The sequence below is a fragment of the Phocoena phocoena genome, chromosome 6 (genome assembly GCF_963924675.1).
Source record: "Phocoena phocoena chromosome 6, mPhoPho1.1, whole genome shotgun sequence".
Lineage (NCBI taxonomy): Eukaryota > Metazoa > Chordata > Mammalia > Artiodactyla > Phocoenidae > Phocoena > Phocoena phocoena.
Genome location: NC_089224.1, coordinates 82,605,830 through 82,748,947, shown reverse-complemented (window position 1 = coordinate 82,748,947; position 143,118 = coordinate 82,605,830). Strand labels below are relative to the sequence as shown.

The window sequence follows — 143,118 nt, the reverse complement described above, 5'->3', positions numbered from 1 at the left end:
CCTGCACCATCAATACCCGACACATTCACCCAGATCCTTAGTACCTTCAGGCAGGCTTCAACTTCCACTCCCCAGATCCTCGCCTCAACTTTCAACGCCCCCGCCCCAAGATCCTACCTCAGTGCCTTTCAGACACGAACCAGTCTCCTGTTTCCTCCCACTGTCAGCGTCCACCCCCAAACCTAGATACCCCCCCAAAAAAATTCTGAAGCAAGTCTCCAAATCCTGGCCTCAGACCTCAAATCCCGAGCTCAGACACGCCCCCGAACTGCCTCCCGCCCCTCTCCGGAACTCAGCAGAGCCAGACTGGACTCCAAACCACAATCCTTTCCCTTGCCCCTTCCTGATTCAGGTGGGAAAGGGAAGGTTCCCACCCTCATCCCCCAAGAAGAGGCATTCCCCCTTCTTAGCACGCAGCATCCCGAGAGCGGAGGAGGAGCAGTCATTACTTTGAGCCGCCTTTGACACGCCTGCACAATAATTCTGAGGTGTCACTAGAAACCCAAATAAACTCGGCTACGTTTTCATTCTGAATTCCTAATTTACTGTGAGACGCTCCACCCACCTTTCCTCCGGGACGCCAAAACAAGCTCCAGATTTATCACTCTTCCTGTCAGACTAGTCCTCTCTTCAGACACAAACACAGATGAGGAGGCTGTTACATAGAACAGAGAACATTTTCCACAGAACCTTTTAGGGAGAAAATTTTATTTTCTGTGCGATTTGAACTTGGAGTTAAAAAAAACCTTAGTAACAGGAATCAGAACCAGCCTCTAGTATCGCTTTGTAAATTACTTTAGCACTACTTGGTGAGCATTTTACAACCCTGTGAAGACCTCCCTCCTGAGCATTAAAGGGGCAAGGTGAAGGTGTTGGAGCTGAGGTCTGAGACGGGCACTATTCCCCTTCTGGCTTGAACATTTACTTGAGAAAGTCAGTTAACCTTTCTGCGCCTCCATTTCTTCATCTATAAAATGGAAATAATATCTATCTCCCAAGGTTAGTGAGAGGATATGTTCAGATTTGGGGGCTCCCCTTCTTCCCTTTCAAATTCTACTTCTAGGCTCTCTCTCATCGGACCCCTCACCTGCTCCTCTCCTCTGGGCAAGTAAGGGTCTGGTATACATACACTGAACCACCTAACCAGGGATGCAGCTACTGCTGGAACCAAGGTTACCACCTGCTCTCTAGGGCTGCCTGAGACCACCAGCAGGAAGCTTTCTTCTTGCTCCCTGCAGCAGGCAGTCCAAGCCCAGGGAGCCTGTTTCTGCCAGGCTTCAGCCCCAATCTGCTTTCTCAGTTCTGGTTTCTTCAGTGGAGACCTGGTGGGTAGGTCAGGGCCTTGTGACACCTGAGGTCTCTAGACTGCTTTTTTTTGCTGCTCTGGTCTCAATATCTTGCTTAAGATAAGCCCTCAAGAGATACTGTGTGAATGAGTTAATGAATGAATGATTCATCTCAGACAAGTGATTGTTCTTCTCTCATCATTAAGTTTTTCATCTCTAAAATGGAAATATAATAGTACCTGCCCCATTTATAAATAAAAGGGATCGAATCACATGTCTTAGACCCCTTAAATGACATAATGTGTCTGAACAGTGTCTGGAACATAGTAAATATTTAGTAACGTCATTTCCTTTGCCCATCCCCTTCCAGCTTTGTGTGATTCTAATCAGCGTTCACATTCACAGTAATCCATGCCTTTGCCTTACAGAGCCTCAACTAATCAGATATCTTCTATGACATACTTCCAGGTTCTTCACATTTCCATGGAATTGAGCATATTCATTAGGAAACTAAGGAACAGGAAGGAGAAACAGACTATTTTTAAATTTTATTTTCCTGATATTTGGAGGAAATTTCCATGAGCCACTGATCTATAAATAAACTACATTAGAATGGAGCAATACATTATACGTTTATAATCATGGTTCTCCAATTTAAAATGTCTCCAAATTACTAGGGGAGCTTTTAATTTTTTAATTTTTAAATTTTTATTCATTTATTTACTTTTTGGCTGCACTGGTTCTTCATTGCTGCATGCGGGCTTCCTCTAGCTGCGGGAGCGGGGGCTACTCTTTGTTGTGGTGCGTGGGCTTCTCATTGCTGTGCCTTCTCTTGTTGTGGAGCACAGGCTCTAGACACGCGGGCTTCAGTAGCTGTGGCGAATAGGCTCAGTAGTTGTGGCGCACGGGCTTAGTTGCTCTGCGGCATGTGGGATCTTCCCGGACCAAGGCTCTAACCCGTGTCCCCTGCATTGGCAGGCGGATTCTTAACCACTGCGCCATGCCACCGGGGAGGTCTCTAGGGGAGCTTTTTAAAACGCAGATTCCTGGTGTCAGCCCTAGAGAGTCTGCTCCAGTTCATCTGAAGGAGGTCCAGGAGTCTGCGTATGTAATAAACACCCCCAGGGGAAGTGTCACCAGGTCATGCTTTAAAAGACACTTCGTTTAGGAAGTGTGACCTTAAAACTCAGTAAATAAAAATGCATGTGCTTATTTCACCTTTTGGAAACGAATGAGCAATCGAAGGAAGCCTCTGGCTTTGGAAGTCTGCAGGCCCTAGTTGGAATTCTGGCTCTGCCATTTACTAGATGTGGGATCTGTGCACCCTACTTGATCTCTCTGAGATTTCACATCCCCGGTGTAAACTGGGATAATGACACTCATATATTTGTTGTAAGGTCTAAATGTGCTCTTGCACGTGAAGAATCTATCATAAATGTTAATTCCCTTCACAGTCTCTATAGGCCCTCAAAAATGTATAGTTTGTTTACTCCAACGTCGTGATTTAAAGGGGAAGAAAATGAGGTACCGTCCCCCAGCAAGTCAGCTTCTGAGCCAGGTCTAGGAGACTCTCACTCTAGTGCCCTGTCCCCTGCACAATGCTACTTCTCCACCTCTATGCTAAGTACATTGTTTGCTTTGCTTTTCATTTTGCATTATTCCCTCAAGGAAGATGTTTTCTCTTAAGTAGAGAGCAGAGACTGCTAGTTGCCTAATCTACATCCACTGCTACATTCACTTTATAACAGAATCCTCATTTTCTTTGGCAAAGCAGTTCACTTAACTAAAAATTTCCCAGGCTTCTGGCACCTCGATATCGCCATGTGGCAGATTTCTGGCCAATGAAATATAATCAGAGGTCTACCAGGTAGAGCTTCTGGGAAAGATATTGTTTTCCTCATAAAGAAGAGACAGACGTATCACATTCTCACCCTCTTTCTGCCTGGAACACAGCTGCAATGACTGGAGGTGCAGCAGCCATCTTGTGAACATAAGGATGATGGCCATAGCTAATAATAACAGAGAGAAAAATGGAGACAGTCTGGGTCCTTGATAAATTCCTTAAGCAACTGAACCAGCTCTGAAATGCTTATCCCTGGAGTTCTTATTATATGAGAAAAATAAACATCTTTTCTTTTTACCCTAGAACACTTCAACTCTAGTCATATGCTATCTATCTATTGCTGTATATTTTGTTTCTATCTTATTTTTTAACCCACAAGACATTATCAATTTATACCATTATTATCTGTTGCTAACTCTTGGTGCTCCTAACTGAATAACAAATCACCTCAAAACTTAGTGGCTTAGAATAGTAACCATGTATTATTTCTCACAAGACTGTGGGTAGGCTGGGCAGTTTTTCTGGTCTAGGCAAATTTAAGCTGATCTCAGCTGAGCTCCCATATGAATCTGCTGTCGGGTGGCAGATCAGCTTGATGCTGAACAGACCTATAATAGTCTCGGTCAGCTTTTCTACATGGTTTTTAATCCTAGCAAGCTAGTCTGAACTTGTTAACATGACAGTTCAGGGGTCCAAAATAGTGAATGGAAGTTTACAACTGGCACAACATAACTTCTGCCACATCCCATTGGTTTGGCATGAATTGAGCTGAGCCCAGATTCAAAGGGTGGGGAAATAGACTCCCTCTCTTGATAAAAGGATCTGCAAAATCACATTGCAAAAGGGAGTGGAGACCAAGAGGGGAATAAGTGTGGCCATTTTTGAAAACACTTTTTACCACTTTTTCTGATCTTCATTCTTTTTACCTCTAGACTTTCCATCTCAAATCACCTTCATTCTGCCTGAAGTATATCCTTTTGAATTCCTTTTAGTGAGAGTTAACTAGTGGCAAACAATTTTAGTTTTGTTTGACTGAAATGTCTATATTTAATCCTTATTATGGGACAGTGTTTTCACTGGATATAGAACTGTAGGGTGACAATTGTTTTCTCTCAACAATTGAAGACATCATCCCACTGTCTCTGGCTTCCACTGTTGTTTTTATGAAATCAGATATTAGTTGATTTCTCCTTTGTAGGTAATCTGTCTTTTCTCTCTGCTTTTTCAATAGACTTTATATTTTATAAATAAAGTATAAATAATAAATAAGAATACCTATTTTCTAGGTTCACAGCAAAACTGAACAAAAATTACATAGAGTTCCCATGTATTTCCTGTCCTCTCCGTGCATAACCTCCTCCACTATCAATATCCCCCATCAGAGTGGTACATTAATTACAATCAGTGAACCTACAATGACACATCATTCTCACCCAGAGTCCATAGTTTACATTAGAATTCACTCTTGGTATTGAACATTTTATAAGTTTTGACAAATGTATAATGACATGTATCCACCATTATAGTATCATACAGAGTATTGAAATAGTATCAATCCTCTGTGCTTGGCCTACTCCTCCCTCTCTCCCCCATCACTTGGCAACTACTGAGTTTTTACTGTTTCCATAGCTTTGCCTTTTCCAGAATGTCATATAGTCAGAATCATACAATATGTAGTCTTTTAAGGTCTGCTTCCTCCACTTAGTAATACGCATTTAACTTTCCCCCATATCTTTTCATAGCTTGATAGTTAATTTCTTTCTGGCACTGAATAATATTCCACTCTATAGGCTTACTACAGTTTATTTATGCATTCACCTACTGAAGGATGTCTTGGTTACTTCCAAGCTTTGGCAACTATGGATAAAACTGCTATAAACATCTGTGTGCAGGTTTTTGTGTGGACATAAGTTTTCAACTCATTTGGGTAAATACCAAAGAGCATGATTGTTAGATCATATGATGAAAGTATGTTTAGTTTTGTAAGCAATTGCCAAACTATCTTCCAAAGTGGCTGTACCATTCTGCATCTCTACCAGCAATGAATGAGTCCTGTCGCTCCATATCTGGATGCTTTATTTTGTTGAATTTTTCATCTCTAGACGCTTCATTTGGTTCTTTAAAAAATCTTCTATTTCTCCTCTCATTACATCCACATATTTCTTTACATCCCTAAGCATATGAAGCATAGCTATACTAGCCGTTTTAATGTATGTACTTGTCAGATAACTCCATCATCTCTGTTGTTTCTGGGTCTGTTTCTGTTTACTGATATTTCGGGCTCACATTTTCCTACTGCTTCGTATTTCTAGTGACTTTTTTTTATTGGATGCCAGACATTGCAAATTTTAGGGTGTGACATGCTTGATTTTCTTGTATTCCTTTAAAGAATCTTGAAATTTTTCTGACAGTGAGCTAGGTTACTTGCAGATTAATTTGATTCTTTTGAGGCTTATTTTAAAACTCCTTTAGGACAAGTCCGAAGTAGTCATTAATCTAAGACTAATTTTTCCTCACTTGTAAGGTACGGCCTTTCTGGGATCTCTGTTAAATGCTCTATATATTCAACAAAGTGTCTCTACTCTGGCTGGAGAGAGCTCAAATGATTCCTGACCTGGTCTGAGCTCAGAATTACCTGAGAACATTATAGCATCTCAGTAATTTTTCTTTCCTCTAAAGTTGTTATTGCTGGCTTTGTGGGGTTTCCTTCCCTGTGTGCGTAGATGAATATTCAACCACAGACTCAAACAGACCCCCTATGCAGCTTTCTAAACATCCTACATAGCTCCTTTCTCTCCTGAACTCTTGCCTTGCAAATTCTAGCAGCTGCAGGCTCGCTGAGCGCTGCTCTCTGCTGAGCATCTGTGTTTGTTACTCATTTGCGTATCATCTTTTATGATGTGTCTGTCCAAGTCTTTCACCCAAGTCTTTTATTAATAATTTATAGGCGTTATCTATATAATCCGGATATGAGTCCTTTGTCAGATGTGTGTATGGTAAATAGTTTCACTCTGACTGTTATTTTATTGTTATCCTCAAAGAGCAGTAATTTTAAACTTTTTCTTTTATAGTTAGTTCTTTTTGTGTTCTGTCCAGAAAATATTTGCCTACGTTCAATCACAAAGATATTCTCCTATACGTTCTTCTAGATGCTTTATAGTTTTAGCTTTTACATTTAAGTCTTTGAGCCATCTTGAATTAACTCTTGTGTAAGAGGTGAGGTATGAATCAAGGTTCAATATTTTCCATACTGACATTCGGTCGATTCATGACTTGAAAAAAATGTTCTTTTCTCATAAAACTACACTGGTACCTTCGTCAAAAATCATTTGGTTGTGGGTTTGTTTCTGGATCCTCTTTTCTTTTACATTGGTTTATTTGTCTGTCTTAATGCCAATATCACTGTTTTGATTACTACACTTTATGGTAAGTCTTAAAATCATGTAGAGTTAGCCCCCCAACTTTGTTCTTCTTCAATGTCGTTTTGCCCATTCTAAGACCTTTACAGTTCCAGGTAAATTTTAATGATAGTTTGTCAATATCTACAAAAAAGCCTGCTAGAATTTTTATTGGCATTGCATTGAATCTATAACTCAATTTTGGGAGAATGTACATCTTTATAATATTGATTATTCTAATTTGTGAGCATGGTATATTTCTCCATCTATTCAAGTCTTTAATTCCTCTCAACAATGTTTTGTAGTTTTTATTGGTACAAGCCTTTTGTAACATTTGTTAAATTTATTTCTAGGTAAGTTTGTACATTATTGTAAGTGGAATTAATTAATTAATTTTTGGGGGGCTGGGGGGCCATACCACACAGCTTGTGGGATCTTATTTCCCGGACCAGGGATTGAACCCCGGCCTTAGGCAATGAAAGCACAGAGCTCTAAACACCGGACCACTAGGGAATTCCTTGTAATTAATTTTTAAATTTCATTTTCTAATCGTTTGTCATTTCCATTAAGTTTTCACTTTAATTATTTGATTTTTCATTTGTAAAAGTCATATTTGGACCTTTTCCAAATCTGCTTGATCTTTCCTTATCTCTCCTTGTTTTTCAATTTGTTCTTTTTAAAAAAACAATATAGCAATCATAGTTATTTCCTACTTTTGTTTGTGTATGATATTTCCAGTATTTGAATTCTTGTGGGTCTATTTCTTCTGTCTGTTGTCTCATTTACAGTGCCTCTGTGTAAGGATGGTTCCTTTTTATTGAAAGCTGTGCATTTCCTTGAGATTTTATTTGTGGAAATTCTTTAAGGTCTGAGATAAAGGTAGGTTCCTCTATCAAGGATTTGCACTAGTTCTTGCCACCTGTACCACTACCAGTCTCAGATTAACCTAACAAATTATTGGCTTGAGTTTGGGGGGCGTGGCTTGTTTGTTGTTTACTGTTTAGAACACACAGGTAATATGAACTTGGGCCTCAGACTACATGAGGGCAGACTGTGGTCCCACAGGCTCCGTAATGACATTAATTTCCCTTTTTTGGCTTAGCACCTAGGGTCTTGCAACCCCCTGGTGGTTGACGGGGTTAGTAGCTATTTCCGGTTTACACAAACTGGGAGTGTAGACATTTGGGGGTCTCACCTTTACGGACGAGGTGTCTAGGGGCCTTGGATGGCCCTGGCCTCTGTACTTCATGATTCTCTGTCCTCTGTGAGGCCCGACAACAGAAGCTCAAGTCCACCTGGTTCAATCAATGCCCTCAGAGCCACAGCCAGCGCAGTCCTTCTTTCACGTAGTACTCACTTAGGATTTTTGCCTGAGACTCTCTTACTTTCTTGCCAGCTCATAAATGCATTTAGGAAGATATATCGCCTTTGCATTTAAAATTTTTTCCTTGGAAGGGTCAATCCACCAGTTATCAGGAATGGAACTCCTACTACCTAACATCCTGCAGACATCTTGAAAATCGCTATCCAGTTTTCTGTTAGAGCAGAATGCAGTTGTAACTTTTATAGGTCTCACAGGGGTTCAAACAAAAGCTGTTTTGCAATAAGTATGTGAAAAACCCTGCTTCTGGCAGTGTCTCTACCCCTTCTCAAACATTAAAAACATACTCACAGTCTGTCTCTCCCCACTCGCCTCTCAAGCTGGTTTCCCCAAATGCTTGGGTTACTTTTAAGAAAATGTTTTTGTTTTTGTTTTTTATTGTTTTGTTTTCACTTGGACTTTTGTTATGAAAGTCTAATTTTAAACACACTACCGACAAAGGATTGCTCTGTGGAAAGTTTCTCTGCTTTGAAGAACTTATTTATTTATTTATATTAATTCAGTAAACGTCCCACAGATACTGGAAAACAGAAGTGGACTCTTTCTGCTCACGTGAATTTGTGAGTGTGTGTGTGTGTGTGTATATCTAATCCTGGTAGTTTACCTTTGCTCATTTTGACTGCTTGATCTGCAAAGACAGATACAGGTACATTAAGCTCTCCTTCCTGCTTTCCTCTTTCCCCAGAGACACATCTTCTGGGCCTGACCACCCTCCTTACCCCATAAGAGAGCCAAAAAGTAATGCCAATCTCCTGGCCCCTGTGAGTTAGGGCTGGGGGCTAGCAGGCTGGAGCCGTCTTCTCTCTGGCCCCGAGAAACAGTCCCAAGCTGCAGACTGTGGCTCTGTTTGCACCAGTCCTGCCCTCAGACAGCTGGACGTGAATCAGTCCCGGCCTCCCTCTCCGGGACTCGGCCTCCAGTGGGCTGATAACTAGGTTCTGCCTTGTTCTCAAGTCTAGGCTGCTGCACTGGTCACCTGTGTTGCCTACATCCTCCATCTGGCCCAGACTCCTTTTTATCACCCCCTTTTCAAGACTGGAATCTCTGGCCAAAACCGAGCTCAGTGGATGAGTGTTTGCTCCATGCAGACGGACCTCCTAATGTGGTTGCCTCCGCTTTTCAAGTACCCATTGCTGCTCTCTCTTCGTCTGCGGAAGCGTCTTGCTCCTTGTTAGAATCTCCAGAGTGGACTGTCTGCACGTGGTCATGTGTCACTCTTCCCTCAGTTGCCGCCTGCCCTGACTAGACTCGGTGCCTCACTAAGGTCGCTTACCCTTCCTCTGGGTTGGTCTGCCCTACCCAGTTACATTGTCTCAGAGAGAGCCCAGCTTTTCCCCCTGGTCAGCCAGGAAGATTCCGTGTGGGCAAGACAAATTGAGGGTTTTCAATAGGTTGCCCCTACCCCTTCCCCTTGGATCAAATTTCCCTTTAACCACACGTTCTTAAAAAGTATAGGCACACAGTATAGGCACAAAAGTAGAGGCACATAACCACGTGGCCTCTTTGTAGGAGATCTGCACAAGTTTAATTTTACACACACACATGCACACAGACACACACACATCCAAATTCACTTGCACATTTAGAACTATACATCCCAAAAACAGCACCCACATTTCATGAGAGAATTCAACAGAAACACAGCAGCACTGGGGAGAGCTTAATACAACTCTAAGTGGCAGATCAAGCAGTCAAAAAACAATCAAGGATAAATACCAAGGCTGAGTAAGCGCTCACACTCCCCCCCCACCCCACCCTCACCAACACACACAAGGTCACTTGTGCAAAATGCAGAGTACTTCTGTTTTTCAGTATCGATGGGATATTTACAAAACTGAATCATACATGAAGAAACCTCAACAAATTCCTCCAAAGCAGCAACAGTAGAGGATAAATCCCTGTCTCTGGTGTGTTTAAAGTTGGGCATTTGTAACAAAAGTTCAAGTGAAAACAAATTCAAAAACCACTTACAAAAATTTCCTAAAGTAACCCAAGCATTTGGAGACATCAGCTTGAAAGAGGGAGGAGGAACGACAGCCTGTGAGCGTGTTCTCGCAGTTGGAGAAGGGGAGATAACACCAGAAGCTGAATTTCTCTTGTACTGTATTGCCAATAGCTTTTGTTTGAATTCCCTTCGATACCAATAGCAATGAAGACTATTTTAGTGCCAGAAAAAACAGACGGTGACTTTTAAGTTTGTGCAATGGGTGGGGAGGCGGGGAGTGGGAAGGTAGGGGGCAGAGTGGAGAGTGGATATTCCAACGGATCAGATCTCCCAACAGGTCGGGATGGAAGTTTGCACTTACAGGCAAGCAGGTGGCCCACAGCCCCCAGGGCAGCCTCCACCCAAGTCAGCAAGCACCAGCCCTACAACTCCTTCCAACCTACAGGGCAAGGGCAAAGGATCCCATTCATCTAATTATAGTATCTTGGCCACAAGCAACCTCTAAAAATTCTCTGGGCCCAAGAGGGATGCCGACTCTCTCCTGAAGGTCTTTTGCAAAGGAAATGGCAGAACCTACAGACCTGTTAAGTTACCTGAACTGGAAAAACTAGGATGAAGGAGGGTGAGCCTTAGTGGGCTTGAAATTCCCTGCCCTTTAGTTTGGGTGCCCCGTGTTTCCAGTTCCATCTGAATATGCCACTTTTTAAGCCAGACCAACAGGATCCAAGCAGCCATGCTGGCCCCAACCAGGTTGAAATTTCCTGGTGAACCTCCCCTTGGTGTCTCTCAGCATTCCCCTGGATGCCAAATGGCACGTTAAAGACATAATCGCACCCCCAACTCAATAGCCGGAGCTTAGATTTGATCTCATTAAATAAGAGTAGGCTGTTCTGTTCTTTTCCGAGCTCTGAGGCAGAAGACTTGATGTATTGCTTTTTGACCCTTCTCTGGATCTGTTTCCTTATCTGTGGAAAGTATGGAGGGATGCTTGGGAAGACTAGAGAGAGAGTTAAAGCTGCTTTCTAAAATCTGGATCCCCTACACCTGTGGCCAGGGAGGAGCAACATTGCCTCCTAAAGCCTCTTCTAGTGGAGATTCTTTGGTTTACAAGAGAAAGCCAACTCAAAAGCATTAAGCAAAAAACAAAAGAAGAAAAACTTGCCTGAAATACCAGAAAAGAACAAGGGCAGATGATGTCATTAGCTCTCAAGCTCTCTTTTTCTCCATCTCTCATCTCAGCCTTTTCTCTGCCTGGTCCTCATTCTCTCCTCCAGACATACTCTTGCAAGTATTGGGGTAGAGGGGATGAGCACCACCTTCTCCTGCCAGACGTTCTGAAACAAAATCCCAGGGATAGGGGCTTCCCTGGTGGCAAAGTGGTTGAGAGTCCGCCTGCCGATGCAGGGGACGCAGGTTCGTGCCCCAGTCCAGGAAGATCCCACATGCCGCGGAGCGGCTGGGTCCTTGAGCCACGGCCGCTGAGCCTGCGTGTCCAGAGACTGTGCTCCGCAACGGGAGAGGCCACAACAGTGAGAGGCCTGTGTACCGCCAAAAAAAAAAAAAAAAATCCCAGGGATAGACTCTGAATGGCCCAGCTGGGGTCAGGTGCCCATCATTTGGGTCAGGGTTTCTCAACAGAGAGGCTACTAGCCTTTCGATAGGACAATTCTTTGTTATGGAGCACTGTCCCGGGAGTTGCTAATGTTTAGGACCCCTAGTCACTAGATGCCAAAGTGCTCCCCAGTCATTGTGACAACAACCACCAAACTGCACACCCCTCCCTTTCCAAGGCCAGGGCTGTGGGGTGCAATCCTGCCTTATGTGGAGAACCACTGCTTTGTGCCAGACAGTGAAGCCAGGGTCTCGGGGCACGGTGATTGGTGCCCTTGCCACTTGCCCTTTCCTGTGGTGGAGATCAGGATGGATGGGCCGTTGGGTTTGGCAACCCTGCCAGACACATAAGGCACCGGTGGTTGGGCAGGAGTCATTTCCCAAAGGAATTCTCACCAGGTTCCTATTAGCAGAAGGGATGCTGTGCAGACAAAGCCCCACGACTGTTGGTTGCAGGCCTCTGCCCCCATCTTTCAGGGGAAACGTGAGTGCTCCCAAGGTGAAGCATTACCATCCGCCTTCCACCAACCCGTCCCCAGGCTTCAGTCACTCCACATCCTAAATCTCAGGACTCCAGCTCAAAACGGATCCCCCTTCACCTGGCATGGAGGCCCTCCTGGTCCCTTGTGTTTTTGACTCCTCTACATGCTCCCTGGACTTTGTCCCCAAGAGGCTGAGGGTCCCTACATCCCCAGTCAGCACCAACAGTCAGCTGGACCGAACTTGCTGGACCAAACAAGAGCCACGAGGGAGGATCTGCAGACTAATCACACCAGGGCAAGTGCTGTTTCTCTTGTGTGAGCCCATCAGAACCAGGCCGCGTGGCATTCCCAGGGCCCTGGCCACCTTCAGAGTTCTGAGAAAAAGGGAAGGAGGGGCTGTTTCTTGAGGAGCCCCAGTGTCTTCATGGCTCCACAGCTGAGCTGAGGGATGAAGCACATGGCTGCAGGAGCCAGGTTCTGGGAAGCATCTCGTGTGAGTCAAAAGCAAAAGCTAGGACATATTTTTCGAAGAGATTTTGGAGAGCTGAGTGTTGGATGAGCGCTGCTCAGGTGGGGACAGAGCATGCTAGCATGGCTAACTCCACCCCCGGGGTCTCACACCCAGTGTCCCAGAGGACAGTTCTTGACTCCTCCTTCAGACTCCAGACTGTAACACAGACTCCTTCCTCATTTCCGTTAAGATAGTTGAGACAGCGTGGTACTTTCCAAAGGAATTTAACTGTGACGCTAAAGGAAATGAAAGAAGAAAATGCTGTAAATCCACCAAGCTTATAGGATCTGTGTCTCAGCTTCTGGAAGGTTCTATTCCACACTCTATTTGAGAGTTCCTTTTATGCATGACTCCATAGTATTTCTGAGGTGGGTTTCTTCCTCCCAATTCCAACCAAAAGCCAGTAGGGGGTTAGGTCTCCTGGACGCACTGCTTTCTCTCTCCTAGTCCTTATGGGTAGAGTTGAGTGGGGGAAGGGCGGGTATCCCTGGAGGGGCGAGACTTCAGCATAAGATCTTTCCACTCAACTGTTCTTTCCTTCTCAAACATAGGTAGGTCACCTCCTTTTAGCCTAGCTCTTTTTTCCTTCTAGGAGCTCATAGTATAGGGAGGGAGATGGCTACACATGATTAATACCTATTGTAGTGTCATAACTCCAGTAGAGCTGGACCACCTCCTAGCCCCCTTTATCATAATGTTTCATCAAAAGAAACAATGGTCTGACTTCCCCACACACGCAAAAAAGTCATATAAGTTTTTACTGAAAAGAAAAACTGTTAATGGCACCAGAAGGATTACACTGAAATCTCACAGTGTATCCTGTGCCACCCCAGGCCCTTCCTTCTTTCCGGGAGGCCCTCTATCCATTCTAACGTATATCCAGTAGCCTCCTCCTTCCACTTCTCCCGCTACCCAGTTCTCTATCCCAAAAGCCTTGGGAATCTGACAGGCAAATGGGGACCAGGTCTTGGCAGGCTGCCAGAGATGGCAGGAGGGACAATTTGCTCCTGTTTGTGTCACCACGATGCAACAGTACAAGTGTGGTGGTGGCGGCCTTCTCTCTTACCGCTCTTCTCTCTGTCCATCCCCAAGCATTATTGCTCTCCCTGGGGTCTGTCCCACATCTTCTCACTTGGACTCAACTTAACAGTTCTTCCTGGACAACCTCAAATGCTCCCCTGCCTGCCACCCACCCCTGGCATGGGCATGCAGCTGATTCCCAAACCCCTGTTTCCCTAGGAATTCAGCCTCCTAAGTATCCAGTATATAATATATTTTTATATATTTAATTCCAGAATGTAAAGTACTCCTTAGGGTTACCTGGAGCTTGAGACGGACCTGTGGCTGCCTACAAAGCTCTCTTTAGGGCAGCAAAACCATGACTTTTATAAGTAGGTTACTGATGATGTAACTTGGAAATTACCCTGTGTCTTATTTGTTTGCTCTTGGTCTCTCCTCCCTCCCCAGCAAATTTTGACCTGGGATGGAGGTGGGGTGAACAGTGAATAGCCCTTTTGTGTTTCAGACCAGATTGGCATCTCCAAAGTATTTATCTGTGAAATTTCCAGGCCCGTCAAAGGATTTGGTTGGATTCCCTAAGAGACAGATCCTTGGATTAATTGGGACGTGTGTCCCCCCCACTGTGGCCAGGAAGTGACACATCCTAACTGGCTGAGGCCGAGGATTACTGTCCATCCCTGAACCAACCATATGGCAACTGGCTGGGATTACGGTAATTGTTAAGGTCAGTCATGGACGCTCAAACACCTAGAGCCCATCCAAACCACAAGGTGATCCCTCTGCGAACTTTTACAAGATAATATTTACCGCTTGCTACCGGGAACGCATGCTGATATTTTGTAATCCTAGCTTCTTGACCAGGTAATGCTCAATTTTATGTCAATTTTTAAAAATCCTGGTCTGAGCCCAGTAGACTGACTTCACAACTCACTAATGGTTCATGGCCCACAGTTTGAAAAGTTCCACTCTTAAGGTTTGCAGAAACTGCTTCCATTGTTTAAATGGTTGTTAAAATGTGTCATAAATTCTCCAGGAATTTAAGAGGGAAATGTGTAAGGAAGTGGAAGTTGGGTTAATAGAGGGTACAAGGTCATTAAGGGGTGGTACTTGCCACTTGTGACTCAGAAAAAGCCTTGAGAGAAGACACTTTTGAGCTCCAAAGTGGGACTCCAGCTTCAAGTAATGAGACAGTCCACTGGGACTATCCCCCTGAATAGATCAGATTTGGGACTAAAAGGGACTCCCCTGGAGTGGCAGTATGGGCATGTGACACAGCTGGATGCCCTGGGATGTTTTGTTCTACGGTTTTTCTTAGCCAGAACCCAACTCCAATCTCTGAGCAGACTTCTTCAATTCTTTGGAGAGCATGGTGAACAGACAGAGGCTTTCTTGGTCACGCTAGGGCCAGGCTAGTCCAAGCACCTACTGTGAGCAGGGCAGTGTCTGTGTATGTGGAGGATGTGCAGGAGGAGTGAGGATAAACAGGCCATGTACCCATTTATATAAAGTTAAATGACATACATAAGTAAATCAGAATAGTGGTTGAGATTGAGAGAGAAAGATACAGGGAAGGGACACAGAGGGTCGTTCAACAGTTATGGCAACGTTTCATTTTCTAATCTGGTAGATACATGGCTGGTTGTTTTCTTATTTATTAAACATTAACAATGCAATGTAGACACATTGTGTATACACATATACACACACCTATTAGGTATGTATGACAAAAAATATAATAAGTCATGAACCCTATGCTTAATGAGCTCACAGACTTAAGTGGAAGACAGCCATAATCACAATGAATATATTACACAATGAGATCATAAGAAATATAAAGAAGCAATTCATTCTGGCTAGACTTATGACTTTGGGTAAGTTATTTTATTTCTTGAAGCCTCAAGCTTTTCAGATACATTTTACAGATAGATAGATGTTAGATAGATAGATAGATAGTAGACAGATGATAGATAGATAGTAGACAGATGATAGATATATACATATACACATATATAATAGGTTTATTATGAGAATCAATTGATACGTGATGCTTGAGAAAATCTTTGACAAACGGAAACACTTTAAAAATGTGAGGTAATATTATCACTTTGGGCATATTTTCAACTGTGCATTTCTTCTGTGAAAGCGCTACCCCACACAGTTTTGGGCTCAAGTGGCAGTCTAAAAGAAACAGGTTGTAAGTAACTGTGAATTATTCTCAGTCTAACAAATTTTGTGTCTAGCACGATAAAGATGCAAATAAAGACGACATTGGCTACCACTGAATAGCTTGTGATTGTCAGATCAGGGACTTGGAGCTTAAGGGCTCCATTGGGACCCAGGACTTGGACTAGCATGCTACTGGGGGTTGGGGGAGGGTGTCAGAGCTGAGAGGAGAGTGCTGTGCTTCACCTTCCCTGGGGGCTCTTTCGGTCAAGTCAGCAGACCCCTGCCACCGTGATCACACTGGGCCCTGGCAGGTGCTGCGTCTCCCCAGTGCCCTGGCCTGAACGTGGACACAAATGCCTCCCCCCAGCTCTTCTCAGCCTCTGAAAGCACAGGAACACTCTGGCTTCTGATGCTGCCAGAGTAGGCTCTCTTTCAGGATCGCTGGACCCTGTCCTCTATTATATGACACACCTAACATCGGCCAGATGCCCAGCCCAGCTCTGCAGGTCCTGATGTCTGGCTCCTTGCCATCTCCTTTCCACCTTCAGGTGTCGGAGGCTTGTTCTCCAGAATAAGGTTAGAATTTGTTGTTAAGACCTAAGAGTTCAGGCTCAAGGACCCTACAGACAAACTGACGCCTAAACTGCGGCTCCGAAGATTCTCTCTCCCGGGATAGAATATGTCCCAGAGCTTGGGGGAGACTGAGACCCCAGGTTGGAATCAGGTAGTTTATCAGTCAGAGTCCCAGCTGGACAGGTGGCACACTCAAATGGGGTCATTGGAGGGGAGTTTAATAAAAGGATTATTTTCAAAGGGATGGCCAGGTATGGAGAAACCACAAGGGAGAATGCAAAACGCCAAGGGCTCATGGAGGCACTGGTAACAGAAGGTGCTCTTACCAGCACAGGCCTGAAAAGGGGAAGAAGAGCTACTGGTGCCTGGAGAGAGAGTCCTGTGCAGGGAGCTGCTTGATGGGAGCTGAGCTTTTCAATGGGGGAATGCAGCCAGACCTAGAGATCCCAAAGACAGGGAACCCTGCAAATAAGTACCCTAAGTTCACTCTTCTCCCTCCGTCCTATCTCCAGCCAACTGGCCTAACCTAACTGGACACCACAGGGCAAGAGAACCCACCGCTGTATTCCAGATGGATCAGGTTGCAGGGCACAGAACAAGGTGGGTCTGGAGGAGCAACTGGCTCACACAGCCTCGCTGTGAAAGTGGGGGCAGCTCGACAGGCCTGCAGAGCCCAACAGTCAAGATGGGGAACCCAGAGGGTACCAGGTAACAAAAACACAGCCAAACAGTAGATTTGGGAAGACTACCTTCAGACCACAGGAATTCAGAGACAAAAAGGCCATTGGGAGGTGAGGGCACATCCTTGATGGCTGAATTCAAGTGTCCCGTATTTAAACCAGGACGAAGTTACATCTTTGCAGAGATATTTTTGGCATGCAAAAATCGAATTCATTTAGCAATTTCACTTGAAGCAGCAGGCTGAAATTTCCCATCAACTGCTTTCAAGGACATTTACAAGCAAATTTGTAGCAGACACTCCCTTATAAGCATCCTTGAGTGACTTAATAGAAAGATCTTCGTGCAACAATTCAGAAGACCTCAGTGATAGACTTCACTCTGCCTCTAACTCACTGGGTCCTTTAAATCACCCCCCTTCCCCTCTCTGAGCCTCAGTTTCCTTCTCTGTAATGTGAGAGGGTTGGCTATGATCTCTAAGATCCCTTCTGATTCTGGCATGCTAAGATTTTAATAGAAACTATATGATCAGGACAAGTCTTGACACATTGGTCTTGGCAGTAATTTTTTTTTGGATAGGAAACCAAAAGCTCAAGTAACAAGAACAAAAATAAACAAGTGGGCAACATCAAACTATCAATAAAAAGCTTCTGCACAGCAAAGGAAACAATCAACAAATGAAAAGGCAACCTATGTAATAGAAGAAAATATTTGCAAACTATGTATCTGGTAAGGGGTTAATATCCACAATTTATAAGGCACTCATACAACTCAATAGCAAAAAAAAAAAAAAAATACAAACCACAATTTTAAAAATGGTCAAAGGACCTGAATAGAAATTTTTCCAAAGAAGATATACAAATGGCCAACAAGTACATGAAAAGATGCTCAACATCACTAATCATCAGGGAAATGCAAATCAAAACCACAGTGAGCTACCACCTCACACCTGTTAGAATGGCTATTATCAAAAAGACAAGAGATAACTAGTATCAGAGAGGATGCAAAGAAAATGGAATCCTTGTATACCATTGGTAGGAATGTAAATCAGTGCAGTTGTTATGGAAAACAGTATGGAGATTCCTCAGAAAATTAAAAATAGAACTACCATATGATTTAGCGATCCCTCTTATGGGTATATATCCAAAGGAAATGAAATCAGTACCTTGAAGAGGTGTCCGCACTTCCATGTTCATTGCAGCATTATTCACAATAGCCAAGATATGGAAACAACCTTAGCATCTTCCAACAAATGAATGGATAAAGAAATTTTATATATAATTCAGTCTTTAAAAAGTAGATCTGCCATGTACAACAACATAGATGGACTTGGATGACATTATGCTAAGTGAAATAAGCCAGACACAGAAAGACAAATGCTGTATGATCTCACTCATATGTGGAATCCAAAAATGTCAAATTCATAGAGGCAGAAAGTAGCATGTGGTTACCAGGGGTGGGAAGGTGGGGGAATGTGGGTCAAGGGGTACAAAGTTGCAGTTATATATAGTGAGTATGTTCTAGAAATCTAATGTACAGCATGATGACTATAGTTAATAATACTGTATTGTATTGTATACTGGAAACTTGCTAACAGAATAGATCTCGGGTTCTCTCATCTTACACACACACACACACACACACGAATGGTAACGATATGGAGAGATGGATATATTAACTAGCCTGACTATAGTAATCATTTCACTATGTATATGTACATCAAAACATGTACTTTTTTTTTTTTCTGGCCGCACCACTTGGCTTGCGGGATCTTAGTTGCCCGACCAGGGATTGAACCCAGGCCACGGCAGTGAAAGTGCTGAGTCCTAACCACTGGACCACCAGGGAACTCCCAAAACATGTACATTTTAAATACATACAATTTTTATTTTTTATAGAAAGGAGAACCAGTCATGATGATGTATCAGCACAGCCAACTTGGCAGTTACTATGTGATTCCATTTTGCAAGTTACAAAATTGTTTCTTTGAATTTGTTTCTTTCAATTTCTTTAAAATTGCTCAATTTCTCTAACACAGCAAAGAGGCAAGAGAAAATAATTGCTTTCCAGTGGACTCATGCCCATGAAAACAAACCCGAGGGTACTGCTGCTAAAAAGAATCCAGTCTGCCACAGTTCCTATTTATTTGGCTTTGGAGCATTGGACAGAGCAGAACTGAGGGAGGCGTGATACACTGCACTGAGTCATCACCTGAAATGGCTTCCACCTCCAAGAGCCTCCCGCAGGCCGGCCTGCAGGGTAGGCCTCCTCTCACAACTTCCCCCTTAGTGCTATTTCTCCACAGAAGAAGACCCCTGAGCTCACTTCCTCATTACAATTCCTGCCCACAAAGTTCACTTCTCTCGTCTCACCTAGAAAACAAAACCAGCGTCTGAATGTGTACTCTTTCTCTGGTTCCTGGCATTAAATCTGACTTCCTATGAGAGGGATTTGTTGTGTTTCCCTGTCCACCTCCTCCTTTCTTAAGGGAGAGCACACTCACCTTCTTCCTTTAGAGATCTGCTCCTCCCCTGCTTCAGCCAGGCCGTAGATTTTACTGAGGCTGCCAATCACTGATTCTTGACCCCTGCCCACACAGATGATGATGCAACCTGAGCCTGACCAATCACTGAACCCCATCCCCCGGCCTCCAGGACTGAATGAGGAGACTGATAAAAGCTGGGGCGATCAGCTGGGACTTACAGCCAGTAAAGCAGGGGGAGGAAAGAGACACCTTCTCATTGCCTAGGCATAACTGAGCTAAATAATATAAGCCAGGAGCTTCCGGTGGTCGTGCATTCTGTGCCCTGTCCTTGCCAGGATAAAGCCAACTCAAGTAAGAGAAAATGAGGCCCGAGCACAGAGAAAAGTCAAGGTGAGTGATGGAGGCAAAAGGATGGGAGCCGGAGGGAGAGGACTTGACGATATTATTTGTTTACTGGACACAGTGATCTCAGTGCCAGGCCCGCCTTTTTTTTTTTTTCGGTACGCGGGCCTCTCACCGCCGCGGCCCCTCCCGCCGCGGAGCACAGGCTCCAGACGCGCAGGCCCAGCGGCCATGGCTCACAGGCCCAGCCGCTCCGCGGCATGCGGGATCCTCCCGGACCGGGGCACAAACCTGTGTGCCCTGCATCGGCAGGCAGACTCTCAACCACTGCGCCACCAGGGAAGCCCCAGGCCCACCTTTTACAGGAGCCAATAACTCTTCTTTTTAAAAATTAAGCTAGGTATAGCTTGATTTCTGTCCCATAACCAAAGAAGTCTGAATAATACAGAAATTGATACCTGAAAAGGGGGACCTGTAAGTAATAATAGACTCTAAAACGTGGAACTGGCCGAGGCAAGGGGGTGAGGAGCCAGGAGGATGGGGAGAGGCTGGCCTTCGAGGCCACGGGCTGGTAAGCAGCCTGGCAATATTTGCCAGCTGTCAGGAAAGGTCTGGGTCAAAAGATGACAGGTTGTCAGAGTGGGTTGGTTCTGCGCTACCCAAAAGGATGCTTCCGTCAAAGCCGGGCTGTTTGAAAGCAGTAGGGAACAGCAGGGAGATAAAAGGGAGGTCCTTCTCCTTGCAGCAAGATTTCCAGGGTGCAGAGATTTTGATGATTCTTCCTTAAAGTAATTCAACAGCAGAAATCTGTCGTTGGGAAGAGGGGTACCCTGGGGAGCTGGAGTAAGAGGGAGAATCTCATCCTGAAGCCCCACTGAGTGGAACACAGCCCAAGGCCTGTGGGGACCTTCATCACCTTGCGGAGCTTCAAGTCAGCTCAGGCCTGGAGGAAGAGTCCCCAGAAAATGGACCCTGTGGTGAAGAGCAGAGATCCCTCCACTCTGGGGTCCAGATTGCCACTGCTCAATGGAATTCTCCCAAGTCCCCCAACAGGAAGGACCAATAGGAGGACAGAAGGAATTTGCTCCTCTGCCAGAGAAATGAGTTTTTGCTGTCCCTGTGCAGAAGAATGGGATGTAGCTACTCGGCAAATGACAACTAACTGGAATTGTTTCCCCTTCCCCCTTTTAAATAGAATTTCACAAATATATATGGAGTGGTTCAATGTACCATTTAATCACAGGTGGCAAGAACGTGAGTATGGCCAATTGGCCTCTCAACTAGAACCTGATCAAACAATTGCTTTTTCAATTATTCAACACATAGTTACTGAGCACCTACTCAGATACTCGTCTAGACCCTGGAGATATGATAATAAAGAAAAACAACCAACCGAAACCAAATCTTGCCCTTCTCTTCCTCCCCATGCCAAGAATAGTACCACCATCCAGGCAATGGGCCAGGCTCAAATCCCAGGAATCATTCTCTCATAACAGACTTTTCAGCAAGACTCCTCCTAAATTCATCCCAAATCTGCCCGCTTCTCACCAACTCTACTGCTTCAGCCGTAGCCCAGGACATCATCACCACTCAGCTAAATCATGGCAACAGTTTATTAACTGGTCCATTTGTCTCCACAGTCCACTCAGCACACATAGGTCACAGTGGTCTTTTCAAACAAAAATCAGTTCACATAGTTTTAAACCTAATAGGTCTGGTGAAATCAAAAATCTAGATAGTTGTATCTATCTCAATAATACAATGAGTGCCAGCTTCAGGAGGTGTGTGTTTGTGAGACTCTCTTCGTGTACTTAAGGGGCCCATATGCTGGTTTTGTATTTTCTGATGGTGGATAATGTCATGATGATACTACTGCCTCAAAAACTGAAAATAAAACCAGTTCATGTCCCCCTCTCGCTTAAAATCCTCCAGTAGCTTCTCAGAGCAACCAGACATAAAGTCCAAACCGTTTACCTTAGTCTACAATAGCCTAGGTGATCTGCAGCTGCCTACCTAGACTCCCTTGTCTTGCTCTGTCTTCTCTCCCATTTACTCTCCCTCCAGCTCCTTCCAGCTTCTTTCTGTCCCTTAGACACACCAAGTGAGCTTGCATCTCAAGACCTTTACAAAATTTGCTGTTCTTCCTTCCCGGGACACTATTCCCCCAGGTCTCTGCCTCCCTTCCATTGTTCAAAGGTAACAGGATGGGGACTTCCCTGGTGGCGCAATGGTTGGGAGTCCGCCTGCCAATGCAGGGGATGCGGGTTCAGTCCCTGGTCTGGGAAGATCCCACGTGCCACGGAGCAACTGAGCCTGCGCACCACAGCTGCTGAGCCTGCGCTCTAGAGCCCGTGAGCCACAACTGCTGAGCCCACGTGCCAGGACTGCTGAAGCCCGCGTGCATGGAGCCCAGGCTCTGCAATGGGAGAGGCCACCGCAGTGAAAGGCCTGCGTGCAGCAACGAGGACCCAACGCAGCCAAAAATAAAAATAAATAAATTTATGAAAAACAAAACAAAGGTAACAGGATGTTCACTGGGACTTTTCCTGTCATCCGGGAATTCCAGCTAAAGCCCAGATGTGAGAACTGGAGAATGGCCCTTTCTCAAGACAGCGGCCCACGATGACACCAGGTTCCTTTCCCAGAGCTCATGGAAAGGTGTCAGACAGTCCCTACCACCCATCCCTCCTTTCTAATCTTCATGAGATGACGGGGAAGGAGAGAAGGAGGGGAGTTAGAGTAAGAATCATCTGCCTTGTGGGGAGTGCAGTGTTTGCGATGAGAGGTGACCTCCCCCTAAGCCAAATATTGGGGAGGCTCCAAAGAATCAGCAATAGAGAGGGGTCCCTGAGAGAAAGGGAAATTGGCATGCTGTCCCCAACTCAGTTATCCTTTTCTAATTTGCCCTTGGACTTAGCTGAGTAAGGTAGAGGAAGATCGACTTTGTTTCAAGATGGGAATTGGGGCAAAATGGGAGCTACCTATACTCTACTGTTGCCCTGGTGATATTCCCAGTTGGGCTAAGTGGACATTACAGAAGGTAGTTGGTCCCACCTCCTATAGGAAGGTCCTCCAGAGGATTCACCAGCATTTGAGTGCCTGCCACAGAGAGGGTGTCAGTGGCCACTGTAAGCTAGCGAAATAGGAACAGCCAACCTGGAAAGGATGACAGCCCTGGCCAGGTAAGTAAAGAAACCCTTGTCCTGTTTCCTCTCCTCCCTCCCACCACAAACACTCCTGAAGGGCTGAGCCTTGAAGAAGGAAGGGAAGAATATACCTCAGAACTTGATGAGACTCCTTCCCCATCTTCATTCCTAGAGGTCAGGATCTCAGCTCAAGAATGCTCTGCGTGAGGGCAGGGGAAAGGGAAAAGAGATTGAAATAGAGTTTGTGACTGAAGGCTTTTTTTTTTAAATATATTTTTCTATTTATTTCTTTATTTTTGGCTGTGTTGGGTCTTCGTTGCTGTGCGTGGGCTTTCTCTAGTTGCGGCGAGCAAGGGCTACTCTTCGTTGTGGTGCACGGGCTTCTCATGGCGGTGGCTTCTCTTGCTGTGGAGCACGGGCTCTAGGCGCGCGGGCTCAGTAGTTGTGGCTCGCGGGCTTAGTTGCTCCACAGCATGTGGGATCTTCCCGGACCAGGACTCGAACCCGTGTTCCCTGCATTGGCAGGTGGATTCTTAACCACTGCGCCACCAGGGAAGTCCCGTGACTGAAGTCTTAAAGTAGACTTTTAATACCCAAGAAGTCACGGACTCTTCCTGTGTCTGTCCCAGGCCTGTTTGCCCTCAAGGTGCATTTCTCACTCTTTCCCAATTCTGCCCTGTGTTGGGGGTGGGAGCCTGATCCCTGCAGGCCATGCTGCCCAAGCTACTGGCTCAGATGACTTCAGACTACCTTTGGTAGGTGAGGGATTGGAAAGCAGGAGGAAGGAATGAATCAAGGCATTTTTCTTCCACCCTATCTGCCTCTAGTGCAGTTTCTGGCTGTGGGCTCTTCTTCCTTTATGACTCCAGGCTCAGCCCATTCCAACTTCTGCTGCCTGATGCTCGTTTCTAAGCTCTGGTAACACACTCTCCTCCCTTTGTCCCTCTTTTGATAATATCTGGTTAGTCTTACTGTGTCCTATTCTGTTCCTCAGCTTTCCCAACACTCATGTAACTAATTGTCTGCATCAGATTCCCTCTGTTTCAAATACTGAGAGTGCTTTTTGGCTTTTGGATGGACCTTAACTCACATACTTCCCCAGAGGTTCTATACTACAAAGGACTGTGCCCCAAATATAGCATGGCCAGGGATAGCATGTAGGAAGTCAAACAGTTCTATGTTTATACCTTAATCAAGACATCTCAATACACCAGTTGCTAACATCTCAACTCAAATGTCGTCTCTTCAGAAAGTTATCTCAGCATCCCCCTCCCCAAATCACACATTATTTTGTCTTCTTTTAGATATTTTCAGTACCTGATTTCATCTTACCTATTTATTTGTTTGCATGCTTATATTTCCCCTCCCATTGGAATATAAGATCTTCAAGGGCAATTACTCTTCTTCTATACCCCAATCTGCTCAATAAATAATAATTTAATGACCAGCATCAGGACCTGGTGGAATGGCATGTACATCAGCCAGAGACCCTCAATTTGCAGCAGCTAGATGTGATAGCTGAATGTCACTTTGGTTGTCAAATCTTAAGGAGGGGGTGAGTGCATTTTTATTGTACGTGAGTTAATTGTATTGTACATATGGGAAAGAGAGAGAGAGACAGACAGACAGAGAGAGAGAGAGAGAGAGAAACCCAAGAGGGCGAATGTAATAGGCATCTTTCATTTTCATTTGCCAATTTAATTTTTCTTTCGTCTGTAGCATCATCCTTTCTTTGAGGGATTGCTCCTATCCCAGCCATAAAACTATCTAAGAATGCAGAATTTGGGGAGATGAGATTTTTTTATAATCTTTTACATTTCATTTGTGGTTAGAATATTAAGATTTTCTATGTATTTTTGCATCAGTTTTGATCATTACATTTTCATAGCACATCATTGATTATGATACATCCATAGATGGACTTTTCCCCCTTCTCTGTCTCACTCTCCCCATTCCCTCTCTTTTGCTTCCTGGGATCACCTGCATCAAGTCTTGTCTTAGGCTGTGCATTTGGGGACACCAAAACACTCATCATCACAGTCTGGGAAATGTTTGATGTGGTCACAGAGTAGGATTAATGGTGGAACTTCTAAGTCAGCCTCCCTCCTGCTTGTGGGGATGCCTTGAAGAAGATTGCACTATGGATGAACACAAAATGCCGTACTATTTAAGAGCTGTGACACTGGGGACACCTTAAATATGAGAACATTGTGACAAGAAGCATCCTTGCCTGAGTTCTGAGAAAGCACCATGGCATGGATTGGCAGAGATCTTTATCGGTGGCAGTGGACGGGGGAGGTGGTCTAGGTGTCAAGACACCAGAACAGGGTGGTCATGTCAGAGCCCATCTCTTCAAGACCAGCATGACTTCAGCACAGTTCTCAGCATCATAAGCTCCCTGCTAACTGCCAGTGGAGCACTGACACCAGGGAAGTGAGTCTGGCACAAGGGACATCTCTGAGTTCCCCTCTCCCAGCAGGTACCCACAGGTAGAAAATGAGTAGACCTGATTCCTGGGGAAAATATAAGCAAACCTGGACTATTTGAAGGTAGAATTATTGAAGAATATTTGGGGAAGAAAAGGACTTTGTGTTAATTTCCCACCTAGGAGATCAGACTTATAATTTGGGTTTTAAAGGAAACATGAACCTATTTTATCATCATCACAAGTTGGTAAAGTCTGGAACATATTTTACAACCACACTATCAACAATTATTTAGTCCAGCCTTTCCCCAAACTCACTCATTTGCCTACTATCTTAACAATATACCGTTTGTACTGCTAGTTACCTAACATTTTTCTTTAAACCAACATATTTTTAAAAACTTAAATACCCGCTTAAGCTTCATATTGAATAAAAACAACCATGAAATTATTGATTTGGTGCTCCCTATATATTTCTAACACATATGAAAATAAGTATATAACCATTAAAGGAAAAATCACCTCAATCTAGATGTGGTACACATATTACAAATTGGGAAACACTGATTAGACACAACTATAAATTACCCTGACTTTCTTTTTTTTTTTTTTTACCCTGACTTTCTTATTAGATTTCTAGTGTATTACAATGCCCTCTACTTTGTGAGCGCCTAATTCTCTGTTCATTTATATTGGGTTATAATTGTTCCACTAAGTTTGTTTCTCACAGAGGGTACTTGGGTGTTATAATTTCGAGTCTTGACATTTCTGGAAGTCTCTCTCCTTTGTTCTGAGTTTGGCTGCAAAATTTTAATGTCATAATTCTTAATCTACAGGATTATTTACACATTGCTCCATTGTATTCTAATTTTTAATATTGCAAACGAGAACTCCAACGCCAGTCTGAATTTCTTTCTGTAATGAAAATTTATAGGATTTTTACACTATACTTGAAATTCAGAAATTTTACCAGATGTGCCCTTGGGTGAATTTTTTTGCAACACTTCTGCCCAGGACTAGTGAATCACTTTAATCCATAGCTAAAACTCTTTCAGCTCAGGAAATCTCCTTTCATTATTTTGTTAATTGATATTTCACTTCTTTTCCATTCTTCTCTCTTATGCTATGACTCCTCCTGCTATATGAATATTGGGACATTATATCTATCACTCTCTTATTTTTTTAAATTAATTTATTTTTGGCTGCATTGGGTCTTCATTGCTGTGTGCAGGCTTTCTCTAGTTGCAGCAAGTGGGGGCTACTCTTTGTTGCGGTGCGTGGGCTTCTCATTGCGGTGGCTTCTCTTGTTGCGGAGCACAGGCTCTAGGCACATGGGCTTCAGTAGTTGTGGCACGTGGGCTCATTAGTTGTGGCTCGTGGGCTCTAGAGCGCAGGCTCAGCAGCTGTGGCGCACAGGCTTAGCTGCTCCATGGCATGTGGGATCTTCCCGGACCAGGGCTTGAACCCGTGTCCCCTGCATTGGCAGGCAGATTTTTAACCACTGTGCCACCAGGGAAGCCCTCTCTCTTTTTTTTTTAATCTCATGAATTTATCTTTTTGTCTGTGTTCTGAGAGGATTGTATTAACTCTTATGAGTTTACTGATAATTCACTAAATCAGTTTTCAATAGTATATATGCTGCAGTCCTATTTTATTTGGGGGCTCATACAATCATGTATTCTATTTTCAAGTAGTGTTCCTTGTTCTCCTAGTATCCCATCTAATGCTTCTTTTGCCCTCTGACATTTCACCGAAACACAAATTTGAATTTTTCAAGTTGGCTCCTGTTTTCTGTAATAATTCTTTTTGATAAAAGCCATTGGCTCTGATTGATCTGCTGGTTCCCTTTTTGAGACTGCTTAATCTCATCAGATGACTGAGGAGATTCATCCAATCAAATACACGTTGCTATTTATAAATACGAAAGCCTGTATCGAACAGGATTGATAGCTCTTCTGAGTGCTGGCAGCAATCGCCACAGGTCCCCATAAGCTTTCCCTCACGGGTCCCAGAGTATCTTTGCCTCCAGCCCTGGCTGGCATAGTGCTGTGGGCGCCAGCATCTGGACAGACTCACAAGCAGGCCCTGCCTTCGTAAGATATCCAATCACACTAGGTTCGTTCTTCCAGAAATTCTCAAGACTTCTGCCTGGTTGATGTTGTTCTTCCTTTATAACAGTGGTGTTTCAGAGCTCTTTCCTCCTCTTATTTTTATTATTTTCATCATTTCAATGAGATTTCGGGAAGTTACTGTAAGCTCAAATTATTATCTTGAAATAAAACCTGCGTGGCTTCCCATTAGACTGAGCCTGATGTAACCGGCTCTGTGGTGCCGGCCCGAAGACCTCCAGCTTCCGATGGCCAGCGTTTACATCTCTTTGCCTGAGACCTTTCTCTGGCAGCCCGAGCCCACTGCGACTGAGCATGGCAGGTCAGAGGTACTGGAATGTAATGCCCCTCTGCCTTTCAATGACTGGTGGATGTTGGTGTATAAATATCACAGTTCCTTGTCCCTTAGGTGGGAAACTCTGAGGTGCCTGTTCTACACTGGATCCCAGAGTTCCTAAAAGGAGAGGATGATCTGGTCACCCGCAGTGGTGACTAGATGCCCCCTTTAAAGCCTGCCTTCTTCCCTTCCCTATCTCACTTCCCCATTCCCCTACTGGTGTATCCTGGGATCACCTCCCACATAAACTACTGGCAAATGAATCCTCATCTAAGGAGGACCCCAAATCAAAACACTGACAGTGTGGCAAGTTTTTTTTAGAAAGTTCTCTCTCCTGGTGTAGAGAACGAACTGGAAGGGAGAAGCTGTGGGCCAGGAGATCAGCATGGAGATGTGAGACGCAGTCCTACAGAGGTAAGACAGGAGCCCGCTCTTCATCTCAAAGGAGCACCAACACGTGCAACAAAGCAAGAGTGCCCCGAGATATTTTAAAAAACACTTTGGGGGCTTCCCTGGTGGCGCAGTGGTTGAGAGTCCGCCTGCCGATGCAGCGGACACGGGTTCGTGCCCTGGTCCGAGAGGATCCCACATGCCGCGGAGCGGCTGGGCCCGTGAGCCGTGGCCGCTGAGCCTGCGTGTCCGGAGCCTGTGCTCTGCAACGGGAGAGGCCACAACAGTGAGAGGCCCGCATACCGCAAAAAACAAACAAACAAAAAAAACCACTTTGACATTTGGAAGAACAGAAGTAACTACTATGGAAATATCCAGACTTTGCTGAACTTCCTCGCACCTACTTTACATCTCATTATTACTGTTGCTGTTATTGCTAAGAAAGGACTCAGAAAATAATTGTTGAATGAGTAAGTAAATGACTCCTAGGCTACTGGTTGGCTGGTGGCACCATTCCCCGAGAGAAGGATCAGAGGCGAAGGAGAAAGTCTGGAGGAAGAGGTGGGGCCGGCAATCTCCTATGAACATATCAGATAACAGGGCATTCTGGGTCCTGCTTGGAACTCAGGGTGCTGGGCAGGCTTAGGCAGGGGAATAATCAGATTATTTCACTGTCATTGTGGCACATGTTCCTGTCAATCAGAAGGAATATAGCCCCAGTGCCAGAGCGGAATCATGGAGCCCGTACTGGGCCAGATGATAACATTTTAGTTGTAGGGTTATGCGGAGGTTGAGCAGAGGGGCTGGGGAGCCAGGACACCCAGGGGCTTGGGACAGTGGATATTCACCAACAGGTACAGCTGCACTAGTGTGTACAGGTTGAGCCAGAGCTCTGGGCTTGAAGGCAGACAGAGAAGCCAGGCAGACTGGAGGACGCCATCCAGCAAGTCTAGAGAAGGGGCCCCCAGCTCATCTTGAGCGACATCTAGGGCAGGCCAAGGACAGTGAGTACTTACTCAGGGTCACAACCCCACTCCCAGAGCTTCTAACAACTTAACTCAGTGGAGAGTAGTTTCCTTTACTACCTCTATTTTACAGATGAAGAAACTGAGCTGCAGGGAAGCGTTGAGTGTAGGGTATGATTTTCAGTAACTTGCAGATGACTACACGGCTAGTGGGTGGCAGAGTCCAAATTCAAACCCAGACAAAAGGCCTGTCTACACTCGACTGCCCTGTAAGTTGGAGTACAAGATGGAAGACAAAGGGGAGATCAGCCAGTGGTGATCAAAGAACTTTGAGGATGCTCAGCCGTATCTTGGTGACTCAGGAGCTCAAGGAATAACCAGAGAGGTACTCCCCCAGCGCTGGGTTAGGCAGGGATTGCACACATACACTTGCCCCAACTGGTGAGGTCTTTGAGGAGTTGGAGGAAGAGGAGGTACACATGGGATTTGAAACAATCCGTGGCAGGAGAATAGGCTTGGTGGATTTGAAAAGTGGGAGCACCATTTCTCCAAATTCAAACATGGTGCTGGCTACAAAAGCATTATTGAAGAAGTATCTCTGAATGGATGAATGAATAAACAAAAGACCGGCTTGATCTTTCTCTTGATCACAGAACTGATCCCCATCCCATATCTCAGCTTCTTAAAATCTTCCCAACCTGCTCCACCAGCAGCAGGATGAAGTCCACATACCTTATCCTAGAATTCAGGGCCAGCATCTACCATCACATCCCCTACACTCAGCCCTTCCCTGCTGCTGGGTGCTGGAATCTCTTTCTCTCTCTTTGGTCTTTTTCTCAACCTCTTGAGCCCTATTTTCTGGGCATTGCAAACCTCCTCACATTATGGGTGGAGGAATTATTTCTTTTGCAAAACTCATCTTGGATGGAGCTGCCACCCATAGTCATAGACACACAACACTAGTGGGACCAACCAGAATCCTTTTCAGGAATTAATATAATCCCAGAGGGGAGAGGGAGTCTTCTCTTTCCTCTGAGGCCACCCTCTGGGGTCTGGAGTAACGTAAGCCTGGAGCTATGAACGACCCCTGGCACACGAAGGAATCTTGTTCTCGCTGAAGGGAAAGAAGACACATACAGAGAAAAGCAGAAGCAAGACAGACAGACACACACACACAGAAAAAGAGAAACAGACTAAGTGACGATGTTGCTTGAATCTCTTGGATTCCCTGTCCTTCTTCCTGGTTTCATGAGCTAATACATTCCTTTTTGTTGTTGGTTGTTTTTTGGCTTATGAATTTGCCTTGTGTTTCCCTCACTGATCGCTATTCAGCTGGACTGCTGCCACTCCCTGAGGTCCATGCGGTCTCCTACTTGCACTCCCTACAGGTTCAAGCAACATGGTCCAAGCCATCTAAATGCAGAGGGGGCAGGAAATTTGAGACTGGCTCTTGTGATCCATTCTCCTCGTTCCCTCGCTTCTTCTGAGGCACCACCAGGCAGCCACGTTGACTTTGGCAGAGAGCTTGCCCTGGACTTCCCCCTTCATTCTGTGTCTCCCCCAACTCCCCTTCCTTCCCAACTTCTCGGCTCCTTCGTGCCTTCCAGAGGCTGCCTCCCCCATGGAACCTGGCCCCTGATGTGAGTGGATATGGGACAGCCACTTCTGTCTTTCTGCTTCTGGACAGGGGACCTTGGATGAGAGTCCACAATATGGACTCAGAGCAAGTATCCCAAGACCTCTTGCACTGTAAAGACTACTGTGGCCTCTCTTCCCTCCCCTATTATGCCTGAGAGCGCTAGCCTGCTCCCCAGCCTTGAAGGACATTCAGGGATAAAGTGAAGGCTGGAGACCTTTCAATCATTGCATTTCACTTGTGTGACAAGATCTAGGTGTGAAATACACCAGGTGTTCAGAGGAGGAAGCATGACAAAAGGTAGGCAGGTTCAGAGGACGGGGGGATGTCACAGAGGAAGCAGAGTCTGCATTGGCTGTTGGCAAGAGGGCCAGGCTAGACCTAGAGTGGCTAAGGCTTTCCCAAGACGGGGCAGGGCACGGACAGCAGCCTGGTAGATGGGCCCATGTGGCTCACTTAAGTATTCACGAGGCCCTCAGGCTAGTGGCCTTTGGCAAATAACAGGAAAACTGATGTTCAGTGAAGGGCCTTGAATGCCAGGCCCAAGATTTTGACTGTCATTCTCAGAGTCTAACCAGGACTGGGGTTGATGCAAGGCCTCTTGGGAGGGCCGGTTGGTCATACCCTCCTTCGGTGCACAAAGAGGACTGAGAAGCCAGGGCATGAATGTCAACCGCCTTCCTGGGGTCAGCAAAAGGGGTCTCCCCTCTTTTTGGCTCCCCCAAACCCCAACACCACCCTGTGCCTTCTGTGGCCCACGGCCGCTGCGGGCTCTGGCTAAAACGGAAGGCACCTTCTTTTCATGACCTCAGCACCTCCTGCCCCCCTCCCCCCTCAGTTCCTGTCCATGCTAGGCACCCCAGCCACTGGGTAGGTGAGTGAGTCCCCAACAATCCCTTCTGGGGCTTTCCAACCTATAACTGTCTTCATCCCATGACTCAGATTTTCACTGCTCTTCCATTTAGGAAGCCTCTAAGTGGAGGTTCTGGGCTGTCTGCCTTTATTTGGTCCTCCATTTCCTTCCTACCTCAAGGACTATTAGGGTGGATTCACTTCGCTGAGTTTCTGGGCCAGCCCAGCTGAATGGGAGGAAATATCCCAGCATGCCACTTGCCTGGTGATTCTGTTTCTCCTGCAGCATCAAGCCAAGAGCCAGAGAGTCACAGCCTGGGAGCTGGGAGGGAGCGAATAGGCAGCCTTGTGCAGTTGCTCCTTGAAACGATCCTGGGCACTGGAGTGAGATGGACCCTGGGCCTGAAACCAGACCCACCATTCAGCAGCCTTGTGACCTGGAACAAGTGACTTCCTGAGCCTCAACTTTTTTTTTTTTTTTTTTTTTCATTTGTGAAGTAGAGATAAAACTACTTACCTTGCAGAGTTATGAGGAAAGATAAATGGGACTTATGTTAAGTCTGATATTTAGGAACTGAGAGCTGATATTACTTATTTTATCCCAACCTCCTTGAGAGAAAAAGGCAGATTTGCCCAAAGTCATGTGTTGAGACACAGTTGATCCTGTTTGTCACACTGGGGCTCTTCTGCCCCCACTGAGTGGAAGACAACAGGCAGGAGCAGAGGAGCATGATGGGAAAATCTTCCTGTTCTCTGATCATCTCCCGAGGGGTAGCACAAGTGGCAGTGACAGGGTTAGCAAACTCACCCCAGGGCCGCTTCCACATCACTGGTGAAGAATAAAGGAACTGGGGGAAAAAAGTCAAACAGAAGAAAGCGCCTGGAAAAGATGTTTTTATGTTCACTTACATGGAAAAAAAAGAATCAAAGTGTACAGCATGAAGGTATACGTGTCTCAGAAAATTCATCCTCATGAACCTGTTTGTTGAATCGCACTTATAATTCAAGCATTGCCAAATGGAAGTTATAAAATCAGGGTGGGGTGTGGGGAAAGGGCCACCACAGGAAAGGCAGTAATTATGTGCTGTTTCTTCTCTAGTTTCAGATCATTGGGAGTTTAAACTTTTCCAGCAAGTCATTTATATAAACAGATGCCATACTAAAATATGTTGTGTCAAAATATAAAACTCCTAAAGCAAGATGGCAATAATATTTTAGGAAAAAAAACATTAAAGTCTGGCAATATCAGAAGATACAAATAGGATCATTTTGAGCAGTTCTGTTTCTCTGTATGAATAGCAGTTGCAAACAATGGATGTATATTAAAGAACAAAACATTTGGTCTGCACATAACTTAGAAAGGGGTACACTTCTAAACACTGACTTTGTAAGAAAACATGAAGGACATCTTACACTCAACAACGGTTAAAAGAAGGAAATCACTTTCTGAAGGATGCAGTGGGCAGAGTGCCAAGGCCTTTGTTTTCAACTTGCTGTTAACCGTGTTGGGATGTGTTTACACTGCATGGGTTTCCTGCAGAATCTAGCACCAATAGATGGATCAGATTTTATCTTTGATCTGAGTCCTTTATGTCTTCAGTTTTGAGTGTATTGAGGTATGTTTTCTTTGGTTGCTGTTGTGATGAATGTGTAATAAAAAACTAATATTTACAACATTTAAACATTTTAGATTTCAGTGTCGACTCTTCACATAAAAAAAAATTGGAAAACTCTTAAGAATCATGGGAAGGTCATTACTTCCTCACATCTGTCATGAAACTGTTTTCGATACACAGAACAATTAGCCTATTAGCACAGCTGTATGCTTTCTGGTCCAGAATCTTCCCCGTGCTCAGCGGGGAGGCCAAGCCCATGACTGCCATGTCGGCGGTTCGCCACGCTTCACAGTACTGATCCACGAGACGGACTCCGTGGGTGCTGGAGCCGTGCCAAACAACCTTCTGGGGCCTGAAAAGGAATTTTGTTGTGTTACTTTTTGAAATGACCCTTCTTTGTGGCATATCTCGGTGAGCAAATTGGCATAAGTCTAGTGAGTCAAGTCAAACTCCTGAACCCTCCAGGGTCTGACTGCACATCACCTCTCTGTCTTTCTCACTGTTTCCAACTTTCTGAACACACTGCATTCCAACCATATCCAGCTTGTACTTGCTCTGAAATCATACTCTCTGCTTTCGTGAATCTGAACCTTTGCTCATGAGGCCCCTTAGTCTGGAATGGCCTCGCTTTCATTTTCAGTGATTCCTTCTCATCTTTCACAAGTCCATTAAACGCCCCCTCTTACAGGAAGGCTTCCTGATTCTCACCACCAAGGAATAATGACTCTTTCCTCTGTGCTCCTACCATCTTATCTGTTTCTCCATTTTCCAATGACAATATTACGTCTAGAATTGTAGCTAGTCTGTGTCTATCTTCCCACAGACTATGAGCTTTGAAAGGAGAGGGGCTGTGTAGGTTTATTACTGTGCCTTCCAGGCCTGGCATTAGGCCTGGCATAGAGTAGACACTGAGGAAAAGTTTACTGAGTTGTTCTATTCTTAAAAGCATACATAATTTTCAAAGAATTAGAGTGCAACTCACAGTATAGGGTTAAAGAATCACCATGAATAGCATTACTTACCACTTATTAAGTGCCTACTGTATGCTAGATGTTCTCACACTTACCTTTTAATTCTCACAACAGTCTTATCCATATGGATATGATTATCCTGCCCATTTGACAGGTGAGGCAACTGAAGCTCAAAGAGTGGAAGTGCCTTGCTCAAGGTCCCATATTAAATTACTGGACCCAGGTCTCCTGGTTCCATGGCCAGGCTCTCTCCATGGCCCCTGGCTGCCTCATTGAGGCTTTACACTGGCAGCACCCCAAAGGAGCAGCTGATAAGGGCATCCCATTGTTAGACTGTCTCCTAAAACTGTCTATCATATGATATACTTCAAGGGCTTCCATCTCTACTTACCAAGAAGGATCTGTCATTACGTCTCGGCCATCAAAGGAATATATTGGAACATGTGTATTGAACTGACCTCCATGGCCAGAAAAAATTGAGTCCCAATTATCAAAAAGTACTTGGCCCTATGGAGACGAAATGCCATGTTAGAATCATTAGACAAACAGCCTGCAAATATTTATCCATTCTTCAAGGCCCAGAAGTCCCTAACCCCAATCCCAGATCCTGGACAGAGTGAGAACTCAGGAAATACTTGTGGTTTGATTTTATAATCTTTCCTTGAACCCTTTTGGCTTTACGGTCTCATTTCTTGAGGTAATTTCTTTTACTATATGTGTATAAAGTCTCCTCCCTATCAAAAGTGTGTTTTAGGTTTTTATCATTGCTATTTTTTTTTTTGCAGTACGCGGGCCTCTCACTGTTGTGGCCTCTCCCGTTGCGGAGCACAGGCTCCTGACGCGCAGGCTCAGTGCCCATGGCTCACGGGCCCAGCCACTCCGCGGCATGTGGGATCTTCCCGGACTGGGGCACGAACCCGCGTCCCCTGCATCGGCAGGCGGACTCTCAACCACTTCGCCACCAGAGAAGCCCTATCATTGCTATTTTAAACGTATATACTGAGCTTCGAATTTGTGCCAAGCCTTGTGCTAACCTACAAGTGGATGATGTGGAGATGAACTTCTTACTCCTTTTCCTTCGGTTATTTGTATTCCAAGAATACAGTCTAAGTGGATGAATGTGGTGGAACAGAACCTTGGAAGATGGGATGGGAAGTGCTGGGTGTGGGGTCAGGATGGACTTGCCAGCCTCAAGGTTCCAAACTGGAGTACCGGGGTTCACAGGGACCAAAGGGTCTCGAAGCACCTTTGAGGTCTGGTTAGGGGTCAGGACCCAGGATGTGTGTGAGCAGCAACAGAGCTGCCCCTTGTAGCCTTAAAGAAGTAGGCTATTTCCATGGTATAACTGAGGGATGATGCGGGGCCCTGCCTTGCCAGTGAATGAGGGCAGAGAAATATCTGAGGGTACCAAACCAGGGTGCAGGACAGAGTGGCTCTGCTTTGGGACCAGTGCTCACCAGTTGTTCTCTGGTGCCACTCAGCCAGTGCTCTACAGAAGGCATCCTCAGGTGGAACCAAGAGGGGGTCAAGGAAACTAATTCCAGTTTGTAGTGACTTTGAGTAAACTGCTTTCTCCCTGTGAGCCTCAGTTTCCTCAACTGACAAACAGAAAAGAATAACTCCCATTTTTATCGGGTGTATCTATTAAGATAATGGATATGAAGTGCATTGTAAACAAACACAAAAGCTATATAAATGAAAGAGGTCATTACTATCCCTCCTGTCTGCTCCAAGGGTCATAAACCATCCAAACAGGAAGGGCCACTGTAAATATAAGGCAACCGAGGTCCAGAGAGGGAAAGTAACCACCCAAAGTCACACAGCTAATCAGGGCCTTGAAACAACATACTTCTGATGATGTCAGGAGTGGCAACTGCCTCTAGTCCCCGTGGAAACCAGTCCATCCAGGAAGCAATGGGAACGATATTTATTCTTACCTTAAGGTTCACTATTGGAAGGCTATATCTCTCTGCTTTCCTCACAACTGTAGAGAGATCTTGCAGATGGGAGGATAAGAATGCTTCGTAGGTGGACAACAGTCCTGCTGCCCTGGCCTGCTGGAAGCACTGAAAATCAGCTCGAATGTCCCCAGAAAATGGCGTGTTCAGAGCGACCAAGTGTAGCTGAAAAAAGTGAGAGAAAAGACAGTGCAGTTGAAGAATTAAAGCAAACTCCAACCCCCATAACCATCACATGTTCCTAATAAGATCCCAGACTTGCTGCAACGGAAAGCACGCTGGAGGTCACCTTACTCAACCTCTACCTGACATTGGAATTCTAGCCCCTGCTGGACCATCTCCAGGGAAGGAGAGCTCAGGTCTCCCAAAGCAGCCTGCGTCAGCAATCTGAACAGCTCTAAATAGTAGAAATTTCTTCCATATATGAGGAAAACAAAACAAAATAAAGCACTTCAGAGATCTCAATCCAGCCTGCAGGCAGGCCATCTGTGGGTCTGCCCCTCATTGAGTTTCTAGGAGGTTTTTAAGCTGGCTTTGGTCCTAGATCTCAGAGCTACATCAAGCTATCTGCCTCCTGCCCTTTCTTCCACCTCCTGAGTAGGCCTGGGGCTGATCATGAGGGACCAGAGGGAAAAGGCATTGAAAGGAGAAGGTCATGACATTTATTACTAAGACTGCTGGGATAGACCCTTTTGGAAACTAGGGGTCATACAGTAATTCTAGCCTCACACTCCTGCCACCTTCGTCAGGAGCCCAAATAAAAGCCATTCCATAATCTGCTTTCTCCCACTCTTTCTCTCCCCAAACCCAGCCTTCTTTTGCGGCCCTCTCTCCCAGCCCTTTCTGTTGTACCCTCGGAATTATACTCCAGACTCAATACTCAAGGGGTAGTCATCTCCTTCCTCAATCTCATGTCAGGAATAACTTTTATCTCATTAGCATAGAGCTGGTGCAGGACCCGGGCCCATGTCGCCAGAAAAGGAAAATATTGTTAAATATCTTAAACACATCTTCCTCCCTCTTATGTGTCTGAAGACTGTGGCACCCAAGGGAAGAGGCCCTATGGTCTCATCACCTTTCTGCTGCTGTGTTCCTGGGGGCTACACCCAAGGGCAGTCGCAAGAGGCCCTGATGGACTGCGCTTCCCTGATACCAGGGGACACCTAGGAAAGGGGCAGTGGTGAGTGCAGGTCTCCCTGCCACACCTCTAACCCCACTACCTCCACCTCTCCTTCTTTAAGGAGATGCACAGAGAAATGTCTGCAATGATGGCTGCTTCTGAATGGTGAGATTGGGGGCTTTTATGTTCTCATGTTTCTATACCTTTAACCGCTGGAACATTTCTATCATGAATAGATATCATTTTTATGAAGACAGTGACATTTCCACAACCAAACATTAAAATGGCTTTTTGAAGATGGTTGTAGTTGTGTAAAATTATAAGTGATTTACTATTTTCTTTCCCCTTCTTTTTTTTTTCTGGCCGTGTTGGGTCTTCACTGCTGCGCACTGGCTCTCTCTAGTTGCAGCAAGCGGGGGCTGCTCTTCGTTGCGGTGCGTGGGCTTCTCCTTGTGGTGGCTTCTCTTGTTGTGGAGCATGGGCTCTAGGTGCGTGGGCTTCAGTAGTTGCAGCACACGGGCTCCGTAGTTGCAGCACATGGGCTCTGTAGTTGCAGCACATGGGCTTAGTTGCTCTGCGACATGTGGGATCTTCCTGGACCAGGGATCCAACCCGGGTCCCCTGCATTGGCAAGTGTATTCTTAACCACTGCACCACCAGGAAAGTCCCCTTCCCCATTCTTTTTATTCATTGTCCAAATTTTCTACAACGAATATGTATTGCCTTAGAATTTATAAAAAAATTTTGTAGCTACTGCCCTAACGTCTCCCCTCATAACTAAGCTTTTTGAAGGGTTACCTATACTTGCTTCTCTATTTCCTCACCTCCCATCTACTCTGCAACCAACTAGAATCTTGTTGGCATCTCTCCATGCTACAGAAATGCTTTTCTCTAGTTTCTCAATTTGAACAACACCTTTTAGTTCTTTCAGTGGGCCTCTTGGCAGCATTTGACACTGCTGGCTTCCATCTTGTTTGGCATTCTTTCTTCCTCTCTGGCGATGGCTTCCCAGTTTCCTTCTCGTATGTCTTCCATCAGTTCCTTTTTGTTTTTGCTCCTCGCAATCCAATCTCTTCTCACCACATAGGTTCTCTTTTGGGAATCCTACCATCCCCAAGACAATTTCCATAGCTCTGCTGAAAACTCCCAAGTCTGTATCTCCAGACCAGACTCACTGAAGGGTTGCAGACCTTCTGATCCTGCTTCCTCCTGCTGCTCTCCACTCAGATATCCTACAGGTACTGCAGGCTCACCAGGCCCTACATCAGTTCCTGCTCGGTGGATGGCAGCACTAAAGGAAATGTGTTTCTGGTGTCCACCAAGTCTATGCCTTATTCTTTGAAAGTGTCCCCACAATACTTGCTAAACAGAGTGGCCTCAGGCCATTCAATTTCATTCTCTTGGCTGCTCTATTTTTTTGTTTTTACATTAAAAAAAAATTGGGATATAGCTGCTCCACAATGCTGTGCTAGCCTCTGCTGCATAACGAAGTGAACCAGCCATGTATACACATATCTGCTCCCCCCTGGACCCCACTCCCACCCGCCTCCCATCCCTCCTACCTAGGTCACCACAGAGCACTGAGCCGAGCTCCCCTCACTACACAGCAGGCTCCCACCAGCCATCTATTTTACACATGGCAGTGCACATACATCAATCCCAATCTCCCAATTCATCCCCTCCACCCCTTGTGTCTACACATCCACATCTGCATCTCCATTCCTCTCTTGGCTACTCTTTTTTTTTTTTTTAATAAATTTATTTATTTTTGGCGGCGTTGGGTCTTTGTTGCTACGCACGGGCTCTTTCTAGTTGTGGCGAGCGGGGCCTCCTCTTCGTTGTGGTGTGCGGGCTTCTCATTGTGGTGGCTTCTCTTGTTGCAGAGCACGGGCTCTAGGCATGTGGGCTTCAGTAGTTGTAGCACATGGGCTCAGTAGTCGTGGCACGCAGGCTCAGTAGTTGTGGTGCATGGGCTTAGTTGCTCCACAGCATGTGGGATCTTCCTGGACCAGGGCTTGAACCCGTGTCTCCTGCACTGACAGGCAGATTCTTAACCACTGCGCCACCAGGGAAGTCCCTTGGCTACTCTTGATTTGACTGGGAGTAGGCAACTGACCCATGTAGACTACCTCTCCCAAGACTGAGGTGGTATTGAGCTCTGCAGCCGTAAGATCCCATAGAGTTGAGGCCAGGATCAGTGCCATGGCAACCCAAGGCTGTGTGCAAGCTTTGCAGATGTAACCTATGTCTGTGTGCTGGGGTGAGGGTGGAGGGGAAGCAGGAGGAAAGACCTTTGCAGAGGCTGGTCTGTAGAGATACTAATAGCAGGAACAAGAGTCCACAGGCCCTGTTATACTTCCTGCAATTGAGTTCCATGAGGTTCCTGCAATTATCTGAATAAAATCTTCATTTAAGCTAGTGAAGAAATAGAGTGAGAGTTTCAGATCTAAGCAACAAAATGATCCCTGGAAAAAAAAATCTATCACCACTCAATTACCCAAGCAGAAACCTGGGCATCATTCCTGATCGCCCTCATCCTCACTGCCCCATACCCAACCAATGACCAAATTGTCACTCCTGCCTCCTTAATTTCTCTCCCATCTGCCCACTTTTCTACATGTTCACTGCTGTGATCCTAGTTCAGATAATACAGTAACTACTTAACTGTCTTTGGGTCCCTGGTCCTGTGCCCTCTAATCCATTTGTACATTATAAGCAAGGTAATTTCTCTGATGCCCTTCTCTTATTTACCCTTGTCTTCCTTAAAATCCTTCATTGTTCCCCCACTGCCCAGTGGAAAAGGCCAAAGCCCTTGGCTTGGCTTTCAGGTCCTTGATGACTGACCTTGCCCTACGCAGACTATACACTTTTCCTTTCCCTGCCTTGAACTCTACTCCTTCAGCAAGACTGAAATACTTGGAATTAGAGAAATGTACAGCACTTGCCCTTGCCTGCCTCTGTTCCATACTCCCTCTGCCTGGAACTCCCATTCCCCTCCCCTTACCTGGCTCTCCCCTGTTCTCAACTGTCCTTCAGGTCGTGATTTAAAGGTCACCTCCTCCAAAGAAGGCAGACTTCTTTGACCTTCCTAACACTCCCAGTACCCTGTGTTTGCCTCACCCAAACGACTTCTCACACTGTATTGGAATTACCTATTTTTTATTTGCCTGTCTGGCTAGTCTATACGCATCTTGAGGGCAGGAACTGTGTGCCAAGCATGGGGCCTGGCACATGACAGACACACTTTTGGCATCTGTACAGTAAATGTATGAATTGTACTTACCGCAGGTCTTTCATAATTAACACTTGAAATAGACGCCAGTGGAAGCTGAAGGTGATGAGACTGTCAGGTAAAAAAGGAAAAAAAAAAACAGTCCTGAATATGCATTCAATCTGTTCTTCACCGTACATTAAGGTACAAGTGCAATGTTTCTTGAAAAGCTGCTTTAAACAGTTTGTCATGGTCTTTGGACCACTCTTAACTGTGAAGAGTTTCACACATGAACGAAAAATTATCCTCGGAAAGGGAATGGATATTCTCAAGACTTTTAGAAAGAGTGCTGAATCAAGGAAGAAGTCCATGTTTTACAACCAACTCATTCACTTAATAGAGCAAGGCACCTCTTGAGAGCCTCAGCTTCCTCACCTGCGAAGTGGGAATGCTATCACCTGCCTCAAAGGGTAGCTGTAAGGTTAAAATAGTGGACAACGCAAGCTGCTGGTGTTCTTATCAGGCAAGGAAGTCTCAGTGTCAAATATTAAAGGGCTCTTCTACATTGCTTATGCCAACCGTGTTTTCACAGATCAATAAACTGAGGCCAAGAGAAGGGAATTCCCTTGCCCAAGAGGATTCAGCTACGACATGGGAATGGCAGGTCTCCAGCGTCTGGGTCCAGCTCCCCCTCCAGCTGTTGTGAGAACGTTCTGTTGGCACTTGGTAATTTGGGGGCTTCTGCCAGATAGTGAACCATGCAGAGCTGGCTGTCCAGAGTCTGGAGAGCTTGATACTGGATGCCGAGGGGATTCAGCAAGTGCTGGTGAGTGAAGGAGTTAGAGGTAAGGCAGGGAAACGACTCACATTGCTGGAAAGCGCAGGGGGGGGTGGGCTGTCATCCGGAATGGGGATCAGTTCTCCCAGCTTTAAGGAAAAGAGTACGTTGAAAATGAAACATCAACTAGAAACTGTTCGCCTATTTTCAAATCAGAAAAATGGCATTTACAGGAGTAGAATGTTATTTTTACAGGGTACTTGGAGGCAGTTTGTTAAAGAATTACCTGTAATTTTTTCCAACCATCTCTGACACGAATGAAAAACTCGGTGCTGTCCTTCAGGTAGATGAATGTCCCTTCTATGACCAAATGGGCTTTCTGCAACATGTCAGCCATGTTGCTAAATGCTGTAACCTGTCAGGTAATTTTAAATTGCAAACATTGCGGTGATCATCACAGCGATGGCACAATTTGAAAAACTGGCCTCTCTGTAAAGTCAAGTATGAGCCATCGCCTCACAGCCAGTGGAAAGGCTTTCTTTCCAATAAAACAAAAACATGCATTACCTGAAACACAAATCTCAATTACAATAAACAAATTAAGACAAAGAAGATAGTATCCTGAGAGTTCAAAGACATTTAAAAACTGTTAGCAGAGTTGACTCTGTTGGACGTTGGTACTGGCAAAATCATGGGTAAGTTTTGCCACTTCCATTGATGTGAGCTGCGCCATGGCACCAACATCGTTACATGTGCTTTGTTCGCTCATGCTGCTCCAAATTTCTTTTCATTTGGAGTAAGAAATGTATGCAAGTGAGTTACTCTACCCACGTCCTAAATCTTTTTTGCCTGGCTGGGTAGTTCCAGTATTAAATACACAGCAGAAAATGGGGGTCTGTAACTTCTCTGTCTAGAAAATTGCCAAAGATCAGACAGCCATCTCGGCCTATCCAGGCACAGGCATAAAAGCTGGAAAAATCTATCGAGAAGTATCAAGCCTCAAAGAAATATCAACCTTTTCAACTGAGAAAGATTATAAAAACTTAATTTTCACCTTGCTTTGAAGATGACTTTGTGATTAAAATGACCACTCAGGCATCCCCCAAAGGTACCCAATATCGAAATTCCATCTACTGTTGGACAGTTCTTCATCTGGCAGCCCAAATTTCCAAATAAAATCTATCAAAGACCAAAGAGCATTCCTAGGACTCCTGACATCCTAATGAGGTATTTGTCCCTCTTTCTATGCATCACAATAACCTCTGTGTGCCATATCCTGCTCCAATGATCTGCAGGGTAACAAGGTACAAGAGACATCCTCTGGTAGAATGGAGAAGGCTGCATTACCCAGGGGAAATGTAACCAGCACAGGGCCTCCTGTGATGTTGTTTACGGTCTTGTGCCTGTGTTTTTTGATGTAATATGATTGGCTCTTGTTACAGTTTAGTCAATTAACGATTGGAAAGGTGGAACTTAAATCGTAAATGATTTTGTAGTCTGTATCGTTTTACTTAATAAGTCATCCAAAGAGATAATAAATACCCTGTTTGTGAAATTATACCATTTCTATTGTCATGGAGGTCTAACTCCAACAGAGAAGGTGTGCCAGCCCCTAAACACTGCAGCCAAAGTTCTAAGGAAACCCATCCAAAGCAGAAGGATGAAGACACACTGACGATAATACTGACCAGGTTCCTGGATCCGGGAAGCCCTGGCTGTCCTGGAGGGCCAGGTGGGCCTGGAATGGCCACAGCTAAGACAAAGCAGAAAAGAGAAGTTACAAAAAAGCATACTCTCTGCAAAATGCCTCCGACGTTCAGCTGGTCACTGAGGGGAGCGTTCACCACCCCACTCACAGTGCTGCAAAGTGTTGCACCTCGTAGCCGAATCTTAGGAGCTCTGTGCCCAGCATATGACTCAGCCACATTGACTGGTTTGGGGGAGAACTGAGATTCTTGACTGTAGCCCTGGATGAAGTCATGCCTAAGACTTTCCAGTTTTATAAGTGAATAAATTCCTGTTGTTTCAATTGTTTGTGTAAGTCAGTCTGAGTTGAATTTTCTGTCACTTGCATCCAAAAATGCTCTGACTCATACAACTTATTTCTCCCAAGAGACAAACAGGTAATTACTGAACAGAGGAAGCAGGCTCAGAAAGAAGAAGAGAAGGTGCTGGGCTACAGGGGGGCAGGGTAGGCCAGTGACAGGGGCCCTGGCCGTCCAGCCAGGAGACTCAAGTTCCTGATTTGTCAGTTCTCAGCTGTGTGATCTTGGGGAAACAACAAGCTCTCTGAACCCCAGCTTCTTCATCGGTGAAATGTAAACAGATATGTCTTCACAAGCCTGTGTTGAGAACTGAGAAGAACACAAACTAGGAATGTGCTTTGCAAATTGTATAGCATCCAACCAGAGATTCTTACCTTTTGAGGAGTCAAAATGCCCTTAAAAATCATATCAAGGCTATTGCCCTCTCCCCTAGAAAAATGCACATATGCATATCTGCAAGTGCGCGCGCGCGCGCACACACACACACACACACACACACACACACTTCTACTTAGAATGTTAGTGGGAAGATAGCTCCCTGAGGCACATCTTTGAATTTTCTAGGAGTTTATGGCTCCCAAATGAAGAGTCCTTACTTTAGGCAAACATAAAGAAATGTTATTGTAGCAATTCCGCTGCTCTCCTTCTACCTCTCTGATCTCTAATTCCCCCCAGAATCTGCAAAACTCTTGGTAGAGTTAAGGATGTTTGTACAAGTCCCAGTAAAATCACTGTATGAGATTTTTGAGGTCACTGCAAATAAGCCTGTAGTCTGACACAGAACCTGAAAATTCATACACAGGTGATGAATGTCTAGTGGAGACAAAGTCTGAGGACTTGGATTTGGACCCCAGCTATGCCTCTTCCTAGGATTTATGACCTTGAGTCAGACTCAACCTCTCTGAGCTTTGGTGCCTTCAGCCATAAAATGAGTTTTATAATCTTATGCATTTCATCTCCCTCCTGGGGTTGCTGTTAAGATTAAATGGGATAGGGGCTTCCCAGGTGGCGCAGTGGATAAGAATCCGCCTGCCAATGCAGGGGACACGGGTTCAGTCCCTGGTCCGGGAGGATCCCATGTGCCACGGAGCGACTAAGCCCATGCGCCACAACTACTGAGCCTGCGCTCTAGAGCCCGTGAGCCACAACTACTGAGTCCACGTGCCACAACTACTAAAAGAGCCCGCGCACCTAGAGCCTGTGCTCCACAACAAGAGAAGCCACTGAGATGAGAAGCCTGTGCACCACAATGAAGAGTAGCCCACGCTCGCCACAAATAGAGAAAGCCCAGGCGCAGCAACAAAGACCCAGCACAGCCAAAAATAAGTAAATTTTAAAAACAAATTAAAAATTTTAAAAAAAGATAAAATGGGATAATGGATATGGGAGTGTTTTGTAAACTGTGAATTGCTATATATTATGTGAAGGGTAATCCTTTTCAATAGAGCAAGGAGTCCTAGGGCCCCCTAGTTTAGGGCTACTATGGACAACAGAGTCTCTGAATCTTGTACTCACCCTGCAATGCCCCTCCACTCCTTGCAATTCCTATGTATCCCTCAAGGTTGTATAGGCACCTATGGTTTTATCCACCCAGCACCTTCTCTCTTTACAGGACCAGCATCCTCACTTGCTCCTGAGATCTTCCCCTTCACCTCTATGACCATTGAGGTCCAGAAGGAGCTGTCATGGTCTCATGTGATCCCACCTCCTGGCCACAGATGACTGGTCCAAGGTTGGGCATCTGGCCCAAGACAGGTCAGTCAGTGTCCTTCCCCAGAACACCCCCACCCCAGGGCTTTTCAAACTAAAGCTGAGAAACAAGGTCAAGATTTCTAGATGACGGTGGAAGCTGTAGGTTGTCGGTATTTCTCGCCATGCAGAGGATATGGTCTATGGCGAAGAAGCGTGATGCTGCAGTCAGAGAGCAGCTGAGCAAGAGATGGCCAGAGAATCCTCGCAGGGACTGAATCTCTGGTTCTGGCTGCACCTGAAGTCTCACTGCATGCCTGCCCCGCTACAGATTGATTGTTCACACCCTCCTGCACATCCAATAAGTTTCCCTATGCACTTGAGCTAGTTTGAGTTCCATTTCTGTCACTTGCTCCAAAGTCACCTCCTGTGTAAAGTTCTCCCGGATGCTCCAGACATTGTAGGTCTCCTCCCAGGTGTGCTTCCACCACAGCTGGCTCATGCCAACCCAAACAACAAAAAATGATGCATTCATGCTATTATTGCTGCTGCTGTTATTTTCCACCATGGCACAGTGGAAAGAACACAGGCTTCGGAGCTACTCTGATCTGGGTCCTAATCCCATTCATGCCACTTATTAGCTGTGTGACCTTGGAAAGGTTCCTAAACATCTCTGGGTCTCACTTTCCTCCTCTGTAAAATGTGGATGCTAATACTTTCCTTGAAAGGCTTTCTGAGAATCCAGTAAGATAATGTAGTAGAGTGACCGGCAGAGTGCCCGGCACTTGGTAAGTACTTGATAAATGGAGATTTTCTTCTATTTCACCCATTTTTCATTTGAGGAAGTGAGGTACCAAGGGGTGAAATTTTTACATAGAAGGGTAGAATCAATGCTGGTCCTCAAGTCCCTTAAGGCCCAGGCATTGACAAAGCAGCCAGGAAGCTTCCACCCACACATGAAAAGATGTTCATCATTATTAGTCTTTAGGGAAATGCAAACCAAAACCACAATGAGATATCACTTCACATGAATGAATGATGACTAGAATAAAAAAGATATGATAATAACAAATGTTGTTGACAATGAGGAGAAATTGGAACCTTTTGTACACTGCTAGTGGGAATGCAACATGTTGCAGTCACTTTGGAAAACAGTCTGGTGGTTCCTCCAAAAGTAGAGTAACCATGTATATGACCCAGCGATTCCACTCCTGGGCATTATACTCAAGAGAACCGAAAACATACGTTCACACAAAAAGTTGTACACAAATGTTCACAACAGCACTATTCATAGTAGCCAAAAAGTGGGAACAACTCAAATGTTCATCAGCTGCTGAATAGATAAACAAAATGTGGTCTATCCATACAATGGAATATTATTCAGCCATAAGAAGGAATGAAGTACTGATACATGCTACAACATGGGGGAACTTTGAAAACATTATGCTAAGGGAAAGAAGCCAGTCACAAAAGGTCACATATTTTGTGATTCCATTGATAAGAAATGTCCAGAATAGGCAAATCCATAGAGACAGAAAATAGATTCATCGTTTCCAAGATCAGGGGAAGATCAGGAAAAAGAGGAGAGACTGCTAATTGGTACAGGGGTCCTATGTAAGGTGATGATAATGTTCTGGAATTAGAGAGAGGTGATGGCTGCCCAACCTTGTGAATATATTAGAAACCTTTAAACTGTGCGCTCTAAATGGGTGAATTCTATGGCATGCAAATTATATCTCAATTTAAAAAGAAAAACGAAAAGAAAGAAGGCTCCATCCAGGAAACAGCCCTCTGTCGGATAGTGTGGCTCTGACATGCCACCCAGGTGTGGTGACGCTGGGCACCACTCACAGTACTGACCTGCTCCTAGGATAGCCGGAGGTCCTGGTGGCCCCGGGGGTCCCTGTGGCCCAGGGGAACCAGGTCTCCCAAAGCCAGGTGGCCCAGGCAGGCCAGGAGCACCTGGGGGTCCCTGGGGCCCGATGATGGTCTCCCCTTTCTGGCCCTGTCAAGTGCACAGTAACAGAAGAGAGAAAGCACCATTAGTCACTAGAGGTCCCATCTGTTCTTTTTGTCAGGACATTGATAAGAAGTCAGTAAACACCCTCTATTGTTATCATCATCCTCAATCCTGGCACAAGCCAGGAGGTGGAAGACCTAAAGAGCAGTGGCCCAGTCGTTATGTTGAATGACAGCAGAGAAGCCTAGGGAGCCCTGGACTCAGAAGGGCCCCTGGAGCTCATCTAGTCCAGCCTCGGCATTTCATAGATGGAGAAACAGAGGCCTAGAGAGGGGCAGGGCTTGCCCGAGGTCCCAAAGCAAATCAGCAGCCGAGCTGGAAGGAGAACCCTGGTCTCCTGGCTTTGCTCGGTCTATGCTCATGACGAGTTCCAGGTCCAGAATTTGCTCCTGGTCCCTGAGGGTCAATGATCTGATCATAATCTCAGTGGAGGCATAATTTGAACTTCTCTTTTGTGATCTGGAGAAACTTCTCATCCTAAGAAGACCAAGCCGATCTACGGGCTCCTTCTTTGATGAAATTTCAGAAGAATCAAATAGCCCCCTAAAAACATCTCCCTCACCTTCCCTTCTGCCTCTGTTATCTGATGTGTTTACCATTAACAACTCTTTGTGCTGAGTTTTCCACCGCTGATGTGAATAAGGCACGGTGGTGGGTTACCTGGAAGCAACCTGCGTGCATGTGGCCTTGGCTAGCTCCCTTTCCTCTGTGGCCTCTGCCAGGTTCCCCACCCGTTAGCAAGTATGGGGGAGAGAGGCCAACGCCCAAGGCCTGCCTGCAGCCTGTGGTGCTGTGACTGGCCCTTGCTCCCAGCTGCCTCGTCACACTGGGGGGCTTCAGGGAGCGCCGTGACTCCCCGAGGAAGGGGTGTGGAGGGGTCGCTACTCACCGCCAGGCCTGGACTTCCCGGCAGGCCCGGGGGCCCTGACACAGAGAAGCCACTGTCAGAGTCTCCTTTTTCTCCTTTGATCCCCTTGTCTCTGTTCTCCCCCTGGAAGCAGAGAACATCCAGTAAGAGTCAGATGAACCAGCCTCTGACATAAGCCTGAGAACTTGGAAACACAGGCCAGATGTTGAGAAATGCTCACCTTCAAGCTGTTCAGAAAATGTCTCAGGTAAGTTGGATCCACAGCAGGGCCTGAAAAAGAAACACTTTTTAAAAATCCACAATCAATCTCAGAAATTCAAACACCAAAGCCTCCAAGTTGGCAACCATGATGAGTTCCTAGCAGAAGTGACCCCACATTGGTTTAGCTGACAGAGGGGGCACTGGGCTTGGAAACAAGCACTAGTTCAGACCCTGTGACCCTGTGGCATCCTAGGTTTGTCCCTGGTCCTCTCCAGGCCTCGTTCTGCAGACGAAGCTGGAACGATCAGAACGTCCAGTCTCTCTTGACAAAGTTCTATCTTGCACACGTGTTGCCCATGACTGGGTCTCTCTGGAATTCCATGGAGCTTGTGGACAGGGTGGTAATGTAATTAGCCTTACTTACTGGCTCAATTGGATTTCTCAGAAACAAAAATCAAGGGCAATGGGCTTCCCTGGTGGTGTAGTGGTTGAGAGTCTGCCTGCCAATGCAGGGGACACGGGTTCGTGCCCCAGTCCGGGAAGATCCTACATGCCGCGGAGCGGCTAGGCCCGTGAGCCATGGCCGCTGGGCCTGCGCGTCTGGAGCCTGTGCTCCGCAAAGGGAGAGGCCACAACAGTGAGAGGCCCGCATACCACAAAAAAAAAAAAAAAAAATCAAGGGCAAGATCCAGAACAAGAGTTGGGATACCTGGTGGTCCCTGGGCCCCCTGGTCGCCTTTTTCTCCTTTTGAGCCGGGAAGACCCCAGGATCCTTTTTCTCCTTTAACACCTGCCAACAAATACACACACATTAAAAAAAAAAAAAAAAAAAAAAAAGAGAGTGGAAAATCACCTTCATTCTATATAAAACATTTTTGAGACAAGTTTTGAAACTGAGCCCCTTGAGCTAAGTCTACTCAGCAACAAAGGCCTAGTGAGGATATAAAATCCTTTGCTATAGGATGGAGAGGCAGAGGTAGATGCAGCAGACACAATTCCTGACCTCGGAAAGCTCTCAAGGAGACAGACACTGTGAGGGTAGCGCGAGGCAGGATGGAATAAGTACCATCCTCAAGGTGCCAGCAGTGCATCATGGGAGCCCAGCAGAGGCTACAATTAACTCCCCTGGACGGCTTCATGCACGTGGCCTGAGACTCAACAACAAGTCAAGCTCCCGGTCCCATCCCACCTAAGCCTGGGCAGCACGGTGGTATAAGGGGAGGGGAGGACTCTCCGGGAGTGCCGCAGAAGACAACTAACGGTGCTAAGTATTCCACTCGCAAAGTTGGAAGAGTGCCAACAGTGCGGTACGCCACTCCCCACAGGACTTGTGAGAAGCACCGCTTCTGCAGAACCGGCCTTACAGCCCTCTCTCCTCCCCCAACTCTTTATCTGAGAGGGGGCTCAGAGAAAGCCTCCTGGGAGTACAGAGTTTGGGAAGGGAAGCAGTCCCCTTTCCCCACCTAGCTGAGTGGGTGGACACTAGATCTTTGAGTTCCCAGTTCCCGAGAGAGATCAGATGACCAATGTGTGCCTACACACTGGGGATCCAAGAAAGCAAATCCAGCTCCACCCCACATCCTCCCCAAGGTCCACCTTGCACCAGGGGAAGGGAGAGCCTTGAATTGGATCTGAACAAGCAGTTTGAGAACAGCCTGGACTTTGTAACCAAAAGTGACCAAAAACCCATGAAGCCAGACACCAGCAGGGACACCACCACCCAAGCAGGCCAGGAGTGACAGAGCCGAGCCAGAGGTCAGTACTGGGGGAAAAAAAAAAAAAAAAGGCCTTTCCCTGTTTAAACTGCAAGCGTTCAGACTTCTCAATCAAAAGGGGCACACATGGTGTGACAGCGTGTGTGGGGACAGGGAGCCAGAGTCACTGCTTGCCCGCAGGCTCCCGTCTCCTGGCCTATCCCCCCTCTAATGCGTGGTAGATAAGCTCCTACAGGCCACGAACATGCTGATGTTTACTAATCACTAAGAGCCAGTGCGTCTCACACTGCACTGTGTATACACCTCAGAGGGAGCTTGTGAAAATGCAGCTCCTGGTCTAGCAGGTCTGCGATGAGGCCTGAGATTCTGCATTTCTAACAAGCTTCCAGGAGGTGCTGACACTGCTGGTCCAGGAACACTCTGAAGCAAAGGCCTTCTGAGCTCCCATGGCCTCCCCTGCATTAGCTCTTGGCATATTGCATTGTAACGACTTTTTAAAGAGTTTCACCCAGCAGAGTCTAAGGGCCTGGGTGACAGGAAGAGCATGGGATCCATTAGTCTCAGCCCAGTGCATAGGATAGCACCAGGCAAGGAGAAGCTATCAGTGGATGTGTTATGAACAAACTAACACATGAATGGAAAAATGGAGTACAGCCTGCTAGCTAGGAGGCTCAGCCAAGATGCACAGAATAGGCAGACGGGTGGCACAAGCAAACAGAGGTGCCCAGTCCCACAGCCTTTGTCCAGCTACCACCCTTCCCATGACACCCAGACAGATCTTCCTGACTGCCAAGTCTATGCCCAGCACTGGACAATTGGAAACCACCTCTGCAGAGATAGGAGGGTCAGGAAATGTCCCAGAGAAACAAGGTAAAGACAGGAGTGTGTACCATGAAAAGTGATGAGTTCTGAATTTCCAGGATACGTGGTACCAACCTAGAGAGAGAGAGAAAGCCAAGGTCATACACTGCAACCCTGTTCTGGTGTTTGCATGCACAGGGAGCCACAGTCCCCTGTCCTGGGGGCGAGGGGTGAGGTCATGGAGTCAGGCCTTCCTTGGGTCTTGTAGCCCCCAAAGGCCCTGAGTTTCCCGGCATCCCTCAATGCAAGGCATCCCAGGCCTTCAACTGGGGCAGGGTCGGGGGGTGGGGGCAGGGAGGGCATCACGTAGCTGAGCTGGGCTGAGACCTACTGGCTGAACAACTCTGCAGAGGCAAAGCCCAAAGCTTTAAGACAAAAAGTCATGGCAATTTTGGTCTGGTCAACTGTGAGTGTTCTAGCCCTCCCTTCTGATCAATCAGGATTGATTCACGTGAGAGGTCAAGCACTCGTGCAAGTGATGTACTCAAGCCATGATGCTGGGCCAGCCATTAGCTTTGCTGCCATGTGTAATCAAAGATGAACACACTGAAGAGGAGTTGATGGTGGTGCTAATTAATAAAGGGGAGTTATCATTAAACTGGGGGGCTATTCTAGACTTCCCATTAAGAGCCAGGGGTCTGGAGTCCAAGCTATTCAAGATAATATTCCTTCACAGTTCATCCCCAGATTCCTGCATTTCTTTCTTTTTTTCTTTGTCTGTTAACACAGAGCCACCTGCCACCCTGCTTTTAATAGTCCACCTTCACCTTTTTCCCAGTTAACATGCAGAATCAGAATGATCCCTCTCACACCAGATCCTCCCATGCTTTTGGGTGCAGGGTCACAAGATGCTCAGGGGTCACAAAGAGAAGCTGAGGGGAGGGGACAGGAATTTTCCAGGAAGAATATTTCTAAGTTAACGATAAAGGCAGCAGTGCCCAGCTGATATCTTACAGCTCCAGGGGTGGATTGTTAAGGGTAAAATGTTAAGGTATTAGAAAGGGGCTGAAATGAGAAGGGGCTTGTGAAATGCTGGTTATGAGAGGAAGCATTGCTTTTTCAAATGTCCATTTTGAAAGCTGGTCAAGAAACATCCATGCCCCAGCCTGCATGGTGTCCAGACAGGCAACATGAAATCAAACCCCAAAATGCTCTGAGTTCATCTTTGGCTTATTTTAAGGAACGTCATGACCCCCAAAGGCCATGGTCACAGCAAAGTGTCCTAGCACAGGTCACGGTAATTGCAGTAGCATTTTTACAACGCTCTTGAGTTTTTCAAGTACTGTCCCATGGCTGGTTCATTTGAAGCCTGATATCATGTTTGCTGGGAGGGGCTTCGGGCACTAACTCACAGTGGGACCTTGCCTCTCTGGGCTGAGGTCTCCCCTTCTCTATGGCTGGGAAGCAGCCAACTCTCAGGAGGGTCTCTCCAGCCCTGACGTTTTAGGATTCCTTTCAGGCCACTGATGTAAACGTGACCTGGTTAGCTGTTGTCCTCATGTAGTTCTGGGAGCCAGCAGGCCCCTTGGTCACCTTACGCAAGTGGGTCCTATCCTCTGCCTTCCATGCCAGAGTTCCCAGGCTGCAGACTTGGGTGTCTCAAAGTTTAGACATGGACAGATGTCTGGGCAAACACTCAGCCAAACTGCGTCATTTTAAAGCCTCTGACCCAAGTCTCATCACCACCTCCAACAGGCATCAATTAAGAACCCACTTCAAAGAATCTTCTAAACTGTAATTTGCAAGCTCCTGGGAACAGAGGCCACGCCTGTCTAGTTCACCCCTGTGGTCCCTCACTTGTACTTGGCACTTGGTAAGTCCTTGATAAATATTTGTTGGATGAATGAGAGAATAGTTATACACAGTTCCATGACTAATGCCTGTGCATGGGGAGAGGCCCACCCTCCCTGGGTTTCCCCACACCTAATATGGATGACACCCCGGGGACACTGCACTGACCAGCTGGACGACCAGCCACGTGTCTGACCCCTTGGGGTGCCTGTACCTGCTGCCTGGTGGTCAGGGGACCTGCATGATAGCCCCAGCTCTGTCCGTCCTGTGACCTTAGACAAGTCAGTGAGCTTGTCTGAGTCACAGTTTGTTTCCTCATTACAAAGGGGGAGAGAAAGTCCCTCCTCTCAGGGTTGTGTGCTGTGCAGTAATATGACAGTTGAGAAAGGACAGTTATAGATTTTAGCCCAAAGCTCCCAATGCAAAGAGCGCTGGTTAGAATTGCCTTTTTATTCTCATCTGTATTTTAAGGGGTCTATTTCCCTGCTTCTTATACTGCTCCAAGCATGGAGCTAACATGCTAACATGAAGCTAACAAAAGACACTGCTTTTTGACTGCATTAAAAGACACACTCTGTCCACATGTGTGCCCTTAGAAGACCCAGTATGTTTCAGTGCCACAATCTATTATCTAGAAACCTCGAGTCACTCAAGGGTCTATATGCAGGTGATAGAAGACATCAAAGAGGACACTGACAGAAAGAAGAGGCTCAAGACAAAAACTCATCTTCTCTGAGTTGCTTTCTATGCCAAAGCCTTTCACTGCCAAGGCAGTGACTATACGCTACTTACTGGAGTTTTGCAGTGTGGCCGGACTGGAACTGGGAAGACGGCCTGTGGGAAGTGAGAATAAGAGGAGGGAATCAGGGCACCCGACTCCAGCTTAGGCTGGTCTGGGGCCGTTCCCCGCTCCTCCTTCAGGTCTCCCCCACCTACCCACTGCCAACTTACTCCTTTGATGTTAATCACAGCTCCAGGTGGTCCTGGGGGGCCTGGAGGACCAGGTAGGCCAGGTGAGCCCTAAAGGGAGCAAAGAAAGGCCATCCTTGAGTTCGGGTTGTTATGAATGCAGAGGCAGCTGCAGGACACTTCCCCAGGGTTTGGAGACACAGTGAGGAAAGGAGGGTCATCTAAAGCCAGCTAACTCTTCCCATGGGTAGGCCAGTCTCTTCCCAGAGCACACCTATATCTGTGGCCTCGCTGCATCTTCACAACAGCAGAGCAAGTATCATTGCTGGTTTACAATTGGACATAATGAGGGCCAGAGAGGGGAAGTGACCTGCTCAAGGCCACACAGCAATTCATGGCGGAATGGAGACTGGAAGCCAGATTCTGACCCCAAGAGCAGTGCTCAGAGGATACTGGGCCCACCACCTCTATCGACGCTTCCCTCATACAGAGCGGCGGGTGGAGTGAGGCCTTCCCAGGATACAGTGCCTGGGAGAGCCCCTCATAAATGTAACATTTAAACGCCAACTCCTGTTAGATGGCAGTCACTTTCAGAGCCACGTCAGCCTGGCCTTGACACCATGCAATGTTTGCTCCGCCAAGCCTGGAGCCCAAGCTGGACCTGCAGCAGAAGCTGCAGGAGGGGAGGGGGAGGGGGAGGCTATGGCCACAGGTGAGAAGCCTCCGGCCCACGAGGAAGCTCCACGTGATCACTCAAGTGCAGGCACCGGTATCTGCTGTACCTGGAGCCCCGGTAGGCTTGGTGAGTGAGTCGGTGACCAGTGATTCAATACGATTGCATTTCTGCATTTCTAGGCATACAAAGCGGCAACCATGGGGTGCAAACAGAAGCAGCAACACACTTTGAGCTGCATTTGCAGGCAGCAAATGGGGGACCTTCAGTGGGTCACTAATTTGTACAGGCCCTAGTTTCCTCCTGTGTAAAACAAGAACACCACTGAGTTTCTCTTAGGAGAGTTACTCTCAAGACTGAGATCTGGTCCTCAAAAGCACTTTGTAGAGTGTCTGGTACACAGCAGGTGCTCAATAAATGCTGGCTTCCTTATTGCAGACGTGGGACCCTGTTGATGCTCCGGTGTCTGTCATCTTGCGAGGCCCTGCCTACACAGCTGATCGACCTTCCGTGTTCTCTCAAGAGCGCTCACCGAGCAACCCCAGCAACATGCGAAACCCCCAGGACTGTGTAACCCAGGAAGGACGGGATATTACCCGAGTCAGAAGACCTGGGATTTGAAACCAGACTTCTTGAGAAAGCCCAGATCGTGTTCTCCCACCCTCCCTCTGGGGTCTGGATGAGGATGCCTATGCTCCACTAAGGTGGATTTGGTGGCAGGGACCTCCTAAGAGCAAGCCGGAGGACAGGGCTGGGCTGGAGGATCTTTGGAAGTGGCAGCAGAGGAAGAAGAATAACGTTCCTGAGCATTCTGTCCACGAGCCCTGCTCACTGGACCTGGCACTCGTTCGCCCCTCCTCTGGACACTGGCCCTGGGCCGCGTCCCTGGGGCAGCATGGGGCTGGGTCTCTGGTGTGGCACTCACCGGCATCATGACCCCTCGATCTCCTTTGGCGCCTTTGAGGCCATTCAGTCCTGGGCGACCCTGAAACCCATGGGAGAGGCCTTAGTAAACCCACTGCCCGCAGGCCAGCCTGGCCCGCATGTCCTCCCTCATATGCAATATGAGAAACCCCAACACCTACGGGTCGTCCAGGGAGGCCAAATTCTCCTTTGTGTCCTGGTGGTCCTTTGGGCCCCTGGAGGCAAAGTAAATACCAGATTAGAAAGAGAAAAATACTGTATGACGTCACTTATATGTGGAATCTAAAAAAGCCAAAGTTGTAAAAACAGAGTAAGATGGTGGTTACCAGGGGTAGGAGGGTGGGGGAATAGGAGAGGTGAGGTTTAAGGTACAAACTTGCAACTAGTAGACAGCTAGGTCCTGGAGATCTAATGCACGGTATAGTGAATATGGACAGCAACGCTGTATTAATAGTATAATCCTCAAACTGCTAAGGGTCTAGATCTTATTTATTCCAACCACAAAAAAGAAATGATAATTATGTGATGTGAGAGAGCTGCTATCTCTACAACAGCAATCATATTACAATATATAAATGTATCAAATCAACATGTACACCTTAAATGTACACAATGCTGTATGTAAAATATATTTCAATTAAAAAGGAAAGAACAGAAACTCAAGGGCTAGGGAGATGGGGGGCATCCAGCCTACCTTTGTGGGTAGTGGTGACAATGAACCACTAATAGGAGGATGGAGGGCAAGGAGAAGTTATGAAATGTCCACCTGCCTGGCTTCTTGTCCCCTGGCCTCTCTGTCCTCAGCTGGACCCACTTGCTCAATCCCTCCTGTAGGGCTCTACCCCAGTCCAGACGCTGGACCCAACCCTCTCAGCCAGTCAGAGCTAACAAAGAAGCAAGAGGTCAGTAGCTCCTGGCCTTAGCTCCCAGGTAGCTGTGTGCTGGGCCAGCTTAGAACGTGGACCTTTGCCTTAGGTCTTATGTCCCAGGGTTCTCCATGTCCCCCGTTGGAATAATGCAGTCCTGCTTCACTCCTCACGTCAGCCAAGCCCAATAACCTGCTTCAGGATTTGGTTCCTACCTTGCTCCCACCTGTCCCTAAGGACCAGAATCTTGGCCTGGCTCCCCAGTTCTCCAGATGAGCCCCTGCCCATGGACCGCATTCCAGTGCTTGCTTCCCGTGTCCCCATGCTCCCAGAGCCACTGCCCTGTTCCAACCTCCTGCCGGAACCCTCATGCCTTCCAGTGTCTAGGATGCATACAATGTACCGCCTCTTCCCAGAACAAGCTCTACTTCCAGTTGACACCTTTCCTGTTTTGTAACTGGGTCTGTCCTGTCTCCCAGGGGAATGACTGGTTTAAGCCTGGGGCCTATCAAGCCCCTTCTTCCTGCTCTCTATATAAGTCTGTATTCAGACTTACCCTGAAGAATGGCAAATAGACTGTGTTGAGACAGGCTCTGTATGTAAAGTACCCAGACCAGGTTACTCTCAGGAAAAGAAAAGCAAGGAGTTAACAGGCCACAGGCCACGTGGCGGTACGTTCTAGCGCAGGGCTTCTCGAACGGCACTGTGCTCAAGTCACCTGGATATCATCAAAATGCAGATCCAGCAGATCCGGGGTGGGGCATAAGGCTCTGCTGTTCCAACGAGCTCCCAGGTGATGCTGATGATGCTGGTCCGCGGGCCACACTTTGAGTAACAAGGCTCTAGTGTTGTAAGCTATACTCGTCATGAGGGCCATAGACAGCCCATGTGACACCTTATGCAAATTACAAGAAGGTGCCCCCTTACTGTCTGTGCTTGGCAAGCTATGCACAGCTGGGCTTCAGTGGCAATAACTACCCTGGCCATCTGCAACAGCTTGCCGGCCACCATTGCTAACAATTAGTATTTCCCACCATACTGGGTATTAGTAAGTGTTACCCAGTGGTTAACACAAGACTCTCCCAGTCTGCCTTAGCCTGCAGCTAGGGCCAAGGACACCTCTCCAGGGCATCCATTCTGCCTGACTTAAGGGACCAAAGGCTTTAGAAGGTCCTTTGAAGGATGCACCTTGGAGGTTATGGGCCATTCATCAAGGACACGTGCCTGTTAGACTCCCCAGGCCTGAGATCCAGCTTCAAACAAACCCCGCATTCAAACCCCAATGTGCAGTTTTCCAGCTCAAAATGTTTCAGAAGAATGAAGGTGTCAGCTGGAGGCAGTGAGGTGTGCTGGGAAAAACCTGGACACAGAGTTTGACAGGCTGGGTTCAAATCCCTGCTGTGTCACTAACAAGCTGTATGGCAGTGGGCTAGTTACTTAACCTCTTTAACCTCGGTTTCCCGGTCTATAAAATGGGGGTTCTGACGTTAGCCTCTTAGGGTGGTGAAAATGAAATGAGATGATCTGTGCTGAAGCATCACTGTCTGACCCATGGTGGATGTTCTATGAGTTTTCTTTGTTCTTTGGAAAGAAATATACGAGGGGCAAGTTTAGGGTTCATCTGGAGAGAACTGGTAGCTTAAAAATTGTTCAGCAGCCCCCCAAAATTATAGATTCCTGGAGCAGTAAGGCAAGAAGGACCCTATCATGTCATCTAGTACTCATTCAATACCTCACTTATAGATGGGAAGACAAAAGCCCAGAGAGAGAAGAGGACTTGTTTGAGGTCATACAGCAAATGGGCAGCAGACCCAAGACCAGAAGCCAAAAGGCCCAGGTTCCCTGGGTAATGACAATCTTTAGCTGGCAAGACCCATACAACTGTGGGTCTCACCACCATCCATTTCCCCTCTCCTTCTGGACACACAGCTAAACCACATTTCTGAGACCTATCCCCACCCCCACTCCCACCCCCGCCTCCTGCATCAGAGGTCTGGCCAGAAGTGGAGCTCATCATCTTCCATGGTCTCTTTCCCCTCCCCAACCTCAGCCTATCAGCTGGAAGATGCCATTGTGGCCCTGAATCCACCAGAGGGCAGAGTCACAGGATGCAAGCATCCTGGGTCCCCGAGTCATTGCTTCGAGGGGAGATGCCCAACTGGGAACCACCACAGTGGACTCTGCATAAGTGAGAACTAAGCTGCTATCGTGCAGAACCACTGAGCTTTTATTGAATTGCAGTTAGCCTACCCTTGACACAGATGCATTTTGCCACATCCTTTTTATTTTCACAGCTGGGACAACTCAATCTAGTTGAGCCAAAGTACAATAAATGCTTCAAACCCCAGTCTAGATGCAGGATGCAGGGGCGAGACGCTCTAGCTTACCATCGGTCCCGGGGCTCCACGCTCTCCAGGTTCACCCTAAAACAGGGAGACACGGACTTGTCACTCAGCTGTCACTGTCACTCAGGTTTGCGACAGAAGCAAAGATAGGACGTAGAAGATGTGTGCCTTCAGGATCTGGTGACATAGTTACCTTTCGGGTCCTCAGCCTTTCCAGAGGAATATCCCCCGTCAGGATGGCGCCCGGCTCTCCCTTCTCACCCTGCAATTCAGAGAACCTTTTGATGCAGCCGGGCCTCCGCCTCACCGCCTTATCCAGAGGCTCATCGCCATGATTCCTCTGGCCTTCACGCTGCCTCTCCAGCCCCACTGCCCGACAATGACCTCTTGCTAGAATACTGCATAGCCTCCTAAGTCATTGAATGTTCTCTGGACTGTTCGCTCCATGTACCATCAGTTACTGTCTGAAAGCACAGGTTGGGGTCCTGCAAGCCCCTCTGGGGCTCCCGCTGCTTCCAGGTCAGCATCGCCACTCTCAACCCTCCAGGAATCAGTCCCAACAAGGTCCATCCCACCTCTGGCTGTGTGGCTTCCCCCTGAGAACCTCTGGCTCCTAATATATTTGGTGCCTTTCTTTCCTAACAGCTCGACTTGAGGTCTGTTCCCACCTAGAATCCTTAGTCTTGTTAAAGCATCTAAAATTGGGAAAGTGATGACAGCATGAACAGTGGAGGCCTCTCCAACACAGGGGCCCTGAGTCTCCAGGTGGAACTTCGCCTCCAAACTCCAGGCTCCTGTGCAAATGCTCACTTGATCAGGCAAAGTTATCTCAGTTGCTGGGAAATAGGGGAGATGGGTAGACAGGTGGCAGGGACACAGGATCCTGCCCCCAATCCTGTGCTCAGCAGGGCCATCTGCTATCCCAGGAGGCTTCCAAGAAGATATATGTCCAGAGAAAAGGCCGGGGAGAGGAACCATTCAAGGCTCTGGCCCCGAACTTCAATGCTAGCCCCTGGGGAACTGGGCTGGACCACATGAAAGTCTCCCTTCAACAGGGCTGAAAGCAGCCAAGGCAGTGGTGCCACAGCAAGCCAAGCAGCCTCTCCTCTCCGTCCCCCAAGCCCACACCCGATATTTGGATCTTACCACTTCGCTGGTGAGGAAAAGCAGTCCTGAGCACGCCAGCAGCAAGAAGCAGCAAGCACAAAAGCATTAGAGGCAGAGCGAGAGAAAGCGCGTTGGCTGCGAGGCTCAGAGCAGACCTGCCTGGGCGCTCTTCCCAGTTTTCAAAGTGGCAGGGGATTCGGGGAGAGATGGCACGTAGGTCCCTCTAGATTCACCCGACCTCGCCACATAGAAAACAGAGCGTTTAAAGCAAGAGCCAATCCTGCTTGACCAGGCCTCCTCCCAAGCCAGAACTGCCCTGACCCCATGCCATCTCTGTAGGCCCATGGCAGCAAAAGGCATCCCAAGACATGGTCCCATGTAACGCTAAACTCAGACCCAGCACACTGAACCCTCCACCTCCTGGAACTGTGGCCCAACAGACACTGGAGACTCTCTCCCCCTCCATGGAGCTAGCGGAAAACGGTGAGGGGAGGAAGGAAAGAGAGTAGCCTAATGCTCCCTCCTCTTAGAGACACACACACCCTCCTTGACTCCCCAAGGCAGGCTCAGGGCTGCTCCCACTGGCTTTATACAGACCCCTGTTACAGCAATGACCATGCACTCTGCTGGCTGTCTGCATGTCTGTTCCTCACGTCTTATTTCTCTATCCCTAGTGCCTAGTATAGGAAGCTGGCTGGCACACCTTAGGGAATGGATGTAATCTGGATGAGTATATAAATGGATGGATGAATAAATGAATCCAATCCAGAATAACTGCAATCCATTTATGGACGTCACTCTCCCCTTATCTATAAAAACCAACTGGGAAATTAATTCTAAGAGGCAAATGTGGAAGGGTACAAAGGTCATTTCAATGCCCTTGGAATTTTCAGGAAGTGCTCTGCATGCTAAATATTCCACAACTTCTGCACCAAGACTGCCCTCCAAGTGTGGAATGCCCCCGCTTACACTAATAATAGTTTAATAAAATAATGACTTCTAAATATTAGCATCATTGTATTCATTACTTATACATCTTTTCATCCAACATATGTTTTAAGTGCCATTTGTGTACCAGGCGCAGTGCTAAGTACTGGAGCTACAGAAAAGAAAGTGGATGTGCCTGCCCTCGGGGAGTGCACACTCTAATGCAGGTGCCCGCGGGCACTTAGACAAAGCACAGCGTTCAAGGGAGCGTTGGGTTGAGTTCTCTTTCCAAACTATGATGAAAATCTGCTTCTCCACCCACCCCACCTTCGCCCTGGAAGAGCCTTGAGATCATGAAAGTTAACAGCCGGGGAGTGACTGCTACTAGATACAGTGTTTCTTTGGGCATGATGAGAATGTTCTAGAATTAGGTAGTGGTGATGGCTGCACAACCCTGTGAATATACTAAAAGTCACTGAATTTCACAATTGAAAGGGGTGAATTTTATGGTGTGTGAGTTCTATCTCAAATTTTTAAAAAGTTAACAGCTACTTTCAGCCCGTTCGAAATATTTACCAAGTTCTAGAGCACAATCCCACCCAGATAGCTGGGCCCTTCTTACCTGTTCTCCTTTTAGACCTGGAAATCCAGGCACACCAGTGTCACCTTTTGGTCCTCTGGGTCCCTAGAAGGAATCATTGGAGGGTATTCAGTGGTTTGTTAAGATGAAAATGCTTTCATTAAACAAAGTTGTTGTTCCAAAAAGTAAAAGAACACAGAGTGCCAGTGGAAGTCACAATTAGTCACGATGTTTTCCTGATATTAAGTGGTCTAGAAATTGTGGTCTGGTGGAAAGAAGACAGCACTGAGTGTTAGGTGGCCTGGAGGCCCCACTCCTCTTTGAACTGTGGTTTCCTCCAATGGGCGCCATTGAAACTGCCTGCTGCCTCTGCTCACCCATGGGTCCTCAGGGTCGTCCTGCAGCCCACCTCCCCATCATTCACCCTCCATGAATCCTGCCCCTTCTCTGGCTCCCCACTACCTACGGGATGGGATCCAAACATCCTAGCCTGACACCCAAACTGATCCCAGCCGGCCTCAGCGCCTCATCTTCCACTCCTGTCACTCCACCGGGGGCGAGCCTATCCCCTTAGCCTCTCTGCACCCCTCACCCGCCTGCCACCGCCATTCCCTCTGCAGAACCAAACTTCTGCACACCCGGTCAGAGGTGACCTCGTCTCAACTCCAACATACACTTAATATCTGTGACAATGACTCACACTGCCAGACGTCTGCCCCTAAAAAAGAGGTTCAACACTTTATTGCAATTTACCTTTTCACAAGTCCCTACCTTCTGGGTTAACGCAGTGGCCTTCAAATATTTGTTATTATTATTTTTTAGCAGTGAAACTCTTTTCATTCTCCTTTTTCAAGTAAAGTCAAACAAAAGCCCAATGTATAAAATACATCAAATGGAGCCTCAGCAGTGGCCTGGATCCTGCCTACTTGGTCCCCTCCTTACTCCTGAAGTGGTCCCAAAGGCTCTTCTGGGGAGCCTAGGGCTCCCTCGGGAACAGAGAACCAGTCATTTAGAGAAAAATGTGTCTGGAACATGCTCTGGCTTTGGAGCAGCCAAGGTGGGGCTGGAGCTCAAGCTCACAGTTCTGGCCTCTTCTCTTCCTAATTAAGAGGTCTTCTCCATGGCTGCCACCCTCTCCTGTTTTTTAATGTCTAGTTCCCATGTATTTTTAGTGTCAACATAGCACATGCTCCTTTTAAAAAATGTAGAAGTTCAGAAAAGTATAAAAAAAAGAAAAAGAGATCACTATAATTCTACCATCAACAACAAATTTCTATTACATTTTTTGATAAATTTCCTTCATTTATCCTGGAAGCAGTGCATGTCACCATTGGCATCAGGCCTTTCAGAGCTGCAATGTATGGAGAAATTGTGCAGATTTCACTCTGGAGCCTTGGGCTTCAGGGCAGGCTGAAACTTTTAAGCTGATCACTTTCTACACAGAAATGCATTTTCACCTTCCATGGTGGAAGCCCCATAGCGTGGTGCACACAGACTATTAATTTTGGACTTCCAGGCTATGATTCCCCTCTCTCCATCCTCCATCGCCACCATCCTCTCTCTCCAGGGATTTTATCTACTCGGACTCTATCTATTTGAAATGCTTGATTCATCCACTCATTTATAGGAAGCCAACCACCGACTCCAGCTCTGGCTCTGGCTGCCCTGGGCTAGAAAGAGATGAACAAGACCTGACCCCCTGCAAGCTGGTCACAGTACAGTTCAGGAAAAAACGATAAGGGTACAAATAACTGTTATTCAAGGCAGAAAAGAATGACAGCAGAGGTGAAAATAAAGCCCTATGGGATTCAAAGGAGGGAAGGATCACTCCAGATGGGGGCAACGAGGAAAGGCTACATGAACAGGATGGCGCTAGAGGTCAGTTGTGCAGATGGAGAGGAACAGCATCCCAGGTGGAAGGAACAGAATGCACACAGCCTCGGGGCACAAAGGAAGATGGCTACTGTGCTACTCACTTGAAATCCTGGCAGCCCAGGCATGCCCTCAGGGCCCTGTGACACAGACAGACAAAGCCGGTAGGTTAGGAGCAGCATTGCCAGGCCAGCAGGAACCTGTACCTCAGGGGACCACTCCCTCCAGCACCTTCCAAAGGTCCAAGCGTGTTCCCACACAGTGGGGCTCAGGATCCATTTTGCAGAGGATGCCAAGGCCCGGGAGGGGAAGGAACCGTGCAGTCACACACTAGTTAGCACAGAGCCAGGAGCTGCTCAGGAGTCTGGAGCCTCTGCTCCCCTGAGCCAGGACTCTCGGCACTTTAAGTCCCACCCTCCTCTTCCGTGAAATCACTCAGCGTCAGAAACCTCTGGGGCAATGAATGCAGTGCTCAACCTCCACAAATACTCTCAGAAAACAAGTTCTTAAACTCTGAGGAGTGGGCCCAAAGGGTGTGCTGGGGTATTTGGGGGTGGAAGTGGGGGCAGTTGGTGAGACTCAGTTCTTTTCCCTCAGTAAGAGGCAGAATTTTAAAGGACCAGCCATTTTAAAGTCTCCAGGAAACAGAAAATTTGTGGTTCACTCCACATGGGGCCAGGACTCTTTTTCCTCCAAGCCCAGATACCCACATACCTATTAAAGACTTAGAGTTTGGCAGAATATATATATACAGAGAAATATAACTGAATGGCAACAACTTTCTCAATATACTGTACAGTCATCCCCTTGGTATCCGAGCGGTATTGGTTTCAGGGTCCCCTGTGGATACCAAAATCCGCAGATGCTCAAGGCCCTTATATAAAATGGTGTAGTGTTGGCATATAACCTACATACATACTCCATATACCCATACACCTTAAATCATCTCTAGATTACTTATAACACCTAATACAATGTAAATGCTATGTAAATAGCTGTAAAACCAATGTAAAAGCTATGTAAATAATTGCTAGCATGTAGCAAATTCAAGTTTTGCTTTTTGAAGCTTTCTGGAATTTTTTTTTCAGCACTTTTTATCCAAGGTTTGTCGAATCTGAGGATGCAGAAGTAACAAAGGACTAACATATATATGTGTGTGTGTGTGTGTGTGTGTGTGTGTGTGTATATACATATAATATACTATATACATATATCTATATGATGTACATATAGTAGAGTGGAAAAGTATAAAGGTACGGCTGGGAGGAAACTGCCTCTGAGTAGGAAAATCTTAATCTTCCCCTTCAGGGCCTGGATTTGCCAAAGAGGAGGTCAGGGATTGGGACAGGAGGAGGATTCTCAGGTGGGGAAAAGAGAGAAGGGGTGGGGGCAGACAAGGCCCAAGGACTCTTAGAACAGAGATGTTCATTCTTAGATCTTAGGCTGTCTGTGTTTTGCTTTAGAATTAAGCCACCTAACACTCTAAACCCCCAATAGTTTGGGAAAAACTTTTGTGAAATGACTTGCTTGTTTGCTTTAGGGTTTGCTTACTGGGGTGTTTTGGATGATTTTAGTAGAAATCAAGGAAAGGGAGACCCACTGGATGTAGTATAGAAGAGACAGTGAAATGACCCACCAACAGAGGCCACTCAGCAGGAGATACTGGCTCTAAAGGAATTGTGCAGATATTTGCAGAAGCCTTGGGGAGAGCACTGAATTTTCCCTAGGATGTGGATGGCAGAGGTTCAGGCCAACCTCACTGGGGACTGCAGGGCTGGTGGCCCCGGCAGACATCTGGACTGTGCAGCTGTGGAAGTATAAGCCTCAATCTCTGTGTCGGCTTCCACAGAGTGCCACAGTTTGCAAAGCAGTTTCGCATCCATCACCTCTTATAAACTGCCCCAAAGGCTGGTGAGGTGTTATCAGAGAGATGATGAGAGTCTCAGAGCATTATGTAGAGGAGATGGGGTTGGAACCCAAGGCTCCTAAGGCCAGAGCTCTTTCCTCTCTCCCCAGCTGTCACCAGCAGATATGGAAGATGCAGTGTGGATTCATTGCACAGACTGCAGGAGGAAGCTTCCTTCCTCTTAGGTCCTGTTGTGTCATGGACAGACTCTGTGGACTTGCAGAAATAACGTAGCTTCTTTGTGTGTTCCTGATCTCTAAATGGGGCCAGAAAGACTGAAGCCAGTCACATTCCCTCCTCATGCGCCAGTTTCCCCATCAGCACAAGGATAGGTCTCTCTAGGCTCCTCCCATTCTGGGAAATGAGATCATGTAAACAAAAGCATGCCCAAAGCACTGCTCAGACATCTATCAATTTGTTACTTATGATTCTCTGATTTCCATTACACATATTTCTGATGCAAGGGACTGGAAGCTTCCATTGCATTGGACAAAACTCCCTGCACAAATTAATGTGACAGCAACTTCTCAGAAATGCAAAGCTCTCTTTCTATTCACTACTTCAAGACACTCTAGCTCTATGCTTCAGGAGCTCAAAGGATTCCAAACCAACCCAACTTAGTTTTAGCTGGGGTGTCTGGGTAGGACCCTCACTCTAGGGCAGCTGTGGATACACACCGGAGGCCCGATGAGCTCAGGAATGTCTGAGAGATTCATGAATCCATGGGTGATGTTGATCAAAGGCTGAAAAGAGAAAAATCAGACAAAGAGACAGAGGGTGGCACGTGTCCCACCTTGCTCCTGGCAGTGAGGCTTTAACTGAAGTCACCCCGCATGGCAGACACAAGCAGACACTGACAACACCCACCCACTACCAACACACCCATCCCTCCCACTTACAACACAGCCCTGAGCCGCCTTATCACTTTCCTCTTCGATTAATCTTAAAATTGCACCATACATAAATGCCTTTTCTCTTTTATAATTTTAAATATATATATTTAAATATTATATTTATATGTTATATAATTATAAATTAATATTAATACCCACAGAAAACAGTGTTGTTGGGTGTGTGTGTGTGTGTTTGTCCATGTGGTTATTTTATATAAATGGCATCAGGCTGTAGGTATTCTTCTTCAACTTGCTTTTTTCACTCAATCATACAGCATGGAGGTCTTTCTATATGGAAGTTTTCAGTGTGAACATTTTTAGTTTTAAGATTGCCAAAGAGCTGTCTAAAGGGGCCATACAACTTACACTTCCAACAAAGTACGTGAGATTATCTATTTCACTACACCCTTACCTATACTTGATATTTTTTAATCATACTTTAAAAAAAAACTCTAGTCATTCTTTTTTCCACTTATTTGGGACTTTTTGTCTTTCTGTCACGTCCCAGTATGACATTATTTCTCTTGGAAGGGCAAGAGTTTTTCACAAATGTGATGTTCTAATATTCAGTGGCTGTGATCGTGTCCCAGCCCACATCCCAGTCTTCTCTCCAAATTTCCATCGCTCTCCACCCACCCCCATGCCCATCAGCTCCCTGTGCCTTGGACACATCCATGTTTTTCTCTTCTGTGCTTCGGCTCAGAGTGTCTTGACCACCTGAGTTCTGGAAGTCCTGTCCTCCATACTTACCTGGTAAATCCTTCTTAGCTTTCAAGTCCCTGCTCAAGGAGACTTCTTCCAGAAAGTCTTCCTTGATTTCTCATAACCTAAACCATCTTTCCTCCCTCATCCCCCCGCTTATGTTCCTTGCCTCTTGGTTACAGCTCTGTTACACTCAGTCTCCTGACTGCAAATGCTGCCAACCAGAAGAGAGGGTTCTGGACACACTATGTGTGACATTAGTGGTACCAGGGTAGGAACAGACAGGTGGGTCATGCTGGCAGGTAGGAACTCCAAAACCAGATGCCAGCTACGTGCCCCCTGCATAAAGAGCAGCCCTGAAGGCCCTGAAGTTGTGGACAACCTTCCCTCCCCTTTAGCAAAAGCAGCCATGCTGGTGATACCTAGTGATACTCACACTAGATAAGACCTCGATGCGCCCTGGTAGCCCCCTGGGCCCAGGGGGTCCCACAATGCTGGCTCCATCCATCCCTCTTTCACCCTGGATATAGTAGTGAGAGTGGAAAAAAAATTCACTGTATGTGGATAATGCTCCTAGAACCAGGCTGAAAATTTCTCTCACCCCCACTTCAGATCTGTGATCTCACCTTGGGTCCCTGGTCTCCTTTTTCTCCTTTGGGACCCTGGCAAAACAGACAAACAAATATTCTTTGGGTTTTTTTCTATTCACTTTGCCCACGCTCCATCTATCCTCCCATCTTGCCATCTCTCCCTAAGCTCTTACAAGGATTTTGTCCCAGATAATGGGAGCAAAAGATGAGGGGCAAATTCCCCTTATAGAGTCAGAAGGAAGGAATATCTCACAGACAGTAAGAGGACCAGAGGCCCTCTCCCAGCATGGGGTGAGTGTCCTTTTGACCCTGAACCCAGAGCACTCTGCATCTGGGGTGTGGAGGAGGTCTTCCTATTCAATCATGGAGGGGGCTGTGCTGCTCCCCTTTGCGAGGCTCAGCTCCTCCTGCACTGGTATGCTCAGCTCTGGGTACCACTTGGATCTCAAATATAATGAGATCCTGGGGATTGGTCCTCTTGAGAGCAGGTATCATAGAAGAAGATGGACAACACCTCCCTGGGGGGTAGATGTAGTGGGGAAGGGTACTTGTTAGGAGCAAGGGATTCTGAAACGGGGCAAAGTGTGAGTCTTGAATGGGAGGCAGGAAGGAGGCAATGAAGCAGAGATGCTTGATGGTAAGGGACTGCAGAGAGAGAGAAAGATAATTTTCAAGTTTTCCCAGATGATGTTTTGTGCAAAACCTCTGTGCTACTCCTCAAAGAAACAAGCTATAAAGAGCACCTGGTCTCCCCACCACACAGCTGGAAGCTGGAGGTGCAGAGAGGGTAAATTAGTGAAAGTAGCAGAGCCAGGATGGCACCCCACAGCTTCTCCACTCCAGTGTGACAGCATAACAATCCTCAAAATGAAGGTGTAAAAAGCCAACCTACACTTGAAGCCGTTGGTCCAGAGATTCTGGGCTCATGCAACAGCCTGATGCTCCCAGAGCCTTCAGTATCCTAGGGAAGGAAGAAGAATGAGAATTTCAGTACTGATTTCCGAGCACCTCCCTGTGCCCGGTGTGATGCTGGGAGCTGGGGCTCAGTGGGGAATCAGCACCACCTTGGCGTTCAGTTAGCTGGCCTTTCCAGTAGTCCTTAGCGCACGTTGTTCTTTAACCACAGAAAGGAGGAAACGTACCTCAAATCCAAGTCCCATTGTACATCCAGGGCCTCGGGGCCCAGGGGGTCCAGGGGGCCCTGGGGGTCCCATGACCCCAGGAGCGCCAACTTGTCCATTTTTCCCTGGGGGTCCTGGTAAGCCTCTGTTGCCGGGATCACCCTGTAAGGAAGGGGACAGGCTGATTATCTAGCCTTGGAGTCACTCATGGAAGGAACAACACCCGCAACCGAGTCAGAAAATTGTTCTTTGAACTTAATTAGATCGTTGGATTCTCTGATCAGCGCTACTTGATTGTACAGAAACAGCCATCTTGCCAATTGACATCTCTCTTGGAGATAAGCTAATGGTGCTCACTGAATGAATTAGGGTGGAGTGGGTGAGAGAGGAGAAAACCTGGTGGGTCATTTACTCTGCTCCAGCTGTTCTGCCTTTCCCAAGCAGTTCCTTCCAGATGTTTCTCTCTGATCCATGACATTTATATATTCAATACTCTAGCCCAACAGTTCAATTATACTAAACTCAGAGAGAGGGGAGGAAGGAGGAGAAAGCTTTTTCTTCTTCATTTTCATTTTTTACCTTTTCACCAAATGAGCCATTATGTCCTCTTGCTCCCTGAAAAAAAAATTGGGGCCAATTAATATATATTTCATTAGATATGTTTAAAAGAAAACGCAGGATTTCAGACTCTTAAGTAACAGGAAATTAAAATGGGACTCTTCCTGTTCAGTTCTGACTGATGTCTCAAACCTGAGCCCATTACAGTAGTTGTGAGTTTGCTTAAGCAGGTCATGCTGAAAGCTTGTGAAACCCATCTTCCAACTATTATCTCATCACCTACTTCAAGAGTGAAAAGGAGAAGTTGAAGATTAACCAGGAAGAGATTGTAGAGGAAGAATTCCCTTGGAGAGCTGTCAGTGTACTGGGTGGGCCCGATTCCCCTCCTCGAAGCCAAGGGAAGGGACTTCAAGAATTTGATACGTATTCCCTAGGCTTCTGGGGATATGTGGATGATGGCTGGTTCTCTTCTGGAAAAAATCTAAAGACCAAAATCTGGCTGGAATAGCCCCAGAATGGGGGTGGGGGGGGTCTCTAAAGCAGGTTGCGTGTCCACCGCCAATGGGGGACACAGTACAGGTTTCCTGGGGGGTTAGATGTGGATCCCAAGGAAAGGAGCCAGCTGCGAGCTTAGATAGAGGGGAGTACCAATGGGGGCTGATGGTCAGGAGTGGTCAGCCACAGGAGACACTGCACTACATCAGAGGACTGCAGTCAGGGGCTCCCCGCTAGAGAACCTCCAAGGAAACCACAGAAGCACCCACAAGAGAAGAAGCCAGCAATTGCACGGCCACACAGAAGGCCCTGACACCATGACACACCCGCCATCTAAGGCTGTGCCTTCTCCCAAACCCCTCTTTCCCTGGGCCAGATTCCCCTTCCTATATCAAATCCATAGCAATGACAGAGTGGATAGTTCCAAAATAGTCATGCTCAAAAATAAGATGGCGAGTGATACTGAATCTGAAACAGTGAGGAATGGCAAAGAGGAAACATGGGAAGCTGAAGCCAGAGGCTCCAGCGGTGGAGAGGAATCACAGGTAGAAAAAGAGCAGGCAAGGGAGGAGTGGAAGCCAGGATCAGGGTGTGGCTCTGACAGGGAGATGGGTTGAAATTCTGGAGCTAGACAGCCATGGAGCCCTGCCCATCTCCCCTCACCTCCCACTTCCACTCCTGCTACAAGGATAATAAGAGCTGTTTACTGGAGCAAAGGGATAGGGCAGAGCCCCAGGTGGCTAGTGGACCCTGGGAGGTCCAGGGGTATCCCAAACACCTAAGATCAGCTGTTGAGGTGCCCTGCCTGATGGCACATCCTACTCTTTCCGTCACCTTCCTGAAACCTGCAGAAGTAGCTACCACCCAACTCCCTAGTAATTTGTACAGAGGCGGGAAACAGACTAAAGAGGGATTCCAATTTCTAAAGCAAACACACAAACAAGAAACACTACACATTTGAGGAGAGGCAACACTCCGAAAGAGAAACGACAACATCAACCATGGAAGGTTTCCTGAGGAAACAGCTAAGAACATGATCCAATCAGGAGTCTAAGTAAATACTATATATTCTCAGGGAGAAAAGGGAGGATATTACAGCCAAGAAACAAGGACAAACTATTATGAAATAAGAACAGTGGTTATAGTAAAGAATCAGGGCTTCTCTGGTGGCACAGTTGTTAGGAGTCTGCCTGCCAATGCAGGGGACCCAGGTTCGAGCCCTGGTCCGGGAAGATCCCACATGCTGTGGAGCAGTTAAGCCTGTGCGCCACAACTACTGAGCCTGTGCTCTAGAGCCCGTGCGCCTAGGGCCTGTATTCCACAATAAGAGAAGCCACTGCAATGATAAGCCCGTGCACCACAATGAAGAGTAGCACCTGCTCAGCGCAGCTAGAGAAGGCCCGCACGCAGCAACAAAGACCCAACACAGCCAAAAATAAATAAATAAATAAATTTTTTAAAAAAGAAAAAATCAATTAGAGACCTTAGAGACAAAAATATATAACTGCCAAAAAAAAAAAAAAATATATATATATAACTGCCGAGAGAAAGTACTCTACAGAAGGGTTGAATAACAGAAGAGACATACCTGAAGAGAGAATCACAGAAAGAATCCCGTTACTCTATGGGATGGTGGGAGGAGAGGGGTGCTTGCAGAAGGAAGCAAGGCTGGCTGGCTAGACTCTGTCACTTCCCTGCCTGCTGGCCTGACATGGGAAAAATTAAGTGTGACCTTTTATCCCAGGCAGAAACAGAAAGAATGGGGTCCCAGTTTTGTTGCCCAATCTGCAGGCTACAGTTTCTTTGTCTGCTTTTCTTGGGTGTGACCAGCCACACCATCTTCTGCTGCTTGACGCAACCTGTCCTTGAAGGAAGTACCAACCTTATGCATTTTCCAAGTAACAAGTCAAATCACAGTCAGGGATATTGTGAAATAGAAGTTAACTTAGTCCCATCTCTTGACTTTTGGACTCTATCCTCTGAAAACATTATTATTGTGTTGCCAGTTGACCCCGTTCAAGAAAAAGATGTTCATAAGGTAAAAAACTGTACTTTTTCAATTGCCTTCCTGACTCTTTTCAAACCAAAAGTACACCTTGTAGCAGTTTCAAAGGAAGTTCTAGAAGATATGTGGGACCTTGATTTATCTTTCTCAGAAACAGATGATTTTATCCAGCTTGTACATATAAAGGCAGGAAATGAGTCCCCCGTCACTGAAGGTATGTAAGCTGAGCAGAGATTGCAGAGGGGCGTCAAGGATCAAATGTATCATGGATCTTATGTGGTGTTACAGCCCTGAGATTATTCATTTTCTTTAGCAATTTTTGTTATTTCACATTCTGACTATTCTCCTTGGTTTACTTTTGGGGGGGGGGCGTGGGGGTGGGGGGTAAATGTCATGTGTGAGGCTTTCCTCCAGCTCTCCAGATGAAAATTTCAAAGTCCTTCTAGAGTCTACTTTTCCTTGACCAGAAAACATCGTATACACACAGGGCAACAAATTAGGCCTCACAGCAAATTCCAGGAAGAAAAATGTGATTCATCTGCCACAATTAGTCTGGGCAAGCCTGCTGCTCTGTGCACAACCGAGTGTCTGAGCAGCTGCAGAATGCGCCTGTGAGGGTGTTTGTGTGCGAATGTGGGCGTGGGTGTGGGTATTTTTAAGTCCGAGACCAGCCAGGGAGGGGTGTGTAGGGGAGGGGTGTGTGGGAAGGGGTGTGTGGGAGGGGTGTGTGTGGGAGGGGTGTGTGGGGAGGGGTGTGCCTGGAAGGGGTGTGTGGGGAGGGGTGTGTGTGGGAGGGATGTGGGGAAGGGTGTGTGTGGGAGGGGTATGTGGGGAGGGCTGTGTGGGGAGGGGAGTGTGTGGGGAGGGGGGTGTAGGGGAGGGGTGTGTGGGAGGGGTGTGTGGGGAGGGGGGTGTAGTGGAGGGGTGTGTGGGAGGGATGTGTGGGAGAGGTATGTGGGGAAGGGTGTGTGGGGGAGGGGTGTGTGGGGGAGGGGTGTGGGGGGAAGGGTGTGTGTGGGAGGGGTGTGTGGAAGGGTGTGTGTAGGAGGGGGTGTGTGTGGGAGGGATATGGGAAGGGGTGTGTGGGGAGGGGTGTGTGGGGAGGGGTGTAGGGGGGCCTGTGGGGAGGGGTGTGTGTGGGAGGGGTATGTGGGAGGGGTGTGTGGGGAGGGGGTGTGTGGGGAGGGGGCTGTGTGGGGAGGGGTGTGTGGGGAGGGGTGTGTGTGGGGAGGGGGGTGTGGGAGAGGGGTGTGTGGGGAGGGGTGTGTGGGAGGGGTGTGTGGGGAGGGGTGCGCGGTGAGGGGGTGTGTGGGGGAGGGGTGTGTGTGGGAGAGATGTGTGGGGAGGGGTGTATTGGGAGGGGGTGTGTGGGGAGGGGTGTGTGTGGGAGAGGTGTGTGGGAGAGGTATGTGGGGAAGGGGGGTGTGGGGGAGGGGGGTGTGGGGAGGGGTATGGGGGGAGGGGTGTGGGGCGAATGGTGTGTGTGGGAGGGGTGTGTGGGAGGGGTGTGTGGGAGGGGTGTGTGTGGGGAGGGGTGTGAGGGAGAGGGGTGTGCGGGGAGGGGTGTGTGTGGGAGAGGTGTGTGGAAGAGGTATGTGGGGAGGGGTGTGGGGGAGGGGTGTGGGGGGAATGGTGTGTGTGGGAGGGGTGTGTGGGAGGGGTGTGTGGGAGGGGGTGTGTGGGGAGGGGTGTGTGGGAGGGGGTGTGTGGGGAGGGGTGTGTGGGGAGGGGTGTGTGGGAGGGGTATGTGGGGAGGGGGTGTGGGGAGGGGTGTGTGGGGAGGGCTGTGTGTGGGAGGGGTGTGTATGGGGAGGGGTGTGTAAGGAGGGGTTTGTGGGGAGGGGGGGTGTGGGGAGGGGGCTGCGTGGGGAGGGGTGTGTGGGAGGGGTGTGGGGCGGGGTGTGGGGGGAGTGTCGGGGGCAGGGAAGCTGGTAAGAAGAACAAGGAAGATGAGAGTAAGTCTTGTGATGTTTCCTGCAAAAGTTAATTTCTTATGAAACAGTACGTGTAAAATGAGTTCTATAAAGCTCGAGAATTGTTTCTTCTTTTTCTGAGAAATGAGGTTTTCACGAAAATCGAGTTACTGTTTCAATAAAAATACTCCTGAGAGCTGACGGAAACTGGAAATTCAGTGACAAGGATGGTGTCTAGGGAGTCAGCACTTTCCAAAACTCCGTCCAGGTTGGGTACACAGAAGGCCTCCAGTCCCCACCCCAGAGGGGAGGCCCCTCCCTCCTCTGAACCCCAGTGAAGCTCACGACTACATCTCTAGAAGGAAGCTCACCTTATCTTTATTGCCCCCATTTGCGGAACATGGGAACACAGCAGGGGCAGGAACCCCACCCCACAGCACCACGTGGCTTAACCTTAACAGAAGACTACAGGGGCTTACAGAGAAGGGAGAGACTGAGGGCGTGTGAGACTCAGGAATGGAGGGCAAAAAGGGCGCCTGAAGAAGTTTCATTCATGCATCAAACTGCTCACAGAAGCCTGGGCTAGGTTCTAAGGATACACAGACAGTGCTCACACCCTGCTTGTAAGGCTGGGCTTGGGAGCAGACTGGTAAGCCAACAGCTTCAGTGACCCTGGCTGGAGGGGTCCCGCAGAATCAGTACTGTGCTAACGGGAAGCAGAGGAAGGAGGGGTACTTTCTGCTCACAGAGTCCAGGAGAGCTTCCCAGAGGGTATATCTGAACTGGGCTTCTGAGAATGAGGAAAGGGAAAGGACAGGCCAGAGAGGAAACCACAAGCCAGGGCCAGGAGGCTGTGCAAGCCCAGAGCCTTTCGGTAGTGCTGGCTGGCTGGCCTGGAGGCCAGGTGTGTAAGGGAACGGCGGGAGGTGGAGCTGGAAAGGTAGGCCGGGAAGGGCCTTGAAGGTCTGCACGTAGTGAGGGCTCTGTCCTGCAGGCAACGGGGGGTCGCTGGCACTTTCTCAGTGGAGAGGGCAGTGCGTGGTGAGAGCCTGCTCTAGGAAGATGGACTGGGCAGGTAGCTGGAGGCTGGATTGTGGGTGGGGAGAAGGGGGCACCAGCGAGGAGCCTGATGCCACACTGCAGGCGAGGAGAGATGAACGTCATATCAGGGTGGAAAGAGAGGTGGACATCAGATTGGCCAGTCTTGGCAACAGATGGTTCATGGTAGGAAAGGGAGAGGAGGGAGGAGTTAGAGAAGACTCTGCTTTCGAGTCCAGGGGGCTGGGTGGATGGCAGTGCCATTCACGGAAGCTGGGGACACCAAGAGTGGGCAGGGGAAGACGCTGAGTGCAGGTTTGAGCATAAAGAGCTCCGGGATGGGGAGACATCCAGCAGCGCGGACCAGGATGGGATCAGGCAAGGTCAGGCTTAGATGTCAGAGAGGCAGGCTGGGCCTGGTGATTCCCCTTGTTGGAGCCCGCCCCCCTCTTCTCCATACCTTCTCCCCTTTCATTCCAGGAAGGCCGGAGGCTCCATCAAGTCCAGGCTTTCCCTCAGGGCCCTGAGGAACATCAAGGATAATCAGCCCACAACATCTCTGAGAAGAATCAAATATGAACCCTCTTTGGAAAAGGAGGCCAGGGCTGGGAAGACCAAGTGGGTGAGGCCAGTGGGTCCAAAGCCTTGTGTCAGCCCATAGCAGAACACCTGTCCTGGCCCCAGTTCAGCCACGGCTGGCTGTGCATCTGTGGACGAGGGTCCTTCACTCTCTGGGTTGCATTTTCTCTTCTGTGGAGAGTCGGGGGAAGGGCTGGACGAGGTAGTTTCTGGGGGCCTCCCACCCCGGGCCCAGCACTGGTGCTCTACGATTCCAAGTTTCTATGGGAGCCTGCATTTCCTATACTAAGATAAAGCAGCGAAACAATGTGTAGGGTGATGTTTTTCTTGGCTGCTGCTTTTTTTAAAAAATAAATTTTTTTTATTTATTTATTTTTGGCTGTGCTGGGTCTTCATTGTGCTCGCGGGCTTTCTCTAGTTGCGACAAGCAGGGGCTACTCTTCGCTGCGGTGCACGGGCTTCTCATTGCGGTGGCTTCTCTTGTTGTGGAGCACGGGCTCTAGGTGCGCGGGCCCAGTAGTTGTGGCACACGGGCTTAGCTGCTCTGCTGCATGTGGGATCTTCCCGGACCAGGGCTCGAACCCGTGTCTCCTGCATTGGCAGGCGGATTCTTAACCGCTGAGCCACCAGGGAAGCCTGGCTGCTGCTTCTTATGAGTCTTAGTAATGTTTCAGCCGAGGAGGAATTTGTTTACAAACGCTAGCTAGCTCCTCGCTCCCTGTCGTAAGCCTTAGCGCTGGGGTCTGCAGTCTGTACCCCCTCCCTGGCTAAAGGAAGCCCCATAGGCACAGAGGGGGGCAATGGCTTCGGCAGCTTACCGGGGGACCAGGTTCACCAGCAGGTCCATCTTCTCCAGGGGATCCAGGGGGTCCCATGAAAACATCAGTTCCTGGTTTTCCTGGAATCCCAGGTAAGCCAGGTGGGCCTGGGGGACCTGGAGGACCCTAAAAATAGACACCTTGTTAAGAAACAGTGCAGGAGGGGACAAATATATATGTTCCATTCACTCCATTTCTGAAAACAACTCTACAAGTAGAGACTGGTATTCCTACTTAGAAGATGGGGAAACTGAGGCTTAGTGACATGTTGTGACTTGCCCAAGAGCTCACACACACAGCTAATTAGGAGAAGAGCTGGGATGTGAATCCAGATCTTTTTAAGTGCATTATATCATGTTTTCTCCCTAGATGTATGTACATAATAAAAATATAATTTGTTGGAATTCTCAGAGTTGCTCTAATTTAGTTTTCTGATTACCTGAGAGGTTAGTCCCAAACTGCCTATTGTTAACCCTTATTACAAACATCCCTGCAGTGTACTAGTCTCTTTAGCTTCAGGCTGGGTTGGCTGATGCCACCAGCTTGGAAATCCCAGCTGGGTCCCGCTCCACTCATCCAGTGAGTCCTGAACCCTTCCAGCCCTGTCATGATGAGTGAGCAGAAGGGCAGCCGAGTGGAGCCTTCTAGGTGGGGATTCAGCACAAGGGCTCAGAGGAAGGGATGGAGATGAGGTTGGGGCCCTGGGGACAGAGGCACGAGATGCAGCTGAGAAGAGAGGCGCTCCCGGGGGAAATCTAGAGGGACCAGTGGGGGCCCAGCCTTGGGCAAGAGGCTGGGAGAGCAAGAGGGGCCAAAGAGGCAGAATGAGTGGTCTAGAGAGGTAGGGAGGGGGCCGCCTCAGGGTGGGAAGGATTTTGAGAAGGGTCTGGAAGCCGAAGTGTGAAATGCTATCCAGAGAAGAGGCCAGCAGGTCTCTGTAATGGGTAAGGGGGTGGGGGGCAGAGCCAGGTGGTAGAGGTGAAGGTCATGGGCATACCTGCTGTGAAAGAGCCTGCTGGAGAAGGCTACCGGGGGAAGGAGGCAAATGGCCAAGTGGGGCTCCTGACTATAAACTAAGGCTCAGACTCACTTAAAACTGACGGAAGACGGAAATGCCGAACATATACAAATATAGAGGGGAAAGTATAGTGAGTCCCAGGAGCCCACCATCAGCTGCAAAAGTTATCAACGGTGGCAATCTGCTTTCATCTGCTATCGGCCCCTGTTGTCCCTCCCTCCTGGATCCTCGTGAAGGCTGCCCCCGACACTAGGCTGTTTAACCCTTCACACTTACTCTTAACAGCTCCTCGCTGGGCACTGGGTCACCAGAGCCGACGTCCAAGCCCCAGCCCAGGCTGGAGCCCTCAGCCTCCACTCCCACCTGTACAGAGAAAAAGTTCCCACGGCTTGGTTTCACCTGCTACTCTCCAAGGACAGCTGTGTCACTGAAAGTTTTCCCATATTCTGTGGTCCTATAACTGCTGCTGCCAACTTTCCTTCTGGCTTTTTCTCCCGGTCCCCTCTACAGCTGCCCTCCTCCCTCTCCCCTCTACAGCTGCCCTCCTCCCTCTCCCCCTCCCAGCTGTGCGGCCAACACAGAGCCAGTCCTCAAACACAGGACACTCTTTCACAGCCTCTTCCGCTGCCTTTCAAATTCCTACTCATCCTTCAAGGCCCAGTTCCATGGTCACCTCCTCCATGGAGCCCTGCCCAACCCCATTTTCAGAGAGAATTCACCTCTCCTACTCTGTGTTCCCACCAGCCACTGCGGGGGTCTGGATTTGGCAGTAGGACCACCTGACTTGAAGCTCAGTTGTGCATGTGTTGGTCCCACTATGCTAGGACTCCTCCAGGGTCGGCCCAATCCTGAGATACCTCTGGGTGCCCAGTGTCCAGCATGAGATCTGACACTGAGAAGGCACTCATTATGTACTTGTTGAATACCATCAAATTCCTCCAAAGAACAAAAGGAAACTTCCAAAACACCTTTCTGGTACTCAGTTCCTGAAGATGGGAACCAGGCAAGGCCTAATTCAATCATCGAATAAGGAAGAGCTGGGTTAGGGGTTAGAGCTGAGTTTAGGCAGGTTGTGGCAGTGTGGGCATGTAGGTGGGAGAGGGGGGTGATGACATAAAGGTGAGGACACAGGAGGCTGTTGCCAGCATCCAAGGGATGAGGAGGTGCTGCACAGCTAGACTTGGGGGCTTCGGGACTGACTGAATTGAGGGGGGGCACTCGAGGATGTTTCCTGGCTTCTCTCTTCATGATCAGGAAGATGGGGTACCATTCCCAGAGCAGGGGAACCCTGGGGGGAGAGCAGGCCTGGGAGCATGGTGACAAGTTCAGTTTGGGATGTGCTTAGTTTGAGGGACCTGGGGGTCTTTCAGGGCACAGGATATAAATGGGATGTAAATAGTTTCTGCTCCTGGACTCTCTGAGAGAGTCCTGCTACAGGAAAGAGAACTGAGCTCTGACTGGAGGGCACTTGGGGGCAGACGGGAAGGATCCGCCTGTGGCTGTTTTGTGCATCCCCATCCCCTGCACGCTGTGCATGTGACAACCCCGGGGGGGAATCTCACCGTGGGTCCAGCAGGTCCAAGGGGGTCAGGAAGCCCCTCCCCAGCTTCACCCTAAAGAGAACAAGACGTCAGTGGAACACTGGACACCCCTTCCCACTCCCCTCCTCTCTCCAGAAACTGTGCCTATTTCAAGAGGAGGCTTATGCAGGAGTTCTATATACCTAATTTGTTGAGCGTGTACTATGTGCCAGGTAAAGTTTTCCATGTATTAATTCATTTAATCCTCACCACATCCCAGAGAGAAGGTTCTACAATCCCCATTTTATACATGAATAAACAGAGAGAGGGGTATGGCAGAGCCAGACATGAATGCCCCTCTCACCCACTGCCTTCGGTGACTCTGAGATTCAAAATGATCCAAAAGATATTCCAGAGTAGGTACTCCCATGACTGTCCCTACTGTGTTATTAAACTGTCTGCTCAGGAATTGGGGCACCCATTTCAATTCATCACATATTCCTGACACAGGCACTTAGGGTGATCTATTTTCATTACTTATGTGCCACGATGAAATCCTGCATGTTCGTCTCTCTCTTTCAATTTTCTCCCCACACCTCTCTCCCTCTCTCTCTCTTCTTGGAGCTTTTTAAAAATCTCATTGCATGGGAATTCCCTGGTGGTACAGTGGTTGGGACTCTGTGCTTCCGCTGCCGTGGCCCGGGTTCAATCCCTGGTCGGGGAACTAAGACCCCTGCAAACATGGAGAGGCCAAAAAAGAAAAATTTAAAAAAAAATTTTTTAAACATCTCATTGGAAAAGTCAGAAGCCCTCTTGACAGAAAAACCACCATGTATTAGGAACCTACCAACCCTCACAGTTCTACTACTTTAAGGCCACAACTGCCGACATTTAGGGAAGGTATTTCCTTCCAGGGTTTTTGCATGTGTCTATTTTTAAATAGTTAAGACCACAGTAGGACCACCTGACTTGAAGCTCAGTTGTGCGTGTGTTGGTCCCACTAGGCTAGGACTCCTCCAGGGTCAGCCCAGTCAGTATATTGAAGTTCATAACCAGCTTTTTTTCCACTTAGCATTATATGGTAAGTATTTTCCTCCATCATTAAATACTCCTAATAAGTATAATTTTAATAGCTGCATAATGTTCCATTATTTGAACATCCTTTAATTCAGTTAACTCCCCTATTGTTGGCTAGTTAAACTGTGTCTAGTTTTTTTCCATTATGGACAATACTGAGATTAACATCCATGTACACAAAGCCTTTTTACACAACAGACTATCTCCTTTAGGATTGATTCCTAGAACAAAAGTGTCTGGGTCAACAATATGCAGTTTTATGGTGTTGATATGTGTTGATCAAGAACTTCTCAGCAGTATTAAACCACTGACACTGTCACCAGCATAGCTGGTCTCACCAGGCCCTCACCAAGTGCCAGCTTCTGAAAGCACAAAATATAAAGGATCCAAGGAAAACTGAACCAGGTTTCCCAATAAATCAATGGCAAAAAGAACAAAGTAGGTGGGAAACAATCATGGACCAAAAGAGACTTAAGAGACACATCAACCAAACACAAAGTAGACCTTGTTTGGATGCAGATTCAAACTAAGTGCAAAAAGGCATTTTTAAATAACTAGGGTATTAGATAATATGAAGGAACCACTGTCAATTTTGTTAGATAGATAATGACATCCATTATTACCACTGATGGATGACACTGTGGCTAAGGGGAAAAAAAGGTCCCAGATCAACCTATTAACAATGCACATTAACACGTTTATGAGTTAAATGATACAGTGTTCAGGATTTGCTTTAAAATACCCCAGTCTTCCCCTTCCCTCCACTCCAAAAAGATGGCTGTAGGAGGTGGAACAGATAAAGCACGACTCGCGTAATGTTGCTGAGTGATGTGTATGTGGGGGGGTTATTATACTATTCTAAGTCCTTTTGTGAATTTTTAGAGTTTCCATAATAAAAAGTTTTAGAAAAAGAAAAAGGAAAACTGGCTCTACGTGAAGGGGCATCGCCAGCCAGTGCTGCTGCACCTGATGTGGCATCACCGTGGCGAGATGCAGTCTTGGTGTTTTGTGTGTCCCTTGGGGTGAGAAGCAGAGGAGCAGGGGGGCTGTTTAGCGAGCCCAGGGCCACAGGCATCACAGCCAGCCTGGTGGGTTCCATGTTTGTTGCCCAGTAGAGTCTCCTGGGAGCATGAGCCCCAGCACCAGGGGCTCCTCAACTGGTCTGGCAGTGAACTCGGACACCTGCAGTGGCCTAAGCTTCCCAGGTGTCTCTAAGATGAAGAAAAGGTTAAAAACCAGAGCTCTCGCTCACCTCCTCTTTTTATAGACAGCAACACCAAGACTCACCACAAGTCAGAACCTCAGCCTCCCGGCTCCCATTCTGGGACCTCTCCACCATACCACACTCTCGGGGATGCTCTAGGGCATGAGCTCTGCAGGCCAGCGTGCCTGGGTTCAAATCCCAGCCCTCCTCTTAAGGGTGTGCCACAGCAGGCAGGTTCCTTTACCTAAGTCTCACTCCCCTCACCTGGAAAATGGAGACGATTCTCCTTGTACCAGAGAGCGGTGGTGTGCATAGAATCAGATCAAGTTGGAACCCAGAGTGCTTAATAAATGTCAGTGCAAAAGGCTTATTTCCAGCCCCTTGACTGTGAGTTCCTTGGGGACAGGGACGAGGTCATATTCATCTCAATCTCCAAGCGTATGGACTGAGGGCCCTGAGTTGCTATGCACTGAGTCAGTGAGAACATCAATGAGTGAATGAATAAAAAATAAAGAGACCAAGCAGTGCTTAATGACCGCCGGGCGCTGCAGCCGTGGGCATTCAGGATTCACAGCCAGCTCTCGGGTGTCCTGTCCCACAGCCCTCCCATCCCAGGTCAGCCCTGGAGCGCTGTGGCCAAGGGACCACATGTCTATAACTTGAGTCAAGGCTCTGAAAGCATGTGTGACCAAGTGTTGCTCGGGGAACTGGGAGGCCCAAGCTGGTCACCAATCAAATTCTTTCCTTTAAAAATATTGACACTTAGGGCTTCCCTGGTGGCGCAGTGATTGGGAGTCCGCCTGCCGATGCAGGGGACACAGGTTCGTGCCCCGGTCCGGGAAGATCCCACATGCCGCGGAGCGGCTGGGCCCGTGAGCCATGGCTGCTGAGCCTGCGCGTCCGGAGCCTGTGCTCCACAACGGGAGAGGCCACAACAGTGAGAGGCCCGCGTACCACAAAAAAAAAAAAAAAAAAAAAAAAAAAAAATATATATATATATATATATATATATATATATATATATATATATATGTATTGACACTTAAATGGCAATTTAATTCCCCAGTTCACACAAGCCCATGCTGAGGACCAGCTCTGGGTTTCCCACTTCTAAAAGACAAAGTCACAGCCCTTAAGTGGTGACAACCTCGCACCTGTGCATAGAACTTTCCGAACATTCCCCGACCTGCATTCTGACTTGACCTCACAGCCACCCTCTTCTACAGATGAGGAAACTGAAGCCCAAAGAAAGGGATTTGCGTGAGGTCGTACAGTTGCAACCCCAAAACTCGTGTTGGAAGGGACCTGAAGGTGACCCTCTGCCCCCCCCCCCCCCCCCACACACACAAACAAACACACCTCTGATGCTTCTATTTCCTCTACAGTCCCTGCCACGTCTTACAAGCTTCCCCACCTCCAGGATGGAATCTAATGACACTTGAGATGGGCCTTTGTATCTTTAGGCAGCTCTGCCTGTTAGAAAGCTCTCATTCCAATTAAAGAAGTGGGCAATTTGGGACACAAAGCCAGGTGCCCTAGGTTTTTACCTCTTGCTTCTTCTTCTCTACAAACTGCAGCTTCCTTGTGCGTTCCTAGGTTGGAGGACCCTCAAAACCCCAAATTCCGCATTTTGCGAACCAAAATGAAAACCTCCCTCTAGGAAAGCCAGAAGCAGGCCCCTCCCATGCCTCTGGTCTTTCGTTTTCTCCTCTGTAAGACCAGCCAAGTCAAATCTTCATGCCTCTACGCAAAATGAAATCTTCACTTACCAGAGGGACTCCTCTTTCAGGAGCTACTGTGGGTATGGGAAGCGGTGGCCCCTCAGGGAGAGCGCCACCCAACTCTTCTGCCCCAGCCATGGGAAGGGGCTGCTCTGTTGTGGCTGCTGCTAAGTCTTCATCACCAGGACCCTGAGAAGCCAAACCAACACGATGAATCAAGTCACCTCACCCATGATGCAATGTGCACACTGCTGCTGGGGAGTTTCATTGACTTTCCTTTCAGTGGTACTAGCCCAATTTCAAAGCACTTCCCTACCTACAACTGTCATTACACCCAACACACTCACAGAAGCACAGACTCATAATCCCCTTCTGAAACATGCATCTCCTCTAAACCCCCTCCCCAGTGATGGTGCTTACTGCCTCTCACCCCAGCAATGCTGTCTAACTTTGGACCACATTCCGAGAAAGTTCTCCTTGGACAAAGATGGTCCGCAGAGGGGGGACAAAAATGTCCCCGTAGAGGGTCAGGACAAAGCCTGCTCCCCTGACCCCCTCTGCTATGCTCCTTCAGTTACATCCTGCCTCCCTCTGGTTGGTGCCGACCCAGATAAATGCTCTAACGAAGCTGCCTGTGCATTTGGCTCTGGGAAGGCAGGCAACTGCTCCTGTCTCGTGACCCTGACCTCTCTTCCCACTGTGAGCCAGAGAGGATGCTAGGAGACACTTACAGAAGTGACTACTTGCTTGGGGGCCGCTGTGGGTGTGAGGGGAACCAGGCCATCGGTGGGGAACCCGCTGGCCTCCTCTTCCTCAAAAGTGCTGAGGGGCACTTTTGCTGTAGCTATTGTTAAGCTTTCTTCACTGATTGGACCCTGAAATGAAATTGGCATAAGGGATCGTGACACTTCATCCACACCCCTGGTTGGTGGGTGTGTGATTATGGGGAGGAACCTGCTGAGGCCATCACACACCTCTCAGGTCATCCCCTCCCTGCCCCGGAGTACCCTCCAGCACACCTCTGCCGCGTGCTTTGGCCCAAACCTGCGCATCCTCAGGAACTGGCACTCCCTACCTTCGCAGGAAGCCCTTCTATCTCCAGACAGCTCTGCTAGTTAAGTTCTAATTTCTGTTGAGTAAAGACTTGGTGAAACTGGGACCTGAACCCTAGTTTTCTCACCCTGTGACAAGGGATTTGCCTTTAAAGAAGAAGGAAAGGGAAGGAGGGAGGGAAGAGAGATGAAGGAGAAGAAAGAGAAGAGGAAGAAGAAGCAGGAGAAGGTGGTGGTGATGATTTGTTAATTACAATAATCCATGTAACTGCCAAGTGGCCTTGGGAGCTCCGTCACCTGGCCAGGGCATACCTTCCCCACTGTAAGGTTTCCTTGTCTGGACATTAGACCAGAGGTGAAGGGCTGGGAGTGAATGTGTGGAATGATCTCAAAGGCCAGTGTCGACATGTGATGGCCTGACAACCCCCTCGTTTCACTCACTCAGCAAACATCTACTGAGTCCCCAACATCAGCTGGGATGAAGACAGATCAATGAGCAAGACGTATGTGATCCCTGGCCTCACAGAGCCTCCAGCCTGGAAGGGAGCCAGTTGTGATGAGGCCTTCTGAGGAGACGTTTGGGGTACCATGAATGTGTCTAACGGGGAGACTTCACAGCCTGGGAGGCACCTCCCTGATGAAGCGGTGTTTGAGCTGAACTCTAAAGGATAAGCAGGAATTAAAGGAGGGAAGAAGGAGGAGGAAAAGGTTCCAGGCAGAGAGGGGAGGGTGTGGGAAGATTCTAAGGCAAGAAGGAAATAGGTATGCTCAAGAAACTGAAAGAAGGCCAGGGAGGCTGGAGCGCCAAGAGCAGGGACAGTGGCCCAAGATGTGGCCCTAGAGGCTGGCGAGGCCAGACCCTGCAAGCCTTGGAGGCCAGGTGCGGGAGCGGGGTCTGCAGCGAGGACAATGGTCCACAGAGGGCTGCCCCCACCAGGAGGAGCCGGGGGCAGAGAGGATGGAGGAGGCCAGGAAGGGCCTTAACCATTGCCCGGGCTGGGGATGCGGTGTCTCGGTACAGGGGGCTGGCGTTGGAGGAGGGTAGAAGGAGGCAGATCTGTGATGTGCTGGGGTAGAAAAATCAACAAGACTTGACATGTGACAGAACGTGGAAGTAAGGAAGAGGGAAGAGAATTCTGGATTAGGCAGCTGGGGGATGATGGTTCCATCATCTGAGATGGGAACACAAAAGGAGTGGAGACAGGAGTCTAGGTTTGAATCTGTTGAGTCTGAGTGTCCTAGGATTCTTGCATCCTGTCTTCAGGAGTTGGGAGCAGTGTCTCCGTGAGGCCTGAGGAGAGGGCTGAGAAAGCCTGGCCATGCCCTTGGACCCCGCCAGGGCCTGCCTGCACCTGGACCTTCCACTGAGCTCTGACAACCTGTGCTTGCACCCAGAAACGGGCATGGTGGTGCCCGCCATCACCTCCTCCGCTCACACCCAGCACTCCTCCACCCCAGCTCCTGAGCCCTGCATCAGCCTGCACTATGCCCACGCCTCCAGGGCCCACAGTACACTCACCAGGCACCGGCAGACTCCACCTCTGAGGGAGTATTTGGTCAGAGAGGTGTCCCCTCCCCATTCAGGTTCTTCTGGATTTGCTGAACAGAATGGAGACCGGCCCCCTGAGAAGGCCAGGATCCGCTCCCAACTGTGACCTCAACTTTCCAGCACGTTATACTCCTTACCAAAGTGACCCCTTCCCCAGGGTCCTGAGTGGGCATGGAGAGGGTCAGTCCCCCGCTGGGCACACTGCTGGCCTCTGCTTCCCCGGCACTGCTGACCGGCACCTCGGCCTCCCCTGTTGCTGTCGCTGCTGAACCTTCTTCGTTATCTGGACCCTGAATAGGAAGACGTCACAAAGGGGTCCCATCACTGATCCGCTGCGCTGTGGCCAGGGGAAGTTAAAACTGCCCTCCCCGAGGTTACTGATCATTGTGATGACAGATCCAATAGATGCTTTCCAGGCCTTTACTCACTGGGACTCTTGGCAGGAGGTGACATCGTTGGCCACTCCCAGAGCAAGAAAACACCACCCCTGACCCAGACCTAGACACAGCCTCCAAACCCACCCCCCTCCCCCCGAGGCTTGCTTCCCCCAATCTTTCTAAGATCCTACTGTGACTACATCACTTCCTGCTTTAATACCCTTCATTCCACATATTGCGTTGATATACGATATTTGCTTTTCTCTTTCTGACTTAATTCACTCTGACTTCTGCATATACAGCAGAAACTAACACAACATTGTAAAGCAACTATACTCTAATAAAAAAATTTTTAAATAAATAAGTAAAAATGAGAGCAAAAAATATTTTTAATAAATAAGTAAAAATGAGAGCAAAAATAAATAAAAGTTATATATTATTTAAAGAAAAATGAGCTAAGATCAAATAATTGAGTTTGAGGTCACTCATGCTTTACTGAAAGCTGAAATTAAAGAGCATGTATAAAATCTGGAAAAAAAAAACACCCTTCAGTGACTTCCCATTTTTGCTGGACACTCAGGCTCCGTCTCACGGCGTCCACGGTCTCAGAGGCTTCTCTAGCCACATTTCCCCTTCCCATTGCTCACACCGGGCCCCACAGCCATGCTGTGCTTGTTTAGGTCTGTGTGTGCTCCTGTTGATGCCTCTAGGCCTTTGCTCCTTCTGGCTCACCTCCCGAACACACGTCTCACCCCATCACTTCTAAGCATCCCTCTGGTCTCGCCTTCAGCCTCCTTTCCCCAGGAAGGCTTCCTGGCCCCCCGAGTCTGGGCTCTGGGTCCCTTTTGATGCTCCCCTGTGCTTCTATTGTCCCTCTTCCCTCTCTGTTCCCAGGAGCTGGGTCTATCCTATTCACCTGGAGCCCAGCACAGCACTCCACAAACACCTGCTGAATGAGTCAACAGAGGCCTCGGCCTCTAAATCAGTGTCTACTGGGACTCGGCCCCACAAGGATGTCACTCTGTCCTTTGCAAAGAGGTGAGGAAGGCCAGTGACTGCTCCCACCTGAGATGCAACCAAACTCCAGAAGCAAGTGAAGCAGAGCATGTACTCTGAGCTAATTACCAGAGTGACCCCTTCCCCAGGGTGCTCGGTGGACATGGAGAGGGTCAGTCCCTCGGTGGGCACGCTGCCGGCCTCTGCTTCCCTGGCAGTGCTGATGGACACCTCGGCCTCCCCAGCTGCTGCTGTTGCTGCCAAACCTTCTTCCATATGTGGACCCTGGGAACAAAGGCATCACTAGGGACCACGTCACTTGCCCATGCCCCCGATCAAGGTGGCTGTGGCTGGAGAAGACTGACTGCCTGTGTCCTCCGGCCGCTTGCATTTCTGTAGCTTCTTTCCTCAAGGCACTTTGTTATCTGTGATGTTACCCCAGCTCCACAACAGTCCCAGAATCCCTGTGGCAGGAGAGACTGCAAGGCACATGTGCCTCCCATGTGATTCCAAGCATCTGTTTGCCACACCAGTGACTGGGAGATCAGTGCCTCCCGAGACACATATAGTTATGCCTCCTGCTATAGCGCTAGACACTTCAATCTAGACCTGTCTTCCTCCCTGTGACCTCCCCTACGTGCGCATCCAGGAGCCATAAGAACAGGGCAAGTGTCTTCGTCCATGACGGTGCTTCAGAGGTACGCAGGTGGCAACCCCGCCCTCCTCAGCCTTCTCCAGACTGGACACCCCCCCTCTTTCCCTGTGACTCAGTTTCCGTGGGAAATTCACAGGCAGATTCTCTGAAGGTTACACAGCAGATGCAGGAAATGCAACAGAGAGCAGCTTTGGCTGTTGGTGTCACCAAACCGACTATGTTTTATCTGTTTCACAAAGGTTTGTTTTTTAAAAAAATTTGGGTGGGGTTTTGCTTCGTTTTGCTGCAAAAAGTAGTTCTTTGGGGTTTTTTTTTTTTTTTTCAGCCACACCTCATGGCTTGCGGGAACGACCAGGGATTGAACCCTGGCCCCGGCAGTGAAAGCTTGGAATCCCAAACACTAGGCCACCAGGGAACCCCCCAAAAATGTAGTTCTTTTGGATACTAAAAACACTAGGCTGATCAGAGTTAGACATATTTCTTTGCTGAAGGACTTCTCAGAGCCTTCTCTGTAAGAAGAATACAGAGTGGATCATTCCCCAAACTTACTGGCCTATAGAACCATTTTCCCATATAACATCAAATCCTTACAGAATTATTGTCCCCTCAAAACAGAGAAAAGATGATGTCATAGGATTTTAAAATGAGATTTTTTTTCTGACTCAATGTCAGCTAAAGCCCCAAAGTACAATTCCATAAGCCTCAGGTAACCTCCGTGTTCTAAAAAAAGGAGCCAGACGACTTACATGGGACAGGCAAAGAGAATGAAATGGAATCAGTTCTATCAGCATTCGCCCACCACCTGCCTTCGGCTATGTAAGAAAAGGTAAAGAACTCATTTAGGGGTTGAGTGCTTAGAGACTTTTGTAAGAATTCCTTTGGAGACAATTTTCTGCGTGCTGTGGCTCCCCCCTGGCCCCCACCACAAACCATTTGGTGAGCTGGGTATGTAGTGTTTGGACTTCGGGAGGCAAAGGGACTGGTGTTTGATTCCCTCTAGGGAAATACCAAAGGCAAAAGCAGGGAGCCATCCAGACTGAGTCAAGAGAGAGAGACAGAGATATCTGCTCTGCAGTTGTTTTCTTGGTGAATGACTGATATGACCCTTCCAAAGGGAGCCAGCTAAAACCATCTGGAGATGGACTCCCACCCAAAGGGCCCCCTAGAGGATCAGCGTGACCAGCACCGGGTGGAAGCCCAGGTGGAAGTTAAAAGGCCAAAAATGGACTTGGGTCCTAGATTCCCTGCAGGAGGACCTCTAAGGAATCACAAAAGTCCCCGTGAGAGAATGTCCCAGCAGCCAGATATCTTCCCCACAAAAGGCCCAGATCACTGTCTGACCAGCCACATAAAACTGTGTCGTGGGGCTTCCCTGGTGGTGCAGTGGTTGAGAGTCCGCCTGCCAATGCAGGGGACATGGGTTTGTGCCCCGGTCCGGGACGATCCCACGTGCTGCGGAGTGGCTGGGCCCGTGAGCCATGGCCACTGAGTCTGAGCGTCCGGAGCCCGTGCTCCGCAATGGGAGAGGCCACAACAGTGAGAGGCCCGCGTACTGCAAAAAATAAAACAAAAAAAACAAAAAAACGGCGTCGTTTTCTCCAGGTGGGCCAGACTTTCGGTGGTGGGGGGGAGTGATGAGAGGGAGGAGAAAGAAGTAAGAAAACAGAGAGGAAATATCCCTAACCATGCTTCCTTCCCTGCCTGGCTCCTGGTTATATTTGTATTTTTATTGAATTTTTGATATTATGCTGCAGGGATTTTGGAAATACCTGTGAAAATAGGCTGTTACCAGATAGTAACTGGGAGAGGAGAGAAGTGTCTTGAGTTTTCACCCCAGGATAGGGGAAAGAATGAGCTGACACAAGGTTTTTAGCAGAGGCCACAGGTGAGAAACATAATTTGCTTTAATTTGGCACCCTCCCTGTGTCCAGCATTTAAACAACTGGCTTTGCAAATGTAAAAGCCAATTACCAAACAATAGAGCAAACACACCTGCAATTAATCTCATTCTCTCTTGAAGGGGCTCAAAGGGCAGAAGAGGCTGTGCATCTTCACAACAAGAGGGATTGAGAACTCAGCATGCATCTCCCGGCAGGTCCTCAAACCTGCCTCTCCTCCCCTGTCCTGGTGCATCCCTGGGGAGACTCTGGGGCCCTGGGACTCCCGCCTTCTCTGTACCAGCAGGAGGGAGGCAGTCTCCCTGATATTCAACTAAAACCCTTGTGACTCTCTATGGTGCCCAAGACAAGTCACCATCAAGTCTGAAATAAGTAAGCAAATGTACTACTGACTCAGACGAAATTTACCATTCACTTACCTCTTCAGTGACATGAAGGAAGGCCCCATCCCCCGAGCCAGTGTCAGTAATGGGGGAACCATCCACAGTATCAACTGTCTCCAGTGTGTCATTCAGGATCTCACCAGACCCTACAGGAAGCAGGCATTTTGCACTTAATAACTGCATTTTGCAAATGAAAAAGAATGTGGTCTCTCTTCACCTATGACTTGAAAAGATGTCCATAATACAGGATTAAGAGGGAAAAAATGTTGCAGAAAATCGGACAACGAAAGGCAGTATTACATGGTGGTTTCGATCACAGGCTCTGGCACCAACTATAGGGTGAGAACACTGCTTTGCCACTTACTAGGAATGTGACCTGTGGCGAGGCATTTACCCTGTGGCTCAGGTTCCTTGCCTATAAAGAGGGGATCATAATTCCTATCTCCTAGGGTCATTTTGAGGATTATGTGTTACAAGGATTAATTAAACTAATGCAAGAAAGGCACTGAGGACAGTGCCTGACATATAGTTAACAAGGGATAAATGTTCATTGTCAGTGTGGTTCTACATTTGTAAAAGGAAGAAAAACTATATATGAGAATACACGTTTTATCATCATTATATATATTATCATTATATAATTAATATATTAATTATTATATATAACATATAAAATATATAGATAATTATGTATATATGTGTGTGCAGATAAACCACACATACTAGGCTAAACCACAGTACTTAACAGTATTGGTTTCTTCCAGAGGACATCAAAGGAAACTATTTTTTTGATTCATACAACTCGGCATTGATTGAACTGTTACCACAAGCACATATTTCTTTTGCAATTTAAAAAAACAAATGGAGTCCTAAAGCAAAGAAAAAGACATTATACTAACATGAATGCCTGCCTGTTACAGGCTGGGCTGCAGGCTAAGCACATCCCACGCACTGCCTCCTGGAAGTCTCCGGCTGGCCCATCTGTCCTACCCACAAGCACCTCCATACCACCTCGCAGCAGGGGGGCAGAACCAAGGCAGGAATCCTACGCTTTCAGTATCCCCACTATCACCCCACGGTGTGTGTCCTGCTCTGATCTGCACACTAGCACCTTGTGATTATTAACCCCGTTTTGCAGAGAAGGAACAAGGTCCCACATAAGAGGCTGCGGGGGCCCTGAAGCCAGCCCTTTCCACACACACTGTGCTCATGCACGTCCCATGGTAAGGACACTGTCGTGGGGGAGGTGATGAACTATTCAAGGGACCCTGCGCCCACATGCACTTAAAAGACTGAATGCCCAGCAGTGGTCAGTCTCTCACCGCTCTCTCGTCCTCCCTGATCTGACCACCAGGGGGTGCTGTGCTAGCAGGCAGAGGGACTCCAGGCCTCTGAGTCCCCACCCCTTGGAGGACCGAGTTGGGGGGGGGCGGGGACCAAGGTCCTACGCCAAGATGGTGTCAGGGACCCTTGGGATAAAACTCTTGGGAGGCTTTCCCTAGCCAGGGACAGGGCTCGGGGTTCCGCCCCTTCCTCCTCACTGAGCTGTCTGCTCAACAAGAATGAGGATCTCTAGCCAGCTCTGCTGTTTCTGCTTGGCCTTCCGTCTGCCACAGAAGTAATCTGGCACATGCCGGGGAACAGGCGAGCTGTGCTTAGTCTGGGTCCTGCCTCCTATGCACTCACCCCTCAGTCTAGGGGAGGCCCTCGCCTCCTGGCCCTGCAGCCTCTGCCCCCTCCTAAGCCCCTCTCTCTGAGATCCTAATTCCCCCCAGGAGACCAGCATGTGCAATTCACAAACCACTTCCACACCCGCAGCCACAGCATCCAGTCCTCTCATCCAGCCGGGAGGCAGGGGTTGTGAATGCTCGCAGTGGACGCCGGAGGAATCCAAAGCCTGGAAACGCTGAGCAACTTGCCCACGCCCAACAGCAAAGAGGTGTCTGAGCAGGGTTTCCGTCCAAAGGGTCTCATCCAGCGGTCTTTCCATGGCTACAGCCTGACTCCTTGCTGGTATTGTAACTTTATTAAATTATGATACAATTGTTTTCTATTCAGTACTATATACCTTCTCTCACAGACAGACTTCCCAAGTTTAGTTGTTAAGATAATATTCATTTACTGAGGGCAGAAGTAAAAGGAATAATGATACATAGGATTTTAGAAGACATAAAATACTGAAGTACAAAAGAAAATAAAAACCACCTACAATCCTGCCACCCAGAGATAACCACTCACAACTTTTTGTTGTATATTATTCTAACACACACACACACACACACACACACACACACACACACACAGTGCCATGTTATATATAAATAGATATAAATAACATATATTCAAATTTAGGGTCACAGCACACATATAGTTTTGAAAGCTGCTTTTCTTGTGGAGTACACCATGATCATGTCTCTGGGTCATTAAATTTTCTGTGTCACCAATTCCAGGGCTGTACATGTGAATGTGGGCAGTCTGGGTTGTTTTTGACCTTGTACCTAAATCTCAGTGCTCTGGTGTTGGCTGTAACTTCAGTTTGAATGGTTACCCCTCTGATAAAGGGCAGAAAATGCAGGCCGATTTCCGGCCATGCTGCTGCCTGGGGGATGCTGTCAGATCCTGGGCTTCTGCCAGGGCTCCTCTGTATGGCTGGGCAGGGGTGAGAGCCCTGGATGGGTAGTCAGGAGGCCAGCACTGCCCCCAGGGCCTGCCAATGACCTCCTGGGTGTCTGCCCCTCTTTGGCCATCAGTTAGATTCCCACATGTGCCAACAGGAGTTTAGATGGCCTGATCCTCAGAGAGTCGGCGAGTTTGTGGCCAAGGCCGTAAAGAGTAGGGATTCTGGAGTCAGGCCTGGGCGCTGGCTCAGTCCCACCACTCACTAGCTGTGTGACTGTGGGCACATCACTCACCTTTCCAAGCATCCGTTTTTCCATCTGTAAAATACTAGCTAATACTAGCGACTAGTAGACATGTTGTCAGGATTGGAGGGGAAGTATGTAAACACTTGGCACACAGTAGGTATTTAATAAGCAGCCACAATTATCACAAGCTTTTCACACCCCAGGCCCTTCTGGAGGGGTGGAGTCTGGGGGTTAAAAGTTCTGGCATCCAAAATTAAACACCGGCTTTGCCATTTAGGAGCTGTGGAGCCTCGGCTGGGTGACATAACCTCTCTGTGACTCGATTTCCCCATCTTGTTTGGGAAATGAGGGTGATTATAGTCCCTTCCTCAGGGGGTTGAGGGGAAGCTCAAGTGAGATGCTCTCTATCACATACATCACCCAGTCGTCACTCAAAAAAACCCACTGCGTATGAAGGTGCATCGGGGACTTGCCTTGCTTGGGGCTGCTGTGCGGGACGGCGCTCATGGTGGTGGTTTCCTGGGGCCCCTCAGGTACAGGTTCACCGGAAAGCTCTGCATCCTCAGAGGGAGAAGACAGGGTTGGAGGTGTGTTTATGGGGCCAACTCTTGCTTCTCTAGACTGCAGGGGAAATGAGACCCAAAGGATTTACTTAGCAGGAGAGCAGAAAAGACGGCAGTGAGTATCACTGGAGAAAACAGTATCTCCACAAAAGCTGAATAAACCCAGAAGAAAACCTAGACCTGCCTGTCGTGCACCTCGGCGATCACTGGGCCGCCCAGGCCCTAAAAAAGTTGTATGTTAGGGTAATTAAATTTTGTTCAGTTTACAGCAAGACTCTGATACTCTTGGCTGAAGCTCTTTGAGCACAGAGACCATATCCCTGTGATCCCTGCATCCCAGGCCAGCACAGAGGAGGTGCTCAGTAAAGACGCGTTAAAGGGAGGAAGGGAGGGAGGGAGGGAGGGAGGGGGCTGTGCTCAATAAAAATTGTATAAATCCAATCCCAGAGGTACACTGGTCCTGTATACCTATGAAAAAAAAGATGGGTATGGTTTCCTTTCTAGGAAACTTCAGCTTCTGTGTAACTTTTCCAAAGCCAATGTCTTCACCACCTTTACCAACTAGGAAAAAGCAAACAAACCAAAAACCCCAACAGTTGGAAACAGAGCAGTTCAGAGAGCTAGGCAGAAATTCTGATAAAGGGCAGCAAATGTCATCTCCAGACCCAGGATCGGGGAGCAGCTCCTGTGACCCAGGGCTCATTAGTGGTCAGATAGTCTCATCACTTTCTGAGCTCAAGGGCTAGGGTGAATGGAGGGATCCTACCGACCAGTGTGGGACCTGTGGTATGGACACAAAACAACTAAGACACTAAGATTTCAGGGTAAATTTCTTACCATACCTATCACTTACCTATCCTGACTAATAACAGAAGGTTATTTCCTTAATGTCAGAACCTAGTATATAAATGATGACTCTCTGGTCCATCAGAACAAAGAAGATTCTTATGCGCCCCATAACTTAGGATTTAATGGTTCAGTTCTTATAACCAAACTCGAGTCAAATCCCAGCTCTCCACTTATTAGCTATATTATATTGAGCAACTCATATAACCTCACTGAGCCTCAGCTTCCTCCTCTGTAAAATGGGGCCAATAATAACTACTTAAAAGTTATAAAATGCATGGAGGTGCTTGGCATAGGGCCAGGCCCATAGTATGAGCCCATAAATGGTAGCTATCATCAACATCCCTAGATGTGATTTCTCTGGGTGTTAATATTAAAGGTGATTATTGTTTTGCTCAACTGTACTTGTAGTTTTTTCCATAATGAATATGGAATACTTGTGTACTAAAAAAAAGATATAGTCTACTGTACCTTAAAATCTCCAGGGTGAGGGCAGAGATGGAAGGCTTCAAGAAGTTGAGCCTTGAAGAATGAACAGTTTCAGAGAACAGGGATGGAAGGAGGCATTGAGGTGAGAAAGGACACAGCACTGCCAGGGCCTGACAACCTGTGCTTGGCCAGGGTTCGAGGATGGAAGCAGGGGGATAAAGCCTGGGGAGGCAGAGAGAGGGAGGGGGCTGGCTCTTAGGTGAGAAGTCTGGCCTTAAACCCGAGGCAACAAACTGTGTCCCTTTGGGTATCAGGATGGGGGAGATGTGGGCAGGTGTGTACTTTAGGGAGTTCACCCTGGTGTCAATGAGAACATGGATTTGGGGTATTGAAGTTTAGGCCAGGAGACCAGGAGGGTGCACTAAAGAAGCCCAGTGAGGCAGGAACCAGGGGGGTATAGTGGGAGCAGCAAACAGTCACCGCCCCCCAACCAAGGAGAGGCTGGGAAGAAGACCAAGTTAGAACTCCCCATTCCCCAGCTGCATGGTGGTCTAGCAAGGCGGTAAGGACCCCTCCCCCAGGCAGGTTCTTCTCCTCTCCCTGCCAAGGGTTGGGGGAAGCCACTTCACCATGGTTCCCTAGCCTGGAGCAAGACTGCTGGTGGCTGGAAGCCAAGTGGCTTTATAAGGGGCTTGGGATTTGAGATGAGGCAGGTAGGGCAGGTGAGCGTACGGGAAACACAGGACAGTCAGGTAAGGGTGGGCTGAGCTCAGTAACTCAAGGTGGCAAAGTTTGAGTTATATGAAATCACCAACTCCAGCCTCTCAGCTAAAAACCTCTTCTGGCAAAACCCCAACAAGGCAGCCATGAAGCCTGGGTTCAGGGCAGAGCTGGTGAGCTGACCCTCGGCAGTCAGGGTCAGGTGTCCTGTCTCCAATGGGCTGCTGCTGGTTTTCAGGCGTTAGTGTGGATGGAGAACCAGTGTGGCCTGTGACAAAATGGGAATGTCAAGCCTTAAGAGTTTTTAATTAAAATGTGGTAATTTGGGCTTCCCTGGTGGCGCAGGGGTTGAGAGTCCGCCTGCCAATGCAGGGGACAGGGGTTCGTGCCCCGGTCCGGGAAGATACCACGTGCCGCGAAGCGGCTGGGCCCGTGAGCCATGGCCGCTGAGCCTGCGCTCCGCAACGCGAGAGGCCACAACAGTGAGAGGCCCGCGTACCACAAAAAAAAAAAAAAAAAAAAAAAAAAAGTGGTAATTTGCTGGCCCACGTTCAACACATATTTCCTGAGGCCCTACTGTGTGCCATGTCTTTGCTGATCCCCAGGATATAGAAGTGAGTAAATAAGAAGGGCATCTGTCCTTAAACTGCTGGACTACAGGGGAGATGCAGACCCAGACCCAACTAACACTTGGGATTGCCGGAGTGAGAGTCACGCGTGAGGAGGGCAGCGTGGCTGTGGCCTCCAATGATGGGCTATGGACTGGATCCTGAAGGAGTGGGAATTGGCCAGGCAGAGACAGGGGTGGGCAAGGGCCCTCCGGGCAAACAGAACCTGCAGGAGCCAAGGCACAGATGAGGAGTGAAAGGGTGTGGTGTGTTGGGAATCTGTGAGCATTTGGGTGTGGGTGGAAGAGAGGTCCTGGCTGTGGCGCAGAATCACCTGCAGAGTTTTGTGTAAGTACGGACCATCAGATCTTACTCCAGACCTACTGAATCTGAATGTCCAGGTATGCAGCCCAGGCAAGAAGCTTTTTTTAAGACCCTCCCCCAGCACACACACCCCTACACGCACACATACGCACAACACATACAAGCACACACACAGACATATACACACAGACACATATGGACACATAAATAAACACACACACACACACACACACACACACACACACGCTCAGGACTTTGATGCACAGCCAGGGCTGAGAACCCTAAGGTATTAATTCTAACTCGGCAAAGATAGAACTTTCCAGAAATGGAAAGGTGTGTCAGCAGATGCTGACTTAGCATGGGGAAGAATTGGGGAGCAGGGACTCCTACCCTAAATGGGGAAGGAGGCCAGGAGGGCCTGGCTTTTTAAGGCCCTGAGTGCTCAGGCAGTCTATGATTCAGTTCGCTAGTCATGGCTTGTGTCCTGGAGGGCGGCAGGGCTGGAAAGGCTGAGGACAGGGAAGTGAGATTCATTCCAAGAGAGAAGCCAGACAGAGAGGGGAGGGGAATGTCTGAGCTGAGGAGAGTAATTCCCCCGCCCTGGAGGGGGCAGGGCAAGGCGGGTGGCCAGGGAGGGGAGCCTTCCAGGAGAGGGTGAAAGGGAGAAGTCCCTAGCCGGGGGTGACATGACTGATAGCAGCCTGGGTCCATGCTGGAGACCTGGCTCTGCCACCTCCAGGCTGGGCAGCCCCGGGGCAAAGCACTTCACTTGCGTTTACCTCAGTGCCTCCTCTGGGGAATGAATGGAAAACACCACCCTGCAAAGAAGGTTACAGCCCTCCCTGACCAGCACCCGCCTCCATGACATCTCATGCTCCTAAGCCCCACTCCCCTTTCCTCTCCGTCCCTCAGGGCCACCTCGGGTTATTAGCCTCTCTGCTCAAGTCAGCCTCACTCCTAGCTGTGAACTGGTACCCTGGGGACGGGGGGCAGCGTCAGGCTAGAAAGCCCAGGGGACCACGGCTCTGTGCCCTGCTGCCCTATGCCCTGGACATGCCAGTGGGGTGGCCAAGGGCTGATGGGCACACAGGATTGCAACACTGCCCAGAGAAGCCACCCGCCAGTCACCACCTAGGCGGGCACCTTGGACCCTTGACCTTCACCATCTCAGCTACCCCCAAATCGGCTGTGGACCTGAGGATGCACCCCTGCAACACCGCCCAGGCCGGCAGCACAGGGCCACGGCCTGAACCCTTGATGGGGCATGAGGGGACCTGTGCTCTAGCCTCAGCTCAGCCACACACCCTAGGGCCAGTCTCCTTCCCTCTCTGGGCCTCAGTTCGCTCATTTGTACATAGGGCAGTTTTCTGTACACATCTGAACAGAAAGGGGTGACCTTTAAGTCCCTCCCACACTAACAGACTCTGGTCCTGTTCTGCACCACCCACCCCTCTGTCACTGGAGGTCTATAATTTAGAGCCCCCACCTTATTTCTAGCTCCCTGCTTCCTTCTATCAGAGATGAGTCTGTAGACTGAGCCAGACCAGTCGAGGAGATGGCTGGGGCTTCTGTGCTCAGTGACTCAGACAGTGCCGGCTGTTTTCATTACAACAGGCTCCTTGGTGTCTCCACAGTCTGATTCAGTGCTTTCAAAACCACTTCCTTGTCTTGGCCACGGGGCACATTCCCAGGAGGGAGGAGGCCCACACCACTGGGAGGATGGCTGCCTTTCCCATGGGGCCAGAAACGAGCTCCTGGGAGGACTCTGCATCTCATAGGAGTGGGGGCCCCAACTTCCTTCTCACAGCCAGAGCCCTGAGCAAATGTGACAACAGCCACCGTTCAGGGCCACCTCCCTTGTGCCAGGCACTGGGCCGAGACCTGCCCCTGCATGGCCTCATCTAACCTCACAAGGACCTCATGAGATAGCACGCTGATTATTGTTTTATGGGAGAGGGGCTGAGGCTCAGAGAGGCTGAGTAAGTCACCTAAGCTCACACAGCTGGGAGGTGATAGAGCACAAAGTTCACCTTTGGACAGCCCTCTCATGGCCACAGCACAGGGTGGCACCCAGGTAACAGTGTTCCCCTGCAGTTGGGATTTTGCAAAATGCCCATTGGCCAGGGTTTTCCTGACCTCCCCAGGTGAACTGTCTAATGAAATCACAGTTCTGAAAACAGAGACGTCAGACCGGGACTCTGGGTACTCTCTGATATCGCCTAGCCCCCTAAAAGGCGACTAAGAGGACATGGCACAGCATCCAGTACTCACCGGGGCTTGAGTGTAGGTGACGGCTTCCAAGACCTCAGCTACTCTGTCTGTCTCCTGAAGCCCGCTGGTCTCTCCTGAAGCCTGTGTGGAGACAAATCATGCTGGGCAGAGGGGGGCAGTTTACAACTGCGGAGTCACAGAAATGAACTCCTGTGGAGGAACGGTGCGTGTGTGAAAGAGAAAGAGAGAGATGGAGATGGATGGAGACAGAGGGAGCGGGATGGAGAAGACAGCATACGTCTTGGCTATTCTTTCTGTTTCCTTCCACGTTTTATTGCTCAAACAAAAAACTACAGTCAGTGTAGTCTCTCTAACATATCTACCTGCATTTTGCCCAGGTGCCTTTCTATCTCGATCAAAAGGCACTCCCTCTTTGTACGACTGTTGCCAGAATTCCTCACTGGGAGTCGTTACATTTGAAATACATCCTCCCTTTGCGACCTAGTCTTCACGGTTAGCCCCCTAATGGCAGCCAAGACACCCGTATGCCATGATTTTGTAACTTATTTGTGGACCCTTGGGTGGTTTCTGCTTGTTCAACAGCAACACGGAGATGAAGGAATAAATACACACAAAGCTTCCCTTCTTTCAGCGTCACGGGAACGCCAGGCTGGGATCACAGCCTCAAGGAGAGCAAACATTCTCACAGATCCAAGTTCCACCTTGGAGGGGCTTTCCAACGACACTGGCAGCAGTTTTCACTAAATGAATAAAGTCAGCTTATTTTAGCTTTGGGGCTGACACCACCCAAAGAGGGGCAGAAGGTCTAGGAACACGCCACGCTCTGCCCGTCTCCACCTTTCCCGCATTACTGCCATGGCTTCTGCCGGGAGCACCTCTTCTTCTTCATCTGGATGACGCTTGCCTGTCACCGGTCAGGCATCAGCTCCTGCCTGACCGGCTTCCCACTGCTCCTCCCCCACCTTCCTGTCCCGACCTGACCTCTAGAATTTGGGTCTGAGGGCCACTCACACTCAGCTCTGTCACTGCAGTTTGGGTGTGTGTGAGCATCTGGAGGATAGAGACAGTTCCCAGTTCATCCCTTTATCTCCAGCATCTCCCCAGGTCTGTCACCTTGCAGGTGCTCAGTCAATTCTGACGGGAGGGAGGGAGGGAAGGAGGGGGGAAAGGACCTATCTTTTGTCCCCTGCCCACCACCACTGCCCCCCAGCTGAGGAACTGATTCATTTGCCAAGCATAAAAGCTAAATTTAGTTTTGCTTTTATAAGAATTTACACCCAGAATGTCTTTGAGTTTTTACTTTGATTTTAGAATCCTGACACCCTTTCTTGGCAGGAAGTCTGGAAACCACGCCATTGACTGGCACGGCCACGGAAGAACCTAACACCTTAGAAGAAACACAACTCCTCCCCTACACACACCAAAGACATGGCTGAAGTTCTTTAAAATAATAATAAAGCCAAAAAGCCCAAAATAGGACTTGATGCAGTGTTTGCCAAGATGAGAGATTTCAGAGACTCCATGACGTTGGGAATGAAAAATTGCCTGGGCGCCAGTTTCTCTGGCTGCCGGGGGGAGGTAGGGGCTCACCGAGGATTCTTCAGCTTCACACAGCTCCTCGGGAGTCCTGGGGTCACGGTGGATGGTGAGCTGCTGTATAGACCCCTAGGGAAAAGCAGAGGGGTCAGAGGCCACATCTACAGCACAAGCAGCCGTGGAAAACATGACTTTTTTGTAACAGAGAAGCCGTGAAAGGACAGGTGTGAGGAGTGCCGCCCATAGCCGTGACAAGGAAACCAAGCCACCTCCAGGCCTGTTCTCATTCAGGGGGACGCTCCTTGGGCCAATGTAATATAAGCCCCACTAACTAGAGAGGTCCTTGGAGAGCATGGCGTTCAAAGCGCAGACTAACAGCAGCCTCCTAACTGGTCCCCAGGTCCCCAGCTTGTCAACAACGAGCCCTAAAATGCACACCTCCCCCACCAGAAAGTGTCTCTCCCCCGTGGCTCAATGCTTCCCAGCTGGAAGGACCTGTCCCCAGAGTAGGTGTCCACCAACCTCCCTGCTTCCACTCCACCTCCCCTCTCCACACCTGACAGCCCGTTCTCCATGACTATCCCCAAGCGAGCATTTCAAAATTATTCATCCGATTTTAACTTCTTTAAATCCATCTTCCACTGTCCTACAGATAAACCCAAACCTCAGGCCACAGGCCTGTCCTGAATCAGTTGGGAAGGTATCAGTAAGAATAGTGTTGACTAAATGGATAACTACAGTAATTTAGGGATCTGCTTTAGAATGGCTTATTCATAAAAAACATTTTGGGCCTCCCTGGTGGCGGTGGTGGAGAGTCCGCCTGTTGATGCAGGGGACGCGGGTTCATGCCCCAGTCCGGGAAGATCCCACATGTCGCAGAGCGGCTGGGCCCGTGAGCCATGGCCGCTGAGCCTGCGCGTCCAGAGCCTGTGTTCCGCAACGGGAGAGGCCACAACAGTGAGAGGCCCGCGTACCGCAAAAAAAAAAAAAAAACATTTTGACAGCAAAATCAGTTTTCCGGTATTTTTTTCAAGTCACATTACCCAAAAGGAGAGAGAGAAACTACCTCACACTCCGGCATCCCAGCTATTCCACCTCTGTAGAAATTACATGCAACTGCCACCCTTTTCCAAAGATAAAATCACTGAAGGATCTAACAAACCTTACCCTTTCTCTAATGCCTTAAAGCACACAAAGTGCTTTCACACAGGCTAGCTCACGTGACTCCACAACCCTGTGGCCTAGGCTTTCTTATCCCTACTTATAGATAAGAAAACACAGAGCAGATCAGAGAATCCAGATACTGTCTAAAATCAGCAAGCTACACTGCAAACTCAGCGCTGGAATCTAGGTTTTGTGTTCTGGGCCTAGCTTTCTCCCACCAGCATACATGCCTCTTTGAGGACATAGGAATAAGATAATAACAAGAATAGCTGCTTGTGTTTGTCGCATGGTGTCCAGAGGCCCCCCTGATCTGCAGGGCTCGGACTCACAGTGAATCTCTCCAGTCCCGTGGCTCCTGCGCTGCCGACGAAGATTCCCGCGCTGGGCTCGAAGGCCAAGACCCGGGAGGACCTCGGGAAGGGGACGTGGCTGTGTTCCTCGCAGCCCACAAGGAGGGTCACTTCCTCGCCCTGGACAACCATGGCAAAGCGGTTCCACCTATGGGTCATCACGGGCACCGGGAAGGCGGCAGCCTCGTGGGACACCTTGGAGCCGGGCTCCGTATAGTAGAGGATGACCCGCTGGCTGCCGTCCTCCACTCCTGAGAGCCGCAGGCCCAGGTAGATGACCTTCTGGAAGGCATCTGTGATAGCAAAGAGCACACCGCCTCGGGCACTGCTGGGCTTCACCATCACGCTGATGGCAAAGTCCCTGAAGAAGGTGGGTGGGATGAGGGTCCTGGCCGGGCGGCCGACGTTGGCACCAGGCCCGAAACTGTAGGCTGGGAAGCCACCATAGCCAGTGACAAAGGACACGGACGAGGGCAGCGGGACGCCGATGAGCTCCGTGAGGTCCAGGTGGCCCTGGGAAGCCAATTCTGCAGGGAGGAAGAGAGGAGGCCATGCTTCACATATATATTCGACTACGCTTGGAAATGAGGAAGAAATAAATTCAGGAATGAAATGGGATCCTTCAGGAACCCCACTGTTGTGTCTTATTGTTTTTCAAACTTTTTTGACAACGACCGACAATAAGAAATACATTTACATGGCCACCCAATATGCACGTTTAGACAAATATATATCTGTAACAGTGAAACAGATGTTTCATAAAACATTATTTACTTTTAATACTTACCAGGCACTATGATATTTTCCTTTCTGTTTAACAATTCTTTTTCTCTTTTGTTTTATTAAAAACATGCTGGAAACAACCTACTGAATTGATATCATTACCCATGAACAAGTCATGATTAGCAGTTTGGAAAACATTTAAAAATATTCCTAGAATATCCCTACAGTGTTCCCCCATCAACTTAAGGATTTTTTCCCCATTTCTTTCTTTAAAAGAGGATAGGTTTGGGACTTCCCTGGTGGCACAGTGGTTAAGAATTCACCTACCAATGCAGGGGACACAGGTTCGAGCCCCGGTTCAGGAAGATCCCACATGCCGCGAAGCAACTAACCCCGCGAGCCACAACTACTGAGCCCGCTTGCCTAGAGCCCATGCTCCGCGACAAGAGAAGCCACCGCAATGAGAAGCCCACACGCCACAACGACACTCGCCACAACTAGAGAAAAGCCCATGCACAGCAACGAAGACCTGACGCAGCCAAATAAATAAATTAATTAATTTTTTAAAAAGTGGATAGGTTTATTTTGTTTTGTTTTATTTTGAATGAGGTCTACTGTTTAAGTGCCTCAGGGTGTGGGGAAAAAAGCAGGGACAAAACCAAGTGTTCTCAGACCTTAGGACAACTGAAATACGTATCATCGTCATCTCCCTTTGTCACTGTCGTCATCATGGTCAGCATCACCCACATTCCCCGGGCTGTCACTCTTACCAGGCTCTAATCTCTTCACATACATTAGCTAGTTCATTTACTCCTCACAACAACTCCATGAGGGTAGGTACTATTATCCCCATTCTACCCCAGAGAAAACTTAGAGAAGGTAAGAAATTTGCCCAAGGTAAGCCTCTCAGGAGAGCATCCCACTAATGAGGTGTGCTCTTAACCACTACCCCTTGGGGGGAGAAATAATAGGCCTCCATTGTGGTGGCCTGGAAAGGACCCCAGGTTCATGAGCCTTGGTCCACCCAACCACCGTCCCCTGGGAGAAGGCTACAGGCTGGCTTGCAGTGACGTGCACCCCTGTGCACCTGCGGTGATGAGATAGGAAGGCAGGTCCCAGACAGAGGTGGGCAGGAGCTCTGCAGGCGGGACAACAGATGCAAACTAGATTTTGAAAAAGGAATGCTTGAAAAAAGGAACGTAAGATATTCATTTTGTTTAATATGTTTAGATTGATTTCATGTTGAGATGATAATTTGGGGAAATTCTGGGCTAAATAAAATATATTATGAACATTTTTAGAACAAGAATAACATGAGGAACAGGCACGGGCCCACCACTCCACTTAAGAAAGAAAATATCAACTCAGCTGAAGCTCTCATGGACTCTCTGATCCTATTCTCCCTGCCTATGCCCCAGAGGCAGCCACTCTGGGGGTCTGGTGTTTATTATCCCCATGCATGCCTTTGTGTGTTTACTACATGACTCTATGTCTCTAACAGAATGCAGCACTGCTGCGCCTGTCTACTAACCTCATATAAATGTTGGCATGCTGCATATATTCTGGAACTTTTTTATTTTCCACTCAACGCTGTATTTTTGAGATTTATCCCTGTTGAGACGTGTGGTTCCAGGTCTCATATTTTCACAGCAGTACTCTAGGTATACATAAGCCACTATGGATTAGTTCACATTTCTGCTGATGGAAAGTGAGGTTACCATCACTATTACAACCACTACTGCTATGGACTTTCTTATACACATCTCCTTGTGCTTACCTGTGCAGGTAATTCCACCACTTAGGGTAGAATTATTGGATGATATGGGTATATATGCATCTGCAACTTCACTGAGTGTGGCTAAATTGTTCTCTTAAGCAGCTGTGCCACTTTTAAAAAATTGAGATATAACGGACATGTAATATTGTGTAAGTTTAAGGTGAACAAAGTGTTGATATGATACTTATATTATGTATTGTAGTATGATTACTTCCCTAGCATTAGCTAACACCTACATTATATACCATAATTATTAATTCTTTTTGGATGCAATTATTATCTTAATTATCATTAAGATGCAACTGTGCCATTTTACATGTCCACCAGAAGCATGTTCTTGCCAACATTTAGAGGAGGTAGAGAGATGAGATTTGGGGAGTTGTCCATGGGCCTTTTCAACTACAGTGATGATGTTTCTTTCTTTTTTTTTTTTTTTGGGGGGGTACGCGGGCCTCTCACTGCTGTGGCCTCTCCCATTGCGGAGCACAGGCTCCAGATGCGCAGGCTCAGCAGCCATGGCTCACAGGCCCAGCCGCTCCACGGTATGGGGGATCCTCCCAGACCGGGGCACAAACCGTGTCCCCTGCATCAGCAGGTGGACTCTCAACCACTGTGCCACCAGGGAAGCCCTTTATTTCTTAAACTAGGTGATATTCAAAAGTATTCCTTGTAGTATTCTTTATAAAAATGCCATGGAAAATATTTCACAACACTCAAATGAAAACGATTGTCCCATCCTCAACAAAGGGCAAATCTGATCATGTTGAGAAGGCTTCTCTGGCCATCTGTTCCCACAAGGTCCGCGGCAGCCTGGGTGCCTGGCTGGAGAGGCCTTTGTGGTCTAGACCCAGCCGCACTCTGACTCCCCAGCACTCCGGACGCCCTCCCTCCAGAGCCCCAGGCCATCACAGGTCCCCTCCCCTCCTTGTCAAATGCTCTTCCCTCTGCCACCACCCCACCTCGCCCCACCAGTTATTTTTACCAGAATAACTAACTCCTCATTCTCCAAGACTCCCTCCCATGAAATCTCTTGTTTCACCTCCTGACCTACATCTCCTTCCAGGCCCGCATCAGATGCCCCCTCAATATATACTGAGGTCTTCCACTTCCACTCCCAGCACACTGCAGGTCCCTGTTGGGTCACTTGTCTCTCTCCCCATTGTGCCACAAGAACGTGGACCACACCATTTATCTCTGTGTTCCCAGTATCCAGCTCAGTGCTGATGAATGAATGCATGAAAAGATGAACAAATAAATGAATGAAGTCCAACCCCTTCAGTTTACAGAAAGAAGGCAAAATTGAGGTTAAAGGAGGGAAGGGATTTGGCGGCTAAAAGCAGATCTGATTCTCAATCCAATGCTTTTTCTGTCCAGTTTGCAACTTGCGATAAAACAGAAACTAAAGTATGACAAACCCCAGAAGGCAAAAATAACAAGATCTATAAATTTCATTAAATTTAACAACATAAATTTTTAAAGTTCTGCATAGCAAAAATAAATCCCCACAGTGTCAAATAAAATCCCAACCTGGACAAAAATATTTGCTACATATATCACAGACAACAGATGAATTATACTAATACACAAAACAAATGAATAAGCAGGAGGCCAAAAATCCAACAGAAAAATGGGCAAAGAACAGGAAATTCTTTCCACAGTAAAAGAAAAAAAAATGGCTCTTAAACATACGAAACAATACTCAACCTCATTCAGAACAAGAGAGATACAATTAAGATTATGAAGATACCATTTTCCCTATCAGATTGGCAAAGATCAGAATGTTGGATAATCTGTTTAGCAAGGGTTTGAGGAAACAGGCCATCGCATGCACCGCTGGTGGGACTGTAAACTGGCACAACAACTGTGGGAGGGGCACTTTGACGATATTTATCAAAAGTAAAAGTGCATATGTACTCTTTGACCCAGCAGTTATACATCTATGAATTTTTAGAACAGATACAGTTACAAATGTGACATATAAAGCACTTATAAGAATATCCATTGCAGTATTGTTTAAAATGTATCTAAATGTATCTAAACCATTCTGTCTTGGAATTCTTGGGGAATGGTTAAATAAATAATAACTTTTGGGACTTCCCTGGTGGCACATTGGTTAAGGATCCACCTGCCAATGCAGGGGACACGGGTTCAAGCCCTGGTCCGGAAAGATCCCACATGCCATGGAGCAACTAAGTCCGTGCACCACAACTACTGAGCCTGCACTTTAGAGCCTGTGAGCCACAACTACTGAAGCCCGTGAGCCACAACTACTGAAGCTCGTGCACCTAGAGCCCGTGCTCCGCAATGAGAAAAGCCACCACAATGAGAAGTCCGCGCACCGCAACGAAGAGTAGCCCCCGTTCCCCGCAACTAGAGAAAGCCCACGTGCAGCAACAAAGACCCAACACAGCCACAAATAAATAAATAAATATATAAATTTCTAAAAAAAAAAAAAAGTAACTTTTGATATACCCATACAATGAAATACAATGCAGCCTTTAAAAAGGTATGGTTCCTTAGGTTTTAATATGAAACAAGATGTATTAACTAGAAACAAACACATAAGAAAAACAAGGTGCAGAATAGAATTGCTATCAGTTGGAAATACATATATTAATACATAAATATATAAAATATATATATTAAATACATCTAGAAAGATACACCAGAAACTGGGACCAGAGATTGTCTCCAAGGAACAGTGCTGGTGGCTGGGAGACAACAGGAGACTTTCTTTTCACTGGATACTCTTTTCTACTTTTTGAATTTTACCCCAAGTACATGATGTGAAAAATAAAGACATTTACATATTTTTAAAGACGTTAACACCCTACATCCCCTTTTAGAAAGTATAAAACCTTTTCTTCATGTTTCTCCTCACTCAAATATAGCCCATCTCTATAGAAAGAAGAAAAAGTGAAAAGAAAAGAAATAGAAAGAAAAGCAAGCAACCCACTGAGATTTCTTTCCTCCCCTTCACAGTTTAAAGATAAAAACAAAACAAAAGAATGAGTACCCTGCTGATAGCTTCACTTTCTTCTCCATTTAATCCAGTGAAAGCTTTTCCTCTAGCTCCTCTCTCTCTCCTACTGAGAACAGGAGGAGAAGTCCCTCTCTGGTGGGATACTCCAGGTTTGTAGAATGTGTGGTTCCACAGGGAGTGAATGGCCGGGGCCTCTCATCCAGCAGCTTGTTTCTAAGTGGTGTCCTGAGCATTCAAGGGACAGCTGGGGGTCCAGGGTACCCAAGGACAGGGGCTGAGAGGTTCCCACCCAGAAGCCTGCTTAAACCAGCCCAGTGCTGCCATGGCCAGTAAAGCCCAGGCTTCCATGTGGCCATTCTGGGAATTCTTAGTTCCAGGAGGATTCTGGTTTGGGAAAAAAAAAAAATCACCAATCTATCCAATCTCCTTATCTTATAGACAGGGAAATGGGTGGTCAAGGAGAGAGTTCCAGGACGAGGAGACACAGCCAGAGAGCAGTAGATGGAGCAGTGAAGCAAGGATAGACAGAAGGGAGGTATGATTCTGCCTTAGGGGTGACTTGGAATGACAGATGACCCAGAACTGGTATCCCTCCCACGACCCCTAAGCTGCCTCAGCCCTGCCAGGCACAGACCACTGGTTGGCCAGCTGGACAGTGGGCAAAAAAGGCAGCCTGCAGAGGAGAACTCTTGGTGTTGGTGTTGGTGTTGGATTCAGATCCAGCCTTTGCCAATTACAAAGTGGGCAGCTTTTGGGCAGATAACTTACTGCCGACGAGGGGACATCCCACCCATCTCACACATGGGGACCAAATGAAATGATGGAGGAAAAGTGCAAGTGCTCAACAAATGGTAGAAATTGGTCTTCTGTTTGATTCAGAGGTATAAGCTTAGCAAAAAGCAAAGTCTGCAAAGAGATCATTTCCTAATCCTACCCGCCCCCTGCTGCCCAGACCTCAGCCATGAGAGAGGAACGGAGTGCAGGCATCAGGCAACAGGCCTTGCTTCCTTCCACTGGGTCAGCCACAGGGGGAGCCAAGCCACAATCTAGAGGAAGTCCAAGTCGGCCCAGCCACGCTCTCAGCAACCACCACTCCCTCCACACGCATGGTCCCACAGCGTGGCGCGGCAGGGAGCGACCCCTGGCCTGGAGTGACCCGTGCTCAGGGCTGCGCCTGGGCCTGCTGGCTCATTTCTCCTTGGCCTCCAGCAGGAAGGCCACCTGCTCAGGCGGCCACCAGGGAGGGAAGAGAAGCCGGGGAGCCAAGACAAACAGGCCCAGCAACTTGGTCCATACACGTGTCCTAGGATGGCTCTGTGCTGGGTGGGAAGCTAGGGGTGGAGGTCACAGCTGGTGGGAAGACATCTCACCATCCTTGAGGGGCAAGACTGGAGGGGGCAGTGCTAATGGGGGACTGACTGCAAAATTCTCTGGCCTCAGGAACCTCGGGGCCCTTTGTGGAAGGTGGCCACACTTCACCACAGATAACTACTTATCTCATAGGACATCTGACCTCAGTCTTAATCTTTCACTTCATTAATGCAGAGGGATAGCTTCATTTCCAATGGAGGTTCTTCAACACACTTTTCCAGTTCATGAATTTGATAACATTCATAAAGCCCCTACCTCACACCTTATGTGCAGCTGGGGATATGGAGCTGAACCTAGAATGTAGGCTCTCAAGAAGCTCATGATCTAGGTGTCTCAGTTAGCAGTCTTCCACTCATGCTACTCACAAGCTCCAGAGCCTTCAATGGCTCCCCAGCGCCCTCAGGATCAAGTTGAAATTCCACTCAAGACACCTTTTGCTTCACTGCTTCATTCTCTCCCTTTTCCGGTCCCTGTCTTTGCTCAGGCTGTTCCTTCTATCGATAACATCCTCCCCATCTTCTCACAGCCAAATCTTTCTAAGCTCACTCAGCTACACCCCAAGACACTGGAGCTCCTCTCCCACCCTATACACAGAGCCAGAGTCATGACTCCCTCCTTCAAATACCCACATCAGGGCTTGGCAGAGAGCAGACACTTGGCATTGTGGCCTGAGGAAAGGAAATAGAGAGATGCCACTGGGCCTCACTCTCCTCAAGTCTTTGGTTTGGGCTCCTAAGCACAACTTTGGCGCAGCCCCTCCCGAGGGCACAGGGAAGGGAATCAGACGGCTTTAGAGGTGGACTGGGCAGAGGAAAATGTGAACAGTCGCCACATGGTGCAACGTTCCTCCCAGGGGTCCAAAGCCAGTTTCCATGGAAACCAGGGCAGAATCCTAGTGCTGAAGAAACAAACAGGGCAGGGTTCAGGTTTTCCTTCCACAGAGATGACAGTGACCTGGCCAGAGGAGGTGAAGAACTGAAACCCTTCCCTCTCCTCCTCTCCAGGACAGCTGACATCTCTCCTCCCCAAGCAGGTCTCAGTTTCTCCTTCTATGTAATGGGCTGGTTCAGCCCTTCCATCTGTGGGGTCCTGAGGCAGTGCCTGGGGCTAGCCTGGGCTAGCCTGGGCTCTGGAGCCTTGCCTCCTCAGGGAACTGTATCTGGCTTTGCAAAGCTCCATCTCACAGATGATTATCTGGGACCTGAGCCCAGTGCTCTGCGCTTGTTAGCATTTAAAGCCCCAAGGGACTAAGGAGCATTCCTCTGGCTCCAGGTCAAAGAGGGTTGCAGAGAAGCCAGACAGGGTGGCTGAGGACACTCCAGGAACGTGCACAACAGCGGCCCCAGGCGGCCACACGGAGAACTGCATCCATGAAACCCAAGGAAGGCTTCCTGGGCTGCAGCTGCGAGGGTCACCGCCTGTGCCAGAATCACCGTCAGGTGTGGGAGTGACCCAAGAGAGCAGGTCTGAGGTCAGTGGGGAGCTGTGAACAAGCCAGGCCTAGAACCCTGGTGCCTCCCTCCCATCCTCTACCCCTTTCCTACACCGGCTGCCTGGGAAAGCAAAAGGTGTCCCTTCCCCACATCCCATTTCCACTTGCCGTTGTGAAGACTACAGAACACTTCAGTCAGCTTAAACGGGGACTCAGATTCCTCTTGCTCCCACTGGGGGCAGGGCTCAGGAAGTCCAGGTGTTCCAACCCTGATGGAGCCAGCAGGCTAAGTGTGTAGGTAAAGTGGGGATGACTGCCCTTGGGACCCCAGCAGGGCCCCTTCTCCCCTGGATTTCCCTGCACTCACCCCTTGGGAGAGAGGAGGTCCCCAGTGCCTCCTTTGCTGCCTGCTGGGAGTTCACCAAGCCACAGACTCTACGCAGAAAGACTGCTCACCATTTGGAGAAGGAGTTTCCTCTGCCACATCCCTCCACGCCAAAGTCTATCTGGTTTCTGCTTGCACATCTACACTGTCCAGGAGCTCAACGCCCCCAGGACAACCCTGGCCACTGCTGGGCAATTCTAAGTCTTCTTTCTCCCAGTAAGCTAAGGCATGTCCTCCTGTAGCTCCCACCTGCCTGGCTGGGCCTAACTCCGCCCTCTGGACTTCCACACCATGGCCTCTCAGACACTGCATGGAATGGTGGACAGGGCCCGGCCTGGGAGGCAGATTCTGCCAGCAATGCAGCGTATGATCTCGAGCAGTCCCTTCTCTCTGAGCCTCAGTTTCCTCGTCTATGAAATGAGAGGCCTGCATCAGATGGTTTCCAAAGGCCCTTGCCAGGTCTGAATGTCTTCAGTTTTGCAACCTCATCTCCCATCTGTTTTCCAGTTTCTCTAACCACCCTTAACTGCCGGTTCCTTCAGCCCACAGCCTTCAGGCCTGGAAGGAATGACTCCAATGGGAACCAGCACAAATCCAGCTCTCCCCCTACAGATGTCCTCATCTTTGGACAGTGTGGCCTGGCCGGAGGTGGGGAGCACTGTGCCCGGGAAAATGTCATAACTCTGCCTGTGAGGAAACATCACCGCACCCGGGCTGGAGTCCCTGAAGGCGCCCAGATCTACCTGACTCCCTTCCCGAGGAAAATGGACGCAGCAGAATTCCTCCTGCAGGGGCTCAATCCACACCCAGCAAAGATGCAAGAGGTTCTTAGAAAAACCTACCACCCAATGCATTTCTTAGAAAAAAGAACTGTTTCGCTGCCAGGGAAAAAAATCCTGGATCAATTTAGAAGGAAGACCTGGGCTTGCCAACAATCAAAGACCTCATTTTTCTGAATTACAGAAGAGCATTTTTCTACATGTAAACTTAGAACGCCTCTTTCCCTTTTCCGGTTTTCATATATAGCGCAGGAATTTTCCTGCTCAATGAAGTTACTGTATGAGCTCTCCTCTCTCTCTTTCTTTCAGGCCTCTGACCTCAAGTGAGAAAACGATCGTTTTGAAGGGGCCTGGAGGTGGTCAGAGTCCTGGCAAGGTGTGGGCCCTGCAGCTTGGTTGCCCTGCCTAGCAGCTGGAAGGAGGTGGGCCCAGCTGGGTGCCCCAGCAGGAAGAAGTCTGCACCCACCAGCACCCTCTCTGGTTTCGAAGCATCCTCTCACCTGTTCCCTCTCCAGGGGGGAGGGAGGCAAGGTGGGGCTCATTCTCTCATTTGGCAAAGGGAATCAAGCCCCAGAGAGGAGAAGTAACTCACCTGAAACCCCATTGCGGAAGCCAACCTATTACAGCCCACTGCCTCCTGGGCTTCCCCCTCGGCTCTCCCTCTGTGTTTCAACAGTCCCCATCCATCCCTCCACCGCTACACCCTCATCCCTGCATTCTGGTGGTTAGCTCCCTTCCTTCCCTGATATGCCTAGACATGGGCTCCTGGACATGGATCACGCACTCATCTCGCAGTCCCTGGCACCAGCACGGAGTCTGGCAAGGGTGACCTATGAATGGATGACAAGAAACAATAACATCTGTGGCTAAGATTTACTGTGGGCTTGCTGCGTGAGAGGCACTATTTGAAGAGCTTTCCACCAATCATTTCACCTTCACCCTTGATTCTTTATGAAGGAGATAATATTATTATCCCCATTTTACAAGATAGAAAACTGAGGCTTGGAAAAGTTAATTACTGCCCCAAGGCCATGAAGATAATAAGCAGTTGCAGTCAGGATTCGAATCTGACTAGGCAGTATAATGTTTTATGAAGGCTGCAGTCCTAGCCACACGTCAGAGTCACCCAGGGAGCTTTTAAAAAGACAGAGGTCTGCCCCTCCTGCCTGGCCCTATGGAATCAGAGTCTTCCAGAGTCTGGCCTGGGTGAGTCTGATGCCCTCTCCTGGTTGGCAGCCACAGGTAAGGGTTAACCTCCTGGGGTTTGGTAGCAGAACGATCTGGACTTGAGCCCTGGGTCTACCGCTAACTGGGGTGTGACCTTGGGCAAGCCAATTCGCTTCTCTGAGCTGTGAACTAATCTGTACAGCGGGGCAGCAATGAAAGCTGCCTCCTGGAGTCACCACGAGAATGGACAACACGATGGGCCAGGAGCGCTCAGGACCCAGAGACTAGGCAGACTCTGGGCCGGGTACCCTCATGGTCTCTGCAGTTCCCTTCACAGTCATCCTCCAACTGTTATAGCCTTTACAGAATTAATAATAGAATCAGATAAGTAGGCCCAGAGACTAGGGAACTGAGGAGCTGAGCCTGGAGAGAGTGCCATGAGTCCCTCATTCTATGACCGGGCCCTGCAACACACACACACACACACACACACACACACACACACACACACACACACACCCTGGCTAGGCAGAATTGGCTCCAGTGCAAGAGCCATACGCAAGCCCCAGGAAGCAAGCAGTGGGTCTTGCTGTGCTGCTGCGGTGAGGGTCTTCAGACCCCTTCCTCACTGCCTTCCCCAAACCTGGGTTCACAGCCACTGCAGGGACCCCGTGCACCAGGTGGTACAGTAAAGGCTAGCAGGTGTGGGCAGGCATGAGGGCCACGGGCATCTGGGAAGGGTTTTGTAGTAACTCCTCTCAGTTTATGGCCCTTCCTTTTCCATTTGGGGAACAAAGACTCTTTGAGTGTGATGGAGGCCTTGACTCCCGGGGATGACATCAACTGCGGTGAGTCACCACTCCCGGCAGCAGCTCCAGAGGACTCAGCCCGGGGCTCTGCAAGGAAAACTCACAAACTCACTAAAGCGGGCCTGGAGGAAAAGGGCCCTGCCCCGGGCACGTGAGGGGCACCAGAGAGGAACAGGTGGCAACCTGCTGGAAGTGGGCAATTTCAGGATCTCCTGAATATGCCAGGCTCCGTGCTGCAAGGGGACACAGAACCAATGCTGGCAGGGCAGATGACCAGACAGTTCCCAACTGTTCCCCAGGGCCAGGGATGGCAGGAGGGCAGGGAGGGGCACAGAGGAGGCCACCAGCAGGAGAGGGGAGGCTAAAGGAGGCCTGCCCCTCAGCTCCCTAACACACGCAGATACCGTCACACATGCACACCCACACACCCATCCAGATTCACGCTCGTAAAACCACACTCATACACACTCTCACCTATTCACAACACTCCCACGAACACTCACGCGTACCCTGATACAGATATCCATACACACACATTCACACACTCACACGTATATGCACACATATCCATACACACACCTTCCCCCACTCTCATCCCATACTAACACACCCTGACACCTTCACACACTCACATCCACATACAAATCATTCGTGGAGACTCTCTCACACATTCACACACCCACACTCATCTACCCTGATCCATACACTCACACCAAAGCAACTCAGACTTAATTTGCTTGATATTTTGGGTTCCAATTACAGCCTCGTTTGAAAAGGATTCTGCAGCTAAAAACTAACCCCCCCCAACATAAAGCCACCCATTAGAAACCCTTCCACGTTATAGATGTTGAAGTGGGGGCGCTGCAGGGGCAGATGTTTGCCTGGGGACCCACAGAGAGTCTGCAGCCCACTCTTTCTTCTCTAGCTTCCTCTTTAAAGGTCTGGAGATCTTCGGCTGCACTTCCTACACACAGGGTTTCAGTTTCTCTGATGTGGGCACATTTTCTGGATTCTGCCCTTATCAGTAAAACCTTCTTCTCAGAATATTAGATTTGGGTCATGTCTTCACACAGCATCGAACCCAATTAACTCATTCTCTTAGAAGCAGTGCTAGAAATGGCTGAGCAAGAAGTATGAACCGCAGGTGATATGGGCACCTGGCAGAGCCTGGCACAGGTAGGTGCCCAATAAATGTTAATTTCATGAATGTATGAGGAAAGTGTAACAATAGCTCGTGTGTAGTGAGCCCTTATTATGTCCTGGGCGCCATGTACTTTACCTGCCGAGCAGTGGTTCTCAACCCTGGCTACACAGAATTACCGGGGAGATTTTTAAAAAATATTTATGCCAGGGGCCCACCCCCAGAGATGTTGATTCAGTTTGTCCAGGCATGGCCTGGGCACCAACCTCCCAGGTGATCCTGATTCAGAGCCCCGGAGCTCTCCACAACAACCCCACTCTTACTGTTCCCAGTCGACAGATGAGGGGACAGAGGCACAGAGAAGTTAAATAACTTGCTCGAGGGCACACAGCTATCAGGTCCTAGAACTGGCGATTTTAAGATATGAACCTTAAAGGTCTGAGGCAAGGAGTTGGGTCTCCCTCTGTTCCTCTCCTCTCCAGGAATGTCACTTCAACCCAAGGCTGCCCCACTCCAGGGAGCACACCTTGACTGTCCCGGCCCTCAGTGACCTTGGGCCTGTCTGCCTCCCTCTTCCCATTGCCCTGCTGCCGATCCCCATGGCTCTGAGCATCAACACTCAGCACCTGCCTCTCAGGAAGGAGCTTTGCCACCAGCAAGAGACAGTCTCTCATGGGCTTCATCTTCTGAGCAGATCTGGGAGGGAACTGGACTGCCACTGCTCTCATTTTGGCCAGCGTGACATATGTTCCAAACTAGAGAAGGATCTCCAAGCAGCACAGTATTAGGGAGAAAGATTCAGCCAGGTCTGGCTTCAAATCCCAGTTCAGCATTTAAAAGCTGTGCAACTTTGAACAAGACACTTCATCTCCCTGAGCCTTGATGTCTACATCCATAACACAGGAATAATGCCACCTACTTCAGGAGAGACTTTTGAGAATGACTTGAGATAACAGACGTAAAATACTAGGCAGAGGGCCTAGCAAAGCATACATTCAATATAGCACAGTGGTTGTTGTTACTGCAATTATCGTCAATGATATTAGCCTTCTTTTCTTTCCCCTGAACTGTTGTCTATAATTGCCAGGAAAGATAGGTTTGTGCAATTTTCCCTCTGGGTCTCAGTTTTCTCACCTGCAAAATGGGGTGAAATGACCTCCTTCAGCTTAGTTGCAGTGAAGGTCAAATGTGGTTCTGCATGTGAAAATGCTTTGTTAAGCATAGCCTGCTCAGGTGTAAGGAGCAACTAACATGGACAGAGAGTTCCAAACAGGTGTAGGGGCCTGAGAGGACTGTTTATCTCAGATTAGTGAAATTTGAATATGCGGAAATGCTATAATGTGGCCAGTGGAACTTCATAAGCAGAATTTCCTGTCCCAGCCTGGGAATGGCTTGAATAAAATGGGGCTGACCAAGAGGAGCTGGAACCTGGAAACTGGTTTAGCATTCCCACTCCATCCCCCTCCTGACCCCAGGGCAGGACGCTACGGTCAGGCTAACTGCAGCTGCTGGAAGAAACAACAACTAAACGATAATAATAATGGCCCATGTTCACTGTAGTGGGTTGAATGATGGCCTCTAAAATGATACGTCCATATCTTAATCCCTGGAGCCTGTGAACGTGACCTTATTTGGAAGAAGGGTCTTTCGAAGATATAATTAAGGATCCTGAGATGACGAGACCATCCTGGATTATACAGGTGGGCCTTGAGTCCAATGACAAGTGTCCTTATAAGACACAGGGGAGATTTGACGGAAGAGAAGGCGACATGATTATGAGGCAGAGATTGGAGTGATGCAGTCATGAATCAAGGAATACTGAAAGCCCCCAGAGCTGGAAGAGGCAAAGAAAGATTCTCCCCTAGAGCCTCCACCGGGAGTGCAGCCCTGCCAGCACCTTGACATTGGACTTCTGGTCTCCAGAACTTTACCAGTTTGTGGTAATTTGTTAGAGCAGGCAAAAAACCTAATACATTCATTGAACACTTACTGTATGCCAAGTCCTATTATAAGTGTGGTGCCTGGACTGAGTCATTTAATACTCACAATAACCCAGTGAGGAAGGTATTATTACCTGTATTTTATACATGAAGAGATTGAGATGCAGAGGGATGAGGTCATACAGGTAGTAAGGGGCAGAGACAAGATGTGGACCCAGCCTGGGTCCATTCTCTATGGACACAGGGTTAGGCAGGGCCCTAGCTGCGATGGGGCTTCCCTCAGATCACAGCACAGCCACAGCAAATGAGCTGCCTCCCAGACAGGCTGACGGGAGGCCGAGTCCCCTGAGTGACTAGATCCCACCGATGGACAACAGGGAGAGGCAGCCACGTGGCCCCAGCTGGGGGAAGGAGGTTGGTGATCTGTGGGATGCAGAGAGGCTTGGGAGGTGCAGCCAGGGGGCCTGGGCATGTCTGCGAGGGTTCTACAGCCAGGAGGAAGCTTGTGGCCTCCAAGGGAGCTGCTCCCCAGAGAAAGCCTGTCCCAAGCCGGAGGAGGCCACACTTCCAAGAGGGACAACAATAGCTACTTCCCTTGCCTCCCCACTTTCCCCTTGCCCTTACCTGGGGGAAGTCCTCTCCAGCCACACTGGGAAGCTGGGCCTCAGGGTTTTTTTCTAAATGCCTGCAAATGGATCACCCCATCTTGCCAAGAAACCCTCCTTTGGTAAGTTTCCCAGGAAGCTCCAATTCCTCACTTCTATGTTATTATCTGTTTATTTGCCTATGTCTCCCACCAGCCTGTGAGCCCTTCGGGGGTCAGGCATCATCTGTTTCATGTTTATATCTCCTAACTTCACCCTCATCCCTCTAGCACAGGGCTTGCCTGAGTTAGGCAAAAATTGAGCATTGATGGAGGAATGAATAATGCACACATGAGTGAATGAATGAGCTTAATGGATTCTGGAGAAGAGTGACCGTATGCCTGCCTTACCGTGTTACATTTATTGTCATCAATACATACAATCAATACAGTCTTTTTCAGCAATTACAAAGAACTCTAATGAACGTCAGCTGTTTGTCACAGTGATCCCACCAGCACCATTTAGCTCAATATGCACTTAACAGCCTAGCTCTCATCTGATCCAACTGTTGAAGTATAATATTAATAGCCAAACAGAGGCCTGATGTTAACTTTTCTGAGGGCTGCGATCTTCCATCCTTTTGGCTGACCCTTAAGCAAGAGGGTGCAGAATGGCCAGGCTTCTGAAAAATGCCTGCCTTGGCTCTCACCCACCAAACTGAGCTGGGGGTGCCACTCTAAAACACACTGGCTTCTTAGACTTCAGCGTGCATTCCAGCTGCCTCCCCGGAACAAGGGCCCGGGTAGGGATTGTGGACAACGTACGCTTCCCCTTCTCGTGATATACTACTAGGTTCTTGAGGTTTGGCTGGAGACCTCAGAGACGCTGCTCGTCGCCTATCTGGGGGCTAGAGCGTGAGCTGGGCCCACTGGGCAAGATGGGGCGGGACAGGCCAGCCCTCGAGGTCCTGGGAGAAGAAGGGTAAGATTCCTGCTCCTTCCTGCATCCCCCCACCTCCAACCTCCAGCCCCACGTTGTAAGGCATTGGGGTGGGAGGGGCATCCATGGTGGGAGGAGCTTGAAAGAGTAATTCTGGAGCTTTCTAAGTCTCTAAGTAAGGCATGTCCTTGGGTATTTCTTGAGTTCTTTCGCATGATTGACACCGCATGGTCCATAAAATCTCTTACAGAGTTAGAGGTGCCAACCACATGCAATTCAGTCATAATTTACATTGTGCCAGCCCCGAGAGAAATGCAGCCACAAGGGGAGGATGGATCTCGGAAGGGGAGGCAGGAGTGGACCTCCCTGTCTTTCACTCTATCCTGGTCCCAGTCCAGGGTTCTGGCATTGCCCACAACCAGCATCCAGTGGCCACACTTGTCTGGACTTGGGCCTGGGGTGGACTCTGGAAGATCAAGAAGACTCGGGCTCTGGTCCCCGAGTAGCTCTCAGACTAGTAGAGAGGGCAGGATACCAACACACAGAGCCCTGATACAGGTGCCTGAACTGAAGGACAGGGCAATGGAGATGGGCCTGGAAGGCTCTGCGCAGGTCAACATGGTAGAGCAAGCAGAGCATAAGCAAACCTATGGAGTTAGGAAACTGAGGGGTAAGTGGGTAGTCCCGGGGGATGGGGGCAATGGGACTCTTAGGTAACCTCCAACATTAGCACAGAAAGGAGAGAATTACGAAGCCAGGTTAGAAGCGTGAAGCCAACATCAGCTCATTTACTCTCAGGACAATTTGGTAAGGTGGGAACAATTGCTCTCCCATTTTGCAGATAAACAGACCAAGGCTGAAGGAGATCAAGGCCACAGAGCTGGACTGGTGTGGTTGAGACTCACACATGGGTCATCTGAGGTCCTTCCCAGCTCTTTCTACTCTTAATCACTTTTTCACTCGGGAGACTGGAAACAGATTAGGGAGAGCCTTGAATGTCAAGCCAAGGAGACTAAAATTTATGCAACAGGCAATGGGGTGCCTTGAAAGGTTTCTGAGGAAGGCTGCCGCTGACCATTTTAGGAGGCATCACCACTTCACCTCGAGCAGCTGCCCCTGCAGTCGGGCCCCTTCCTTTCCCTTGCCAAGCAGAGGGTGGAATTGGGCGATTTGGAATGTGGAGCGAAGGCGGTCGTTTGGCAACAGCAGGAGACATATTTTCCTGCAGCCTCTCAGCACTTGTCATGTGATGCCCTGGGCAAAATCAAGCTGCCCTGGGAACGGCCCAGGGCGTCCCAACAGATGAGCTTGTATGAATTCAGCCAGGGCAGGGAAGAAGCTGGCGGAATGAGTCCACAGCTTCAGCAGGAGCTGTGAAATCTTGCCTACACTGAACAGGCTGATAGAGGCCTGGAGACTCGGGGTGACCTTCAGAGCTGGGAAGGACTTCAGTCCAGTGTCTCCAAGATGAGAAAACTAAGGCCCAGACTGATGATGTGACTTGCCCAGCATATCATGTTCCCACAGTTATCGACTATCCAGGCCACTCTCACCCACTGCCCTAAGAAGGTGAGGCACAGGGAAGTGCTTGCTACACAGTAGGCACCCAATACAGGAATGGATGCATAGTGGGGCCTGTGGTGCTCACATATAACAACTCAATGCCATGGAGTAGGGGGAAACAAACGACATAAGAAATTTGTCCTACAGCTGTTATCAAACACACTGCTTCTTTCTACAGATTTTCCTGCTCCACTGTGCAGAGACCTGCTCCCTGCGGGATGCTGGAGCCCCATTTGGCTCTGAGATGGGATTTGAGTTTAAGGGAACAGCCAGAACAGATGGTGACCCTGAAGTCATATTTGAAACAGGCTGACTCTTGTTTAATCTAGATGAAAGTACAGCTTGATGGCCTCCAAATGTCAGCTGGAGGAAGAGCCTGTGCACCTCCAGAGTAATGGCAGAGGGAACCAGACCCTCCAAGGTGCGTACCAGGAGATGTCCCTAACTGGAGGCCTGAAACTGAGGGTGACCTCGGGGGCACCCGAGGAGGATGAGCCTCGAGCCTCGCCCAGCAGATGCAGGGGAAGGACGTGTAATTCTGTGCCAGAGAGACCTGCACGCAAGGCCTCATCCACTTACTAGCCTTGTGCCAGTTCCTTAACTCCCCTGAGCCTTAGTTTCATTATCTGGACAGAGAGATGACAACACCCAGCTCTCAGGGTGGTGGTACAGGGTAATGTCAGGTGCTGAGCACATCTTATTTATCTGTCCGTTCATTCATTCATTCATTTACAAATATTCTCAAGCACCAGCCACCAGGTGCCTGGCACTGCTACTGTGGGAGATTCACGGGTGAACAGGACAGATGCGTCCCCTGCCCTCATGGCGTGTATGCTCTAGCACTGTGTTCCTGGATGGGCAGAAAAACCACCTGAGGGCTTTAGAAGACTGATTCTCGGCTGCATACCAATCAGGACCTCTGGGGGAAAGGCCTAGGCCTCCACATGTTTTAAAAGCTCCCCAGTGATGCTGTTGTGCACAGGGTGCGGTTCATGGTTTCGGGGAGAGCTCTCCCCCACCAAGGGCTTGTCTTCTCGGGCTCTACTCTGAGCGCCTCACACAGCCTGGGCGGTGGGACCTCCACTACCCCCTGTCCAGATAGGGAACCAACCCTCCTTCTGAGCAATCTGCCCAGGTCACACAGCTGATAAATGGAGGAACTGGGATTTGCAGTCCAGCTGATGTTTCCAAAGCTCAGCTCTAACCATGCGCAGCCAGGCACAGGAGAGACCCTCAGTGTATGTGAATTCCTGTCCCCCGTCTTTCCTCCCACGTCCCTGAGGATGGGACAGACGGACGTGTCTACACCCAAGCAGCAGCAAAACTTGGGAATTTGAGGGTGGTGTGATGCCACCCACCTGGACATCAGAAAACCCAATTCTAAATCCAGTTCTTCTATATTCTGGCTGTGTGACTCTCATCATGTCCCTTGTTCTCTCTGAGCCTCCATCTTCCCCTCTGTAATTTACGAGAGCCAGAATAGAGGATCCTGCAAGTCCAACATTTTCTGGGTCCTCAAGGTCCCCGGTGGGTTTTGATGGGAACGAGGTATTTGGGGGACCCACGGACCCTAAGAAGGGAGCTCAGGAGCCCCAGCTACCCAAGGTGCATGAATGGTGAACTGTGCTTCTCCCACAAGGAGCATGGACCACACAGGGTAGGAGGCTGCCTCCAAAGAGATTCTTAGAAACCTTGAACTTGAGTGGGACTGGCCAGTCTACCGCAGGCATATGCATGAACAGCATTTTTCACATTCCACCCAACCTTCCCATGCTTGTGCTCCCACACACTTATTCCTGGAAAGGTAAATGCAGATTGAGGAGCCACCAACACACACACATCTATTCATTCTACTAGCACTTATTCAGCACATGCTGTATAGCACCACTGTTCTAGGTGCTGGGGATCCAGCAGTGACAGACAAGTTCCTTCCCTCGTGGACCTGAAAATTCTAGCAAAAGCGCTGTGGAGAGCAGTGATCTCCATCTTGTCATAGCAAAAAACCAAACATGTCAGTAGCCCCTTCCACACACAAGTGCGTTAGGTAACTATTGATGGAGGAAACGTTTATACAAGAACGGGTTCTTGTACCCGTTACCATAATTCCAAGCCTCCCCCACCAACTGGGGACCTCAAATCTATATATAACATCGTCTCCACTAAAGCATCACCATTAGAGAGAGGGGACCCTATACCTGAGGGCCTGGGTCTAGCCAGAGCCCCACAGAGCTTGGAAATTTAATTAAAGCCTCCTGCCCTATCTTTAAAAGCACCTAAGTTTTGCACTCCATAATAATTATGGGCTGTTTAACATAAAAATATTCTAAATTATTTTCCAGCTGCTACTGGACTCCCTGAGTTATCAACCGCTGAGTAAAATGGATGCAGGAAATAAACAATGTAGCTTTGCACACTGCTGTCACACAGCCAAGGACCACGAGCACACCCAGTTTGAGAAGCAGGTCTCTAAAGGAATGGCCTGGACAGGAGTGGGTAATGAATCACCCATCTCCCACCATCTCTAAAGGAATTGCTTCCCATGTGAAAACACCTAAGGACTTCCCACCCAAGTTATTCCCCCACAAGACCTCTCTGTTCCCTGGCAAGAGAATTCTGCATGTACTTGTGGATACACATTCTGAATACAGAGATCCAGAGAGAGAAATCAGAAGAGATAATATAAGATCTGGATGAGCCTCAGAGCTGGTCCAACCCCTTCATTTCACAGACAGGAAGAAGCTTTTCAAAGCCGAGACTAACTGCAGAGGGCAATTCTTAGAATCCTTTTCTTGTGTGACCTTCACAACCTCTCAGCCAGGCAGCTATGATGGCCTGGGAGGCTCTGGGTGGCCAAGGTAAGACCAGAGACTCTGCTCCAGGCTCTCACTCAGCCCTGCCTCCCTATCATTCTACTGCAAGTCTCTCATATACACTTCTCTTGGGCAACACAGAGGTGGAGACCCTGTGCCCCTCCCTGAAGCCATAAACTCTCGGGTAAGTAGAGGCAAGAGCAGGGCAGGAAAGAGCACCCAGAGGCTCTCAGCCCATGGACCCTGGGCTATGAGCACTGGGCAGGACCCAAGGGGCAGTGGAAGCCCAGATGCTCACCCAGGGCCAGGCTCGGGAAAGCAGCTACTGGACGGAGGTCCTGCTTTCATGCTGGAGACCCCCCACTTCAGCCGCATCCCATCCTGTCCTGTCCCATCCCAGCCTCCCCTCCTTTACCAGGCTCAGAGAATTGACTGCTCAGGCCATGCCAGCAGCTGCTTCCATCCTATCCTCATCCTGGTGCCTCTATCTGGAACATTCCACTCCTCTTTTAACCCACCAGCCCCACACCCTTTCCTGGCTAAATCTATTCACACCTCAGATCTCATCTTAAAGGTCACAACTTGGGGAGACTTTCCTGACACCACAGTATTAGAGTAGCCAGGCATGTGCTTTCATAGCTCCCTGTACTTCTTCATAACACTTTTTACTGTTTATAGACATTTAGGGTTTTTTCTACAACCCTTTATTTAGTGTCTATGTCCCCCATTAGATTCTAGGCTCCATGAGGAAGGGAACCACACTTATCTCGTTCATCATTTTATAGCCAGCATGTACCACACTGCCTTGCACACAGTAAGCAGTTAATAAATATTTATCAAATAAAAGTGAGTGAACAAAAGAGTGAATGAAAAACCTACCAGGCTATGACAGGCAGGATGACCATTTATACCTAGAAATTTTGGCATTAATTCTATCCAACTCACCCACCCATACTTGCAGAGTCCTTGCTTGTCTCCCTGCACTGGAAGGTCAATGATTCTGAACCCTGAAAATGAATGGCACTGTCCCGGCTCTCCCCATCCTTAGGTAGATGGGCTTGCAAGTGACTCTGATGGAAGAAACCAGGTACAAGCAATGCTGAGGGAAGCCATAGGAGGGTTTAGGAACCATGTCAGTTAGCACTGAGGTTGAACCTCGTCACCATGGCCATTACCCTTCACTGACGGACCATGGTGTGCCAGGCACTGTGCTAAGAGCTTTGGGGACATGACTCCATGTACTCATCCAAAGAACTCTGAGATAAGTACTATTATCATCTCCACTCTACAGATAAGAAAACTGAGGCTAGAAGAGGACTAGTAAATTGTCCAAGGTCACCAGCTAGTACGTGCAAAGCCTAGAACCAAACCAGCCCTGCCTGACCCCTAGCCCCAGCACTTGACCACCACGCTACAAGGCGCGCCCCTCACTTCTGTTTCACTCCCATCAGCCAGGGGGCGAGGTAAGGTGTAGATTCTGATGCAGCAGGTCTGGGGCTGGACCAGGGAACCCGGCATTTCTAACAAGCTCCCCAGTGGTGTTGATGCTGCTGGCACGGGACCATACTTTGAATACCAAGTCTATAAAGGAGAAAGAGGATTTAAACAGGGCAGGGAGAGTATTCCAGACTGTGGGGCAGTGCTAGCAAAGGTAGGAGGAGGAAACATACTTGTAAATTCAGAGACAAGTGGAGTTCAGCGTAGTTGGAAGCCAGGGCACCGTAGCTGGAGCCAGGGCACCAGGAGCGCTGGGAGGGGAGAAGACGCCTTGAGCTCCAGCTCGAGGAGAGTGGAACTTAAGGTGCTGTAAGGGAAAGCAGGGAAGGGTTTTAAGGGCATGTGACATAATGGGACCTGCCACTCGGGTTGCTGTGAAAAGATGCACTAGAGGACAGAGAGATGGGAGGACCTATTGGCCAGGACAGGAAGCTGCTGTGACAGTCCCTTAGTGAGCACGACACAGGCCTGAACCCAGTGGGGCAAAGGGATGAAAGGAAGAGATTGGAAGCAACAGACCTTGCAGGAGCAGAATCAGTTTCTTTGAAACAAAGCTACAACACTCTTTCCAGGTGCTAAAAATTTCTCAACCAATCCATGCACTGCAGCGACAGTGCGGAGATGACAAAGCTGATGGCAGATATAAATTTAGGTGCACACAATTCCAATAAAGTTTTAAACAAAACAACTCTTAGAAATGGGGCTCACCAACCAGTTCTTCCAATCGTCCATACAGTCTCCGTGGTGACCCAACCTTTCTCTTTCTTTGCAGATTAAGTATCTGAGTCCAAGAACAGAAGTGACTTGGTCAAGCTTCCCATGGAGGGTCCAGACCCCAGGAATCCTACCACTAGCTTAGTGCTGTGCACCTGAGAGCACTTCCTTCAGCAGAGGAAATGAGGACATTCAGCCGTAGTTTGATAGCAGCCCACACTTGCAAATATTAAACAAGAAAAACCATTCCACTTCTGCAACTGGAAGCTCATATTCTAATAAAAGGGGAGGGGGGAGACACTGAAATGAAGCCATCTACTCTAGACAGTTAAGCCTGAAATAAAATTAGAAAATGTGTCACGTGGAAAAACTGCAGTGAGAAATGCTTTCTTTTTTCCCTCCCTTTTTCTTTCTGTGGGAGAGTGAGCAATTTGGCATTTTAACTAGACAGGGAAGGAGAGCAGCTGTGGTCTCCATTATGTACCAAATACACACAGCCGTTGGGCACAGTTCTGTATCCTGACCCATGGAACAGGAGGTCAGTGAAAGATGGGAACTGGACCGAGCGCTGCTGAGTTGAATCACCTCCCCCAACCGCCGCAAAGTTTGGGTGAAGTGAATTCAGATATCCTAGAATGTTCCCGCTAACAGTGCTTTTAGGGTTCACCTGGTCCAACCCCTTCATTTCCCAGATAAGAAAACTGAGGCCCAAAGAGAGCCAGTGATTTGCCCAAGACAGAAGAGCAGGGGGACAGCAAAGTAGAGCCCCTCCAGTGCCTCCAGTGTACTGGGGCCCCACCATGGCTGGTGGTGACCTGAATGAAGGCTTCCACTGGGTTATTTGTTTAACAAGCATTGACTGAGTACCTGCCGGAGCCAGACATGGGGCTAGGTGCTGGGGGTGCAGGGAGAATAATCTTAGCCTGGACTCGCAGGGTGCCCCACTCCTGACATTCCAGCCACCCTGGGGGCTGTGAGCTTTGAGATCAGGCTAAGAGGAAGGATATTCTTGGAGATGAGACCAAAACAGCACACTGGTAGGACTTCAGAGGGTCTCAAATGCCATGCTAAGGAATGTTAAAATCATTTCCTATGGCTGCTGTAATAAATTATTGCAAATTAAGTACTTAAAGCCACACAAATGTATTACCTTACTGTTCTGTAGGTCAGAAGTCCAACACAGATCTTGGATAAAAATTAAGCAGATCGTGCTCCTCTCTGGAAGCTCTGAGGAAAAATTCTTTTTATTTTCTTTTTCTTTTTCCAGGTTCTAGAGGCTGCATGTATTCCTTTGGCTTGTGGCCCCTCCCTCCATCTTCAACACCAGCAAAGCCTGGTCAAGTCCTTCTCACCTCACCTCCCTCTGCCACTTTTAAGGACGCTTGTGATGACACTGAACCCACCTGGGTAACCCAGGATCCACTCCCTTTTTGAAGGTTAGATGACTATCAATACTAATTCCATCTGCAACCCTAATTCCCCTTAGTCTGGTAACCTAACATATCCACAGGTTCTGGGGATTAGGATGTGGACACAGTGGGAGGGCCAGTACTCTGCCTACCAAAGTTGGTTAGCACAGGAAGATGACAAAAGGTTCTAAGGCAGGGGGTGACATAATAAGAGCTGGTTTTACTCTGCTGCTCAAACTTTCACGTGCAGGTGAATCACCAGAGCGCTTGATAACATGCAAATTCTGATAAATTGGGTCTGTGAGTGGGACTGGAGATTCTGCATTTCTACTAAGTTCCCAGGTGATACCGATATTGCTGGTTGGTGGACCACACCTGAGTGGCAAGAAGCTAGAAGACTCCCGTGGCTGCAGTATAGGGGGTGGGTGGAGAGGATGGAGGCCAGGAGACAGACCTGTTTGCTGAAAAGAACAAGCCAGGCACTAAGACTGTGCCGCTGGAAGGGGAGGAGCAGCTGGCTCACCTAACTTCAGATGGTTCTTTGTGTGACGCTGTTGAAACTGCATGGATTTAGGTGTAGTTTGTCATCGGCCTTTGGACTCTCTGTTCTACAGGATGCAATGGTTATAACTTTCCAGCGCTGGAAAGGCATACCTTCACTTTTCTTTCATGAAATGTATTCCATCCCTGACGTATCTGTTACACCCAGTCCCTGCTCCCACCCGCTTTGGCCCCTCCACCATTAGCACCACCGTCATCATCATCACCATCACCATCATCACAGTGGATGGCTGGGGGTGGTCTTCCAGCAGAGCTGGAGGCTCACACAGACTCTGCTATGGCCCAGGGTTCCTAATGCTAGGTTTTCACTAAGATCTCCACAGTCCCAGGCTTTGAACATCCATTCATGAATGTATTCAAACACTCATTGTGTCCATTTGGTGCCACATCAGACGCTGAGGAAACATGGATAAATAACATAGGGTTTCTGCCCTCAAGGAACTCACAGAGATGTGGGAACAGGAAGGAAAGAGGTACAGAACTTGTCACCAATTACAGGCCCCATGCTTCCCTTATTACTCCTCATAATAGGAATTATTGTCCCAATTTACAGATAAGGAAAACATGGATAAGAGAAGTCACTGGCCCCGGGTCACTCAACAGACCTGAGATCTGAACCCAGGACGTGGGTTCTGGGGTCCAGTGGCAGCTCTGCCTCTCACCTGTCTTGCGACCACAGACAGGACCTTTCCTTTCTGGGACTCAGCATTGTCACTTTTGAAAGGAAGCCACTGGACTGCATTGCTTGTTCTCAACCCTGGCTGCACTTTAGAATCACACCAAGAGCATTTGAAACCTGCCCAAGACTGGACCCCAGGCATATTAGGAATCCTGGACGCGGGGAGGACTGGGCTTCAGATTCCTCTTGAATCCCCGAGGTGATTCTAAGGTGCAGCCAGGGTTGAGAACCACCAAGGTCCTTGTGACCTGAGCTCTTGCATTCTAATTTCCTGAAAAAGCCTCTTCTCCTCTAGCCCTACCACAAGGCCCGAGCCAAATGGATGAATGAATGGTAGGGGCGAGGGAGGAATCCCCAACTCCATTTAACTAAGGGCAGTTTGGAGCAGTAATGCTGGCACTGTCCCTTGCACTGTTGTCATTTTCTCCTTTCAGTTAGAAAAATAGCATCAGTGGACAAAGGTGCGGTAAGTTAGGTAGGTGTTCTCTTATGCTGTTGCAGGGAGTATGAATTACTATGCCTTTCCAAAAAAATGCAATGAAAGCCTTAAGAAAAAAAACGGGCAAGCACTAGACCCAACAGTTTGTTTTAGGAATTTGTGCTAGGAAATAGTCACAAGAATGGTCAAGTACAGAGCTACAAGAATAGGGTCATCACAATAGTGTTTATGGACGTAAACAACTGGAAACAGCCTAAAGGCCTAAAAGAGGCCTAGTTTAATTATGGGACATCCACATAATGAAATACTATTTCAATTACAAAGGATTTAGGGAAGAATATTCAATGTTCCAGCGGAAGTATCTAGATAATTGTTAAGGAAAAAAATGCCAAGCAACAAAATACAGTGTACAGAATGGTCTAGTCGCATTATAACATATGTGCACATTTAGGCACAGAAGATAAACTTGAAAAACAGTCCACCAAATGTTAGCAGGATTCATCTCTGAGTCATGCAAAAATAGGCAACTTTTTTAAACTCCTTTTTTTTTCCAACCTAGATTTTTACAATGACTATTATTTTTATTATCAAAATATTTTAATGTTACTGAAAACTATAAATCTCTTCTTTCAAAGCTTGCTTACCTCCCTCCGCCTCCTCCACCTTCTGGTGGAAATGGACATCCCTGCTTTAGTGTTGAAGAGGCTTGCTTGCACCCTCATTAGGACACTCAGGACAAGGTCCACAGCATTCAAGCCAGCTGCTGGTCCCTACTACTAGATTGTGAGTCCTTCCAGGATGGGCACTGGGTCCAGTGTGGCTCTTTAGTCACCCTGCCACCTATCCCAGTGGGCCTCAGAGAGGGCAGGCAGTCAGGAGACATGGGAGGAAGACAGAAATCTATAGTAGTAGCCAAAACACAGAACAGGGCAGATAGTTTTGAGGACTTCAGCAGACATTTGCTTTGGGAGGAGACTAGTTGCAAAGACCTCCTGGTGGTGGAGGGGGCTTTTAAGCTGGGCCTCATTTGAGTCCCTCAGTGATAGGAGGGGTGACTCCCAGACAGACCTAAGTCAGGGCTGCTCTCTGCAAGCCAGACTCTAGCCAAGCTCCCCAAACCAAAAAAGGGGCTGCCCTAACACCTGAAGTCAAGGGTCCTGCTCACTTAAGAGAGATATGAGGGCCCTCAGAACTGTTTACTGCCCTGTCCAGTTCTTTAAGTCATCCATGGCATGCAACAAGTGTGAAATGAATTGGACTGGATAAAGTTGGGTTGGGATGGATTACACTGGATTAGGTTGGGTTGGGTTGGGTTGGGTTGAGTTGATTCTGATTGGAGGTAAGGGGTGGGTTACACTCAATAGGTGACCTAGGCCTCATTCTTGCCTCATTAGATCTTGCCCGGGAAGAGGTCTGGGGTTTCTCGAGGTTCTGCTCTAACCCTAGACATTTTTCTCTTAAATTGGGGTAGCGGAGGAAGGTGGTCAGTCAGCAAACTGGGCCTCTCCAACACCTCTGACCCACCTCAGCTCCCTGGGCTCTGTGTCAACAGCAGTAGCTCAGGCCCTACAGCTGCTCCTCTGACTCTGAAGCCTTAGTTGCTCATCTGTTCTCCTCACTGCATATTAATGTCTTAAATTGAGTCTTATTGTTAAGATTGCCTTGCTTTTTATAACCCTCACCTGCCCACCACCACTATGACACTCCCACTATCCAGTTATATCATGAGAAAATTATGTGATAAATCAGTCTGTGCTAAGGAATTCATAGCTTAATGGAGGAAGCAGGGGTAACTTCCCTTACCAGATTTTAAAACACGTTACAAAGCAACAGTTATCAAGACCATGTGGGATTTTTTAAAAACAACACATACGCACAAGAAAGCAACCAATAGTATGTATAAAGATTCCACAAAAAAATTCTATTATTAAAAGAAAAATTTCATATGATAACCAGAAGCAATACTAGGATGGAGGAATAGTTTACATTTTAATTAGTATTTCAGGGAATCCTGGGTACCACTTTGGAAAAGAACTGAACTCAGAATACACTCTATGTAATCTATTTAATCAATGGTTCATTTTAAATGGATCAAGCTGTAGACATTCAAACAAAACTCGAAAATAAGCTCATATATTTAGCTAGCACAGAAAGATAAACGTGCAGCTTTTGACAAAATAGAGGCTTTCAGGAATAAGATGAGTGGGATAAGCTAGAAAATAAATTGTTTACACAAATAGATGTAATGAAAAGAAAAAGATAAAGAGCAAAGTAACATTAGTGTAAATTCCAGCCTAACCAGTTATTAAAGTCATTAAAGAAAAGAAAACTAAAAGCCCTATAACGTGCCCTGATTACTCAGCCATGGCCACTCCACAGCTGGCAGAGCCATGGAAGACTCAGGATGACTTAGACACTGCAGAGGACATGATAAATCGGTACATTCTCTCTAGACCACGGTCTGGACCTGCCCATTCATTCCCTCTTTGATTCATTGAAAGATTTGGGGAGCGTCCACTCTGTGCCAGGCCCTCTAGGTTCTGGGGTTCAGAGTCGGGCAAGGCCCAGTCCCCACCTCACAGAACTTCCTATGTAGTGGTGGGAGCAGACAAGTAATCAATGATCACGGTCCAGTCTGGGAAGCCCTGTGACTGAGAGATGGTGATATACAGTGTTAGCCCAGAGGAGAGACACTCAATATGCCTGGTAGAACAGGAGGACTTCCCAGAGAGGAATCTTAAAGGATGAATGACGGGGTGCCAGGTGAAAAAGGGGAAAGGCATTCTCAAGAAGGGACTGGCCCATGCAAAGACACAGAGGTGGGACAGTGAATATCTCATCCAGAAACCTGCCAGCGAGCGGCTGGTGTGAGCCCAAGTCAAGAGGGACATCGTGTGAGTAGAGAACAGGAGGTAGGCGGAGGCCAGACCACAAGGGGTACTTGGGGGCAAGGAGTATGACTCCATCCTAGGTACGTGGAGAACCCAGAGAGAGCAATTAAACTAAGGAGCGGCATGATTCAATTTGTATCTCAGAAAGATCCATCTAAATAGATAATAAGAACTATCCAACTAGTTCTGTTATTTGATGGGCAAATCTGTTTGAGGGATTCTAGTCAAAGGAAATAACCCCAAAAGAAAACAAAGGCCATTTGTCTGAAGATGTCCCAGCAGCACTATTTGTCATAATGACAAAATGGCCAAAGTCCACGTGGCCAACTCTGGATGAATGAGGCATGATCCACACCCTCAAGGTGCTCTCATAGGAAGGAGAGAGGAATAAACATACTGTCAGTACAGGGGGGACAGTGGCTGGTGCCTGGAGAGACAGGTGAAGGGCTGTGGCGGTTTAGTGATGAGAAAGCTTAGCTGGGGAGATCCAGGGAAGGCACCCTGGAAGAAGTGCCGTAAGCTGGGAGGTAGAATTAGGCCCTAAAGAGAAACAAGGCAAGGGAGTGTATTTTAGACAAGGGGATTCATCACACCTTGTGCAAAGTCAAGGAAACTGCAAAATCCCAAATATCCATGGGGAGCTGTGTGCAGCCTTAACTCTGCTTTAAAACATATAATGGCAGGACATTACGCCACTACAGGCATTCCTAACTTTAGAGAAAAACAGAAATTTAGCCAGTAATTAAAACACTACAATCATTCATATTCATCACAACTTCTAATGGTATGTGAGCAACATGAGCTCATTACAGGCTGGGGCACAGGTAAGGCGGGAGGCCAGTGATGTAAAATCTTAGGTGTGACTCTTACCCCTTTCTCTCTCACTCAGGAAAGCACATCAGCTGGCCACCAGCAAGAATGAGATGTTTAGAGGGAAAACCTGAACCTGCCCTGACTGGTACTCAGAGTTTCCCCCAAATGGCCAAGAAGCACATGAAGAGATGCTCAACATCATTGGTCATTCAGGAAATACAAATCAAAACCACAGTGAGATACCACTTCATACCCACTAAGATGGCTGTAATCTGAGAAGTAGAAAATAACAAGTGTTGGCAAGGACATGAAAAAATTGGAACCCTTGTACACTGCTGGTGGGAATGTGAAATGGTTCAGCCACTGTGGAGAATAGTTTAGGAGTTCCCCACAATTTAAGCATGGAATTATGATATAATCTCGCAATTCCACTGCTAGGTATACAACTGAAATAATTGAAAACAAGTACTCAAATCCATGTACCCAAATGTCATAAAAGCACTAATCATAATAGTCAAAAGGAGGAAACAGCCCAAAAGTCTCCATCAATGGAAGAATGGATAAACAAATTGCGGTAAACAACGGACTATTATCTGGCCATAAAAAAGTGAAGTCCTAATACATGCTCCAACATGGATGAACCTCAAAAACATTACGCTAAGTGAAAGAAATCAGATGCAAAAGGTCACATATTGTATGATTCCATTTATATGAAATATCCAAGACAGGCAAATCCATAGAGACAGAAAGCAGTTTCGTGGTTGCCACAGGCTGGTGGAGTGGGGATGGGGGGAATGGGGAGGGACTGCTTGATGGGAATGAAGCTTTCTTTGGAGTGATGAAAAGGTTTTGGAACTAGAGATGATGGCTGCACAACATTGAAAATGTACTAAATGCCACTGAATTGTCATTATGAAAATGGCTAGTTTTATGTTACGTGAATTTCACCTCGCTTTAAAAAAGTAAATCAAGATATCCAAATGTCCAATACATATACGAAAAGGTAATCGACTTAATAATCAGGAAAACATACATTAAGACGACAGTAAGATTCTAACGTGCACCCATTAGAACTGCTGGAGTTAAGCAGTTCTACTGCTGACAACACCACTGTGCTGTCAACACCAAGTGCTGGTGAGGAGGTGAAGAAACAGAGGCTCTCCTACCAGCTTGACGGCCGTGAGCCCCGGCACAACCATAGTGGAAGCCGTGCTGCCATTGTTCATTTGGAGGGCCTGCCTACCCTGTCGGCCAGCACCGCACTTCCACGTGTACAACCAACGGAAATGTGTGCACATGTGCACAAAGAGACGTGGACAAACAGCATGTCAGAGACACGCTACAATATTAGCCCCAAATGGAAACCACCCAAATGTCATTGGAAAAAAATGGATAAACAATGGACAGTAAATTAATACAGTGGGATACTGTACAGAAAGGAAGATGAATTAACTACAGTGAAATGCAACAGCATAAATGAATCTCAAAACTTAATATTCAGGGAGAGAAGCCAGACACCAAAGGAGACACCCCACATGTATAAAGCTCAAAAAAAAAGAAAAACTGAACCTCAGAATTTGGGGATCCATGCTTAGGTACTAACGTTATTTTCTAAAAGGAAGGAAGGAATCACCATAAAAGTCAAGGGGATGGTTACCTCTGAGGGGAGGGAGGGAATAATCACAGCCAAGGGGCACAGGAGAGCTTCTGGGGGCTATTCCATTTCTTGACCCACTTACATGAAAGTTTGCTTTGTGAGAAATCATGGGACTGTATTTTTGTGCTCACTTTTCTGAATAGATGTTATATTTCACAATAAAACAGTTTAAAGAAAAGTAGATCATTTGCACATATTAACATTTTGTAATCAGGAACAAATTAGTTATGACACCACTGCCCCTGTCTCACAACAATTTCCTTATCTTCTAAAAGAGCAGGCATTCCAGTGACACTGTAACCTTACCAGCTCAGCCCTCGCCCACTAGGGGCACAAGGATTGATGCGAGGGATAAGGGGCCAACTGACAAGGGTCTCTTTAAACAGGGTGAGCCAGAAAACCCTCAGGAGCTGAGAAGCCTGGGGTCTCTGGACCACGTTTCCTCATCTGAAGCACAGTCCCAGTACCCAGCTCCTGGAGTGATTGTGATGATTGAGTGAATGAAGGATGAACATATCACACATATGAAGTGGTTTACAAGTGTTAGCCTTATTAAACGTCATGCCAGATTTAGTTTACAGGAGGATATTTCAGGTCTAGAAAGATTCTCCCCTCGAGGGACACTGAATATCCATCAATCACCCATCAGTAATGGGTATGTCTAACTTTAGAGAAAACCAAAAGTTTAGCCAGTAATTAAAACACTACGATCATTCATTCTTCTCCTGAGGGTTTCCTGGCACTCCCTTTTTACATTAAGGATAGGCACAGGACTTCCTCTGTGTTAGAAAAACAGCCCTGACCTGGCATCCAGAGAGCCAGCCTACAAACGCAGGAGGAGAAAGAAACACCAAATTTTCTTTCCCCAGACCTTCTTCATTTTGGGGGTGGGGTTGCAGCAGAGTTCACAAAGACCACAGAGCCTGAAGCTGCCCTCTGCCGCTGAGTTGGCAGTACCTCATATTACATGCAAAACTGCAACGTTCCGACACGGGCCACGGTGCTGAGAAGCCAAAACTGTGCTCCAGCTGCCCTTTGGTCTGCAAGAAATGCCAGGCTGGATGCTCTGGCAGGAAAAGTTGTCATTGTGTTTGAGTCTTGCTCCCAAGTAGGCAAGGGTCTGGGCTCTCCCAGGCTTCCTTCAGCACACAAAGAGTTAACCATGGCCACCCAACATCCTCAGTTTCCTTCACAGAGACAGAGGTTGTGTTCATCACCGCCCCCCCAGACCCTGTCTCCCAGCACACTTATTCTATGGAGACTGTGCACTAATCTCCTAAATCCAAAAGCAGTCCGAGGCTACTATTTGGAGAGCGGTAGCTCTCCTACAAAACTGCATGGAGAAAGGGCTGAGCAGGGAAGGACCAGAGTCTAGAGACCTTGGCACCCAAGCCCTGCCTTTTGCACAGGCCAGTTCCTAAGCCTCTCTCACCCTGAGTGTCCTCTTCTGTAAAAATGTCTGCATTGCTTTCCAACACAGCTATTGCAAGGATCAACCTGTAGTTTCGATCACTTATTTTGTGCCCAGTATGTGCCATGGTGTGGAAAGCATATTATTTCTAATATCTCTTTTAATCTGCACAGCATTCCTAGGAGGAAAGGCCGTCTAAGTATTCCCCTTTTTTGGATGGGGAAACTGAGGCAAAGAGTGGTGAAATTCATTGTCCAATGGCACCTAACACAGCCACAATTCAAGCCCAGGAAGCCTGAACACACTTTAACTCAAAACTGTTTTAACTCAGACTCCACTAGTCATGCAACCGCCTCTGGGTCCTGGTGGGGAAAGTGAGGCCTGGGAACAGAAGGTACCAGATCCCCTGGTCCCCAGTCCATAGCTCTTCCCATCATGCATGGAGCTACTGCCCACGATGGATGGAGTGGACTCTCCAGGTAACTCAGGGCTAAGTTGGCATCAGGGCAATTCAGTCCCGTTATTTCTTGCGCGGCAAAGCGCCAGGTGTCTCAGCTGGCAGTCGTGCTTCCGCACCTGTGTACAGAGAGGGCACCAGCTCTGCCCTTACAATGAGCCAGCCAGCACGCGCGACCTGAGCGCGGGCCCTGGGTGAGCTGGAGCTAACTGTCCCTGCGGAGCCGCTGGCGCTCTCACTGGGCTTCCGAAGTCCCCCTCTGCCCAAGATTGGAAGGGCTGCGCCCAGCTCAGACACCTCGGGTGCCCGGACAGCGCTCCACCCGCTCCGGCCGCCCAGAGACTCCCATTCGCCTCTCAAACCCCCGGCAGCGCCCGGGGAAGCCGTGGCAGAACCACCAGTGCGCACCGAGAGGCGAGGACTCCCTTTTATGTCCAGGAATGAGGCGCGCACCGCAGCTGCGCCCGCAGCCAAAACCAACTTCCCCCAGGTGCGGAGGTAGCCGATGCCACCCTCGGGCCGGGCCGCTTACCTGTCGCGGAGCGGGTCCGGGTGACAGCGGGGAGAAGCACGGAGATGGAAAGCAGCCACAGCAGGCGCCAACACTGCGTGTCCCTCCTGCGAGAAGTGGCGGAGAGAGAGAAAGTGAGGCGGTCGGGAGGGGCCGGGGGGAGCCGGGGCCCGGGGCAGCGAGTCCTACCTTTGCGCCATCCCGCAGTTCCGCGAGCCTCCGAGGGCACCGGGCCGCCGAGCTCCACGGACGGCGACGGGCTCTGCGCGCGGGCCGCTCGCCCTTCCTGCCGGGAACAAAGGCGGCGCTGGGCAGGGGCAGCGGCAACGGCAGCGACGGGCAGGATCCGGCCCGCGCCCTGAGTCACCCGCGCTCTGAAACCCGACTCTGCCGCGCCCTGCGGTCCCCCGTGCGCTGCGCCGCGCCCCACCTCGGGCAGTGCCGCAGCGGCGCACTCACGTCCCGTGGCTCTTGGCCGCGCTGACCACCTCCCCACGCCACTCACCCCCTCGACAGATGCGCGCCCCCCAGCCGTGGCTTCCACCCGGCTGGCCTTGTGTAACCGAGAAAAGCCCCGCGCCCGCGCTCTTGTGGGTCAGAGGGCAGCTCCCTCCGGCCCTCACGTCTGTGCCTGTCCGGGCTGCTCCGCAGACAAAGCACTCTCTTTACGGGCCAATGAAATCCTCTCACCAGCCCAGAAAGGCTGGAATCGCTCTGATTTCCCTAAATGACAATGAAGAAACTGAGGCTCAGAGAGACGCAGTGAATGTCCCAAATTCACACAGCTGGATTGGGCTCCTGACTGCTGTACCCCGCCCTGCACGCTTGACACACAACCCCCTTGAATGCCCAGGAATGGCCCCCTTGGGGCGGCATAAGTGATTCATGTAAATAAACGCAGCAAAGAGAACCCTAATAAAATTTTAAAATTTATCTACTATTGCAAGGTTTTCCTCTTTATACCTTGCCGGCACCACCATCCTCCACCACCAGAATGTAAGCTCCAGAAGGGCAAGAATTTATATTTGTTTCGTTCTCTGTCTAAAATAGTACCTGGCAGTAGGAGATGCCAATAAACAGGGGACGAATGAAGGAACACAATTCTTAGGTGAGATACCACTCCAGGCACTGTGATGACCGGGGACAGAAGAACCAGTCTCAGCCTACAGAAGCACACATGGGTAGTGTGCATGGTTGGCAGGGAGGGAGCAGAGGGCAGACTATTCCACCTCTACAGATCTTAGCATAGGGCCTGGCACTGGCCAAACCCTCAAATGGTGGCTTTTTTTTTTTTTGGCGATACGCGGGCCTCTCACTGTTGTGGCCTCTTCCGTTGCGGAGCACAGGCTCTGGACGCGCAGGCTCAGCGGCCATGGCTCACGGGCCCAGCCGCTCCGCGGCATGTGGGATCTTCCCGGACCGGGGCACGAACCCGTGTCCCCTGCATCGGCAGGCGGACTCTCAACCACTGCGCCACCAGGGAAGCCCGGTGGCTTTTTATTATTATGATTACCACCAGGCCCAGTAGTGTAAGATATCTGGGGGAGATGAGGCACCACTGAGATCAGCTGAGACCTGGAGAGTTCTGAAGCCAGGCAGGCCCAGGGGCGTCTCTTCCTGGTGCACCAAGCAGCCACAGTGCTGTCACTCTGTGGTCAGTTCCTGGTGTTCCTTTCTAGATGGCAAGTCACCACCCGCAGAGATGGGATGGGGATGGACATGGTAGCTAACATTTATTGAGTGCTGATTGTGTCCTGGCCCTGTGCTAAATGCTTTACTCATGACAATCAATTCCCACAACAGCCCTGGATAGGTGATACTTCAATGATCCTTATTTCATAGATGAGGAAGCTGAGGTTTAAAATGTGCCCAAGCTAGTGCATGACAGGTACCAACACCCATGCTCTTCACCACTCCATCACACTACCTGTCTGTGAACAAGAGGATTACACCCATTTCCCCACCCTTGAAAGCAAAATTGCACTGGAGATAATGGTGCACTCATGCATGAAGGGGTTAATGCCAGCACGGGCAGTGAGGGCTCCAGAGGGAGCTCTGGCCTGGGGTCAGGAGCCTGGATTCCAGTCCAGTTCTGGCCCTAGCTGCAGAGTGAAGTTGGGCAAATTCTTGTGTGACTTTTTATTTCTTCATCTATAAAATGGACGTAATGATCCTGCTGTGGGTGGGTGGCTGGAATGTCGATGAAATCACTTGGATGCCACAGTGCTCTGTCCACTGTAAAGTGCTGTACAGATGTGAGGGGTCAGCTCTGGGATTAATGCACACAGTCTTCAAAAAAGAAAGAAAAACCAGCATGGTCTGGAGAAGGCAGGAGAGGCTTCAGCCCGGTAGTGAAGTTAACCCAGACTCTGGGGTCTATGGAGGGTTTGCAGGCGGGAAGGGGGGTGCAAATAGGAGGGAGGGGAAATGCAGCTCTAGAGCTAGGATGGCCCCACATGAAGCTAACACAAAAGGCAAAGTGCATTCTAACAAAACGGTTAGGCTTCTTTCTTATTCTGTGAATATGAATTCTTCTCCCACTTGCAGCCATGCTGTGCTGGACATACCTTATTTTATTATGAATTACTAACCGTAAAGAATTTGCCTTATTAGTTCTATATCTTTTATTGCTTATAAAGTACCACATCAACTGGGAATGTAATTGATTTTCTTAGAACTATAGGAGATATGTATATGTATAGCTGATTCACTTTGTTATACAGCAGAAACTAACACACAATTGTAAAGCAATTACACTCCAATAAAGATGTTAAAAAAAAGAAAGAACTAGAATTCTACATTGCTTCGAAAGAGCCACATCAACTATGATTATATAATAGTTCTATTGTCCTATTTGATGCTTAAAACCACAGGTTGTGAACTGGTGGCCGTGGGCTCAATTTGTCCCACAGATATGTTTTGTCCAGCCTGCCTGGTGTCAACCTCCAAATTAAATTAGTTAGCAATATATTTGATAATTAGTTGATTTTACATTAAAATCCAGAATTCTGGCTTCTTTTTAAATTTTTGGAAAATCTGGCAACATGGGGCTTGCATTCCCTGTGCCAGTGATTGATTTGCATGAAAAGCGGGTGGCTGCCTTCAGTCAAGGCCATGTTCTCCAGTTTGCCATGATCCCTACCATCCCTATTGTTCCCCAACACCAAGCCTAAGAATCATTTGCCATTTCTTATCACATATGCACTCTGCCTTTTCTTATAAGAAAGAGAAAAGTGGAATAGATTGAGCATTCATATCTCAGTGAGAAATGGGGGGAAAACATATATAGACAGAGAAGGGGAGCATGTTTCAAGAAAGATGTGGAAGAACATATTTCTACATGTTTAATATACAAATTAAGAATACCTACATTGAAAAAATGAAAACTAAAATGCCGTGATGAAAAAACCTGGTCCCCCTCAGTTATGCATGTTACCTGATGGATGAAAGGATAGCTGTATTTTGATTGGTGGGCTTGATTGTGGTCCAATTTATCAGTCCAAGATACATATGCATAAATCAGCAGTTTCCTTTATTATTCTGACAGGGAAGTCATTTGTGCACATTTCATAGTTTGTTGGTTCTGTGTAAGTATCTGATAATATCTAATTCACTAGAATCTAAAGATATAAGTCCCCAGAGCACACTTCTTTCCTACAAAGGACTGGAAATGGATGCATGTTAATATTGTTAATTTTGTACCTATTTCACCTGGGAAGCCAGATCATGTTCCTAGGTAATCAGGGCTCTCATTTTTAAAGTTGGGCCTGGAGGTGGGAACTGTGAACTCAGACTGATGGAGGACAGGGAGGGCATCCGGCCTGGAAGCTGAAGGGGGACCAAATGGTCCCAGCTGCCGGTGTGGGAGGGATGGGGGCAGGATGCCAAGCAAGACGTTTCGCCTCCTGCCAGACTGTGTTTTGAGGGTTTAAGCGATTTCCTTCTATTCAATATGAAGTTGTAGAAATAGCCAAGAGGAAGCTTTGTGTCATATTGGAGCTGGTCTAAATTGTTTACCACGGCTTCAGTACAATCTGCGAGATCGGGACGTGTGGAGGTGGGGGGATCTATGTCCCAGCTCTTGACGGACTCAACTAAATTAACGGGCTGTTCCATTTTCCTATAAACCACCCAACTGTCCCAGTAAACTCAATCTCCAAAAGCATTCTCCGGACTGTCTCAAGCAGCTGGAAGGGGCACAAAAATCAGTGAGAAGCATCCCAGGTTGTGGTTTAGGAAGAAGTTACGAAGAACATAGCGCATGTCTTTCTGAACATGTTTCCTCGAGACGTGGGGACACGTGAGGAGCTGTGGTGGGGAAGTTCACAGGAGACACTCAAAGCTTGCATCTTCATCTGGTTTCAGGAGCAGAAAAAGCAGAATAGACCTAACTAGCTGACTAGAAAAGAATTAACTGGAATATCCAGAGAAAAGGGCTGCCCTTTGGGTAAACAAGAGAAAACAATGACAGTGTAATCCCACAAGTGCCTTCCACGGAGGATGCTTTTGTTCTGATGAGCACCCTGATGTGTCTGGCTATGCCAAGGGAGACCATGGGCTACTAAGAGCTGATTTGTTCCACATGAGAGATGAATATGAAAATCTGACAATCCTAGTGGGACAAGAAAAAAAAAGGAGGGAGGGTGTGTCAAACACCTCTTAGGTGCCACTGCCAGTGCCCGTCCCTACCCTCTGCCTCCATCATTTATGTGCACCATAGGCAAGGTCATCCAGCTGCCAGCAACTGCTTCCCTTCACCTGAGCACTTTCTCTGGCTGCTGGAGCCTGCTCTGCCCACAGCATAGCGGACTGGAAGTGCTACGGAATCAGTGCTGACCCCCCAGCTGCTCTCAACCAGTGGCTGACAGGATAAAAACCTGGGCTCCCTTTCCCATTTGGTGGGAACGTCTAGACACCCAGAGTCCCCATCCCCGTCACAGCCCCTTGCCCCTTACCCACACTGAGCACCTCTCCCTTCCTGCCCAGGGCCTCCCTGCAGATGCTGACCTCTGACACACTGCCTAATCCACTCGGCCCGGGCAACCTGGAAGTGCAGGAGAAATAACACCACACAAAGCAAATATTTAGCCAATGGAAGCCAGCAAATACATTTCTCTCCCTTCTTCAACCAGATGCACCGTCCTGAGAAAGTCATTTATACGCCATCTGAGAGATGCTCTCACAAGACCGAGTGATCAATCATCTAATGCCTCTCATTGGCTCTTCCTCCTTCCCTGCCTCACTTCTCTTTTCTTCACTTCTGCTCCCTAGGATTTTACTCCCTAATACCAAAGAGGCACCTAAGACTAACACCTGAGTGACCCAGGATAAGCTAGGTGGTGGAGTTTATCTCTCACACTCATGATCTTAACAGGGTTTCTAGAGTGGTTGTCACCTCCATCTCACCAGGTCCCATTAGCATGATGTTACCAAATAGGGGACCAGCATTATGATCTGTGTCATATTAGGATGACAAGGCCCCTATGGACTATAGTATAACAGAGAACAGGAGAGTTAACATAGCCCTGGAGCCAAAAAATGAACCTGGACTATTCTTCTTGCCATATGAAAGCAAATTGCTTTTGATTTCCCCCTGCATAGAGACGGTGACTGCATTTGCCAGATCATGGTGCATCCCAAGTGTCAAAGGTTGTATTGATATATTCCAGTAGCTACCACATCTGACATGGCAGCTTCAATTGAGGCTACCATCTGGCCAAGTTTATAGCAATCCACTATTATCCACCACAATCCATTTGGTTTTTCAAAGGCCATTCAGGAGAATTCGTGGAAATACAATGGGACCCACTACCCCTGCACCATGTAACTGTTAATAGTAGCTCTAAACTCTGCAATATTTGCTGGGATGTGGTATTGCTTCTGATTTACTCTAGGAGGTAGAAAAAGGAAGGTAGTTTCAAGGACTTCCACTAGACCTTTTCGTAAGTCAGGTAGCTAATACAAAGGTTCTGCCAGAAGCTAAGTATCATGTGATTACATAGAGGAATGGGCACAAAATGTGTTGGTCTTTGTATCTCACAATGCTCACCAGAGAGCATCCATCACAGAGGAGACAGGCAACAACCGGGTGGACAGAGTGGCTCATCCTGTGGATATTAGCTAGCCTCTTGCCCTGGTGACCCCAGGGCTGACATGGTGGAGCCTTAAGAAGAGTGACAGTGATGGCCAGGGTAAATGTTAGGCAACGGCTCAAGAACATGGGCCCCATCCTTCTGAAGCAGATCTACCTCCTGACGTTGTGGAATGGCCAACCCGCCAGCTGCAGAGATTGACACAGAGCCCTCAAAATAGTACCATTCCTCGAAGAGACCACCCAGGCTCTTGATGGCAAGTTGATTTCTTCGGACCCCTTCCTGAGCAATTCTTCCCTACCAGGATCGATTCCTATCTGGATATGAGTTTGCCTTCCCTGACCAAGTACCTTTGCCGGCACCATCATTCAGTGAGTAGCAGAATGCTTGATATATCAGTGTGGTGTCCCATACAACATTGTCTCAAATGAAGGGACTCATTTTATGGCAAAAGAGGTGTGAAAATTGGTGAATGACCAAGGAACCCACTGGTTTTAGCATTACCACATCACCCAGAAGCCACTAGCGTAATACAATGGTGGAATAGCCTGTTAAAGGCTCAGCTAAGGCATCAGCTTAGGGGCAATACAGTGCAGGGTTGTGGCACTGTCCTCCAGAACATGGAACCCATGGTCATTGTATGGCCCTGTGTCCCCAGTAGCTAGAATACTTGGGTCTGGGAATCAAGGGATAGTACTAGGATTGAGCCCTTTCTCTCTCTCTTCCAGTGATCCACTGAAACCCTAGGCTCTTTTGGGGTAGAGGTGCTGATTTGCAGGGGAAGAATTCTTCCAAGGGATATAGTAAGGCCACTAAACTTGAAGCTGAGAGTACCACCTGGTTACTTTGAGTTCTTCATGCCAGAGAGCCAGCAGACAAAGAAAACAGTGGCTGCATTAGTGGGGATAAGAACTCTGATTACCATGAGAAGTGTTAACAGTGACTACCTTATGGGGTCAGAGAGGAACTCAGGTAATTTCTTGGTGGCTCCATATTCCATAATGATGGTAAATGAGCAAATGAAATAGTCAAGGCAGCTAAGAGAACAGACCCTTAAAGGATAAACGTCTCAGTCACTCTGCCAATCAGCATTAGTCAGCCCCAGTCCAGACCAGTGTTTCCTAACCTGTGGCCCACGTGCATCAGAATAATTTCATGGGGACAATGTTAAAAGCATAGCTTCCAAATCTCTACTCAACACCAACCAAATCAGGATGTCTGCAGGCAGAATCAGGGAACTGGAATTTTAAGAAGCTCCTCTGGTCCATCTTATGTGCACTGAAGTTTCATCGCCACTGGCCTAAAGTTTCACATCTATATTTCTCACAGCACCTGGTTCTTGACCTCTATCTTGGCATTTCTTGCCTTAGGACACTTTCCTGTTCAAATATAATCCCCCACAGTGATGCATGTGCAGTTTCTAGCTCAGACAGGCTGCCAAGACCTCTCTTGGATGGATTTTCCTATTTACCATACCCTTGAAAGAGCAAGAGATCATGCATTCTGTTCAGTTAAGGCCTTTAGAATCCAAGATTTTGGAAACAAAGCAGCCCAGAAATGGAAGGGACCTTGCACATGATCCCAAATCCAATCTAATCCATCTCTGCTGTGCAAATTCAAAGAAATAAGACAACCAGGGGATCCCCTGCCTGCCATTTGGCTAAAGAAGAGGGCCTGTTGAAGAGGATGTGTGCAAACCTCTCTCCTGGGGGCTGTCTGCCTTCCATCCTGCCCCCAACCCCTCATCAATATATCTGATAATAACTGTCCTTTATCTGTAAAGAAGGGTGTGGCGAATATGGAAGTATTCAAGTTAACTGCTATTTTTGTCTCAAGGAGGATGAGGGTTGATAAATGTGTCTTTGTGATAAGCCAGAGAGGGCAGGACGTGAAATCTGTCCAAACTGATCGGAGCTTTATCACTGACTAAGGACCGATGTCCCCAGAGCGTAAGGCCACACCTTGCTTTTGAGAGTGGTCAGTAAGTGGTACAGCTTCCAAAAAATACAGCCCCTCTCTCTCCCCACTTATGTGCCTCACTGCCTCCTGTTCTGGCTCTGTTGGCCTTGACTGCAAATCCGCAGGAGAGGTCTTGGATCAGCAATAGATTGCATCTTCCTCTTTACTCAACCCTATAAGTTCAAGTGTTTGGTCAATGGCACCCCTAGTGGGTGTCCAAGTAAGGAAGTTTCTTTTGTCACCATGAATGGGGATGCTACTGGCATTTGGCAGGCAGGGGCCAGGGATGCTGAATTCCACAATGCAAGAGGCAGTCTACACAACAAAGAAATAGCCCAGCAAAAGTACCAGCTGTGCCCACACTGAGAAATACTAGCAGATTGTGACTTTCAAACTTTTTTTGACCAAGACGCTTGGTCTCACAATCCCATAAACACATACTTCTGAAACAAAAGTTTCATGCAACAGTATTTGCACTTATTACATGTAATGAGCTCAGGTATTTTCTACTCTATTCTGTGCTATTCCACTGAATTAAAAAAAAAAAAAAAGAGGCTGGTCAAAACCTACTAAATAGATTTCATGACCTACAAATGGGCCAAAACCCATATTAGGATGTAATCATTTCAAAACTCTTAATCAGCACCAGCGGTGGGAATATAGAGGGACCCTTACTGTAAGAATCATTTGTTTGCTCTCACCCACACTACTTGACTTAGTAAATTTCAGGGTAAAGTGAAAGCCCCAGTGACTTCTGATGAGCTAAACTTGTCTTGCTCTGTCTCCCGAAGAGATGCCCAAAGAGAGACAAACAATTGTCCATCGTTGAAGCGTGCGGTTTTCACAGGACCCTGCTCTAAACCAGGCGGCCCATGTGTTTTGCATTTCCCCACAGTGGGAACAGATGGATCTGACCATTCAAAAGCTTTTGCAGGGTAGGGCTGAGGACCCTGAACTCAGCTGAAAGGCTTTAAGAGAATACTTCTCACCTTCTTTGAACTACAGCGTGATACCTATGGCAGAGGGCAGCCTGGCTCTCCAAATCAATCCCAAACCTCCCTGCCACTGTGTGCAAGCAGACCAGGTTCTAATATGGAGGAAGAAGTGCAAGAATAGATGCCACCTGGGAGGCTGAGGGCAGGGCCAGGTTCAATGGGTGGGGCTGTGACACTGGCTGGTGGGATACCCAGCCACCCTTTGACACCTCCTGACCACTAAGGTCAGTCACAAACTGATCCCTTCTTCCAGCTGCTTCCTCTGATATTTTTACCACACTCTTAACAACCGTCATATC

General features: G+C 48.2%; 1 protein-coding gene across 1 annotated transcript; it reads right to left on the bottom strand.

Moving 5' to 3' along the window:
• Positions 1-32,460: 32,460 nt before the first annotated feature.
• On the bottom strand, positions 32,461-133,973 carry COL15A1 (collagen type XV alpha 1 chain). Its single transcript, XM_065879921.1, has 42 exons — positions 133,963-133,973; positions 133,795-133,880; positions 100,311-100,858; positions 98,872-98,946; positions 97,321-97,401; positions 92,033-92,180; positions 88,728-88,841; positions 85,889-86,025; positions 84,524-84,676; positions 82,517-82,660; positions 81,812-81,974; positions 80,004-80,071; positions 77,826-77,876; positions 76,540-76,626; positions 75,246-75,371; positions 74,309-74,371; positions 68,419-68,454; positions 67,861-68,001; positions 67,611-67,679; positions 66,755-66,790; positions 66,565-66,648; positions 65,211-65,276; positions 62,732-62,767; positions 60,798-60,860; positions 58,335-58,403; positions 58,184-58,219; positions 55,092-55,145; positions 54,932-54,991; positions 53,376-53,444; positions 53,217-53,258; positions 50,663-50,708; positions 48,767-48,847; positions 48,077-48,126; positions 47,878-47,979; positions 46,829-46,973; positions 42,923-42,987; positions 41,521-41,649; positions 41,324-41,383; positions 40,529-40,588; positions 36,105-36,290; positions 34,559-34,674; positions 32,461-33,548 (listed from the first exon to the last, which is right to left on the bottom strand). The coding sequence occupies exons 1-42, from the start codon at positions 133,971-133,973 to the stop codon at positions 33,335-33,337; spliced, it is 4,170 nt and encodes a 1,389-aa protein (XP_065735993.1). The 3' UTR covers positions 32,461-33,334.
• Positions 133,974-143,118: the final 9,145 nt, after the last annotated feature.

Excerpts from the sequence above, each read along its gene's own strand:
- COL15A1 (XM_065879921.1), bottom strand. Across the intron at positions 86,026-88,727 it reads TCATGTCACTGAAGAGGTAA|GTTTGGCAGCAACAGCAGCA; the intron begins GTGAATGGTAAA and ends ATATGGAAGAAG. Across the intron at positions 36,291-40,528 it reads TTAATTATGAAAGACCTGCG|CTACACTTGGTCGCTCTGAA; the intron begins GTAAGTACAATT and ends CACTTTTTTCAG.